We start from the raw sequence: 144,179 nt of genomic DNA on the forward strand, positions 1-144,179 counted from the left end.
AACGAGGAGTAATGGTCTCAAGTTGCAATGGGGGAGGTTTAGATTGGATATTAGGAAAAACTTTTTCACTAAGAGGGTGGTGAAACACTGGAATGCGTTACCTAGGGAGGTGGTAGAATCTCCTTCCTTAGAGGTTTTTAAGGTCAGGCTTGACAAAGCCCTAGCTGGGATGATTTAACTGGGACTTGGTCCTGCTTTGAGCAGGGGGTTGGACTAGATGACCTTCTGGGGTCCCTTCCAACCCTGATATTCTATGATTCTATGATTCTATGATTTATGAAGAGCTCTCTTCATGTGCCAATATATATTTATGCCTGTTTCTGTAATTTTCACTCCATGCATCTGAAGAAGTGGGTTTTTTACCCACAAAAGCTTATGCCCAAATAAATCTGTTAGTCTTTAAGGTGCCACTGGACTCCTTAGTTTTTTTTGTGGACCTCTGCTGAGAACTAATAGATGTCAACCTGCAATTGACTTCAATGATAAGCAAAAAACAGCTCTGCCCCATTACGAACTTGGAGTGGATTCTCCTTTGAAAACAGGAGGGGAGGATTCATTAGTGGATTTAGTATTTATGTAAATTAAACTCCTTCAAGGGCTCTGTGTAAGGCCACAGTCCTCCAATTCCCTTCTTCCTCATTCCCTGTTACCTACCTGTTCTGCTTTTATAACATTAGTTAACGTAAGATTAGGAAAAGTTTATAGAAAAATATCATTGTATTGCTTGCCCTGCTGCTAGTTCTATCTAGTTGAGTGAAAGAATCACCATTGATTCTATGCATAAAACTGCAGGTGTTAAGAAGTCAATATCTTCATTGCTATTTTATAAGTCTTTGAAGTCCCATAATCCCTAACTCCTGTTCCTAGGGCTGGTCTCGAAAAGCATGAAGCAGAAGAGGAATGACTTCTAAATTACTGTCGGGCCACATGTAGAATCCAGGCGGTGTCATTTTCAGAACTTTGAAACAACCAGAGAAGAAGGCCTGTTCGAGAGAATCCATCCTAAGTCTTCCATGAGAATTCATCAAGTTGAATTTTTGCTCTCTACTTCCCAAGACTGAATTTGAGCCATCAACCTAGATGTGAAAGATTCTAGAGCCCCCTTACCTAGCTGCTGAGCCAGCTAGCCCCTCCTTAACAATTTGTTCCTCCTTTGTTTTCAGCACAAACAAATCAATATAGCCGCCCCCCACCGTATTGAGGTGTTAAATGCTACACCAAACCTGCACTTAACTGTTTCTAGGAATGTACACATGGCACATTTTCTGCATTGCCTGTAACCAGAAAACTACCCAGCCGATGGTAAAATAAAGGGAAACAGGGCAAGAGTCATTCCTGTAGATGCAGGAAATTAACCAGCTTTTTATTACCCTATTTGCAGGTGCTCAGTTGAAACCTCCCCCTCTGATGATTCAGGCTTTGGGGTAAACAAGGATTTTGGTGAGCAAGAAAGTAAAAAACAAACAAAAAAAAACAATTGGGAATAGATTCTATTAAATGGCAACATAAAATAAGAAGTGCATCTTAGGTAATAAGACGCAAGGCGCTGTGATGAGAGCTAGCTAGGCAAATATATTGGGGACAATGGGTCGATCCACTGTTCCTCTGCACAGATCCATTTCAGCCTGGTTCTTTCTTGCACTTCACCTTGTGTGGTCACTTATGCCACTGCAAAGTTACGGGGAAAGATGCTACCATACTCATCAGGTGGCACTTCACACCCATTTTGCACTGGTGTAAACAAGTGACTAGCTGCAGGGCGGGGAGATTGGTGCCCGCTGCTTCCCGTTTCCCTCTGCTTTGTGCCTGGGATAGTCATTCAACTTGTGCAAAGTGGGTGTGCAACTCTCCCAAATCGCAATGAGAGGGCACCAATTGTGAGCTGCACCTGAACTGATCTTGGTGTCACTTGAGTGTGCGGGAGCAAATCTGGTTATATTTACCATCTTTGAGAAACCTAGACTCTGGAGCAGACCAGAGACCAGTCCAAGCCTCAGTGTAAGAGGAGTCCCAAGGGTAGGGTTAGGTATCTTCCCCACAACACATCCTTCCAGCCAAGCTTTCGGTGACATCCCCTCCTCTCCCACCTTTTCAAATGCTTACTTTTTTTTTTCTTTTCTTAAAAGGTCAATACCAGCAGCCCAACATTCCTGAGCAACCCTACAATAACACACCTGGGAGCACAGCACAAAGGAGAACACCCTGCTTGGTAAGGGCAGATTTTTGGTTCCCATTTATTCTGAAACATACCTTTTCCCTCTGCTCCTGTCCATTGGAGGGGAAACTTCCTGGTCAAAGCCCAGGATGCCAGGTAGCGTAGAGGGAGTCCCTGGGTTTCCAGAGCCACCATGGGAGGCCGTTTTGCCCCCAGTGTCCATCGAGTTTGTGATCAGAACAGCAGCTCATTCCACAGGGCAGAGGCCCCACAGAACCATTTAAAGGACACTCTTGCACCATTCTCCTTCCCTCAGGCCCTTTCTGGTGGGTTCCCCCCTGGGGAGGAACCAACCCGGACCACAGCGATGAAACAGAATACAGCACTCAATGAGCCAGACCACTTAGGTAGGTCCACACTGCCACTTGGAGCAAGTCTGGCTATGTGGGCGGACAGACACAACTCAAGCTCTGCTTGCGTATTGTTCTAAAAATAGCAGTGTGGCTGTCGCTGCTCGGGCTGGAACATGGGCTCTCAAGTGTAGGGGGACAGGGGGGCTTGAGAGTCTGAGCTGCAACATCCGTGCTGCTATTTTTAGTGTGCCAGCTCAAGCAACACTCATTTCCAGCTGCAGTGCCAGTATAGACATACCCTGTCTTATGAAATGGCCCCTCTATACTGCTGTTGTAGTATAAAGGGGCTGCAAAAGAGAGCTCACATTCTCCATGCAGAATAGTCCCCCCAGTAGGGGCAGGTAGAGAGCCATGCAACTTTCCCTATCCCTATCGGCTCCTGGCTGTAGGGCATGACTGGGAATAGCAGGAAGGGGTGTGGTCAGGGTATGCTAGCTGAGAATTTTTCAATGTTTTCAATTAAAAAAAAAAAAAAAAGAAGAAAAAGCCAATTCGTCAAAATGGATACTTTTCTTGGGAGAGGGTTGACGCTGATGAATTTCCCATTTTGGAAAATTGCTAGAAGCCGTGGAAACATCGCATTTTGACGCTTTTGAAAGGAAACGTTCTGTTTTGGGTTCAAAATGGCCTTTGGTTTAGAAACAGAAGTTTCTTTAGAATAAAAAGAAATGTAAAAGGTCCGAATCAAAATGAAGCCTTTCAAAATGATGGGAATGAAATATTTTGACGGATCTGAAAAAAAACAACAGATTTTCACTTCACAGAATTTTGGTTTGAGGGGGTGGGGGAGAGTGGGAAACTTTTTGAAACCTTGAAAATGTTTCTGGGATGGGAAAACCATTTTCTGACTGGATCTAGGGCTGTGCTCCAGATCTGTGCCTCTCGGGCAGACATGCAAAACCCGTGTAGCTCAGAGCTGCTCTAGCGCCTGGGTACAGAAGTAGGGAGACACAAAGTTGGCTTAAAAGATACCAGTTTCCCAGTCTTTCCCATGCCCCACATTGGATAAAAAGAATGCACCATCTGGCCTAGTGTCCTTAAAATGCAAAAAATCTCCTTGTAAGTAGGGTTACTAGAAAGCAACTGTGAAAAAACGGGACAGGGGGTCGGGGGTAATAGGCGCCTATATAAGCAAAAGTCCCAAAAAACAGGACTGTCCCTTTAAAAATGGGATGGATGGTCACCCTACTTATAAGTCAAGCTGCTCCATTCCTGAATATTCATTTTAAATACACAGAATGTGTTGTTGTTGTCCTCAGAGCAGTGAAATAGACAAAAGCTATTGTAAAGGATCATAAGTCAGAGGTCATAATGTGCTGTTGTGTTTTTAAGGCTGTCAAGATTCTGTGGCTTATTTTATAGTCTCAAAAGGTCAATCTATTGTCGTAATGCTGGGAGAGGCTGCTATTGACAAAAAAGAATGGACGCGGAGCAGGTGGAAACTATCGACATAATGGAAGGAGAGAGTCCTTTCAGAAAGGCTGGATCGCAGGGCATTCCACGCTCCATTAAAACCATTAAATGAAAACAGCAGGGAGGGGGAAAAATCATTGGAAATAATCATCCTGATTTTATCGTGTTATAGACAAACAGAAAAGTATCATCATGCTGAGTGGTGGGTCTCACTTCAATCAGCCAATGATACTTCAGTTACTATGATTAATATCTGGTGTTGAAGATGGCCAATCATCCTAGGCAATGTCCATAAAAAGAGGGATTTGATTTTTGAATGGAAAGGATAGTGGCTACTGAGGAAAGTTCTTCTGCTAATCATTGTGGGGTCAGGATTGCTCCCCCTACCCATGCAAAGGATTAATGCACACATGGGAACAGAATTAATCCTGCATTGGCAGGGGGATAGAGATGATGACACCCTATGATAGCTGGGTGCTCTCTTTTTCCCACATCTGTGGATGCAGAATTTAAAAACACATCACCTTTAGTTTCTTGTTTTCCATGTTGCAAAAAGTCCTAACGGAAACCCTGTTAACTAAGATCAGTGCAGCTTTACCCAGAAGAGGAACTGGTAGAACAGTTTATACAAATCCAGTATAAAAGGATTCCTTTCTGATGTGTTTCTGTAGTGCCCATCACTGTGCTTTGGTAATTTTGACCCGCATCTCATAGGGGCACACATGGTGAAATTCACACCTGTGCCAGTACAAAGCCAATGCACCACTTAAGCCCATTTTTGAGGGCTTACGTGGAATTTCAGTGGGCCTTGTGCTGGCTCTTCGCACAGGAGTGAATTCAACCCAAAGAGATTCTACTGTAACACGATAGGCAGCAACTAAGCTAGAAATAGCAGCTCTCTCACTTGTGATGAAACCTGGAAAATCAGTGAAGAGTGAAGGACTGGGTTGGCTCAGTGTAAAAATGAGCTGGCTTTTGCAGATTCTTTGCTGAATATGGAAAAGAATTCACTCTGAGAGGGGACTGGTTGGCAGTGGAGAGCTGCAGGAGCTTGCTCATACTTTGGGTTTGCAGCACGCAGAAGCAGGCCCTAGGATTTAGTAGTTCTCTTCATTCCCCGGGAGGTATAGAGCACATTCATTACCTGTACAACCTGGCAGGCTGCACAATGGGAAGCTGACACTACAGCTGGCAGGGGGTGAAACTCGTATTCCTTCCAGTTGTAGTTTTCCTGACGCAGAGAGAGCTAACCGGAGGAGTTGTCTCGCATCTAAAATTTTAAAAGCCAGCCCTGATTCTCCTCTCAGTTAGACGTGGGTAACTTCATTGACTTCAATGGAGTTACTACTGATTTACACAGGTGTAAGTGAGAGGAGAATCTGGCCCTATGTTGATGCCTTTAATGCATCAGGATTAGGATGTCCGTTCAGCATCCAGTTCTGAAGATCAGCAGTACCTGAACCAGGAGATGAAAATTCTATTTTGGTGTGTTGCATCCCGGCAGTTAGGGAGTGGACGCGAACACTGGAGCTTGAGAACATGGGAAGGTAAACCAAAAAAACAATACCATCTCCCCACCCCCCGCTCCCCTCCAAAAAGAAAACTCTACCGAAACAAACCACTCCACTGCACAAGCAATTCTGAGTGAAATGAGAGAGAGAGAAAGAGAATGAACCTCACATGACAGATGTTAGTCATGTCGCTTAATCACTACTGGAAAGTGCTCTGATACTCTGGTAATGAGGGCAGTCCAATCACTGATGTAGAATAGCCTTAGCGGCCGGTAATAGTCCAGAACTCTGAACTTCTGGAACAAAGCAAATGGGCTTTCTTCTCCTGTAGATACTGGACCCGGGTGCTGTTTACCACACTCACTATCATCATCCCAATTCTAATTTGTGTTCGTGCTCCCAGACAACAGAACCTCAATGTGTAGCATGTTCTAAGTACAGGAGCTCAGATTGTACGTGGCCTCTGCATAGTTATAGGGCAGCAGTGGGATAAAGCAAGAACTTTCCATCCTTGCTTTAATGACAGCTTCCCTCGCAGTGGGAACAAGACAAGCATTTTTATAGGCAAACCAAATGGAAGGTGGGGTTTGTGGCTAAGGCACTGGACTGGGAGCAGGAGACCCAGGATTCAATTCCCAGCTCTGCGGCAGGCTTCCTTGGCCAAGTCTCCCTGTGCCTTGATTCCCACATCTGTACAATGGGGCTATTAATGCTCCCTTTCTCACTTAACATTTAATGCCTAAAGGTCACAGCCACCATTGTAGTAGATGCTATACAAACAGATAGTAAATGCCAGTCCCTGCCCCCAAGAATCTATACATCTTTGTCTGTCTTGCCTACACTGTAAACTCTTTGGGACAGGGACTCTCTCTTGCTGCGGGTATGTCTACACTGAAATCACTCGATAAAAGCTCGCTTGGGCACTGGTGGAGCAGTGAAGCTGTGGCAGTGTGGGAGGGGCTAGCAACCCATGCAATTACCCAGGGATGGAGGTAGGCTTGTACAGCTCGTGCTGAAGCCCAAGTTGCTGTGGCTTCACTCTAGGTCAAAGCTAGCTTGGGTGTGTCTGTCTGACATCCTGTGATTGCAGTGTAGACATACCCCGATATGTCTGTGCAATGCCTGGCGCAATGGGGTCCCAAGCTCATTTGGGGTCTATAATTGCTATCATAATACAGATATAACCTTGGGTGTGTATATTGATATGGGCATCTATATGAGACAATAGGGCTTTGTGCTGAATCAGGAACAGTTAATATTTTCCAGTACAGTCGTGATTTGTAACCACTGAGGATGGCTGCTGGTGTTCTGTTTTGCTGGGGCATCTAGGAGCTACTTAATATACATAAGAAACAGATGATTCTTCTCTAACTTTTTGTTGCTTAAAAATGGTGTGAATTCAGTGCTGCAGAATAGCGCTGGCTTGGGAGACCTGGGGACAATGTGTTTACACTGCAATAAAAGACCTGTGGCTGGTCTGGATCAGCTGACTGGGGCTTGAGCTGTGAGACTATAAAACTGCAGTGTAGATGTTTGAGCTCAGACTGGTGTTGGTCCTGCTTTGAGCAGGGGGTTGGACTAGATGACCTCCTGAAGTCTCCTCCAACCCCAATCTTCTATGATTCTGTGGTGTCTGGACTCTGAGACACCATGACGGGGAAGGGTCCCAGAGCCTGGGATCCAACCCAAAGTCACTGCAATTGTCTAGTCCTGCAGCTGGAGTCCTGCAAGCCAGAGTCAGCTGCCCCAGGCCAAATGCAGCGGTGTTGCAGGTCTTTTCTAACAGTGTAGATGTACCCCACATCTTCTGTTTATGCAGACAACAGGTAGCAGAAGTGCAAACTGTTGATGTGCCTGTAACTGTAAGTAGCTAGATTTCTAAGGTTGCCAACACAAGGACCAATTAGTGCCGCTCGCAGCAGTGTAGCTGTCTTGTCTGTGCTGGGAAGCAGCTTGAGAGAGATAGGGCCAGTTGCAGGGGTCCTGGGCAATGAATATTTTGGCATCTTCCTTGCAAAAGCATAAGGAAAAAGACAGCTCAGCCCTGCATGCATAATAAACTCTGTCCTGCCAGCCTGAGTGTTAGATCTCTCGGGAGCACCAGTAAACAGCGTACAAATGAGTAATCTTAGAGGTAGGTGAGTGCTCTCCTATTTTCTCTATTCCTTTCCCTCACCTTCTCCTCCCTGCCACTTCTCTCTGTTCTATTCTCTCTCCTTCTACTTCTTTTTTAACTCCCTCCTTATTTTGTTCTGTCTCTGTTCTTTTTTCCCCATCCACCTCTGTCTTCCTTTGAATCTGCTGTGTTCATGGCATACAAAACATAGGAGATAGATAAAAAATACTTTTGTTGGAAGCTTGTGGTGTAACACTACTTTATTTCTTATAATTCAGAGTGATGTTTGCAATGTTATTGTAGTTGTGTCAGTCCCAGGATATGAGAGAGACAAGAGCTCTGTGGAGCTTGAAAGCGTGTCTCTTTCTCCAACAGAAACTAGTCCACTAAAAGATATCACCTCACCCATCTTGTCTCAATTCAGAACAATTACACACAGCCACCCAAAACCGAGAGAAATGAAGCAGGCTGCTCCTTAAAACAGAGAGGCAAAACATACCCCACCCTACTCTAGGCTGCCTGCCTTCTCAATGCATTCTGATCACAGGCTTCCCTCCAGAGCCTCTGCCTGCAAGCAGGACCAGGAAAAAACCTTGAGAATTGTTTTCCTTCTCTTGAGTCTGAGTCTAGGCCCACGGTGGCCATGCAGTGGGTTTTTTATTGCAGTGTAGATGTATCCTAAATGGGAGCTGAGTTCGTGAAAATCTGGCCCAAAGGAGACAGCAGGAAAAGGAGGGTGTAAGAAGATGGGAGTTAAAGTAGGGCATTTCCTACTTCGACATCCATCTTCTTCTGGCCCCTTGTGGTAGCAGCTCCCCACCCTAAAGTGGCCTAATCCACCTCTCATTTTACACATTACCTCTGAATATATATTGACTTACTGTGAGTTCCTTGGGGGAGGGACCACCTTTTTGTTCTGTGTTTTTACAGCGCCTCGCACAGTGGGGTCCTGGTCCGTGACTGGGATTCCTAGCTACTACCACAATACATATAATATTTATATTCAGAATCCATACTGGATTTTTTCTCTGATTTTTTTTTTTTTTTATGATTCTTTCCTAAGTGAAAGTTCCTTGTGAATTGGTGAGGTAGCAAAGATCGTTCCTTGACATCCATCATTTTAAATGTCCCGTACACTCTGTGTTTCACTTCCTCCTTCCATGACCCCCCCAACTGTAAAATCGGGAAAATTACACTGATGCACCTCTATAAAGTGCTTTGAGATCTACCCATGAAATAGTCTACGTGGCTGGTGCTGGTGTTGTCGGTCAACAATTTATTCTCCAAACATATAACTGACACAGAACCCAGAGTAGCAATTGACCTAACAACAACAACACAAAAAGCCTCAAAGATGTGTAGACTTTTGCTTCAGGGGCCAATGCCATGTAGATTTCAAAAGCAAGTTTTTCTTAGTGGAAAGAAAAGGCTTTACAACAGAAGCATGGATGCTAGTGAATTTTCACAGTAAGGAAAATATCTCAATACACTTAACCCACCTCAAACCAGTAATTACTATGTAGCATTGCTAGGCAGGCACATTATTGACTGTAGATTATGCAGGCAAGTGCAATAGCAATATGCACTAGAACAGTAGCTTCTGGTATAAAACAGACATCAGCCTTTCCTCCCGGCACATGATGAATGTCTGTGCTGATGCGGCAAGCTGGTCATTCCCCGTTGTTTCAGAACAGCCTCACGGGCATTCAGAATTAGTCTGCTTTCATCCAGGTGGCAATGAGGAATAACTTCACTGAAGTCAATGGGGCAACATCTGTACAGCTGGTCAGGAATTTTCAGCCAAAACCTTCTTTTTGTTTGAAAATGCTGATTCGTCAAAACTGAAGCAGTGCACGGGAAAGGGTTGCTGCTGAGGAATCTCCCGTTTCAAAACAATTGTGAATTGTATTTCCAAAATGGTTGGAAAAGAGGTCAAAACAGGACTTGCCAACCATTTTGGAAACACTTTTTCTAGTTCAAAAAGGCTTTTTTTTGTGCATGTAAAATTTTAGTTAAATTTGGCATTAATTAAATCATCAAGTATTATTATTATTGTTAGAAAAAAAGATCGAGACAAAATATTTCAACAGTTCCTGAAATTAGATTTTTTGATTCATGAAAATTTTGGAGATTTTGACTTTTTAGGATGGGAAAAAAATTTCGAAAGTTTCAAAAACACTCCGGGGCTGGAGAAACTGTTTCCTTCCCAGCTCCTCACACAGATCTGACACCAGTGTATGAGCAGCAGCAGCAGGCTCCACGGGATGCAACATTGTTTTGTCAGCTCAGGCAGCTGTTAGCAGCGTGGACTCTTGAGCAAAGTCTGTAAAAGAGGCCCTGAGCACAGAGCATGCTGTCAAACCCCCATCCCCATGTCTGAGAGTCAGGCGAGAGCAGAAAGTTCCTAAAACTAGGTTTCCATGGTTCATGCATTTCCAGCTTCTAATTTACGGGGGTGTGTATCTGTATCAACACCTACTGAAGACGAGGAGCCAAGGGGGCTCAACGTCTTGTTGGTTCAGCCCCAATTAACCTGATTTGTTTGGGGTTGGATGGAACCATCAGCTCAAGAGGGAAAATGAATAATATAACAATAATTAAAAAAGGAACATTCTACTGCCTTCTCTCCCTATCCCTTTGGAAAACTGGCAGCCTTTTATCCTCTGAAACTCATCCATACCTGGTCCCATATTCCATAGGTTACATTTGAGATGGAGACTTGGGCAGCTGGAAATTAGAGTGAAACATAGAAACCAACGATGAAAGAGAACACTGGAAATAGTAAAGCACTCAATGTGGCTTGTTTTCATTAAAGTGGATACTGCTCCCTAAAGCAAAGTTATTTTGATCCATGAAGCACAGTGTGTACTTGAAGTCAGTAGCAATCATGCTGACTGTCCACTGGGCAGTATCTCCTTATGGGCGGTCACCATGGGGTAGGTAATGACCGCCACTGAAAGCACTGACTCCAGCTTTGCGGATGGCACCTGCTCACAGAGTCTCAGTTCCAGGTTCTCTGCACTCAGGTGGCTGTGCAAGCTTCTGTTCCCCTTCCTGATGCCACAGTTCGAGGGTCCCATTTTGGCCCTTTCTAGCTGCTGGCTCTCCTGCTTGTCAGCTGGCTCGGGGCTCCGCAAACTGCAGAAGAGAATAGCCACGAAGCTCTTCTTGAAGTTCTCGTTCATAAAAGTGTAGACCACGGGGTTATTGAAAGAGTTAAAGAACCCGACGGCCTGGACGATGGCAAAGATTATCTTTACGGTGACATCATCGTAGCTTTCCTCCAGGTTATCTGGGGAGCAAGGGAATGAATTAGAAAGAACCAGCCAGAGGGTCTTACCGATTAGACCCCCATCTTTCTGTTTGCTACACTATGTGCTCCTTTGCCTTATCATTCACCAGCCTCCTCTCCAGTCCTTCAACATGCTCCCACTGCAACTAGGTTGAAGCTCACCCCTGAGCATGAAGCCTTTGCAGCGCTTGCAGACAGGACTTAAGTGGTTGCAAAGGCCTCTTCACTGGGGTGAATTTCACCTGCAGTGAGGCAACCTTCTCTGCAGCACCTGCAATCTGGAATAGCCATTCGACCTCTCTCCAGTTCATCCCTTTTCAAATCTTACCCCCCTGTGACTACCTCTCTCCCCAATTCATAGAATCATAGAAGATTAGGGCTGGAAGAGACCTCAGGAGGTCATCTAGTCCAACCCCCTGCTCATGGCAGGACCAACACCAACTAAATCATCCCAGCCAGGGCTTTATCAAGAGGGCCTTAAAAATCTCTAAGGATGGAGATTCCACCACCTCCCTAGTAACCCATTCCAGTGCTTCACCACCCTTCTAGTGAAAGAGTTTTTCCTAATATCCAACCTAGACCTTTCTCACTGAAACTTGAAACCATTAGTCTTTGTTCTGTCATCTGCCACCACTGAGAACAGCCGAGCTCCATCCTCTTTGGAACCCCTGTTCAGGTAGTTGAAGGCTGCTATCAAATCCCCCCTCACTCTTCTCTTCTGCAGACTAAACAATCCCAGTTCCCTCAGCCTCCCCTCGTAAGTCATGTGACCTAGCTCCCTAATCATTTTCATTGCCCTCTGCTTGACTCTCTCCAATTTGTCCACATCCCGTCTGTAGTGAAGGGCCCAAAACTGGACGCAGTACTCCAGGTGTGGCCTTACCAGTGCTGAATGGAGGGGAATAATCACTTCCCTCAGTGTGCTAGCAATGCTCCTACTAATGCAGCCCAATATGCCATTAGCCTTCTAGGCAACAAGGGCACACTGCTGACTCATATCCAGCTTCTCATCCGCTGTAATCCCCGGGTCCTTCTCTGCAGAACTGCTGCTTAGCCATCGGTCCCCAGCCCGTAGCGATGCATGGGATTCTTCTGTTCTAAGTGCAGGACTCTGCACTTGTCCTTGTTGAACCTCATCTGATTTCTTTTGGCCCAATCCTCCAATTTGTCTAGGTCACTCTGGACCCTATCCTTACCCTCTAGCATATCTACCTCTCTCCTCAGCTTAGTGTCATCCATAAACTTGCTGAGGGTGCAATCCATCCCATTAGCCAGATCATTAATGAAGAAGTTGAACAAAAACAGCCCCAGGACCGATCCTTGGGGCACTCCGCTTGATACTGGCTGCCTACTAGACATCGAGCCGTTGATCACTACCCAACAATCTAGCCAGCTTTCTGTCCACCTTATAGTCCATTCATCTAATCCATACTTCTTTAATTTGCTGGCAAGAATACTGTCACGAATCCTCTTCCTCTCCCACATTGCTGCTCTTATTTGTGCGTGCAGCTGTGCTATAATTTCAGCATTTTGATTAGAGCTAGTTGGTAAATATCTTCCCTGCACCAGTGGATTTTTTTTTTTTAAATAATTCTTTGTCAACATTTTTCACAGAAAATTGATAGGTTTTTTTGCGACAAATTGAAAACTGAAATATTTCAGCCCCGAATTTGAAATGTCACTGTGGTGCCTCCTGGGAGTTGTAGTTCAGGTGGCTCATGATCCCCTTCTCCTCTAGAGGCTGGCCTACATCGCCCATGATGCACCATGGTCTCCTCTTGGTGAGGGAAGGTCGTGAACCGTGGGAAATGAAATCGAGCTGGACCACGTGGCCCACGGAGGAGAATGCAAGCAGGAGGCACTGGAGTTCGGTTTTGGGAGAGCATTCTGTTTTCTGACAAAAAGTTGCCATTTGCCACGGGAAGCAGACACTTTTCATGAAAAAACTTTGTTTAGTCAGAAACCCAATTGTCTGCTGAAAAATAGGTTTGTTGTCAAACTTTTGGCCAGTCCTAACTTTCATATAGTTTTTAGGTGAGGTGGTGTACAAAACAAGGACTAGAGCCCTTACAAGTATGTGTTGTCCCATTGACGCTATCTGAGCTTCTCATTTGAGTAAAGGTTTACAGGATCAGGCCCTACGTCTGTACTGTGCTCAGGTGAGGAATGCTGGTTTTTGGAGAGAACTGGGAAACTGACCATAGGCCCAGCCAAATACATTGAGGGCTAAATGGGGATAATGTTGCTGTTTCCCCCCCTTGATCACAACACTACTTGCATCACCACTGGAGTTTCCAGGGAGTGTTTATGGCAGAGCTGTTAAGAGCCGGCCTTTGCCCTACTGAAGTCCCACTGAATCCCTCAAAATAGGACTGCTGCCTGTCTGCATAGTGTTAATTTCACCCCAAATCATCTCCACAACACCCCACTTACAATGGGAAAATGTTATCACAATATTACAGCTGGAGAAAATGAGGCAGAGAAGTTGCAGAACTCGATGAGGGCTATGCAGTGAATCGGTGGCAGAGTTAGTATTAGACTGCAGGAGACTCCCTAGCTTCCATTTCTAAGTTCAAGCCACTTTTTCAAGTAACTTTAATAACACAGCATGCGTGGGTATTGTTACAAAACTACCCATCGCTGCCTTGCTGCCACACACTGACTAATGTCAAATTTTTTTATATATAGAGATAGGCTGCATTTATGAATTGGAATGCCTTTTGTGTAACAGAGGCTGTCAGTTGATGTTCTGATCATTCATGTGTGGAGTGAGACCTTGTTGAGTTGGCAGGATTCTGAGGAGCCATCTATGCTCACATTGCCCTAATCAGTGAATTAAATACTGTACTGAGGCAAGGATGCCTCTTTTACTGGCTATTTGAGAATCTTCTCTTTTATAATCAACATCCCCAAGGGGATGGAAGGAGAACTCAGCTGGGCATGCGGAAAGACAAATTTTGCAAATACTAGGCCAGTTCCTCCTCTCATGGCATAGCTGCATTGTCTTCAATGAAGATACACTGATTTATGCCATATGGCTTGTTGTCTTGTGATTTACCGCTTTCAATTGCTTGTAAACCTGGGCCACATTCAGATCTCATTCTTGTCAGCACAAAGCCAGAATAATGCCACTGATTGCATGGGTGTGGGGGGAGGAAATTACTTTGGATTTAGGATGGTGGATCTGAGAGCAGAAATGATCCCTCATATTCATTCATCTGCGGCATTCAATTCTTACGTTGAATTCTGCTGAGAAGCTAGAGTGTGTGGGTGTAATTGGTGATTTAGTCCTTAGCCATAGCAATGTTGTTGTTTTTTTAAGAGAGCAAAAAAGCCACTCTGGATGGAGATCTCCCCTATAAAATAATTGGAGTTGGACCCAAGCTGTAAAATTTGGATCTGGTTTGATCTTGGCTTCAGTGTATGAGTCCTGCCCATTATAGAAACTGGAATATTTGCAAATGGATTTAGATTTCAGCCTGCCCAAAGAGTGTAAGAATATTTGGAATTAGGTTTTTGGTTCAAGCTCATGTCTAAATACAAGGAGTAATGCAGGCAACTCCAAAACAGTGGGTTCTCTTGGCTGTCCTCAAGGTCATATGCCAGGCAAAAACAAATGTATCAGGCATTCTACCCAATTTAGATAATAGTGTTTCCCCTCTGGCCCAAGCTGTTAGCTAAAGTTCAGGACTTTGCAGGACTGTTTCCATTAGGATGAGAAATTGCTACTGCAAGTCAGGTCTACTCTTGGTGTCGTCTTGTTTATTTACAAAAAATGTACACAGTCTATCTCCCTGGACACATTAGAAACAAACAACAGTAGACAATTTTCTTGCTCAGAAATTCCAAAATCTGCCACCTTAATGAGCTCTCTGCCCAAGAAGCTCTGTCTCTCTGCTTCCTCTCAGAGCCACATTCATAACCCCATCCCCAGGCTTTCTGCTCCAACACACAGAGTCTGCTGCCCATATCCTAGCCATGTGTTTGCAGCCAGGGAAACCCCACAGTCTACACAGCTTAGCACTAACCTGGCATGCAGCCTAGAGCCTTGGGCAGTAGCCTCCCAGCTGTCATTACTCCATAAAGGGACTTTATTGCTCCTTCTCTTGAGTCTAAATGGATTTTATTCCAGAATAATTACTGCTTTTTGGAAATGCAGTAATTATACTGGAATAAAGTGAGTCCAGAATACAGTGTTCTTATAGGGAGTTATTCAGGAATAGTTTTTGCAGAATAGTTTCCTTGTGTACACTAGCCCTTAGCTATCATCTCCAATGCCTGCAATACTGCAGTCAGTTCTGGACAATGCAGTATCTGAAAGATATGGACAAACAGACAAGAGTTCAGAGAAGACCATTAATGAAAAATATCAAGGGGCTTAAGCAATGCAGTTTTGATGAATTAGTAGAAGAGCTAAGTATATATTGGTGCTAATGGACTATTCTGGAATGGCAGTGGAGCTACTCTCTCAAGGGAGGTTTCAGAGTAGCAGCCGTGTTAGTCTGTATTCATAAAAAGAAAAGGAGGACTTGTGGCACCTTAGAGGCTAACAAATTTATTTGAGCATAAGCTTTTGTGAGCTACAGCTCACTTCATTGGATGCATCTTTTTCCCACTGAATTCATCTGAATGCACTGAATGTAGCTCACGAAAGCTTACGCTTAAATAAATTTGTTAGTCTCTAAGGTGCCACATGTCCTCCTTTTCTTTTTTCTCTCAAGGGAATGTCTCTTGTTTTATTTTTATTGGTCATTTCAGGAATTTTAGGATCTCTCTCACACGCGCGTGCGCGCGTGCACACACACAGAGTCTTTTATCAGTTCAATTTAGATCTACTCACTGTATTCAAACAACATGTGGACAACATGAAAAGGTGCCCAGCACGCAGCGAAGAACAGCACCACAATAACCATCATCATCACGGCTCGTTTCTTCTTCCTGGAGGAAGCCATTTGAGACAGATAGCGAGAGCTGACAAGGAGACATTTATAGCAGGAGGCAAGCAGAAATTCAGCACCTATTCATTTGCACTGAGAGAAATAGGCTAGTTGCATTCAGATGGTAGGAGAGTGAAAAGCATTCACTTTAAAGCATTCACATTCCTCTATAAAAGGACACAAGGATGGTCAATGAAATTGAAAGGTGGCAAATACCCTTCCTCCCCATCTGATAAAAGGAAGCACTTTTTTCTACACAATGCAAAATTAACCAGTGGACCTCATTGCCAAAAGGCCTCTGAAGCAGCTAATACCGGCCCCTGTCAGAGTCATAATTCTGAAGTAGATTGACCATTGGTCTACTCCTAGTATGGGGATTCTTCTGACTGCATCACAGCCACTTTATGACCATTATACCAGCTGGCTTAACATTTTTTCATTTGCCAGGAAATTGATATATTTTCTAGACCGGTTGGATAATGCCCGAAAGGTTTGCAGCTTTGCTTCCAGTTGGATAAGCACCCAGAAAGCTCAGGGGCCCAATTCTGCTCTCACTGACTCTGATGTAAATCTGGAGGTATCCACGGAAGTGAATGGAGTTACACTGATGCAAAACGGGTGTCAGAGGAGAATCGGGACAATGTGTTTATTTGGGCCGTAACAGGATTGCAGAATCCAAAGAGGCTTCCCAGGTTCTGGGTATTTCCTTCTTGGGACACTCCAAATTTCCTCCCTCCCTCTGACAGCTCTTTGCTTCTCCCTGTGTTTCTTCAGGGTTAGCTGAATAGGCCTCTATGGTGCATCAATGCCCACTAGTAGTGCCCACGACTATATGCTCTCCATTTGATTGTGCTGCTTTCATGCCTCTCCCTTTGAGCATCACTCTGTAGGTCTCAGGGGAAAAGGGTGGGAGTGGGAATCTGACCTCCTGAAAGAATATCACAAGTGTGGTATAAACAGCAGCCAAAATTCTGGGGAACGTTCTTTGGGTTGAGCTTCCTAATAGCCATGGGAGTTAAGTGGCAGGCCTATGCAATGGAGAGAGAAACTGAACCCTAAAGCGCCCAGCACAACAGGGTCCTGGCCCAGGACTGGGGCTTCTACGTACTACAGGAATGAATGGTCTGATCCCGCACTTACTGGAGTCAATGGAAAAGTTCTCATTGACTTCATTGTGTGTTGGAACAGCTCTATAGGACTTGCCTATGGTTCTATAGTAAGTCAGTGGCAGAACAATTAATAGAACCCAGGAGTCCAGACAACCAGTCCTCTCTTCTAACCACTTGTCAACATTGCCTACTAGTTCTCGCACGCATGCTTAAGCTGTGATGCTTCTCCTTTGGTCTAGGGCTGCCAAGCCCCCAGGATTGTCCTGGAGTCTCCAGGTTTTAAAGATTCATCTTTAATTAAAGATAATGCCATATGATGAAACCTCCAGGAATTCATTCAACCAAAGTTGGCAACCCTATCTCTATGCCATTTAAAGCCAGTCAAACAGGCGGCTACCCACCTTGTTATTTTAGCCATTTCATGGTGACTCAGGGTGTTCAGCACCGAAGAATCTCCAATCCGTTTCTTGATCCACAGCTCGTATCCTATCCGGGAGTAGAGCATCAGCATGGCAGTGAGTGGGACCAGAAACAAGGCCACGAGGATAAAGATTGTGTAAGCACGGCGCAGCTCAACGCTATGCCAGGACTCCAGACAGCAGACATGATGAATATTATAGAGAAAGTCATATTTCACCTAAGGGTGGGGGGGGGCGGTGGAGTGGAGAAAGATACAAGGTCAGAGACTTACAAGAGATGATCAGTGCATCAGATAGGGAGTGGCAGAGAAAATAAAAATCAGTATGAACAAGAATGACACAACACTGACAATAAATAAAAAAGGGGAAACTAACTAAATCTAAAAGCAACAAAAAGCCAAGAAGGGAGCAGTGCCAGAGACTCTATGTAGTCCACTAAGGACTTTGCTATTGATGTTACGTAGAAGATGTTCAGCTACCATGGTGATGGGCAGCGGTATAAAACCCGTAGGTAGGTAGGTAGATAGATAGACCAACACCTTGAAATATGAATCCAAACCAGAAACACCAAGAGTTAAAAGATTTTTTTTGCTTATATATAAATTGTCACTTTACATAAGAATTGATATACAGGGTCATACCAATGGTCCACTTAGCCTAGTACCTTGTCTCTGGCAGTGAAACTTCAGGGGAAGTGTACAGAGCAGGGCAGTTTGGAGAGATCCATACCTGTCTTCTCCTCCTGGCTTGTGGCAATCAGAGGTTTATGGTCTCCCCAAGCATGAGGTTACATCCTTGACCATCTTGGCTCATAGCCATTGATGGACCTATCATTCGTCAACTTATCTAGGTTTGTTTTTTTTTTAACCAAGTTATGCTTTTGGCCATCATAACATCCCCACAGGCAGTGAGTTCCACAGCTGTTAATTATGTGTTGTGTGAAAAAGTACTTCCTATTGTTTGTATTAAAGGTGGTGTCTATTCATTTCATTGGGTGACCCTAGTTCTTGTGTTTATGTGAAGGGTTAATAAAATTTCGCTTTTCACTTTCTCCATACCAGTCATAATTTTATAGACCTTTATAATCTCCCTCTCTCTTTTCTGAACTGAACAGCCCCAATCTTTTTAGTCTCTCCTCGTATGAAAGCCATTCCATACCCTTGAGCATCTTTGTTGACCTTTTTTGAACCTTGTCCATTTGTTCCAATGGTTAATCCCAGGCACTTTTAAAAATGTGTGCCTTATTTCTAATTTGAATTGGTCTGCCTTTGCCTTTCAGACATTGATTCTTGTTCTATCTATGCCATTCTCCACTAGATTAAAGAGCCCTTTAGTGTCGGTATTTATACACTGTAATCAAGTCAGCTCTTAAGCTTGTTCATAAACTGAACAGACAGAGCTCCTTAAGTCTCTTGCTGGAAAGCATATTTTTTCCAGCCCTTGAATCATTTTCAGGCCCAAGTGATTTGCTCAAAGTCACAAGAAGAATCAGGAAATAGACCCAGGAACCTTGCCTTCCCTGTCTCCCCTGCTCTAGATGTCACGTCCCCTGCATGCCACCCCTTGATGAATACAGCAATAGCTTAGTTCTGCTGGCTCCCTACTTAATTTGACTATGTACTGCATCTTGGAAGTTTCTGTTATAGACTTGAATAGCTGTTTTACAGTTCTGTCTGCTGTAGAGTTATAGTGAGATAACACTCAGACAGACCTGGCACTTGGCATATATTGATGACAATGTAAAGTGGAAAATGAAAGACATGGTTTATCAGTGAGGATGCTGCTTTACAAATTGATGTGTTACTGCTGAAGAAGCCCCTCATTGCTAGGATACAATGCTTATAAAGAGGCAGAGGGAGCAATGCAAAGTGCAGCAGAGAAACTGGTTTTGCAGAGGGAATGGGAGTTAATCACTTATTTCATGCCCATCCTTGCTGTCTGTCAGCAAATAGAGTGTCTGGAAAATGTAAATACCATTTTTTTTAAAGACTTCTGGCAGGAAGGTATTTAAATAAGCACTCAGATCTGTAAAGTTAATTCTCCTAGCAGAGACAAGGTGGGCAAGGTATTATCTTTTATTGGACCAACTTCTGTTGGTGAAAGAGACGTGCTTTCGAGCATACACAAAGCTCTTTTCCTAGCAGTACATTTAAATTGCTAAGTAATTCGTTTACATTTATAGAGTGCTTTGAAGATGAAAAGTGTGATGTCAGTGCTAGGTAATATGAAAACACTCTGGGCCCGCTCATCAGCTGCTGTAAATTGGTATTGGTCCATTGGCATAAGTATGGAACGGAGCATGCCTTCAGTGAATCTGCGCAGCTGAGATATAGTTCTCTGTGTCTGCGAATGGGATCTTTTTTCCATTCTGTTTTATGCATGTAACTAATGTAACAGTGTCCATTTGACCCAAAGATCTGCTCACTGGTTCATCACCTCTATGAAAACTCGCTAGTTTGAAGTTTGCAATAATGATTTAACTGCATCTGGACAAAAAGAAAAGGAGTACTTGTGGCACCTTAGAGACTAACAAATTTATTAGAGCATAAGCTTTCGTGAGCTACAGCTCACTTCATCGGATGCATTTGGTGGAAAAAAAACCACCAAAGTTTTTTTTTCCACCAAATGCATCCGATGAAGTGAGCTGTAGCTCACGAAAGCTTATGCTCTAATAAATTTGTTAGTCTCTAAGGTGCCACAAGTACTCCTTTTCTTTTTGCGAATACAGACTAACACGGCTGCTACTCTGAAACCTGCATCTGGACAGTTTCTGATCTCAGTTAGGCTGGAGTCAACCCCCTGGAGCTTCTCCTAATTCACACTAGAAGAACAAAGCTAAGGGACCGGTGGGGAGTAGATTGGTGGAGCTCCATTTAAGACAACGAAGCTATACTGATATACGACCACAGGGGACCCGGCCCGTTGTCTAAGCTGTGTTAAATGTGGCGCAGAATGAGATTTTAAGTGCCGATATCATAAAGCATGCCACTTCTGCTTATCATATAGAACAGCAACGCGCAGTGCCACTGGGCATGGATAATACCCACTTCTACAATGACACACCGGGAAGGAGGGGAGTCCCCAGTTTTTTACTGAGACACCCCAATTAACTGATTAAAGTTGCTGTCAGGGACAAACTGTAGGCACTGGTGGCTTGACTGACATCCAGTAGAAGCATCATTCTTTGAAACCAGCTGCTGATTTCCCCCTGGAAAATTTTGCTATTCATTCTGGGCCTGATTTGTCTCTCTCACCAGTATAAATCGGGAGTAACTCCACTGAAGTCACTGGAATTACTCTGGTATAAAACTGGCAGGAGAGGAGAATCAGGCCTCTCTATCTGATAACAGTACTACATATACTGCCTGCCAATCCTATTGTCATAAGCTTCTTAGTGGCAAGATCTCAGGCAAAGAATTTTGTGAGTTAAGCCATTAGATTATTGCACAAGGATTCATAGGGCCTGTCTGCACTGCAATCAGAGGTGTGACTGCACAGACATATCTGAGCTGGCTTTGATCTAGCTAGCTCAAATAATATAGCAGTGGAACGACGGCAGGACGGACTGTATAAGCTCACTAGGATGTGGTTTCGAGCAGCTAGCCCAGGCTGCTAAGGCTTTGCTGCTATTGTTAAACCAGCTAGATCAAAGCTAGCTCAGTATGTCTACAAGTGCTGCAGTGTTGACATATCCAGCCCAATCCTGAATGTCTACATTACAATTTCATAGCCCTACAGCCTGAGCCCCGCCAGCCCAAATCAGGTGACATAGGCCAGCCCTGGATGTTTTATTGCAGGTGGACATACCCTAACAATAACATTGGATGGCAGTTTTCGGATGAGCATTCTCTTCCATGAATGGGTTACTGGCATTTACCTCCAGAGTCTGAACATACAGCATGGGCGACCCAACAATGACTGCAATCGTCCATACGAATCCTGTTTAAAGAGAGAAGAAAGGAAGAAATTAATTCTTTCAATTATGACAGTTACTTTTCGACATTTATCTCAAGGCGTTTGTCAGTGTTTACTTTTGCCAAGTGAATTGGCTAGAATGAAAGAGCTGAGGATCTAGATTTCTAATAACTGAGAGCTTGCCAATCAAGAAGCATCTTGTTTTTTTCACTTTAATTATACATAACTGCAGGACTCAACTTGGCCTTTCTATCTCTCTCTGCAGAGAATTCTTTGCTCGTTGTCAAGGTGAATCAGTTACAGATTAAGAATCTAATATCTATTCCTTTACAATTTTCCTGATTTAAAATGAACGGCATTTCAGTCTCCAGATCCAGCCAACTCCAGATGTTGTTCACTTGAAATCAAATTTTCAGAGTAAGAAAATTGTTCCAAACGAATAATCACACTATGCTTTCATTCTGCCTCCCTTGCTCATGCTTAGTAATATCATGCTTTGCAAATAGTTCCATTGATTTAAATGGAGCTATACTAAAGAAAACTACTACGCGGTGTGAGTAAAGGAGACTAATAAGTCAGCAGAATAAGACTATGGGTTATGCACCATTTTAAGTGCTCAAAGTATGGTTCAAATGGGATGTAGACCTTGGGTTAGCCCTCTGCACAGGGGCAAATTTCATGTGCAATGAATTTTGGTTATTGGGAAAGTCACTGTGTTTGTAACTATGAGTTTTTCCCTGATTTATACCATTGGAGCTACTATATATCATGGCACAATTTGGCCCAATATATTGGATACCTTTTAAAAAAGGTGTCTCACTGTGCTGCTTAACTTTGTATTGTTTCATCTGTACAATATTCCATATGCTTATATTGGGAAATAACTGTCTGGGTGTGAGGAAATGTTCAATTAAGTCAACAAAAGCCTTTTCACTGGCCTCATTGGGCATCGGATCAAACCTTAGATGTAACTACTGTGGGTGGTGAATGAGCATTGTCTTGTTAATTGCACCTGCTGTACAACTGTTCAAGAAATGTCATCCTACTTGTAGGGTTTGAGATAAGATGAATGGAGCCTGTGCAGTTCACCCAGGTCTCCCCGCAGCCTTTTGTGAGGGTGTGTTTTTCTGAGATCCAACAGATGATTTTAGTGCCAGGAAACTAGATTATGTTTTTATTTCAGAGGGATTTAAGAGCTCACAAAGTTCCCCATCTCTTGATCTCTCTATCTCATCCTGAGTCTAGTGCTAAATACTCTTCAATCTTTCAAAAAAATTGCCTGAAGCCTGCACAAAGCCAGATGTGGGCTGCAAAGAAAGGGAGATACTCTGCTCCCTTTTATGTCCTCTGAAATCAATGGGGTCACACTGGTGTGGTGTAACTTAGGCTGAAGGATTTTCTTTCCCTTTAACAAACACACAGGTAATGCAGATTCTTTTTCTCTTGGAAGATGAATTTTTCCCTGTGCGGAGAGCCAGCATGAGGACTATGTACCCTGAAGTCCCACTTAAGCCCAGTTTTGAGGATCGATGTAATGCTCAGAATTATGTACACTGGCCCTCTATGCAGGCAGGGGAAGGAAACGGAAAACCTTGTAAGCATGCAAGAAGTCCTGAACCGACAAGTTCTTCCTATGGTGAGCCCGACCCTGCCCTGCTGAAGAGAGCTTTGTCATTGATTTCAGAGGAGCAGGATCAAGCATTGTATAAGCCAAGCTGCTGAACACTGTAAAGCCAAAAATCACACTAGATAACTGCAGCGCTGCTGGGCTATCTTTTGCCTGCTGATGAATGGTTGTTTGGGGACTGGGGAGCGGGCTAGGGAAGCCCTGCTCAGACCTCCACAACACACACACACTCTTTTTCACCTGGGCAGGAGGAACCATTGCATTCCCCCAGGAGAGCACCTACCATCTTCCCCCAGCAGAGACTCATCACTAGTACGAAGCACCCCAGAGCAGGATAGAGTGGTGCTGAAGGAGTCCGCTATGAATGAATGGGGGAGTAGATGCTCCCAGTAGCCCCAGGGGTATTCTGCCGTGCTCTTTCCTGTGTACGGTCTGCTTCTGGAATATATCCCCTTTTAACGTGGCATTAGCTATGGATTCCTCTCGACTAGTCCTACGACGTAGAGATCTGTAGGAAATGGAATTTGCATCCCACAAAAAAAATTGAAGATTTGTTTTTGTTCTCAACTGGAACAAAACCAAACATCTTTTTTTTGGAAATGTTCTGCCTACCTGAATTTTTGAAAAATGTTCACTTGGGGTCAATCAAAACATCCTCTTCCCAGAAAATTGAAACGTTTCGGTCCGATTTTGATTTTAAAAATAAATGAACATTTCAAAATGAAAAGTCATTTAGAAATGAGAAATCAAAATGGAACAGTCTGAGAGTGTCAAAACGTTCCATTCTGACACCACCAAAATGCTGCGTTCCAATTCTTTTTCCTTGATGAAATTTCATCGACAGCGGATACCTTCCTGCAGAAAATGTCTGTTTCAGTGAAAGAGCATTTTCCAATGGGAAAATGTTCTGTTGGAAATGTTTTGACCAGTTCTAAAACCAAGTCATCTAGTCCATCCCAACCATGCAGGTTTATCCACAGATTGTGTCATCCCAGTGCTTTTTGTGCAACCTGTTTGAAATCACCCAAGGCACAAGGACCTGTTCTGCCCAGACATAAGAGTTATAACTAAATTTAGGACAAAGTGTCATTTATCATTGAACCTGGGATTCAAATGTGATTTAAATGTATCCAATTAAAACAAAAAACACACGTCCCTGACCCGAGACATTTTTTTTTTGAAACCAATGGTTTTTAAGAGCAAAAGTAAACCAGATCCTACAGCACTGATTTTAGTGAGGCCACTCATGGAACAAGTTGCTATTCAGGGTGAGTAAGAGGATCAGAATCAGTCCCACTGTCTTTATAGTTCTGTTGAAAACAACAATGTAAAACTTGATTCTTCCCACACTTTCATGGTGGAGCAGGCGGGGGATCAGGAATAGTTCCACTGAAATCATGCTGATGTAAAGATGGTGTAAATGAGAGCAGAATCATACTGTTAGAGTGGACTCAAGAAAATAGTGAGGTATTAAACTGTGCAATGCACTGGTGTGTTTGGGTGAGAGAACTCACCTCTGTTACAGGCCTGCCCAGTGTTGTGTTTAGCCAGACACAAAAAGAAACCATGTGCTTTCAGTCTGAATGACTTGTCTTTTTCATGAAAGAGAAAAACCAGCCAGCCTAGAATGGCTCAAAGCCAATGCTCATGGAAGTTAATGGGAAGGCTCCCTTATTAGCTTCCATTGGAGTTTCCCTATGTTTGTCCAACACGGGCTGGATTTGAACATGTCCTAGAGACAGCATTGCCAACTCTCACAATTTTGTCATGAGTCTCATGATGATTATTGTTTTCCTTAAAGCCCCAGCTCTTGGAGTCAAGTGGATATGGGATGATTTCAGCTTTCATTCTTAAAAAGAAAAAGTAAGTTTCTAGCCCTTATGGCTATGGAGAAAGCTTCAAAAATGTGACCTCAGTGCACTCTATAGGCTCAAAAAGCCGTAAATAAATAGAAGGCAAATAAAAAGAACCTTGAATCTATTATTTGTACATAATCTCATGATCTGAAAGCCAGTCTCATGTTTTTGGTGAGCCTGACTCATGATTTTTGAACATTTGGGGTTTGCAATACTGTAGAGGTGCAAAACTCCATGCCCCATTACCAGTTACCCTACAGATATACTCAGCCATACCTAGCATTTTGTAGGTTCTCTTGTTTGTGTACTGTCTCTTCATCTTCAGTGGGTGAACTATTCCTTGGTACCTCTCTACAGCAATGCATGTCATGGTAAGCGTGCTGGCCACAACTGCCGTGGTCTGAATGGAGGGGACCATCTTGCACACAAAGGGGCCTAAAAAAGAAAGACACATTTTAGTATGCTGGCTCTCATGGTAGAAATAAACCCTAACCCTAAGGCCTGGGAGCAAATTTCAGCTGGTGGAAGGGGGGGCTCAATTCTAACTCAGATTGTCCTCTATGAATGTACTTCTTTTTAATCTTGGGGTTGTCAAATAACCTGAGCCAGATTCCTTCCTGGGCAGAGCTCTACTTAGCCCAGGAGAGGAGGGGACTGTCAAAGAACCGGTGATAACTAGAGTTAGGTGAAATTTTTCAGCCAAAACTTATTTTTGGTGAAAAAAATGGAGATTCAGCATCACGGAAACATTTCACGAATTCCTGCAGGTTTTGCCAAATTGTTTTGACCGGGGGAAAAAAATTGGAACACATCAAGTGATTTGGATTTTTCAGTTTGAAATGACTTTCCATTTCAAAATTTTCTTTCTTTATTTTTTTTAAAGAAAAAAATGTTTAAAAACTGTCAAAATGATATTGTCAAAATAAAATATTTAGTTTGACCCAAAACTTTTTTTTGACTTTTGGATTTGCCAAAACATTTCAAAAAATGTCATTTTGCATTCAACCCCAAACAACACCGCCCCCGCCCTTCTCCTCAGCTGGTGGTGGTGATGGTTGGCTGTTGGTTTTTTGTTTCTAATTGCCAGCAAAAAGAAAAATCCATTGTTTGCACAACTCTAGCTGTAACTTCCTGATTACTTCTAGCTGCCTTGGCCTGGCCCTGCTCTAAGTCAGAGCAGCCTAAAGGCGTCTCTAAAATACACTAAGTAGTATGGTCCCCAAGAGACCAGGCATCAGCTAAGAACTGGCCAAGCTCAGGTGTGCTCTACCCCTCTGCCCACTAGACATGCTCCTACACTAGATTGTGGGGTCCGTTGAAGTATGTAGGCATTCCTATGCTGGGAAAATCTCAGCGAGCTAGTTAGAGACTGGGCACCACCTGAGCATTGCAAAGTGGCAGGAAAACAGGGAAGAGAATCTAGCCATGTGTCCAGCAGGCTTCCACTTAATTGCAATATGAATTCAATGCTTTTCTTTCCTGCAGGCAGGTGTAGGATAATGTGCAATTGACACATTACTTTCGACTACTGGATGTCTGCCCAGCCTTTCAGAACTAAAACATACAAGCAGCGAGAGGCTGAGCGTGATGACTTCTCAACAATCCTTCCAGCCCCCTGTGAAAGAAGGGACATTTTAGCCAGCATGTCCTAGTGCAGGCACTGCTTTTGCTGCAGTGCACCCCAGCACCTGGTAACACAAGAGCCTTTAGGATCGGGACTACAGAGTGATCCAATAGACTCCATGACACAATGCAGGAAGGTGGAGTTTCTTGAAGAGCCGAGCAGCACCATGCACCATTGGATCTTGGCTTACAACTGGGGCTCATAGGTACTATAGTAACTCCCCAAACCCAATAATAATTAACAGTATCACCTTTAAAACCCCTCCCACACATGCACCACCTTAGATTTAGATACTGCTATAGTAAGCCTCTTTGATGTCAGACCAGTATTCGGAAGCAGCCAAGACCTCACCAGTGTAATGGTAATAGGGAAGTATCACTCAGATATTAAATGGACTGCACCAAGCCAGAGCATATCTTGAGCTCAAATCCAGCCCTGGGCTCTGCAGGTATGGATACCGCCAGGCTGTGGAGTCAGTAGGGTTCCATGGGGCAAACAGCAGCAGGATGCTGCTTGAGTGGTACACGGAGCTCAGCCCTATGGAAAAGCCCCACCAGAGCTGCCCAAAGAGGTCTGGGCAGGCATGGGTCATAGAATCATAGAATATCAGGGTTGGAAGGGACCTCAGGAGGTCGTCTAGTCTAACCTCCTGCTCAAAGCAGGACCAATCCCCAACTAAATCATCCCAGCCAGGGCTTTGTCAAGCCGGGCCTTAAAAACCTCTAAGGATGGAGATTCCACCATCTCCCTAGGTAACCCATTCCAGTGTTCACCACCCTCCTAGTGAAAAAGTTTTTCCTAATATCCAACCTAGACCTCCCCCACTGTAAGTTGAGACAGTTGCTCTTGTTCTGTCATCTGCAACCACTGAGAACAGCCGACCTCCATCCTCTTTGGAACCCCCCTTCAGGGAGTTGAAAGCAGCTATCAAATCCCCCGTCGTTCTTCTCTTCTGCAGACTAAATAACCACAGTCCCCTCAGCCTCTCCTCATAAGTCATGTGCTCCAGCCTCCTAATAATTCTTGTTGCCCTCCGCTGGACTCTTTCCAATTTTTCCATATCCTTCTTGTAGTGTGGGGCACAAAACTGAACACAGTACTCCAGATGAGGCCTCACCAGTGCTGAATAGAGGGAATGATCACGTCCCCTGACCCTATCTCCAGCCATTGGGGTCCACAGACTGGGGAGAGCAAGGCCTGCCTTGTGCTCAGGACAGGGGCTGGATGGATCATTTTAGCCTTATGGTCTGATTCTCATTTACACTAAACTTTCAGCTCACTGTGGCCTAGTAGATAGATCACTGAACTGGGACTCAGGAAATCTGAGCTCTGCTGCTGGGGTAACCTTGGGCAGGTCATGCTCCCTCTTTGTGCCTCAGTTTCTGTGGAATAGGGGTAATGATACTGAGCACTTCTGTAAAGTGCTTTGAGATTTATGGGCAAAAAGTGCTATATAAGCAAGAGGTGGTGTGTTATTAAAGCATCCTTCTGCATCTCTGGCAGCATGCTGGGGTCAAAAACAGTTTCCTGAAAATACCCCCTTTTGCAAATGCCTTCACAGCCACCAGGTCTCTATGCCCAACCTGCTCCCAAAGCATGGTGTTGGGGCCAATCAGAACTGCTATGGGTATTTTCTGCCTTCCAGGGCAGACAGGGGACCATGTGAAGTAGAGCATAGGTAGAGTAGCCGCGAGGCTGCTTTTACTTGCAGCAGGATGCTAAGATATCAAAGGTGGCTTAAAAACGACCTTCCACCATGCCCCCTGACCCTTCCCAAAGGGAGGAACAGAGCAACTGGATATCAGGCACTTAGGGCGGATAATTTATGGAATATGCATCATTCATCAGGCTACCAAAGTCATCGTGCTGGGATGTTAAGCAAGCTACTCTGAAGAATTATAACACTGTTTTTAGGTTAGCGTTTCCCAGTTCCTGAATCTCTTTTTAGTGTGCCACTCCATTGATTGAGGGCGAAGTTTTAGGATGATGATTTGGGATCAAATTCTGCTCAGCTATGTTGGTATAAATCCAGAGTCACTCCACTTGACTTCAGATTTATATCAGTATAACAGAGCAGAATTCCCCACCACCAAAACCCTGCATTTCAGAACAGTGGAATGAGAAGCTCTAAAGGGCATTAGTTCTGTTGGAGAAGAGGGGAAAGCTGGATGCTGAAGTCTGATCATGCCAGTCAACGATGAATGGCCTTCTGAAGTTATCTGATCACATGGCCATCACAAGCAGACACAAGGATCAGCCATGCTGGCATCAGTAGATGGAGGTTTTATCTGGTTTTCTTTTGCATGAGAATCAGTTGAAATTGTGTTTTGTTCCAGATGCCAGATGCTGGGTACAATATTACCAATCTCCCACTAGGATGCTAGAATATTGAAAGACATCTGCATCAAGTGAATACTGACTCAACTTCCTGGAGGTCTTTGTGCCTTGAACATTGTTGACAAGAACGCTTGCCTGGATTGCATATGCCAAATAATATAGTGAACGCCCCCCACCTCTTTGGAAAGGATGAGTTTCTATCTCAGCCCGATTGCTTTCTTAGAGCCAGGACTGGCAGCAGCATCTGATGCTATTGCCGGGGATTTATCTGCATCTGAGACTTTCCCAGAGTACAATGAAATTGTTGGCGTTTGAACAATTTTCTTCTCAATTTACAGCCTCTTCCCCCGAGATGAAAGAACTTCAAGGGAGCTCATCTAATCTGTTGCTCATCTGCTGGGCTCCCTAGCAACTGACGGGGACACATGAGGCTGTCTTTTCTGAGCCTCGTGTCTGATTTATGTGGAAGTGTTAAGGAAATAGAGGTTTGAAGATTGTGGATACAGATTGAAAGAACTCAACGGGCGATGTGAGGCTGAATATATGTTTTCTCAAGTAGCAAACTCTCTGGAGCACAGTCCCAACACGTAGAGGTGGAGAGATTGTTTTTAGCATGGACGCGTCTGGGCTTTGAAACTGGAGTTCTTTCTTAGCCCTGGATCTGGAGATGAGTTATTCCTAAAGCCGCTGGCTAAAATAATCACAGTGAGGAGATTGTCAAAGGCACCAATGGGAATTCGATAGTCTTCTCTGGTTAATTGCCAAAGGGAATTGGGCACCTTTGAGAGTCTGCCCCCTAGTGGATGTGCTAGGAGCTGATAGAGTCTACTACCTGCTGTGGCTGGAGCTGGGAAAGCCAGGGGTTTTCTATTCTATGCTGAAGAACCTTTGCATGGTGGCTTGACCTGGTACATCTCCCAAGCTGCACTATAGGAGCTTAGGTTTCAGAGTAGCAGCCGTGTTAGTCTGTATTCGCAAAAAGAAAAGGAGTACTTGTGGCACCTTAGAGACTAACAAATTTATTAGCTCACAAAAGCTTATGCTCAAATAAATTTGTTAGTCTGTAAGGTGCCACAAGTACTCCTTTTCTTTTTGCGAATACAGACTAACACGGCTGCTACTCCGAAACCTATAGGAAGAGAGGCCATACGGTGTCCCTGAATGACCCTGGGGGAACAGAAAGGGGGCAGGCCACTGGGACATCTCAACACAAAAAATATAATTCAGGCTGGAAGGAGATGGATGAAGTTCCACTGGGCTAGGACTCAGGAGAGGTGATTTTTGATTCCCTGTTCTGCCATAGTACATGCTGTGTGAACATGGACAAGCCACTTAGAGGCTGTCTTCCCTGCAGCATTAACGTGGGCTTTTACTTGGGTGTCGCCCCTAATACTCTTACCCACCTCATCCACACACACACAAAATCCTCTGGCTCAAGTTTGGTGTTGCTTTAAAGCCAAGCTAGCTGGCTTGGCTGTGGATAAAGGCTAGAGACCACCCTGCAGTGATTACGCAAACTAGCTCACTCCAGTCCTGCTTAGCTTGCCAGATCCAACTCCCAGACAATATGGCTGAGGCCACGATGCATTTGGAGATGGGCTGCTTGCTTTTGACCTGTTCAGTATAGAGAGTATACATGAAGGAATAGTAACTGTTGGCCACATGGGTGTAAGGCGTTAAGTCAGCAGTTAAGTGAACAATACAGTTCTTCCCTTTCTAACACAAGAAAATTCTGCTGTCTAGAATCAAATTGATTTTTAATGAGCCTATGAAGGCTCCAGACCAAATAAATCCCTAGTGTCACTCCATCCACTTGTACAAGGTGTGCCAATGATTAATTTGCTCCAGCATTTCTAATGTAATTTAGCAATTAAAAGGCTAGGTCTTCAGCGGGTGTAAATGGACATCAATGGAGTGATATCAGCTGAAATCTGGCCCATCATTTCTGTCTGGAATTGGGTTCCTGCGGCCCTGTTTGGCTTTTGTGTAAGTTCTGTTGGGAAGCTGAACCCCTGAGGTTCAAGAGTTGATTTGTGGTTTAAGCAATCACAGTTCCATTTCTGGCAAGGGGGGTCCCCGTCTTTCTTTGATCTAGTGCTATTCCCAGTTTTTCATACCTTCCCCTTCCTGTACAAACCTGGTGTTTCCCCTTGTTCGGCAAGACTGAGAGCTCATCAGCATTGGAGATTTGCCCTGATTTCAGTCATCGTTGACCAGCTACCAGCCTAGCTTCACCAGCCTAAACTATAGCGCAGAAAGGCAAAGCCCCTGTTTTCACCAGTGGAGACAACCCCTGCTTGACACAGAAGCCAGCTGCACCATTGCAAATTGCAGCTTGTAAGGGTTTATATTGTCTGCACCAGGGGTTGTCCCCAGTGTAGAAAAGGTCTAAGACACGATCTAGTGGTCAGAGCACAAGACCAAGAGCCGGGAACTCCTGACTTACATTCCCAGATAATCACTGGGGTATTCAGCAAGTTGCTTAACCACTCGCTTTGTGCCTCAGTTTCCCCATCTGTAAAATAGGGATAGCTACTTCACTGGGGTTTTGCAAGGGTTAACAGATGTACATGAAGACTGTTGGAAGAGAAAAATGTATTATTAAAGTTAATTGTGAAGAACCCAGATGTTTATGGATAACGCAGTCCAATTCTTGTGCAGTGCTTCTTCTTTCTCTATTTTAATAGGATAATGCCTCACTTCCACTACTGTTGTGAAGATTTGGAGGTGTGGAGATTTGCTTTGAAGATGAAAAGGGCTATCCAAGCATTAGGCATGTGTATTGTCAGTGTAGTGATTCCCTTGGGAGTGGGGGGGGGGTGTGTTTGTTAGCAAAGCCTGGGGATACAGTCTGCCCATCAGGAAACAGGGATGGGAGAGGATAAGGCAACGGGAGAAGAGAATCAAGGGAGATGGGAAGAAAAGCAGATAAGCAGCTGAGCACGACAAAGCCCAAAGGCTAGATCCTAGGCTGGTGTAAATTGGTGCAGCTCCTTTGACTTTCTTTTTTGTGTTCGGACCTTACTGGTGTTGCCTGTCTCTTTCCGGTCAGACAATGAACCGTACCATCTGGGGTTTGAGTCCTCGACAAGATCTACTGATTAAAAACCACTGTATAAGAGCTAGATAGTAATAAAAATATTGTAACAAATCCATGCGCACCTAACACATCACATTTCTTAATAACCTACATTGCAGTACCACACAGCGATGGCAGCAAAAATAGACTTCAAAAGCACTGATGCCTAAAGGAAAATCTCCATTATCTGCTGGCTGTATAGGACCTATGATACCCAGTTCAGTGGTTCTGTTTTCATCCTGGAGAGGCCAGTCAGATGCACAGAAGCAAATTAATTGTAATGTATCATAAAAAAGGAATATACTGTATTCTGTGCCCTGCTGGTTTCATATACTCTCGTCTTGAGTTTCCTCTCTCACGAAAGCTTATGCTCTAATAAATTTGTTAGTCTCTAAGGTGCCACAAGTACTCCTTTTCTTTTTGAGAATACAGACTAACACGGCTGCTACTCTGAAATCTGTCACACAGTCTGTCTAGGGCTATAGCTTAAAGGTTGCCATTCTTCTCCCTTAATATTATTCTAACATAAGGAAGCTTTCCTAGGAGGAGACACTGTGATTCCCTGGCTGGAGTACTGGACTGGGAGTCATGAGACCTAGCTTCCATTCTCAGTTCTGCCACTGACCTGTTGGGTGACCTTGGGCAAGTTGCTTCCCTCTATAGTGCGTCCGTTTCCCCATGGGCAAAATGGTCCTGACTTTTCTTTGTAACATGCTCTGTGATCTAAGGAAGGAAAGTGCCTATATATCATTCAGGGATCTGTCTGTGCAAACAAGAGACAAGGTGGGGGAGGTAATATCTTTTATTGGACCAATTTCTGTTGGTGAAAGAGACAAGCTTCCAAGCTACACAGAGCTCTTCTTCTCTATGTGTATTCCCTGTGTCTTACCAGCCTGAAAAGCATGTCTTCCTCAGGCTGAGGACAATGGGGAGATACTTAGTATTAACCACGGTGCTTTGAATGAACAATAGAACAATAAACCATGGTGCTTTGAATGAACAATAGGTGTGCTCAAGCTGGGGAAAGATATTTCCTCCTCTGATCTGATCAGAGGGTCACAGCAGTGCAGTGAAGAAAAGGAGGACTTGTGGCACCTTAGAAACTAACAAATTTATTAGAGCATAAGCTTTCGTGAGCTACAGCTCACTTCATCGGATGTATACAGCGGAAAATATAGTGGGGAGATTTTATATACACAGAGAACCTGAAACAAGGGGTGTTACCATACAGACTGTAACAAGAGTGATCAGGAAAGGTGAACTATTATGAGCAGGAGAGCGGGGGGGGGACAAGGCGGGGGGGGACCTTTTGTAGTGATAATCAAGGTGGGCCATTTCCAGCAGTTGACAAGAACAGTAGGGGGAGAAATAAACAAGGGGAAATAGTTTTACTTTGTGTAATGACCCATCCACTCCCAGTCTTTATTCAAGCCTAAGTTAATTGTATCCAGTTTGCAAATTAATTCCAGTTCAGCAGTTTCTCCTTGGAGTCTGTTTCTGAAGTTTTTTTGTTGAGGAATTGCCACTTTTAGGTCTGTATTCAAGTGACCAAAGAGAGTGCAGTGGGTGATCAGAAGAGGGACTGGATCTATGACAGGAGCTAAGTATTATTAGTTTAAATAGAGTGGGGAACTGTTTGTGAAAGAGAAATGGACTTTTTACTCTCATGGCTAATTTCTTAACTCAAAGCAATGGGATATTTCTTGTCTCCTGCTCAACAAGAGATAGATACATCAAATGGATTTTTACGTATCCCATCTCAACCTTTTCCATTGCATTCTTTATTCAGATGCAGTGTCTTTCCACCCCCGTATAGGCTGGGTGGATCAAATGGAATGGAAAATGAGTTATTTTAATAATCTCATTTCCTACCAATGTGCTGAATTTAGCACTTGAAACTGACCTTGCATTTGTTAAAATGCAGGTGGAAATACAGTACAATGCCATGCCTAATTCACTTATGGTGAAAAGAAAAGGAGTACTTGTGGCACCTTAGAGACTAACAAATTTATTTGAGCATAAGCTTTCGTGAGCTACAGCTCACTTCATCGGATGCATTTGGTGGAAAATACAGAGGGGAGATTTATATACACACACAGAGAACATGAAACAATGGATTTATTATACACACTGTAAGGAGAGTGATCACTTAAGATGAGCCATCACCAGCAGCGGGGGGGGGGGGAGGGGGGAGAAGGAGACAAGCAAGGTAGGCTATTTCTAGCAGTTAACAAGAACATCTGAGGAACAGTGGGGGGTGGGGGGTAGAAATAACATGAGGAAATAGTTTTACTTTGTGTAATGACTCATCCATTCCCAGTCTCTATTCAAGCCTAACTTAATTGTATCCAGTTTGCAAATTAATTCCAATTCAGCAGTCTCTCATTGGAGTCTGTTTCTGAAGTTTTTTTGTTGAAGGATAGCCACCCTCAGGTCTGTAATCGAGTGACCGGAGAGATTGAAGTGTTCTCCGCCTGATTTTTGAATGTTATAATTCTTGACGTCTGATTTGTGTCCATTTATTCTTTTATGTAGAGACTGTCCAGTTTGACCAATGTACATGGCAGAGGGGCATTGCTGGCACATGGTGGCATATATCACATTGGTAGATGTGCAGGTGAACGAGCCTCTGATAGTGTGGCTGATGTGATTAGGCCCTATGATGGTGTCTCCTGAATAGATATGTGGACAGAGTTGGCAACGGGCTTTGTTGCAAGGATAGGTTCCTGGGTTAGTGGTTCTGTTGTGTGGTGTGTGGTTGCTGGTGAGTATTTGCTTCAGGTTGGGGGGCTGTCTGTAAGCAAGGACTGGCCTGTCTCCCAAGATCTGTGAGAGTGATGGGTCGTCCTTCAGGATAGGTTGTAGATCCTTGATGATGCGTTGGAGAAGTTTTAGTTGGGGGCTGAAGGTGATGGCTAGTGGCGTTCTGTTATTTTCTTTGTTGGGCCTGTCCTGTAGTAGGTGATTTCTGGGTACTCTTCTGGCTCTGTCAATCTGTTTCTTCACTTCAGCAGGTGGGTAGTGTAGTTGTAAGAATGCTTGATAGAGATCTTGTAAGTGTTTGTCTCTGTCTGAGGGGTTGGAGCAAATGTGGTTATATCGTAGAGCTTGGCTGTAGACAATGGATCGAGTGGTATGATCTGGATGAAAGCTAGAGGCATGTAGGTAGGAATAGCGGTCAGTAGGTTTCCGATGTGACCATCGCGTATTAGCACCGTAGTGTCCAGGAAGTGGATCTCTTGTGTGGACTGGTCCAGGCTGAGGTTGATGGTGGGATGGAAATTGTTGAAATCATGGTGGAATTCCTCAAGGGCTTCTTTTCCATGGGTCCAGATGATGAAGATGTCATCAATGTAGCGCAAGTAAAGTAGGGGCATTAGGAGACGAGAGCTGAGGAAGCGTTGTTCTAAGTCAGCCATAAAAATGTTGGCATACTGAGGGGCCATGCAGATACCCATCGCAGTGCCGCTGATTTGAAGGTATACATTGTCCCCAAATGTCCCCCCACTGTTCCTCAGATGTTCTTGTTAACTGCTAGAAATAGCCTACCTTGCTTGTCACCATGAAAGGTTTTCCTCCTTCCCCCCCTCCTGCTGGTAATAGCTCATCTTAAGTGATCACTCTCCTTACAGTGTGTATGATAAAACCCATTGTTTCATGTTCTCTGTGTGTGTATATAAATCTCCCCTCTGTATTTTCCACCAAATGCATCCAATGAAGTGAGCTGTAGCTCACGAAAGCTTATGCTCAAATAAATTTGTTAGTCTCTAAGGTGCCACAAGTACTCCTTTTCTTTTTGCAAATACAGACTAACATGGCTGCTACTCTGAAACCTGTCACTTAAGGTGGTGAGTTCTGATTGACCCTTCAGGCATTGAATATTTGACAAGCGTCTGTCAAATCTAAAATATTAGGAGGCAGGGGAAAAAAACCCTCTTAACATAAAAGAACTGTGAGCAATAAGCAGAATTAATTTCTAAGGTACTAATTTTGCCAGACACATGATGATTTTTTTGATGTATTTACAAAATTAATGGGTACAGGGGAAGCAGTGGACATAATATATTTGGGGTTTAATAAAACATTTGAACAATAACTGATGTATTTTTTCTTGCAAAACTATAATTAAAATTTACTTTGGTAAAATAACTGAGTTTAACAATTTGGCAGGTGCAAATTAGCATAAATTCAAAGGAGCTATGCTGAATTACATCAGACAAGGATTTGGTCCATTCCCTTTTGGACAGAAAACTGGCTGCAATCCATAATAATTAGCTCTTATATAGCAATTTCTTTTATAGATTGTGAAGCACTTTACAAGGAAGGGCAAGTATCATTATCCCCATTTGTACAGATGGGGAAACTGAGGCACAGAGCGGTTAAGTGACTTGCCCAGCCCATCAGTAGCAGAGCTGCAAATTGAACATAGATCTCCTGAATTCTAGAGCCATGCTGTCTCCACTGGATCACACTACCCTCTTAAACAAAAGCCAGTGTATGCATCTATCTAGTGGAGAACTGCAAAGGTTTGTGGTAGGTTTGATCTTATTTAACAACTGCATTGAAGTGCTGAATGGCAGATGAATCAACAGCCATTAATAGAGGTTACTTGGATCAGGATCAGACCCAATCTGCTTTCATACCCTGACCCTCCTCAGTTTCCTTTTCTTGGAGTTCTCAAAAACAGCACCATCTTACTCTGGAGTCTGGTTGTAAGTGATAACATCACAATTCAACAACTAACTCAAACCCCAACAAATCTTTGTCCCACTCTGAAGTTCCAACAGTTTTTCCCCAGACCCAGATCCTGCTATCCAATGTTTCCTCAATCCTTTCCCTCTTTAAGGCTTCTGCCCCTTCCATTCACTGCAGGTAGCTCCAGCCAGGCCTTTCTAGCCGCTTGGTGTGAAAAAATCCTGACACTGAACCTCCTGCCTGTCTGCTCCCTGAAGGTCTCACTATCCTTTCTTCAAAAAGAAAAGGAATACTTGTGGCACCTTAGAGACTAACAAATTTATTTGAGCATAAGCTTTCATGAGCTACAGCTCACTTCATCGGGCTCACGAAAGCTTATGCTCAAATAAATTTGTTAGTCTCTAAGGTGCCACAAGTACTCCTTTTCTTTTTGTGAATACAAACTAACACGGCTGCTACTCTGAAACCTATCCTTTCTTCCGCTCAGTGGAACTGTCTCCCTTTTTCCTGCATCAAAACCCACTGTGGGGAGGCAGCTAATTAGTCAGAGGTGAGGCTAAATTCATCTCCTTTAAAGGGCCATTCCCCCTTGTAACTAACAATACAAAAGTAGGAGAAGCTGCAAACTCCAGTGAGGGTGTATCATATAAAAAGGCCTAGAGAGGCTGGATGCATAGGGGTAGGAAAGTAAGAGAAGTCCAAAGCTTGCAAATTGATAGGGATTAGATTGCTGAGATATTCCATTTATGCAGCATTCACCCCCCCCCCCACCCCCCAAATATACAAACAAATTACAAAGGAGTGTATGTGGTGGAGACCAGGGTTCCTCTAGGGTGGAATATTGCAACTGTTCAATAACATATTGCAAGAGTGTATCACTTCTTTATGATTAAAGAAGTGCAGTATCCAGTTGAAACTGATGTGGTAATTCATAGGAGGAAGGTTGATTTGTATTGCATGTGTCCTGTGCATGGAAGCTCGTGATGCTAGGCAAATATAGATGTTACATGATAAATGATTGGTGCATTGTACTTTAGATGGGCGTCCTTTTACCATTTATGAAACCAGTGGTCAAATATGCACTGATATATACCACATTACCCAATGTCTTTATGGTTGTCTTGGAGTACTGCCCAGAGAACACGTTCTTCAGTAATGCAGGCTATCTCAATAAGTTTTAGTGACAGGAATGGAGTCCTAAATACTCCTCATTTTGTTTTCAAATGGACGATGATTTTTGTTCTAGACCTACCATGATGCAATGATGTACATCCATGAAATCTAGAGACATGCTTGTCCTCTGTAAAACAGATTTGGGATCAGATCATGAGCTGGTGCAAAATGGCATTTTTCCATGGACTTCAAAGGAGCAACAGCTTACAAGCTTACAATCTAAGTATAAGACAAGAGATAATAGATGTGTACTGACAGACAGATGGGGCAATATAAGGAAACAATGAGATAATATTGGTCGCCATGATAGGCAGTGGTCTCAGCGAAAGGACTTAGGCCAAGCTCCTCAAACGTAATTAAGTGCCTAACTCCCTTTGGTGTCAGGGATCTTCTGAACTTCTCTTAATTTCCTACCCATGTGTCTATCCTCTCTAGGGCTTTTTATATGATACATCCTCACCGGAGTCTGCAGCAGGCCAAAGTCCCTTTCCTGGGAGTAGTAACAGACCTGCCTCCTCTATAGATCAGTGTGGGACATTTGTAGGTTTGGGCTCTTTGGATTCAGATGTAAATAGATGGCTGGGTTGTGCCAATGGGATCAGACTCAAATCACAGTCCCAGACAAGAAAGGGAGATGACATCTAAGCCAACTCCATCCATTTAATCCACGTCACCACCCAAACTTCAGTGACAAAAGGTCCTATCTGAAGAATAACACTAATGATGTTCTGAGTCTGAATTTGTTTTTAAGGTATATGTTTCAAGGAGTCTAAATGGCGCCAACATTACAAAGTAGCTCAGGCATATGATGAAAAAGCTTTGAGCTGTTACATTTTACAATATATAATCAGTGATTCATTATAATTAGCCCTGAGCTCATTTTATTTTGCTATTGGACTTCATAAAGACCCTTATCATTTTGTAGAATGTAAGATTTCTTTGTTTTCATTAGATGGACTCAATTACCAGCTGAATCTAAAGTGAACTTCTGCTGCTAATAACACTCTTTATAATGGAACCTACTAACATTGCTCCTTTCTGTAACTAATGTGGCTCTTTTGCATTAGGTAGCACTGGATTAATACAGGAAACACTGAATGATTTAATTACAGTCCACAGTTTACAGATGCACCAAAACTCCAGAAGGGCAGGGTGACCTTGCTCAAAATTTTACTGAGATGGGAAGAAGAAGAAAACATTAAAGTAAGTTAGGGAAGAGACCACAGAACCAAGATGTATCCACTCTAGTGTAAATACAGAATAAATCCATTGATTTGAGTAGAATTACTCCAGATTTACATCAGCGTGAGAGCAGAATTTTGGCCAATATATCCTAAAAGTCTTAACACTTAGCAGTTAGGGTCTGATTCTCTTTTCATTATCACTGATACAAGTGACCTAAGTGGTGTTTTGAGTTATTCTTGATTTACATCATTGAAATCAGTGGAGCTACCCTGGCATCAAACCAGTTTGAGGGAGAAGAGAATTGGGCCCTGCAATTTAAAACCCTATTGCTTATCTTTTAGCATAAACAATTGGGAAGTTTCCTTTGTCTGAAAGTTGGATTAAAGTTCTGTAGAAGTCTGAGCGTTATTGATTTGTGTTTAAATATATAACTGTATAACTCTGAGACAAACTAGGGGTCTGATTCACTTCACACATTGGTTTTATATTGGTGTAACTTCATGGACTTTGCGGGAGTTATTTTTGATTTATGCCAGTGTACCTGACACAAAAATCAGGACCTGGGTTTGCTGGATAAGTGCTTAGTGCAGGAGTGGCCAACCTGTGGCTCCGGAGATCCATGAGGCTTTTCCAAAGTTAATATGCGGCTCCTTGTACAGGCACAGACTCCGGGGCTGGAGCTACAGGCGCCAACTTTCCAATGTGCCGGGGGGTACTCCCTGCTCCAACCCTGGCTCTGCCACAGGCCCTGCCCCCACTCCACCCCTTCCTGCCCCCTCCCTTGAGCCTGCCATGCCCTCGCTGCCCCCCCCCAACCCTCCTGCACGCCACGAAACAGCTGATCGGGAAGTGCGGGGAGTGGGGGGGGGGGTGGAGGTGGGAGGCACTGATTGGCGGGGCTGCTGGTGGGTGGGAGGCGCTGGGAGTGGTGGGGGGGAGCTGATGGGGGAGCTGCTGATGTATTCCTGTGGCTCTTTGGCAATGTACATTGGTAAAATTCTGGCTCCTTCTCAGGCTCAGGTTGGCCACCCCTGGCTTAGTGGGAGGCAACCTTTGCTGATCCCTACAGTGACTGTTAAAAGTAAAGGCTCTGAGATCAGTGTCTCCACAGTCTTTGAACTTTAACATGTGCCTTTTCTTTTTGTTTGGGAATTGCAGCTCAAATCCTCAGTGGGGGTATGCTGGCATAGGTCCGTAGAATTCAGGGGAGCTCCATGACATCAGTGGAGCTGAGCATCTAGCCCCACTTGTGTCTTCCCAAGTGTTTATGCTCTTGACTCTGGACCAGCCCTTTGCAGTTTGCTTCACTTGAGATGCTTCACTGCAGTTTTGCTTTTTCATCTATAAGGAAGAATTTCATTATCTTCCTCATTCCCTGCCTTTGCTTCTTATCACGTGAGTTTTTCTTCTGGGACAATAAAGTTTATTGCTGTCCATGACAGCTTCTCAGGATGAAAATGAAACATTTGCATAATGAATATGGATACAAAATCTAATGACATTTCCATTCAATGTCTGTCCTTACTTAAATTTCTGCCATAGGTTGCAGTAAAATATTGGATTTAGGAGAAATGATAGAAGACTGTATTTCAAATGTCAGCTGTATTTATTGCCTGGTGGTTAGCACTCTATGGGTATGTCTACATTATCCACTGGATCGGCGGGCAGCAATCGATCTAGCAGGTATCCATTTATCGCGTCTAGTCTAGACGCGATAAATTGACCCACAAGTGCTCTCCCATCGACTCCTGTACTCCACCGCCGCGAGAGGCGCAGACACCATGGTAAGTCGATCTAAGTATGTCGACTTCAGCTACAAGAAAAGGAGTACTTGTGGCACCTTAGAGACTAACAAATTTATTAGAGCATAAGCTTTCGTGAGCTACAGCTCACTTCATTCAGCTACGTTATTCATGTAAAAAGAAAAGGAGGACTTGTGGCATCTTAGAGACTAACAAATTTATTTGAGCATAAGCTTTCGTGAGCTACAGCTCACTTCATCAGATGCATTCCTGAAGCTCACGAAAGCTTATGCTCAAATAAATTTGTTAGTCTCTAAGGTGCCACAAGTACTCCTTTTCTTTTTGCGAATACAGACTAACACGGTTGCTACTCTGAAACTTGTTATTCATGTGGTTGAAATTGTGTAACTTAGATCAATCTCTCCCCACCCCGCCCCCAGTGTAGACCAGGGCTATATGAATTAATCATTGTCTTGTGTTGTATCTGGAGGGGCATTTTACACTCACACTTTCTCTATGGATTGTATTACTTTCTGAAAATCTCATAAAATATTAACTTCTACAGAAGAGACAAGACCCATTAACTTTTCATCTTCTACCCGTACTGCGTCTGCTAAAATGCCTAGTTATTTAAAATCCCCCAAGCCATACATGTTGCTGTGGTGAACAGTGTATAGCTGAAAAATAGCCAAATCCTTCCCTCATGTCTGTCTGTCTACAACAGAACTCCTATTTCATAAACTCAATGGAAGTAGAAGTGTTCATAAAATTGAACATCTCAAAACTGCAGAGAAATAGCAGCTTGCCAAAGGAGTTTGTAGTGCAGCTGGGAGTCAAACCTAGCTCTCCTATAGGTCAGGCTAATGCCTTAACCATTAAACTATCCCCCCCCCCCTTGAATACTAGCCCCTCTTAAAAGCAAAATACTCCTCTCTTCCTTGCCTAGTTGCTTTTAGGATCTGTATTAACACACAGTCAAAACTCTGAGGTGAAATTCTGGGCTGATCCATATTCCATGTGATTCCAGTGAAATAAGTGGGTTTGCATTAGGTGTAGGTCAGTGCAGCATTTTAGACCAGCCCTGATTTCTGTGGGAGTTCTGACTGAAGGAGGAATACAAGGTCACCAAGGGACTCCACTGTGATTCATGATGTGCAGTGAAAGCCAAGGGAATAATCAAGGCTTCTTTTTAGGATGAGATGCACATGGCATCTGCTTCTGGCGTGGTTCAGGGATAATGCTCTTGAACGTGGGTGCCAACTTGACTTATTATGCAGCACTGCAGAGACTGGAAGCACCATAGATGAGAAATTTAGAGAGATGACCCCTATTGCAAGAGGCTTTGGAGTGCATTGTGTAGCAACCCGTTTGTGGGGGCTGGTTTATTCTGCATAGAAAACAGTCCTGAAAGAACCAGATGGTAGCAAAATATGGAGGAGGAGAAAAGAGATATGAAGCATCTAGCTAGCCTGAATGAGAAAAAAGGATTTGGGTCTAAAACCTCATCACCTTACTTGGGATTTTCCCCACTTATAGCTTAGGTTAAGACAAGATGCAAAAAGTGTGTGCAGCAAATAGATTGAAGGGCTTAGACGAGCAGTTTAGCAGAATGGAAGGGAAAAAGATCTGATCTTGGAAATGTGGCAAAGGAAAAAGTGACAAGGCTTGGATATAGTTAGGATGTGCAGGCTAAAAGAGAGGGCTGAATCAAAGAGGAGACCTGGGTTCAGGTTCTTTGATCCTCGTTCTCTTCTGCCCTGAAGCTTGCATCATCATTCACACTTGTGCAAAGAGAATGCCAAGAAATACCACTGTGTTGCCAATTCTCATGATTTTCACCTGATATTTGGTGCTTTTCCTGAAGATCCAGCTCCTGGAGCCCTGTTATTAGGTGAGACTATCAGCTTTTATTTTAAAATAAAGTAAGTTACTAGCCCACACTTCTGTGGGGAGAAGCTTGAAAATGTGATCGCTAAAGATGATGACACCCGAAGACAAATAAAAAGAACCCCAATGTTACGTTTTTAAAACATCTCATGATTTTTTGGGGCTCCAACTCATGAATTTTGAACAACTGGGGTTGGTGATACTGCTACCATTCTGATCTGGTAACGTTTTACATGTGGCATAAGTGAGAACGATTATACAAGGTGCAAGGCACTGGTGAACCAGGGCTGTAACTGGACGGCTTCATTCATTCTTGTTGATTCCAGCCCTGTTCACCACCTATCATTGACTATCATTCAATTTTTGAAAATGCCTCATCTGTTCAATTTCTTGCCATTTTATGTCAAGATGAGCTTTTTGGTCAAAAAAAAAAGTTTGTTTCTGACGGCTGTGATGTATAGCTGCGCTTTCTGTTGGGACTGAGTTTCCTGGGTGTGTTTAATTTAAACCCAAGGGAAAGGAGGGGATCAGAACACTCCTCATCTTAGGGTTTTTTGACTTTTTTTTTTTAACCTAGGCCTGGTCTACACTACAAAGTTGTGCGACATAACTGTGTCAGCTAGGAATGTGAAAAAATCACACCCTATAGCCAACATCTACTTCCTCAAAAAAGAATTATATAAGTTCATGGAGGATAGGTCCATCAGTGGCTATTAGTCAGGATGGGCAGGGATAGTGTCCCTAGCCTCTGTTTGCCAGAAGCTGGAAGTGGATGACAGGGGATGGATCACTTGATGTTTCCCTGTTCTGTTCTGTTCATTCCCTCTGGGGCACCTGGTGTTGGCCACTGTCGGAAGACAGGATACTGGGCTGGATGGACCTTTGGTCTGACCCTTTGGCCATTTTTAGGTTCCTATGTTCAACATAGCAATGCTGACAAAACCCACAGCAACTATGTCGGTGTGGATAAAACGGCCGTCACACGAGTGCTTTTGTCGGCATAGCTAATATTATTCATGGAGGTGTCACTATGTCAGCAGAAGAACTCTGTTAAGCTCTGTGGTGTGGATGTGGCCTCAGGGATGCTGAATTCCCCTAGATAGCTCTCTCTTACCTTCATCATTATATCTTTTTTCATCAGTCCATCCTAATGCCTGCTGGGATGGGATAATACAGCATGTTCTGTGCACAGGGAAAGATGTAGCAGAGTGGGGTCTATGCATCAAACTACCTGAGCGGGCATTAGCAGAGAGAAAGCAACAATTATTATGCAAAGAAGATATTAAAAGCTGATTCCTATCAGCCTGGTCCCTGCCTGAAATTCCAGCATGCGCTTAAGTGTTGCTGAGCAACAGAAGCGGAACAGAGCCTTCCTGTGTCTTATCACTCATGTTACCATCGGAGGAACACTTAGTTCTGAAGGGACAAGTTGACTTTTCTTCACACTTACTCTATATGCTTACAGAGAGCCAATTCCTGCCTCCTCCACCCTCTGGGAGCAAAGGAGCCCTGCCACCTTCTTGCTCATCAAAGAGCTGCTCTCTGGGGCTGGAGGAATTTCATCCAGGGTAATGTCGATGGAAGAGGGGGTTAGGCACATAGGCCCAGATCCTCAAAGATATCTAGGCTCCTAACTTCCATTGTTTGCCGGAGGATTGGGGCCCTAGATGTCTGTCACGGACCCACCAGAATGGTGCTGTGCCCCAGCTTATGAACAGCCTCTTGGAGGGACCCCACTTCAATGTGCCAGACACCAGTAGATCTCACTCTTCCTTCGGGGGAGGCCATGCAGCTGGGACTTCAGCATTCCTGCTTCTCTTTGTGCTCTTTGCTCACTGAGTCCAGCTGAGACTGGTAGCGATGGCTGGTAGAGACTTGTTCACTCTTCAGAGACTACTGCCTGTCAGCAAGTATTTGCAGTAACACCAGGTAGCCTTTTCAAACCAGCAGGGTTTATTAGTCAACTGGAACACAGCATTGGAAGTCCTTAGGTTAGCGCAGAGAGAGACATATTCCCCACTGGGCATGTCTGTCCTTCGTTCTCCAGGCAGGCCCATGCTGAGTTCACAGCCCCCCTGTCTGGAGCTTCCCTCTGTTGCGTGTCAGTTCCTGAGTCATTGGAACTTGCATTGCTTCTCTGGACCCCTTGTTAGTCTGAGTCAGTTTCAATCAGTTCCTTAACAACTCAATTCACCCCACCCAGACAGGGAGGTGACACCCACACAGCTATATCTCTTAGTCTGCCCTGAGAGCAAACTTAAATCTTTTCCCCTAACTGGGTAAGCAATGCAAATTATAGTGGGGAAACTGAGGCACATGTAGGACTTATTAAAATATTACAGAAAATTCCCACTTTGTCACAGCATTCCTACTTGATATTCAGTGGCTTGGATTTGCTGGTCATCTCCCCAGCACCAGCCATATTGGATACAGCAGTCTATGCTCTAGGAACCCAAATGTGGCTCTGATTTCAGTGGAGCTGCCCTGATCTACAGCAGATTAATATCTGGCCCAATCTCATGGAAGATCCAAGTGAAAGTGGAAAAGATCCTCAGCTGGTGTAAACTGGCAATGGAGCTTAAGAGCAGAATGCCGAGCTGGGACCAGAAAAGGATAACATTTTTCATCCATTTCTTTTTTTGGGGTGGGACAAAAAATGGACTGTTTTCTAAATCACAGCACAAAAAACTATTTTTTCCAACATTTCCAGTTTTTTACTGAAGTCAAAACATTTCCAAATGTCAGAAGTATGACTTCTTTTGTGTGTGAAACTTTAGAAGACAGGCCATTTTTGTCTCCCCCCAAAAATGATGACAAATTGTATCCCATTCTGGTTTCAGTCCAATCATTCTGCTCTGAAGCTAAAGAAAGCAGCATAGACTATTCATGTAGACTTCATTATTGTTTTGCAATAGGGGAACAGAACGGCAGCCAAAACATGCATTATTTTGCTGACCTATGGGAAGAAATATTTCTGGCATAATCATTTATAGCAGTACTACTCACTTGCTAGACTCCATGGCTTTCACAGGTCCTTCAGGCCTTCTCTATACTCCCACACATCTTGTTCTGATAACTTTGTTCTTCCTTAGAGGCTAGTGCTTCATTACTTCACAATTAGCAAAAACAGCCATAATCTTCCAGGGTTCTGAGAGCAAATCATCTAACTCTTTCTTTCTATGTAGGAATAACATTTTCCAAAAAAAATTCAACCTGAGGCAGACATCTGCAATGTAAAATTTCAACCCAAATACTGTCAGTTTGGTAAAGTTATGAGTGACTAAAATTAGGGTCTTTTAATGGCATCAGGCAAGCTTAATAATAGGGACCGTACACCTTGTCATTTCTCATGTATGTGACAATAAAACACTTGCAGCTAGATTCAATTTGTCTAGCTTAACTATACAAAGGTTAAGGGATGACTTGGTAACAGCTTATAATTGCCTACGTGGGGAACAAAATGTGATAATGGGCTCTTCAATTTAGCAGACAAAGATATAACAAGATCCAATGACAGGAAGTTGAAACTAGAAAAATTCATACTGGAAATAAGGCAGACATTTTTTAAAGGGAGGGTAACTAATCATTCGAACAACTGGGTCACTTTGGGGTTCACCCAGGAAGTAAGGGACTCAGTCACCATCTGCTTTTGCAACTCTGAGTGCCTAGAATGGCATGACACTGTGGCTCGCAGCCCTGAATTCAACAGCCGTGGCTCTCATCTGGGCTTCCCCTAGGGTGGCCAGTTGCCCAATTTTTGACCAGAAAGTCTGGTAGAAAAGGGGACCTGACTGTGTCCGGTCAGATCTACTGACTGGACACCCAAAGTCCGGTTACTGCAAGCAGGGAAGGTGGGGAGGCGCCAGGTCATCACCCGCTCCAGGCCTACTCAGCTGGGGCCACCTCCTACCTTTGTCGGGTGGCTGCAGCTCCCAGCCCTGGTTCTGTAGGCAAGTCCCTCCTGACCTGGATAGCAGGGGGTGGGAGGTGAAAAGCAGCGAGTGACGGGGGTAGGGGAGGGGAGAGGAGTGGGGGAAGAGGTGGGGCAGGGGCAGGACTTTGGGGGAATAGGCAGGACAGGAGTGGGGCCTCAGAGGGGAGGGGTGGGGAAGGGGAGGTTCCGGTCCTCCTGCTGGAGTGTCAGTTTTTAAATATTACCAAGTTGGCAACCCTAGCTTCCCCGCTCAGTTACTTTTTGCAACAGCCTCTTCCAGCGCTGAGTTCTCCCCCAGAAAACATCTTTCTGTAGGACACAGCCACTTTCACCTGTTGCATTCAACAAAGCGTATCAAGTCTGCTGTTTATTTAGGGGCAGTATGTAGCAGACTTTTAGATTAACTGGGGTTATCACACTGCCATCCCTTCCATCACTGCATGGAGCTGGTTTATAGTGGAACAAGTTTATTCACAAAATGGCACATGTTTAAGTGATACCAGGTAGAAGTAATAGGGATAGAAATGGTTACAAGCAAACAATGAAGTGAAAATATGCTACTAAAACTAAAATCCAATTTAACGAACTAGAGATTTTTTTTCTAAGTTTTCTCCCCCTAGCCATTTTTCCTGCATTGCTAACTAGGCCTTAGCCAAGATCCAATCCCAGAGCCCAAAATGCTTGGTTTTCTCTGTCTCCTCAAGTGAAGGGTTCTGTCCTCCTCTCTTTATAGTCCAGGAAACCTTTGAAATGTATTCTTCTGACATGTCTCCCCAGATAAAGTTCCTTTCCCCTGCTGGCTGTAGACCCTATGTTATCGTGTAGACGCCGTGCTGACTTATCCTCCACTTGTGATTTTTACAATGCAAATGATCTTCCTGCAATCTCCAGTATAACCGAATAGCCCACCATCCCTGGCCATGCCTGACTTGAGGTGTTGACACCTTTCCTTGGACTGGAAAAAACCTGTGTACCAACTCCCACTGATGTGCCTGCTTGAAACACATTTTAATCACATATTTCCAGCACATCTGTGTGATTATTTGTAGGTTAACTGTATGTACATCATGCAAGAGGATTAATGGTCAATGAGTTATTATTTTCCAATTATATGCTATATGCCACCTTTTGGACAAATATCATGGCAACAGTGTGTGAGGTGCTCAGGCCAGCTGAGGCTCACTGCTACATGCCATCCAGCCTTGGGGGGCTCTCAGGAACACAACCACTCTTCAAAAGCATCTGTTTACTGTAGTGCTGAATTTGCCCCAAAGCATATAAAATCAGAGAGCAAAAAGTGGCCTTGTGATTAAGGCACAGGAGCTGGGATTCAGGAGTCTGGTTTCAATTCCTTCCTCTGCCTCAGATTTCCTGTGTGACCTTGAGAAAGTCACTTAGCCTTTCTGTTCCTCAGGTCCCCTGCTGTAAAATGCATTCTTCTGTGGATAAATAGATTAATGGATGTGAGGTGCTTAGATGCGATGGTTAGGGGAGCAGCTAACTGTTCAACGTAACATATACTGTAAATGGAATAACCATCTTGGTATTGGATATGTCGCTCCAGAAGCAATCTAACAGATAAAGCACTGAGTGGGACTCGGAAGACCTGAGTTCTAGTCCCACCTTGACCACTGCCCTGCTAGGGGTGACCCTGCACAAATCATTTCACCTCTATGTTCCTCAGTTTCACCATCTGTGAAATGTGGATAATGGTACTGCCCACCTCTGTAAAGCACTTTAAGCTCGACTGCTGAAAAACCTGTATACAAGCTAGGGAATATTAATAGACAAGAACTGTTTGGGCCTGTTTCTCTTCTCACATGCACTGATGTAAAACAGGAGTAAATCTACTGAAGTCAATGGAACTACCTTGTTGGAGAAACAGGAGATTTGAGTCAAGCCCAGGGACCTTGTGAGAAGAATTAAACCAAATGTAGACCCTATTGAGAGCCTGATCCTGCATCAATAAAGCCTGTGAGAGTGCTGCCATCAACTTCAATGAGAGCAGGGCCCGAGAGAATAAAAGAAGTTTTATTTATGAATAGGAACACTTGCTTGGTTGTCATTCTAAGGGTAAATAGCAGCTCTCTGAGATCCATGTTTTAAGAATGGTCTACATAGGGAACTTACATCAACATAGCTACATCTCTGAGACCTGGTCTACACTACAGAGTTAGGTTTGACACAAGGCAGCTTATGTCGACCTAACGATGGGAGGATCTACACTTAAATTTGAATCCCACTGACGTAACTTCCCCCCTACGCTGACTTAATAACTCTGCCTCCACGAGCAGCGTAGAGTCAAGGTCAACACACTTAGGTCGACACAGCATCAATATAGACACTGTGTTACTTACGTTGACTGTTAGTGGCTTTCAGGAGCCATCCCACGAAGTCCCATGCTGACAGTACAAGTGCTGTTGAGGATGCATATCACTGACACAAGGGGCAAAGTGTAGACATACACAAATGATGTGACTACTCTGGCGGCTGGATGCTGATGTAATTTATGTTGACTCAGTTTGGTAGTGGAGACATGGCCTGAGAAGCATGAAAAATACACACCCCAGAGAGATGTAGCTATGTCAAAATAACCCCTGTTGTAGTAGACACCACTAAGTCATCGGAAGAATTCTGTGGACATAGTACTACCTCTTGGGGAGGTGGATTAACTATGGGGCTGGGAGAACCCCACCCATATTTTTGTAGGTTGTGTCTACACTGAAGCACTTAAGCGGTGCAGCTGTGCCATTGTAACGTTTTCAAGGGTTGACAAGCCCTCAGACACGATATATACCTAAAATGCTGCAACAGGGCGAGCCACAGGGCATGAACTGAGCTACATAACATTCTGTCAGCTCTGATGAATGTCTGCAAAGTTTTAACCTTGGACAGAAGATGCTGTGTTAGATGTTAGTAACCCTTTGCCCAGACATTATGCATTAGCTCCTCAAGGAATTGCTGTGACCCAGGAGCAAGCCACGGAGTATATTCAATATTTTTGCCAGCAGTTCATTTAATTTTCCACTCGCAAACAATGTTCCTCTTTGTTCTTAGTGCTATATATCAGAGCATAATAGCGTCACATGTTTGACTGGAGATGTTAAATATGTGATAGGGCTACCCTAAGCTGTATTTCGTAAGCTCCCATTGAAAAAGACTTTTCAAGTCTTTAGAAACAACGCAGAGACCGTCCATAAATGGAATGGCTCTTGCTTTGGATTGAAAGTCATCATGACTAGGAGTCTGTGAAATGAGGTGGAATGTTGTTGTCATTACAAGAAGGGTGATCAGATGTCCCAACTTTATAGGGACAGTCCTGATTTTTGGGTCTTTTTCTTATATAGGCTCCTATTACCCCCCACCCCCTGTCCCGATTTTTCACACTTGCTGTCAGTGAAATTACAAGTGATTGAGCTCAGTTATGCAGGAGGCAAGAATGACACTCTCCACAGCTAGAATCACGGGGTGAAACTCTCTGGTCTGTGTCATGCAGGAGGCTAGACTAGAAGATCACAGTGGTCCCTTCTGACTTTAAAATCAAGAGTGCTGGGTAATTTCATGAGTTGGGGCACCATCCTGATTTACTTACTCAGGGAAATCTCCTGCTGAAGTCTCAAGGGGAGTTCTGCCCAAAGTACAGAGAGCAGCTGCAGTTGTCAAAAGCACTCAAGCTGGAGCTGTGATAAAGTGGGAAGTTTTGTAATATTTTTTACAAAGCCTTTGTGTACCTCAGGTTTCACAGTAGCAGCCATGTTAGTCTGTATCCGCAAAAAGAAAAGGAGTACTTGTGGCTTTGTACTTTGTAGAGACTAACAAATTTATTTGAGCATAAGCTTTTTGTGCTTATACAGCTCCTATTCTTTCTGTGTACCTCAGTTTCCCCTATTTGCATGGCTACCCAGTTGGGGTGGGGGGAAAGGACTAAATTTGCTCTCAGGGCAGATTAAGAGACAAAGGTGGGTGGTCACCTCCCTACCTGGGTGGAATGAAGAGTCGTCAAGGAGATTAATTTAAACTGACCCAGATCAATAAGGGGGCCAGAGAGACAATGCAAGCGCCGATGACTCATGGATTTCACTGCTTCTCAGCATGGAAGCAGAGCAGAGCCCCCAGCTTGAGAACAAGGGACCAGAATATGGAGGAAGCTTGGAAGCTCTTATCTAGGAACTGACTAAGGAGGTCAGAATGAGAGATAGACAGAGCCTGACCATGAAGTTCACTAAGCTTGGCTGGGGCTCTGGGCTGACCAGAATGGACTGTGCTTTAATTTGTATTTCTCTGTGCTAACCTTAAGGACTGCCTATTCTTTGCTCCAGCTAACTAATAAACCCTGTTGTTTTGGAAAAGCTCCCTGGTGAGGTGCGTTCATCCCTGAAGAGTGGACAAGTCTCTGCCAGGAGTGTCTCAGCTGGACTCACTGGGCAGAGCTCACAGTGTGAAGTAGGAGAGTAGAAGTCACAGAGGTTGTCTTAGAAGGCGCTGTGGCCACATGACCTACCCTGAAGATAAGTGAGACCCTTTGGGGTCTGGCACATTGAAGGGGTTCCTCCCAGAGACTGTTCCAAAGCTGGAGGCATAGCACCGATCCTGTGGATCTGTGACACCCTCTTGTTATAAAACAGAGGGGGCTGCTGGCAGGGTGTTTTCTATGAGTGATTCAGAAATCTGGAGCTAGTTCCACTCACATTTGGCCTTGATGACCTTCCAAACATGACAGAAAAGAGCCATTTCTTTGGCAGGAGTTTGAAGGCACACTGAGGGTGTGTTCCTGGAATGATGGAGGGAGGAATTATTTTGTAACTATTCGGCTGGCTGAGTTATTTATTCCTATTTGAATGCTTGTTTTTTAAAGCTGCTTGCGTGTATTACATTCTAGATTTAAATTAGTGGCAGGGTGCTTAGAACTCTAGTATGAGCATCTTTCTTTCTTTGAAATCTAAAGAAATAAAAATATTTTTTCTCTCTGGTTATAATGCCCCTAAATCACTTCTCACCGAAGATTCTATCCCCAGCAACTTAGAACAAAATCTGTATCACAGAACAGCACATGATTAATTTCAGAGGGGGTGGGGATGACCTAATATGTAACCCCTCCTGTTGCATCCCAAAGTGGTACTGTATCTTCTGGTACATCACAGATTTGTGTCCAGTTGGAGGGTTGTGTGCCAAGCCTGTTATCTCCCCTGCACTAGGCAGCTGCTTATTTTCCCCTAAATACTGATTTGCAGATCACAGTGCTTCTTATCTTTATCCTCCATTGGTTCTGTGCTTCACAAAGCAGCACACAATGCGCTATACTCACTTGTAGGGTTTTTTTCCCGTTATTCTGCCAAGGGGCCTTCTGAGTTCTAAGGCGCCAGTTGAAGAAGCAGCACCAAAAAATAAATATTTCCCTTTGCCATTTCCAAGCAAAGGCTGTGCAGAGAGAGAGGGGAGAGAAGACATGTAGTCATCTACATGAGACCTTCCTGCAGGCCAAATCTTTCTGCCATTGAAACCAGCAACAAAACTCCCCATTGCTTTCAGTGGAGCAGGATTAAGCCCCATAGGTAGAACTGAGTGAAATTTTTCAATCACAACTTTAAAAAAAACCCAAAAACCTAAAAATGCAGATTTGGGTCGACCAAAACATTTTGTGAATTCATGTCAGTTTGGGCAAATTGTTTTGGTCCAAACCAGAAAGGGAAAAAAAAAATCTGAAATGTTGCAACAAATCATTCACCAGTAGTTTAGGCACTATTCACCCAGTACATCACCAGTTGAGTCACTCAGCTATGCTGGAGGAAACCCAGGTTTGAATCCCTGCTCTGGAACAGGCATTTGAAAACAGGTTTTTGTCTTTCTCCCCAACCACTGTGCTATAAAGTCATTCTTACTGCCTAGCTGGCCAGGGGCAATTGATGCATTTTATACAAAGCCAGGACTTTCTTAAAATCAGGCCCCTTTCCGGTGTCTCAAATTGGGTAGCTAGATCTGAGCATCCAAAATAATTAATGACTTTTGAAACTCTTGGCCTTAATGTCTCTGTTCCCCTTCTGTAAAATGAGGATAATAGCTCTCTCCTACCTCCCACTGGGGTTTTGAAGATAAATGCACTGAACACTCTGCGAGGCTCAGTGTGGGCATGGGAGCTGTAGAAGTATCTGAGATACATAATCACGGATGAATCCTCTAATTAGGTGCTCAGCACTTCAGGCCCTAGATATTTGCCTCCGTAATGTCAGCACACCCTGTGACATAACCTATATACAACCACCCACCAGCACTGTGGCAACCTGCCTGGAACTTGGAGGTACATGAAACAAGCATGTGGGTGACATGTGTCAACACATCTATGGGCAAGACTAGGTCCTCAAAGCTTACCACCATATGAATCACTCTGAATTTCCCCTGAATGCATCCAATGAAGTGAGCTGTAGCTCACGAAAGCTTATGCTCAAATAAATTTGTTAGTCTCTAAGGTGCCGCATGTCCTCCTTTTCTTTTTGTGGATACAGACTAACACGGCTGCTACTCTGAAATCTGAATACAGTGTAAATCAGGGTAGCTCCATTGACTTCAAGAGAGCTCTGCTGATTTGTAGCAGCTGAGCATCAGCCCCTGTGTATTTATGTAACAGCAGTTTGTGTTCTTTCCTGTTTGCATCAGAAATAAAGCAGAAAATGAAAAGATCAGGGTCTGAGTGAATTCTAATGTGCTTAGCTAATACTCATTAGCATGTAGATCTTCAGTAGGACAGACTGAAGAAAAGGCATGAATCTGTGCCAATCCCTCTATTAATTAACAGCAACACATTTATTTTTCTGTTGCTGTTGCTGACCAAAGGAACTGGTGTTTCAGAGCCTGTCTCAGCCTATGCTGTCTGAGGCAGGGACAGCTAGCTGGCTTTGAAGCCAAGAAGAGAAGGAAACTACAATAGCTTCAAAAGAATGCAGTGTTTCGTCAGTCCTGTAAGCCAATTCTTATGTGAGTACATGTGAGTGTTCTCAGCGGTATTTTGAGTAAAGCCTTCTTGAATCAGTGAGAGCTTGCAGGATCAGATCCCATAACTTTACAGGCTGGATTTTCAGCAGGCTGCTTTAATTACACTTGCAAAATGGGCAAGTTGATTTAGTTGGGGATTGGTCCTGTTCTGAGCAGGGGGTTGGACGAGATGATCTCTTGAGGTCCCTTCCAACCCTAATCTTCTATGAAGTGCAACATTGTTGCATGCAAAAAAAAAAAAGGTGTGTGTGGGGGGGAGAAGGGCAGGGAATACACTTCCAAATATTGAAGGCATAGCTAAGGAGGCATGCTGAAAATTTGCCCCTAATATAAAGTGACCTATGATAGTGCCTTATTCCAAGAAAATAACTTTCAGTTAAAGTGAAGCCTTTAAGGCGTTGGTGGTGACTTCTGAGGACTGCCTAGCATCCATGTTTGTGGCTGAGCATGGGACTTCATTACTCCTGTGATAGGAAATCTCTCCCAGTTGTCCAGGGTGTTTGGAATATGCCAGATTAGGTCAGGGATGCTTTTGGCTCACTCTGTTCAATCAACAGTACATGAAAGATGAACAGAGAGGTTTTAGTCCTGGCATTTCATGACCTATTGGAAGGTGCTCAGATATTACAGCGATGAAGGTGGTATAATAACCTTTATTTGTATTCTAGTAACGCCTAGGATCCCCATTCACGGACCAGGAGCCCATTGTGCTAGCCTCTGTACAAACACAAAGAGCCTTACAACTGAAGTATAAGAGAAGAGACAACAGGTGGACGCAGGCAGACGGGAGTATAAGGAAACAATGAGGCAATCTTGGTTAGCATGTTATGCAGTCACTTCAACACAGCAGCGTTAACAGACTAGAATACAACAGGTTTTGATGATAATTGTATTTTCAATTTGTGGGTGCAAAAGGGGAGATTAGCTTTTAAAATATCTTGGGTGGGATTTTCAAAGCTGCCTCTGGGGAAGTTGGGCATTCATTACACATTGAAAACTGGACAGCCACATCCCTTGGGAAGCTTTGATCCGTCTCAGCCTGGGCCCCCTATGTGTATTGCCAGTCAACGTCTGTATTCACATTTATGTGTAGGATGCAGTTAGGAGCAATTGGGTTTGTTGGTGCAGCGCAATGCAAAATTAGGCTCAAGTTTCAGTTTTCTTTATATACCAGTGCTGCACAGAGGGACTGGGTGGCTCAGGGGATTGTTGGTAACACACAGTGCTGTTCGCCTCTAGGTTGCTGGGCTGAATCAACCTGAGATAATTAGTGACAGAGAGTTACCAATGGATACTCAGTGTCCTGTGTGAAAGGAATTGGCAGTTTCTGTCTAGATCATAATTGGTTCCCATCTTCCCATCATCCATGTTGGCAGCCTCAACGGAGGTGCTGAGAACTGAATGAGGAATCATAGAAACGTAGGGCTGGAAGAGCCCTCAAGAGGTCATCAAGTCCAGCCTCCTGTGCTGAAGCAGAAGCAGGTAAATCTAGACGATTCCTGACAGGTGTTTGTCCAGCCTGTTCTTAAAACCTCTGATGATGGGAATTCCACCACCTCCCTTGGAAGCCTATTCCAGTGTCTAACTCTCCTTACAGTTAGATATTAGGAAAAAATTTCTAACGTCAGTCATCCTTGCTGCAGATGAAGCCCATTGCTTCTTGACTGACTTTCAGCGGACATGGAAAGCAATTGATCACTGTCCTCTTTATAACAACCCTTAACATATTTGAAGACTTTTATCAGGTTCCCGCTCTGTCAGCTCCCCTCTTGGGCATCTTTTCTCAAGCTTTTTTAACCTTTCCTCACAGATCAGGTTTTCTAAAACTTTCTTCGGTTTTGTTGCTCTTCTCTGGACTCTCTCCAATTTGTCCACATCTTTCCTAAAGTGCGGTGCCGAGAAATTGGACCCAGTACTATAGTTGAAACCTCATCAGTGCCAAGCAGAATGGGACAGTTTCTTCCCATGTCTTACATAAAACACTCCTGTTAATACACCCCAGAATTAGGTTTTTCACAACTGCATCACACTGTTGACTCATTCAATTTGTGATCCACTATAACCACCAGATTCTTTTCAGCAGTACTGCCACCTCACCAGTTATTCCCCATTTTATACTTGTGCATTTGATTTTTCCTTCTGAAGTGAAGTATTCTGCACTTGTCTGTCTTGGATTTCATTTTGCTGAATTCAGACTAGTTCTCCAATTTGTCAAGGTCATTTTGAATTCTAATTCTAATGAAACTGAAATGCCCTTTGCTCCTTCGTAAATGGTCCAGAATGAGAGGCTTATGCTGCATCCACTCTGGGCATAAACAGAAGTCTTTGGTCAGCAGACCTATCAGCCTGGAACCTTTTGCAGGCATTGAATGAAATTCATCCCTGTACACCAGAGCCAGCATGAGATCTATGCACCCTAGAAGCCCTAGGGCATTACACTGGAGTGAAGTTCAGCAAGTTTTTGTTTGTTTATTTTTTGTAACTAGCACTGGAGCATGTCACATTATTCAATTTAAAAAATGAGAGAAATATTACAGTGAAACTGCAAAGCTATTAGCTAATGGTTGGTTTCCCCCCCACAGATTGCTTCAGCACTCAGATGATAGTAATGTTCCCCATACTATATTAATACATAGAGATGAGCTGGGACCACAATCATTAGCAGTGCTTCTTATTCAAACCAAGTGAAGTGATGCTAACAGCAACTCTGATTCCTAATAGGCTCAAAACAATAATGCTGCTCAGAGAGAGCATGGCGGGGTTTCTTTGGAAGCCGTTCCCTTTTTAATTTAATAATCACTCAGAAACAAAACTGAGGCTGCACCAGTGGCATGAGCTGTGAACTTCATGCCAAGAAAAGAACGAAGCAAAGGAAGAGCCGGTCAGGCAGATTCAACTTCTGTTCCAATGCCTTTTTCAAGCAGCTTATGGACTTCATTATATTTTATTAGGTGGGAAATATTTTAAACAATTAGGGCCTAATTCAAGTAGGCTTAAGTAGCACATAGACCTAGCATTGCCCTTTGCACATGGATGAATTGCACCCAAGCATAGGTGCTGACTCCATGGGTTCTCCGGGGCTGAAGCACCCACGGGGAAAAATTGGTGGGTGCTCTGCACCTACCGGCAGCTCCCTGCCCTACCCCCCCACCCCAGCTCACCTCCACCTTCTCCCCTGAGCGCGCCATCGCGTCCTGCTTCTCCCCCCTCCCTCCCAATGCTTGCGCCGCAACACAGCTGTTTTGCGCAACAAGCGTTGGGATGGGGGAGGAGGAGGAGGAGCAACCCGGTGTGCTCGGGGAAGAGCTGGGGCCAGGGTGCAGATTTAGGAAGGGGTCCAATGGGGCAGGGAGGGGATGGAGTCAGGGTGGGACCATGGGCAGGGGGGCGTGAGCACCCACTGGCACCAATGAAAGTTGGCGCCTGTGCACCCAAGCATTACTAAAGTTGAACAGTTTAATTCCTGATGGTTAATATTATCATTTGAAAGAAGGTAAAATTGAGACAGGCAAGATAGGTGAGGTAACATATTTTACTGGATCAACTTCTCTTGGTGGAAGGTCCACGGTTTCGGGCTACACAGAGCTCTTCTTCAGGTCTGGGGAAGGAAGCAGAACGTAGGACTAAATACTACTTGGGGCAGATTGTTGAGCAGAACAGGTAACGCACGGGGCAGGTGATCACTCTGAAATGAAGTGGACAAATGGGGGCTCAGATTGTTAGGTATCAAGGGACTGAAATAGACAACTAAGGTAACAGGCAGAGGGTGTGTTACAAATAGGGGGATCAGACGTCCCGATTGTTATAGGGACAGTCCCGATTTTGGGGGCTTTTTTGTATATAGGCACCTGTTACCCCGACCCCTGTCCTGATTTTTCACACTTGCTCTCTGGTCACCCTAGTTACAAATGATTGTCATGAGCCATAAAACCACTGTCCTGTTTCCATTCCATGACCATTTTGGAAATTTCAACTTTTTGTCCTGATCTGGGATGAAAACAAATATTGCAATGTTGGGATGAAAAATTTTGAATTTTTTTGTGCAGCTCCAGCAAACATATCTTGATGATACTGACTTTTAATTACTTTGGCTGCAGTGTTTCTACTGAAGATTTTCATTACTCTGTCTTTAATTAAAATCCATTTATTCTGCATTAGTGCTCCAAAAACCAACTCCTCTTCCCCTCCCCCTGCAAAAAACTCCCCTTATACTTTTGTTGTTACTTTTCCCCAATGCATCAATTGAAAAATAACCACTGAAAGAAATGATTCCTCCTCGCCCCCCCCCCCCGTGCTCTCACAAATCTTGTAATTTATGTTTATAGTCCTATATGCAGGGGTAATCAATAGGCAGCCCGCAGTCCAAATCCTCACTGCCAGAGGCTTTTCAGCAGACTGCGGGATGCTCCAGGATGCGGCACCTGTGGGAGGTGCACTAGGACCGAAGACAACCCCACCTCTCCCAAATCCCCCCGAGGAGGAAGCCCCACATCCTGGTGCAAGTCTCTGTGTGGCTGAAGCCCCGTGTCCTGATACGGCTGAAGCCCCACGGGAGGCACACCCTCTGGGCTTCATCCCTACCGGGACTTACAGCTTCAGCCGCATCTGAGGTGCACCGGGACTCACAGTTGTGTATGTATGTGTGTGTGTGTGTGTGTGTGTGTGTGTGCGGTGCGGTGCATTCTTGTCTTCAGTCCCGGCTTGCTTCCCGCGGGGCTGAAGCCCCAAGGCCGGGCCCATCCTGCGGTCCGCTGAAGACCTCTGGTGGTCCAGATTTGGACTTCGGGCCACCTATTGACTACCCCTTCCCTAACCTAATGCTTTGTCCTGTAGGCCATCCCCTCCAATATGATGCCACAGAAGAGTGGTACAAATAATGAGTGTATGCCTGTGCTCTAAAAACAGTGGGCCAAAGGTCTTGTCTACACTCAAAAGTTGTGCTGCTTTAACTATACCAGTATAGCTAAAACAGTATTAACCTACATACAGGAAGAGGAATAAGCACCTTTAAACCAGTGTAACTCTGTATACACTAGGGGTTGTACTGTTGGAACCGTTTTGGTTAAAAAAAAATCACCCCCCTAATCACAATAGTTATGCCAGTATAAAATTTGCTTATAGACCAGGCCAAGGACCTTGGGCTAAATGGTGTAATTCAATCAAGATGCATGTGCTTATGTAACACCAACAGCCCCCCCAGGATCAAACCTGGGATCTCTGGGGCTAAGTGCATGAGCCTCTACCGTGTGAGCTACAAGCCAACTGCCTGTTAGCTAAGGCTGGAGAGGAGACTCATTTAACTCTCTCTAAGTGGTCTGGGTGCCACTAGATGGGACAGAACACCACAAACAGGGGGGTTACACTTACACCAGGTTTGAATCTGCACCACTGAAGTTTAACATTGTTTTAATCCTTTGAAAAATGTTCGATCACTCCCATGTTGTTGTTACAAGCAGTGTCTTTTTTTAAAACAGCCTTCCTATTCTACAGGCCTTGCTAGGCATATTTGACAGAGGAAATCAGTAATGTTGGGGAAACATTGGCAGCCTTCATATTAACCAGAGCTCATACATAAAGGGACAGCTGTTGTTCAGTGTCAAATGATAAGGTTTCTAGAGAGAACAAGAGAGCCCTTGTTCAAGCGCCACATAACCTTCAAATTACCATGCAGACCGGAGTGTACTTTGGAAGGATGAGAGTGCAGATGATGTACACATGGATAATTATATCTGGAAAGTACTGCAGTAATTTCTTGCTCTTCCTCAGAGCTTGTAAAAGATACCTGTGACAAATGTGGCAATTTCCTGCAATATTTTTGGGAGATCTGAGTGCATTAAACTTATGTATCATTGTGGGCCAGGGACTTGTATTCAAGAGCTAAAACCAGTGCATGGTGATTAGACAAATTCACTCAGGTTGTAACCCCTTCAAAGAGATACCACCACCCACAGAGGCTCCCATATACTGATTCAAACTGGATTCTCCAGAGACCAGCAGACAAAGAAAGGACTTTTGGATACATAGTTTGAATTTAAACTGATTGCTGGCTTTCTTTCTGATCCAGCAAATGGACAGGACCTTCTGTCCAAAGGCATGGCCCCAATCCTAAGCGAAAGGTTGGAGGAACTGATGCCAACCACTGCCCTTGTGCAGATGGGAGTGGGGGTAGTGATTTCTAGTCAGCTTATTAGGATGTGGGTAGGTTCTTTTTTCTCTTTAATTCCTTCACCTCTGCAGTTCATGTAGACATACCTGAGCCAGCTTTAATCTAGGGTTGCAATGCAGGCTAGTCACTCAAATAATTACCCAAGGTTCCAGGCAGGCTTGCACATCAGCATGGGCTCCAGCACAGCTGTGACTTCACTGATTCAAGACCCGTCCTTGCTTTGATCTAGCTAGCTCAGAGATGTTTACACAAGCGGCAATCACATCCGTGACTGCAGTATAGACGTTCCCTCAGCATGATTGGGAGTCAGTCCCTTCTACTGCAGAGCAGCTTATCTCCCTGTTACCTGTTTCGGGGAAATGCAGAGCCCTGATCTCTGGTCTTTGCAGGTTAAAAAAGCCTTTTGATTGATCTTTACATGAAGTCTAAAGCAGACTACAGAAAAGACTCTCAAAATGCTGTTTGCCGTGTTGTTGTAGCCGTATTGGTCCCAGCAGCTGTTCCAATAAAAGATATTAGCTCACCCACTTTGTCTCTTTCAGAATGATAATATTCTGAATGCTGGCTTTGACACCCTGCAATTTAGAATCAGATACTTTGGTGCTTTGATGAAATGTCTTTTCTCCTCTCATGTCTTTGCGGAGTTAAAACCAAATTATTTGAAAAATGGCATGGGGATGGGGCGGACTGACATGGGAGAAAACAACCACAGCCATTTACCAGGCAGGAAAACACGCTGCTCTCTGGCAAGCATCAAGGCTTTGTGAGAGAGGAAAACAAACCAGGGAGTTCTAACTTTCTGTCGTCTCCTCCAGCTCAAATTATGAATCCTCCAAATTCTGCGAAACATTAGCAACAACCACCTATTGGCAGTTGTGGAATTCTAATCATTATGCTATTTGGCAATAATCCCAGAGAAGGAGAGAGATGCCAGAGGGCACATGCATGCTCTTTGGATGTTGCAATTTGTCAAATCTCTGAAATCATTCAGTAATGTACAGAGTAAAAATAAATACATTAACACAGGGCAGATTACACTGATTACAATCCTCCCAACAGAAGGGACTATTTTACCCACCGAGGTACAATGATTTTGCAGTAGAACAAATTTAAAATCCATTTGTTTATAGTACCCGCCCACACTGGCACACAATGCATTTCTAAAGACGGGGAACAGATGATTCCTACAGCAAAACCAAAACATACAATTTCGACACTAAGGCTTTACTTTGCTTTCACTCCCTTGGATACCTTATTAAAGTGATTCTAGAAAAACATCAGATATTTGTTTTTTCCCTGTAAATATTTCCAAGCCTGTTTTATTACTTATGAAAGTTGCCAGGCTTGAGCATGCAGGAGATTGAAGTCTGTACTGGGCCTAAACATAAATGCAGGTATTATGGCAATACCCATGTTTTTGCATATCAGCTGGAGTCCAGCAACTGCAAATTCATTCTTAGCAAAGACGACGGTTTAACAGCAACTAACGTTTAGTTTCCAGCAACTAAAGACATAACTGTGAAATTTACATCTGTCTTTGACTGGAATCATTGCACCTGAACATTTTGGCCCCGGATCGCTGGCAAATTTAGAAGCACTTTTGCTATAGAACATGTGTCCTGTTATTACAGTATAAATGACTCCCAGCTAATTAACTTTGCTTTAAAGTCTACATGACACAGACAGCTCAGACTGTTCCTACTGCAAAGAAATAAAGAACTCACTCTTTCTCTGATTTTACATAGCACAGCAATGTAGAAATGACCAAAAGGTACATACTTGATTAATTCCATGCAGAATGCTTATGCCCTCAAGTGTGAAGTTACTAGTCATCTTTTAAGAGAATTAGCTGATAGCGCCTGGTCAGACCTTAGCCCGTATAATTCAGAGCACAAATGCTCAGTTGCAAACTTGGAGCCCTTAGCAGAGACTGAGGGCATGTCTATGCTACAGGGGCACAGCTCTGGTGCTGCAGCTGTGCCACTATTGCACCATAGTGTAGACACTTCCTATGTTAACGGAAGGGTTTTTTCCATTGATATAGTTAATCCACCTCTCTGAGCTACGTCGACAGAAGAATTCTTCCATCAAAGTAGTGGTGTCTGTTCCGGGGATTAGACTGCGAACTGCAGCACACAGGGAGTGAAATTTTTCACAGCTCTGAGTGACATAGCTAGATCAATCTAATTTTTAAGCGTAGACCAGTCCCGAGTGCTTTTGTACAGCAGGGGACGTTTGCAAATACAGTTCCCACAGTTACCTGGACAGTGTTTGCTTGGTGGGGTAGCCCTTTCTCAGGCCAGGTATATGCTACAAAAGATTTGTCGGTGTAGCATGTCAAACAGGGGTGTGAAAAGCCCCCTCAGTCCCTAGCTGACAGCTATGCCAGCAAAACCTCCAGTGTAGACATAGTTATGCTGACAGTAGAATGCTTCTTTTGGCACAGCTAATGTAGGAGGTCTTATTCTGAGGACAGAAAAACCATCTATCAGCATTAGCTGCATCTACATTAGATAACTGTATTTGTAGTGTAGACAAGGCATCACTTATTCGTCATCTGTGTAGGGGCAGAGATGGAGGGGGTGAGGCGAAGATGGTTTTAAGCCACCTTTGTGCTCTTGGTACTCTGCGACCATGCCCTGCCTGGATCCTGGTGCAAATTAGAGCAGCCTTATGGCTACTCTAAGTTATGCTTTGCGTCCTATCACCCCTGAGAAAGAGACTGACTGTACTGTAGTGCACTCTAGTCTCACCCCTTATGCTGGGGGCTGGGAGCAGAGCCAGTGGTAGAATCTTTACACCAGTTCTGCACAGGGTCTATTCTCAGGGAGCTATTTCTGACCACTTTCAGGTCCCCAATGCTGCTAAAGTCGCTGGAGTCTAATGTTAAACTGTAGCATCCAAATAAAGAGTTAACTGCCCAGCTTTGCACAAAACTCACTACAGTTTGTACAGTTCAGTCACCATCACTACTATTCCCCATCTAATTGCAGTGATTTGACTGACTCAGCATTACCAATGTCTTCAGCCCATGGCACATTAATATAGAATTCATCCAAATAGAATCACCCGGGAGATCATAAATAATTCCACTGCCCTGCTGCCGTATTCCCTTGGTACATTTTAGCAGTGCCATTGCTGTAATGATTGTCAGGGCAGCATGCTTTTGACACTAACATTGCTCGGATGGATTATCTCAGTGTATTATTGTGGCAGCCGCACTGGGATGTGGCCGTGCCATACATTTATCACAGCAGCATTGCTCTGAGCATGTAATTGACCTTTTCTAAATGAACTGTATTATCCTGATTGACTCCAGTTTCAATGGCTATTCCTGTGGTATCATCTATTCAATTTCCTTATTCTCTTGGATGATCCGAGGAATGGAAAACTTGTCTTATGAAAGGAGACTTAAGGAGCTTGGCTTGTTTAGCCTAACTAAAAGAAGGTTGAGGGGAGACATGATTGCTCTCTATAAATATATCAGAGGGATAAATACAGGAGAGGGAGAGGAATTATTTCAGCTCAGCACCAATATTGACACAAGAACAAATGGGTATAAACTGGCCACCAGGAAGTTTAGACTTGAAATCAGACGAAGGTTTTTAACCATCAGAGGAGTGAAGTTTTGGAATAGCCTTCCAAGGGAAGCAGTGGGGGCAAAAGATGTATCTGGTTTTAAGATTCTACTCTATAAGTTTATGGAGGAGATGGTATGATGGGATAATGGGATTTTGGTAAGTAATTGATCTTTAAATATTCAGGGTAAATAGGCCAAATCCCCTGAGATGGGATATTAGATGGATGGGATCTGAGTTACTATAGAAAATTCTTTCCTGGGTATCTGGCTGGTGAATCTTGCCCATATGCTCAGGGTTTAGCTGATTGCCATATTTGGGGTCGGGAAGGAATTTTCCTCCAGGGCAGATTGGAGAGGCCCTGGGGTTTTTCGCCTTCCTCTGTAGCATGGGGCATGGTTGACTTGAGGGAGGCGTCTCTGCTCCTTGAAGTCTTTGAACCATGATTTAAGGACTTCAATAGCTCAGACATGGGTGAGGTTTTTCATAGGAGTGGGTGGGTGAGATTCTGTGGCCTGCGCTGTGCAGGAGGTCAGACTAGATGATCAGAATGGTCTCTTCTGACCTTAGTATCTATGAATCTATGAATCTTGCCCAAGAAGTACAGTTCCTGGGCTCAATCTTTTATGTAAAGTTGGACCAAAACTTTTGTAACTGAAAATGCACACTTGAGTCGATCAAAATACTTAGTGAATTTGTATCAAATTCGTCTAATAGTTTCAGTCGGGGGGGAAAAAACCTTCAAAAAAAATCTAAATATGAACATTTTCAATTCAAGATGACTTTTTGTTTCGAAAATGTACTTCAACTTTATCTTTTTTTAAAAAAACCCTAAAATGATAAAGCTTGAAAACGAAACAAAATAATTTGTTTTAGGTCAAACAAAATGTTTCATTCCACCTGAAATGTTTGGTGGTTTTGGGGTCTTTTTTTTGGTAGTGAAAACAAACTAAAAAATCAGCTATTTGCACAGCTGTACTTGTGTGATCACTTATGTTTGTTCAGAGTTGTGTGAAATGCACTATGGGACAGTCAGTTACTGCAGAGAATTCTTTCCCAGGTGTCTCCCCCACATGCGCAGGGTCTAACTCAGTGATACTCAGACTGAGGCTCACAAGCTGCAAGTGGCTCTAGAATGTGTCTCTTGGAGCTCTGTGCACCACATGATATTAAAACAGTGTGTGATTTAATTATTAACCAATCAGGATGCTTTTACTATGTTATTAGCCAATTGTAGATGATAAAATAAAAAATCCATTCTTAGCAAAGATGATAGTTTAACAGCAACTAAAGTTTAGTTTCCAGCAACTAAAGACATAATTGTGACATAATTGGTCAGTCATTTTGCTGTAAGTATTGTGTGTGAGTATGTATGTAATGGGTGGGTATTTTGATCACTAATTTGGTTCCTGAACCACTGAGGTCTGAGAATGACTGGTGTAACTGCTTCCCATATTTGGGGTCAGGAAGGAATGTCCCCCCAGGTCAGATTGGCAGAGACCCTGGAGGGTTTTCACCTTCCTCTGCAGCATGGGACACGGGTAGCTCACTGATTCCAACTAGAGTAAATGGTGGATAGTCTATATCTTGGGGTCTTTAAATCAAGGCTTGAGAATTCCAGTGACTCAGCCAGAAGTGATGGGCCTATTACAGGCATGGGTGGGCAAGGTGCTGTGATGTGCAGGAGTTCAGACATCATGATGGTCCCTTCTGGCCTCAATGTCCATGACTGGCAGAACACTGTTCCCACATTGTGCTCTCTTTAACTAGGGTATAAATGACTTCCCACCGCACAAAGCAGTGGCTGAATCAAGCCTTATGTATGTGGTGCTCATTATCAAATGGCAACTTCTCCCTGTCATGGGTACTGTGGCATCCATCCACCCACTCACCCTCTCTAGCACGTAGCTTTGTTTTTACTTGATTGAATGCTGTCTTTCTTTGAATCTGGCTCCGTGCATTTACTTAAAGCACTTTGCATATGCATTTTCTTCCTTCTAAACAGTGACATGAAGTGTGAGAGAAAATAATATATTCCGTTCAATGTCAGGGCTGCACAGAAGAAGGAATGGGGCAAAACGTAAACTTTCAGTCTACCTTTTACCCGCTTCCTGCCATTTGTTGGACCCCAGATCTAAAACACTGCATTCCCACCCCAGCCAATGCCAATGCAAAGTTATGAGGCCACATCCTAAATTAATGTGGCTCAATAGGAGCGCTGCTGATTTATACCAGCTGAGGATCTGGCCCCATAACTGGGTTAGGTTACACTAGGCAGCCTAGTGGATAGAGCACAGGAGCTAGGAGGCTTGGGTTCTAGTTCAGTCTCTGGCACTGGGTAACTGTCAGGAAGTCACTTTCCTGCTCTGTGCTTCAGTTTCCCTATCTGTAAAATGGGAATAATGATACTGACCTCCTTTGCAAAACACTCTGAGATCTTCAGATGAAAAGTGCTATATAAGAGCTAGATATTTTTCTTTGTATATACAGACATATACACAATATTACCTATAAGAATGGCCATACTGGGTCAGACCAAAGGTCCATCTAGCCCAGTATCCTGTCTTCCAACAGTGGCCAATGCCGGGTGCCCCAGAGGGAATGCACAGAACAGGTAATCATTAAGTGATCCATCCCCTGTTACCCATTCCTAGCTTCTGACAAACAGAGGCTAGAGACACCTTCCCTGCCCATCCTGGCTAATAGCCATTGATGGATCTATCCGCCATGAACGTATCTAGTTCTTTTTTGAACCCTGTTATGGTCTTGGCCTTCACAACATCCTCTGGCAAGGAGTTCTACAGGTTGACTGTGCGTTGTGTGAAAAAATACTTCCTTTTGTTTGTTTTAAGCCTGCTGTCTATTAATTTCATTTGGTGGCCTCTAGTTCTTGTGTTATGAGAAGGAGTAAATAACACTCCCTTATTTACTTTCTCCGCACCCATCATGAATTTATAGACCTTTATCACATCCCCCCTTAGTTGTCTTTTTTCCAGGCTGAAAAGTCTCAGCCTTATTAATCTCTCCTCATGTGGCAGCCGTTCCGTCCCCCTAATCATTTTTGTTGCCCTTTTCTGAATCTTTTCCAAGTCTTTTTTGAGATGGGGTGAACACATCTGCACGTAGTATTCAAGATGTGGGCGTACCAAGGATTTATATAGAGGCAATATGATATTTTCTGTCTTAGTATCTATTTCTTTCTTAACGATTCCAAACATTCTCTTTGCTTTTTTTGACGGCCGCTGCGCATTAAGTGGATGTTTTACGAGAACTAGCCACAATGACTCCAAGATCTCTTTCTTGAGTGGTAACAGCTAATTTAGACACCGTCATTTTATATGTATAGTTGGGATTATGTTTTCCAGTGTGCATTACTTTGCATTTATCAACATTGAATTTCATCTGCCATTTTGTTGCCCAGTCACCCAGTTTTAAGAGATCCTTTTGTAGCTCTTCACAGTCTGCTTGGGACTTAACTATCTTGAGTAGTTTTGTATTATCTGCAAATTTTGCCACCTCACTGTTTACTACCTTTTCCAGATCAGTTATGAATATGTTGAATAGGACTGGTCCCAGTACAGACCCCTGGGGGACACCACTATTTACCTCTCTCCATTCTGAAAACTGACCTTTTATCCCTACCCTTTGTTTCCTATCTTTTAACCAATTATCAATCCATGAGAGAAACTTTCCTCTCATCCCATGACAGCTCACTTTGCTTAAGAGCCTTTGGTGAAGGACTTTGTCAAAGGCTTTCTGAAAATCTAAATATACCATATACACTATATCCATTGGATTTTTACTTCATTTGATTCTTCACTTTCTTTCACATATAGTGCCACTCCCCCATTAGCATGACCTGTTTTGTCCTTCCAATATATTTTGTACCCTGATATTATTGTGTTCCATTGATTATCCTCGTTCCAAGTTTCTGTGATACCTATTATATTAATATCCTCATTTAATACGAGGCTCTTTAGTTTGCCCATCTTATTATTTATACTTCTAGCATTTGTATATAAGCACTTTAAAAACGTGTCACTTTTTAGGTCTCTGCCATTATGTGATGTAATTGAATGGGCCTTTTTTCTTTTGACTGTTTCTCATTAGATCTTATCTGTATTTTATCTTCTATCCTCTCCTCCTTACCAGGACATAGAGAATCTCCATTAATAGATCCTCCCCTAACGGATGTCTCTGCCTGAACCACATGCTCCTCCTCACCTGTTAGCTTTCCCCCAGCCCTTAGTTTAAAAACTGCTCTACAACCTCTTTAATGTTAAGTGCCAGGAATCTGGTTTCATTTTGGTTTAGGTGGAGCCCATCCTTCCTGTATAGGCTCCCCTTTTCCCAAAAGTTTCCCCAGTTCCTAATGCATCTAAACCCCTCCTCCCTCCACTATCATCTCATCCACACATTGAGATCCTGCAGTTCTGCCTGTCTAACTGGCTCTGCGCATGGAACTGGAAGCATTTCAGAGAATGCTACCATGGAGGTCCTGGACTACATTCTCATACCTAAAAGCCTAAATTTAGCCTCCAGGACCTGTCTCCTATCCTTCCCTATGTCATCGGCCACCAGCTCCTCCCCAGCACTACACAGAAGTGTATCTCGATGTCTCGAGAGATCCGCAACCTTCGCACCAGGCAGGCAAGTCACCATGCGGTTTGCCCGGTCATCACAAACCCGGCGATCTATGTTTCTAATGATCGAATCCCCCATTACTAATACATGTCTCTTCCTAATAATTGGATATTTTCTTACATCACATATATATATATATATATATTTACAAAGGAGAAGAATTCACAGTACACATCAGAAAGGTGCAACTCACAGCATTCACAGGGCTGCGACCTGGTAGCAGCCAGTATGAGTGGGGCATGCAGCTGCAATCACGCCAACCCTACGGGCAGGAAGAGGTGATCAGAGATGACCTGACCCAAACCTGAGAGGTCTGGTTTGCTTTCAGACCAGACTCAAACCCGACACTTGTAGTTGGGTCATGTTGGGTTCAGGTCAGGTTGCAAGGCTGTAGTGTAGATCAGCCCTTTGACCGTACCTGTACTAGAAATCTGAGCCTATGCACTAAAATCCATTTAAAACTGATCTAGTTAAATCACCTGAAATGTTTAAACAAAACTGATTTTTAAAACAATTTATTGATGCCAGTGCAGTTTTCTACTATAGACAAGGCCCTAAAAAATGCAAATGTATATATCTGTAAAATGCTAGGCACTTTTATGGCTCCTTCCATGAAAGTTCTCCAAGCACTTTACAAGCATTTTTGAATTAAGCCACCAATATCCCCTTCTGTCTCGCCAGCCTCATTTAACACATGCCCCATGTTCTTGATTTGTACTTTAAAACTTTTCTTTACGCTGGTAGCTATGTCGACTGTATGCTGATGACTGATTTGTGCTGAAGGCCCCATAGAATGATTCTGCACAATTTGTTTTCATATGTGCAGAAATTCAGATTCTTAAACCGGCAAGGCTACTGAATCTCCTTTGTGACTTTTTCCTGTCTCTAATAAAAATCTGTCATCTCTGATTTCTGTTTAGTATTTCAAACATCCTCCTTTATGGATCTTTGGTTTACTTCTGCTAAAGAAAACACATCAGTGCTGATGAAAATAACTCAGTTCTCTTGACTGGGTTATGAGCTATCTGGTGTGGCTGAAAGATATGAAAAAGAATGGTACTTTATTGTGTTTTAAATACCAGGGAGAAAATTCATGCATCGTTGAACTCCATTGACTGCAGTGGAGTTACTCTGGGTTTAGACCAGAGGAAATGTTGCCCCGTATTGTCATTTGGAGTGCGTGCATTCTCTCCGTGTGCTGGCCCAGCTCTGTGCAGGTAGCTGGCTCAGCACACCTTGGAAAGACCACAGACAAGGTTCAATGGTGAAGGCGCCCGGCTGGGTTTATTGTCAATGAAGCATGGTCCTAGTGCCCTATACGTGCTGCACACTAACACATGTATGCCTGTGACAATGGACTCAGCTCAGTCAGCGGGACTTTCCACTGCCTCCTCGGCTGGACAAAGGGTTAAGGCAAGGTATAAAATGGGACAAACAACTTATGTACCATCTTACATGTTTCATGACATCTGCTTGTTACCTCTCCTTGTATCTTGCTCTCAATGTCTCAGGCAAAACTTCCCAATTCATCACTTCTGTAAACTCCTCTTATCTGGTGGTAGGTCAGGATATACCTGGGCTAATCTTTTGCTGTCTATTCACACACATACTCAGTGTCTGTTGCTTCTTAGGAGTGCCTGTGTTTTAGCAACACTAGCAGGACCTTCGCCAACGTCATGTATTGGACTGTGAACTTGAAAGGATCTGCTTTGTGGCCTGATTTTGGTTCACAGCTTCTGGTTCAGGCTTCAGGCCTTGCACCAGGCCCCATGCTCCAGGCTCCCTCTCTACTACACCCTGGGTGTCACATGAATAGCCCTGTGTTATGTGTCAGAGGAACTTCATCCTCTGTCTCTCTCTCTCTCTCTCTAAACTCTCCATAAGCCGAGAATGGTTCTTACAGCCCTCCACTCCCAATTATGCTTTCCAATCATACACTTGCATGTAGAGAGAAGGCAATGCACACATTAAATAGAGCAGGCACAATGTTCCATGCAAGTGGTTACTGTTACAAATAGCCATATCTACTGTTTGAAAGTAGTTTAGATACTTTGGTATTACAACATGTCATCAGTCTCACATTTACACCAGTGCAAATTTGCAGATGACACCTAGCTGGAAGGGGTTGCAAGGACTTGGCGGATAGGGTTAGAATTCAAAATGACCATGATGAATTGGAGAGTTGATATGAAATCAACAAGATGAAATTCCAATAAGGGCAAGTGCAAAGTACTAAGCTTAGGAAGGAAAAATCAGACTCACAGCTACAAAATGCAGAATAACTGGCTAGGTGGCAGTACAGCTGAAAAGGATCTGGGGTAGATAGAATATGAGTCAGTAATGTAATGCAGTTGTGCAAAAGGCTAATCTCCTGGGATGTATTAACAGGAGTGCTGTATATAAGACACAGGAGGTAGCTGTCCCACTCTACATAGTACTGGTGAGACCTCAGCTGGACTCTCTCCAATTTGTCCACCTTTCCTTAAGAGTGGAGACCAGAATTGGATGCAGTACTACAGCTGAGGTGTCATCTGCAAATTTGCACTGGTGTAAATGGGAGAATAATTACACGCTGTAATACCAAGGGAGGTTGTGGAATTCCCATCAGTGGAGGTTTTTAAGAACAGGTTGGACAAACACCCATCAGGGATGGTCTCTGTTTACCTGATCCTGCCTCAGCACAAGAGACTTGTTGAGGTCCCTTCCAGCCCTACATTACTATGATTCTGGGAAATCAGGAGAACTGCCAATGAAGCCAGTAGTTGCACTCAGTACCTGTCTGCCTCAGTTTAGCAGTATTAAGTTCATTCCCCTTAAGCAAATGGAAAACAAGGCAATATTTATTTCAGCAATGGATGGGACAGATTCATTTCATTCAACCATGAGCCAGTAAGTGGAGCAGTGCAGTGCCAAGCCAGCTCTGAAAGGCTGCACATTATAGAGGTAGAGAACTGTCACGGGAAACCAAACTTTCATTAAAAATTGAGGTTTAAAACTCAGGTCAGTGCCTGTCAGGCTGGAAGAGAGAATTGGAACTGCATGTAGGACAGCTTATTATCAAAGGAGATGGGTGGCAAGGGTTTTAGTCAGATTACAGTTAGGAAATGTGATAAAAATAATGGTATGTATTTTTTAAAATTTTTTAATTTTTGCCTCTAGGAGACTTGATCTTTAACTCGTCCAATGGAATGGGGACAGAAAGCATTTGCCAAGTGAGTTCTTCAGCACTTTTTCTTATTAAGAAACCATTGGCAAGACAGGACAAGAGAAGCTTGTTAAAAATTTACAATCTGTGGTCCTTGCTATACTCCCACTTACCCAGGTCTAATTCCAGTGGAGTCACTACACCAGAGCAGCTAGATTAGAATCAGGCCCCGTATTTGCAATTTAATATTTGCATATCAGATTTTTAAAGGTCAACATGAAACACAAAATTATATGTGATTACAGTGCTAGGTGCCCACTGAGAACGGGTCATATTGCACTAGGTCCTGAACAAACAGAGAAAGAGATGCCCCAAAGAATTTATAGACCATCAGTGCCATGTGGCTACAGGGACCTTAATGGATGACTCCAGCCAGGGCAGATGTTCCCATTGCAGACCTGGGGAACAATGCGGGGAGGCATTGTCTGTGGCTCATTTAGAATGATCTTATCCGCCTCTGTGACAACTTGAGGCCCGGAGTTGCTGATGTCACATTGCTTTGATGGCACCATGTCAGGATTTGAAGGCACGCTCTGGGAATGTTTGCCTTAATGTTAGATAGCTCAAGCTGACACCCGTTCTTGAAAGGACAGCTTATTTCTCTTTTTGAAGATGAATTGAGTAGTGTGGTAAGGTATTTTCCCCCATTCTGTAATGGTAGGGCACGGTAACCAGTAGTAGGAAGTAGTTGTGGTTTTCGTCACCTGATGATGCGTTTCCTGGTGCCCTTTAGTAGCTCAGTGACATACTTTGCACACCTATAATGGCTTTCGTCCGAAGTCCTTGAATGAGTGACAAAAGTGGGGAAGCTCCATGGCCTGTCTTATCCAGGACTGGATGATCACAGTGCACCCTTCTGGCCCTGGAAACTAGGAATCATCCCCATTTGACAAAGAGAGAGACAGGTGCACATTGTCAGAAGTGGCTTTCGATTCTGACGCCTGGTTTTTTTGCGTGTCCATCTTAAAGTTGCACAGGAAATGGAAGCACTTATTAGAAGCTGGTTTTCTTTTCTTTTTTTAAAGTGTGTCTATAAGCAACTTGCCCGAGGTCCCATAATGAGTTAATGGCAGAGCTGGGACTGGAACCCAAGTTTTCTGTCTTCACATCTATTCCTCTTACCACTAGACAAAGCTGCTATCCCAATAGCAGAAGTGGGGATTTGGGCAAATAACTCAGTTAACCTCTCTTCACTGAATTACAGAATTGGGTCCAGCAAACACCTATGATCATGGATCACTATATGTCCTATGCTATCCTTATGAGCTCCCCTACCCTGTATTGGGTTACATTATTTTGAGCGCTAAAGGTACTGGAATATGTACAAGAAAAGTGCCTACTGGCTTGGGGTGTCTTCAGTTTTCACGTCCCCACCTTGAGATGCCTCAAAGGAGCCTAATTTTCAGAGGGGCAGGTATTCAGCACTTTCTGAAAAACAAGCCCTTCTACGGTGTCTCGTATGGGACACCCACAATACTAAGTCTCTCTTCTGAAAACTTTTTGTAATGCTTTATTATTCTTGGGACTGTACCCAGACAAAAGGATGGAACAACTGGCTATCCTCATGCTATTTATCTTGAGCCATCAATGGGATCAGCTGATTGAAATGCCTGTAAAAATTCTCTTGTACCATTTTATTTTTCATTTCAATTGATATAATATACATAACATTCCTGGCTTGTGAAAATAAACACTGTGATTAAATAAATCACAGGGAAGACTGGGTAGCTCCATAGATTGGCAATGGAAGGTAGAAATTTTCATTCCTAAATTCTGATCTGAATCTAGTACAGGGCCCTAGTCTACCATTATCTGGTAGCTGTTTAGTGACCTATGGTCTCAGTCCAATTTGCAATGGAGAGAGGTCCATGCGGTTAAAATGACCACAACCAAACCTGGCAATAATTCTTGGCAGAGAAGCCAAAGAAACAGATTTAGCTTCTCACCACCAGAACTGAACGTAATAGTTCAGAGGCATGGGAGTATCAAACTGTTAATTATTTATTATTTTCATTATACTAGCATCATTGTGCTAGATGCTGTACATACACACAGTAAGAGACAGTCCCTGACCCTAAAGAGCCTACAATCTATGTAGACAAAAAGTGGGAGAATGGAAGTGTGATCATCTGCATTTTACAGAAGGGGAAACTGAGGCACACGGTAGCTTAAGTGCATTATCCAAGGTCATACAGTAAGTCTGTGGCAGAGCCAGGAACATAAAAATGGTTATAGTGGATCAGACCAATGGTCCATCTAGCCCAGTATCCCGTCCTTCAGCAGTGGCCAGTGCCAGATGCTTCAGAGGGAATAAACAGAACAGTGCAATTATCAAGTGATTCATCCCCCATTGTCCAGTCCCAGCTTCTGAGAGTCACATGTTTAGGGATGTTTGGAGCATGGGATTGCATCTCTGACCATCTCGGCTTATCGCCATTGATAGACCTAACCTTCATAAACTGATCAAATTCTTTTTAAAACCCATTTATACTTTTGACCTTCACAACATCCCCTGGCAACAAGTTCCATAGGTTGACTGTGTATTGTGTGACCCCTGTTTTGTGTGTTTTATGGAGGGGTAAATGACACATCCCTATTCACTTTCTCCACACCATTCATGATGTTATAGATCTCTATCATATCCATTCTTAGTCTTCTCTTTTCCAAGATGAATAATACCAGTCTTTTAATCTCTCCACATATGGAAGCTGTTCCATCTCCCTAATCATTTTTGTTAACAATCACTATGTTTTTTCCAATTCTAATATATCTTTTTTGAGATGGGGCGACCAGAACTGCATGTGGTATTCAAGGTGTGGGCATACCGGGGTTTGTATAGTGACATTATGATATTTTTCGTTGTATTATCTCTCTTTCCTAATGGTTTCTAACATTCTGTTTGCTTTTTTGACCGCTGCTGCACATTGAGCAGATGTTTTCAGAGGACTATCCAAGGACTATTGAATGGTAATGGCTAATTTAAACCACATCATTTTGTCTGTATTGTTAGGATTATGTTTTCTACTGTGCATGACTTTGCACCAATCAGCATGGAAATAAATAAGCAATTAAACCCATATTTCCTTAGTCCTAGTATAGTGCCTTAACTACAAGACCATCCTTCCAGTCAGCTCCCATTCCCACATCTTATGTATTTGACATAAGGCTGATGGCTTTGATACAGTTTTCCTGAAATACAAGCAGTGGGAATCATTGCAAATACTGCTGTATGGGATAGCCTATGTTTCTACCACAGCAAAAGTATAATGCTTCTTTTTTTAATGGCAACCAATGCACGAATGAGAAAAGGAAATGGCTGTAAACCATTTTTAAAGCCTGTGATGAAGTGCCAACTATATAGTACTAGAACAAGCACATTTAGAAACTGTACAGGCATTTTTTATTTTTCTCTTGTAGAGCTGCGTTCTGTACGTTTAAATTTAAATGAGAGTTGCCGAGAGTGGATCTGAACTCTGCTGGCTATGAAACCAAGCTTAATCTTCAGCCATGGGGAACTAGGTTGCCAAAGAAACAGAGAGTGACTTCTTTCTCTTTTTCTGGAGGTTATAGATTAAATACATCCCAAACTTGTGTGACAATTCTTGCCCTGTGGTAACCTCAAGACTCACACTAAAGTCAATAGAACTATGCTGATCGACACCAGCTAAGGATCTAAACCATGTGCAGCAGTACAGGTTCCCTGTGTAATCATACCAGTGACCGTCACATTAGGATGTGCCAGAGAAATCTGACAGTATCAGATGAGAGTAGGTGGAGGTGGGAAAATTCTGTTAGATTTACTGAGTGCAATCCACGATCAAGAAAAGCTGTAGGGCCAGATTGACCAAGGTATTTAGGCACTTAAAGATACAGAGAGATACTTAGGGGGATTTCACAAATGCCAAAGCAGGTTAGGTGCCTAGCCCTCATTGACTTGGGGGATATTTCTACTGGCCGCTTTTATGACAATTAGAGGTTGCCCCAAACCCTGGATCCAAATACCCCCAGACTTTGGAGAAAGGTCCACATTAAAATAAAACAGAGCCTTTGGAGATACAGCACCTGAGTCTCTTTGCTACCATCGTACTACTGAAGAGGATAGACTTACACTGTTGTGAGACTAATGTGAGAGAACCATCGGAACCGGGCTTGTCTAAAATTAATGACTTTGTACATTAAACTGCTAATCACTGGGATAACAAACAGGGAGTGGGCATAGTCAGTCCTGTAGTGCCAAGCATCATCCAGCATTCCCAGGACACGCTGTCATGAATTAAGCAAGCTCTGTGCATTCTGGATCTGTAATTAGAAGTATTTTGATACAGTCCTTTAATGGGGAGGCTTTGTTTGTTTGGCTGCTTAACTGGTTAAATGCGATTATCGCATTAAGTCAACATCGTTTCAGGCCACATTCACTTTCTATTGTAAGTCAAAACCTGTGTGTGTGAGTCATAGGAACATAGCATAAAATGTGTCTAAATGGATTAATTATTTTACTTGTTACCAGAGGGCAGCAATAATTTGTTCTAACTGCCTTTTATATACCTGGACCTTCCTGAGAGCTGTGGAGCTATTCAGCCAATTCACTGTGATGTCTAAACTCTTTGGAGACAGGGCTGCCTCTTATATGTTTATACAGTGCAAAGCACAATGGGACTCAGCCTGAGTGGGGCCTGTAATGTAACCACTAGGGCTCTGCTGATTTACCCTGGCAGTCAGAACAGGTAGGTCCTATTAGATCCAACTTGAGTGCATAAAACAGTTTCTCTTTCCAAAGCAGAAGGAGGAAGGGACCAGGATAGAGGAGGTCCTGCATGGGAAACTTTTGAGGAACAGTCAAGCACTGATGAAAGCTTAGGTGTATCTTGATAGGTTAATGGAGTGTGTATGTGCTGTGCTAGAAGAATGGGAACACATACTTGCTTTAGCTGTCCATGTGCTCTTTAAGCTGAGGCTTTTAAAGCTGGTGGAACAATGTTCCAACACAAACTTTGCTAACTCCTTGACAAAATCTGGACCTGCGAAGAAATTCCACCTGACCTGAAGAAGGCCAACATTGTTATGATATTCAAGAAAGGGGACATATTTTTGTGCGGGAACTATAGAGGTATTGCGTTCCTCTCCATCGCAGGGAAGATTCTTGCCCAGATCCTACTCAACTGCCTCCTCCTCATTGCTGAGGAACTCCTCCCCAAATCACAGTGTGGCTTCAGGCCATCCTGTGGCACAACTGACATGATGTTCGTGCAACAACAGATTCAGGAAAAGTCAGAGAGCAACACCAGGAACGGTTCATGGCATTCATTGATCTAACCAAGGCCTTTCACTCTCTATCAATCGTGATGCCTTATGGAAGGTGCTGTGTAGTCTCTGTCCACAGATATTCATTTCCATCATCAGACTACTCCATGATGGGATGACTGCCACCATTGGCTCAGAGACCAAATCACAGAATCCTAGAATATCAGGGTTGGATGGGACCTCAGGAGGTCATCTAGTCCAATCCCCTGCTCAAAGCAGGACCAATCCCCAACTAAATCATCCCACCCAGGGCTTTGTCAAGCCTGACCTTGAAAATCTCTAAGGAAGGAGATTCCACCACCTCCCTAGGTAACTCACACCAGACACTAAGCCACAGCTCACTTTGAGGAGAACAGACATGCTCATGAGACAGAGACGCGACAAAGAAAGAAAGAAAGGCAAACACTCCAGCCAACAACTATGTCTCCTCCAAGATTACACCTGTCACTTCTGTGGGAAAATCTGCAGGGCAAGAATTGGGCTCTTCAGCCACTTAAAAACTCACCATGAACCCCCTTGGCAGACATCGTTGGCTTTCCCTCGATGCGAGGATGAAGCACCTTAAGGACCAACTTGTAACATTCATGAACAGCCCCGCCCTGTGGGTGGCATGAAGCTGTACTGCCCCAGGGTGATCTTCAGGAGGGATGATGCCACCAGCAAGCCAAACACCTCCTAGAGACACTTAGAGCTCTAGGAAAGCATGTCTGCTGTACCAGCTACACCTACACTATGAGCTAAGACTGGGATTCCCAGCTCGCATAGGCAAACTCATACTAGCTCTTGTGTATAATCATGTAGCTGGGGGCACCATGGGCCTTAGAAGATGTAGTATGCCCTGCTGTCTTGGCAAGCGTGTAGTGGAGGTGGGCATTGTGGTCCCACCCCTTTTTTCAGAGCAGTCCTTGAACTGAGGGGAGTTCAGAGATTGCAATAGGGCAGGTGCATAAAGGCTTCACCCCACTTTTTATGGAGGCTGGGTGCAATCTGTCCCTGAGTTAAGGGTTCTTTTGGAAATGCCCCTCAATCATCTGCTAGTAGGTAGAGTTGGTTAAAAATTTCCCATGGGAAAAAGCTGATTCGATGAATATGGGAATGTGTCAATTCTACTGAAATTTTGTTTAGGGGAAAAAACCGTAACGTTTTCATTTTTTCCATTTTGAAATGACTTTTTAGCATCGACTTTAATATTTATATGATCATATATATCGTTTTTATAATGCACTATAAAAAGTCTCCTTCAAAGCAAAATGTTTTGCTGATGTCGAAGCAAAATGATTCAACTGACCCCAAAAGCAATCACTTGGACGATTTCATCTTGCGGGAGACACTGAATGCTGACATCTAATTCTGATTTAGAATGAAAGCAAATGTTTAAAGTGTTGAGTTTCCTGGCTTAGCACAGCTCTGCGGCTAGGACTGTTTGTTGGAATTTTGCTGCAGCTGCTTGGGAGCTCCCTAGGGCCATGTGTCCTGTACAGCTAATGTTAATTGCTGGGACAAGTACATTGAACCAGGAGAAACGGATGTATTACGCTGTGCATTGTTCTGGCCAGGCACCCCAATGACACAGCCACGTACTCTTGCCCCCAAAATAACAATCAGTGTTACCAGCAGAGAATCTTGTTGACCAAGTTGCAGCAGGTAGCAAATATCTATTGCCCCAAGCACTGTAAAAATAGCATACTTTCAACCCAGTGTGTGATTCAGGGCTGGGAAGCAGCACAAGAGATAAGGTTATTAACCTCTGTGTTCTCTATAAAACTCAGAGCCCTCACTATATACTTATGTACCTTACAGGTTCTTTTCTAAATGCAGGGGATCATGTTCAATTAGCCGAGGCTCTGAAGAAACAAGGCAAATGCTGCAGAAGCAGGGACTGGGTCCTCAGCACAGTTACACCTTTGTAAATCCAGAATCATCCCACCACCTCTGCAGTTACACCCGCCCTAGCCTCAAACACTTAATGAAACACCTGTTCTTCACTTTTAGTAGTAACAAGATAACCTGTGGGAGGAAGAAGAGGGGTGAATCACATATTGAATTTTCACTGAACTTCTGCAAAACACTTTTGAGCCAGATTCTCTGCTCATGTAAATCAATATAGCTCCAGTGAGCTCAGCTGACCTAAGCTGATTTGTACCTGCTGAGGGTCTTGCTTTTCTTGATCTCACATAAACATCTTTATGGGAGCCACCTTCAAATGTCGTTACACCCCACAGGTATTACCATTCCTATAAACTGTACCCTGTCTTCCCTGCCAAGTTCATGAAAAATTAACCCCAAGATCCTGTTTTTATCCTTTCCCCTCCTTTACCTTTTGTTATCCTTAGTCTCCTCTGTCCATTACATCCAGCTAAATTTGCTAAAGTGCATTCTTTGAGCAGGTTTATGAAAGGGTTTAGCATGGAAATATACATTGCAAGAAAACCCCACATGGCTGAGAAGCTGGATGACTTTCAACTCCTTAGTGTCAATTTAAAACAGAGAGAGAGAGAGAGAGGTGCTGTGTTGGGAGCTGCTAGCACAAAGATTGTTCCAGCCAGAGAGCTGTTTTTTTTTAAAAAGTTATCTGGTTTCAGACAGTTAGATCATAAGCTCTTTGTGGCAGGAACTGTCTATGACTGCCTTCTCAATGCCTAGCATCATAGGATCCAGTTTTTAGTTGGTCTCTGGGCATTATAATAATATATTAATAATGGCTTAAAGTTGAGCACATGCAGAACTTTTGCTGGATCTGGGCCTGTATGAGTGTGTCTGCACTGCAGCTGGGCATGAACCTCCCAGCCCAGGTAAAGAGACTTGGGCTGACAGGACTCAAGCATAGGATGGAGCATTTCCACATCCTTGCTGCTTTCGGGGGAGTGGCCGCCAGCAGAGTGGCTAGGGAGCAAGTCAGCCCTGTTGACGGCCTGATGTTGGGCAGGGGGTATCTGGCGGGGAGTTGTTGGGGAACAGGCCAGCCCCCATGGTTGCCTGTTGCTGTTCCTGCCCCTCTGCCTTGCACTCCATTCCGAATGCTGGGTCAGTGGCAGCAGGAGGCAGCTGGGGGCAGCGTGTGCAGTCTGGTGGGGATTGTGGCTTGGCTGCGAGGCGGGGGAGACCGGCTGGAACTGCAGGACGAGGTGGGAAGTTGGGGAAATAAGGGCATTGGATAGTGCCAGGCTGGGGATACAGCAGAGCATGCATAGGCATGGGTCTCCAAGGGGCAATGTTGAAAAAAGTTAGGGAATCTCTGCTTTAGAGCTGTCCTCGGTCTAGATCATTTGTTCTAACTGTGCACTGGAAATTTGAATTGTATTCTTGTCTTCCATCTCCTGTTCTCAGGCAGTTTTCCCTTTGTGCTGTTTATGGTTTTGCTTCTTTTGTTCCTTTTTGTATTTGAGGGGGAAAAAATTAAAAGAGGAAATAAAAACGCATTGTCCGCGTACAAGGAAAAAAACCCTCTGACAGAGTAGAGAATTATGAGTGCTGATAATATTGTAACTATAAATTCATAATAACCTGTACATCTTTGGCACCTTTCGTTACCTATCTCTGAGAGTTTTGAAAACAATTAATGGTGTTATCATAGCATCTGGGGGCCTTAGTCATGGATCAGGACTCTGTTGTGCTAGGTACTGTACAAACAAAACAGAAGACCTTCCCTGATCTAAAGAGCTTACAACCTCAATACAAGTCAAGAGACAATGGATGGGTGCAGACAAATGGGGGATTACAAGGAATCAAGACAATAGTGGCCAGCATGATAGACAGTTAACTAAGTTTCACAACACCTCTGTGATGTAGAACTTTCCAGAGAGAGAAACTGAGGCACAGAGCAATTAAATAACATATCTTTGGTCATATGGGGCCAGATTTCCAAAGATATTTAGATACCTGAAGATGCAGAGAGGCACCTAGAGGGGTTTACCTGAGCGTCAGAGCAAGTTAGGCACCTAACTCCCCATGGATGGTCTTAAGTGCTTTTGAAAATTCCACTAGGTGCCCTTCTACACCTTTAGGCGCCTAAATACTTTTGAAAATCTGGCTCATGGACCCTTCCACTCTCCCCCACAATCCAGCAAAGCTTTGTAGTACATACTTAACTTTAAGTACATGAGCAGGTCCCATTGACTTTACTGACACTATTCCTGTGTTTAAAGTTATAATAATCCCTAGCTCTTAAATAGCACTTTTCATCAGTAGGACTCCAAATGATTTATAAAGGACATTAGTGTCATTATCCCCATTTGGCAGATGGGGAAACTGAGGTACAGAGAGGGGAAGTGACTTGCCAAGGCCACTCAGCAGGCCAGTGGGCCAAGCTGGGAATAGAATCCAGGGCTCTTGATGCTCACTGCTGGGTTTCAGAGACTGGACTTCCCCCTGGGCTGAAACATCTACACTGCTAATTTTAGCCCCGCAGCCCAAACCAGTTGACCCAGGCTCAGAGGCAGTGTGGGATTTTATGTCCAGTGTAGGCATACCCTTAGTGTAGGCAGGGATCCATTGTGTTTAAAAATATGCTGGCTGATTTTGGGTCTCTGGAGTTAACCACGCTGAAACGCAACTATCCTTGTTCTCACAAAAGGCAAAATTGTATTTAACTTCATTATTTCAAATGGTTTAGATAATGCATTTTCCCACTCCAGGTAAGGCCATGTTTTAAATGGGAGCCTTGGAAACAAAAGTGGATTGATCCTTTGCCCCAAAGGTTGAGTTAAATATGCCACAGAATAGAGGGTTAGAGACCACTCTTGCTGTCTGTCCTTACTCTGATATGACAGATTACAGTCTAAGTCTCTAATACTTTCAAAGTCTTTCAAAGTCTCTAATACTCCCCCTAAATTGGATTTCATGGCCGGAAATACCTTGGCCAGCAAAGCAATTTGCTGACAATTTTTTTTTCTTCAAATCGCTGAGCGAGTCTGGTTCAAAGAGGATCAAAACACTGGATAAAAAAACGCTGCTCCCAGTCCAAAAGTACTAATCAGCTTCAACAGTTCAGATCTACTACCTCCCTGCATTTTACTCATGACCCTCCTCCTGTGGCCAATCCAAACATTTTAACTGATGCTCTCATCAAGCTGGGAAAGATTCAGATAGAGTGAAGTTACTGTTGCCAGTATAGATTTTTACAGCCACTGTTGCCTCCAGGGAAACAAAAATATTATATTGGCAAAGATCAGTTGGCTTATTTATTTGTATCAATTTCCACTTTTAAAATGTTTCAGAGTAGCAGCCGTGTTAGTCTGTATTCGCAAAAAGAAAAGGAGTACTGGTGGCACCTTAGAGACTAACAAATTTATTAGAGCATAAGCTTTCGTGAGCTGCATCCGATGAAGTGAGCTGTAGCTCACGAAAGCTTATGCTCTAATAAATTTGTTAGTCTCTAAGGTGCCACCGGTACTCCTTTTCTTTTCACTTTTAAAATGTCATTGAGATGCTCAGACATTTAAACCAATGTATAAAGGGCCTGATCCTACAATGTGTATCTCCCACTGACCTGAATTACAAGCAGGGGCAAGCTACCTAAAATAGACACAGGCTGTGTCTACACGACAGTGGCACAGCTGCAGCTACACAGCCTAGACGTTTGCCTCAGCGATGCAAGGTTTTCTTCCATCGCTGTAGTAAATCCATCCCCTCCAGAGGTGGTAGCTAGGCTGATGGAAGAATTCTTCCAGCAACCTAGCACTGCCTACACTAGAGCTTAGGTCCCCTTAATTATGTCTCTCGGGGCTGAGAATTTTTCACACCCCTGAGTGACGTAGCTAGGTCGGTCTAAGGTTTAGGTGTATATGAGGTCACAGACTGCAAAACTACTCTCACTGTTGCATCCCTTACAACATCACCAGCCAGAGCAACACAAAGGCAAGGGGAACACACAAAGAGGATATAAACTAATCCAACATCAGCAGCAATACATGTGACCTGATGGTCACCTAACCTGGAGCTTAGTGACCTACCCCGAAAGAGTGCATTCTGAAGGTTCAGGGCTCTCTTATGGGCAATCTTTGCAGCTCCTCTAGGTAAATTCAATTCCAGGCATTTGTGTGAAATAGATTGATTGTAAGGTGTGGGAGGTGGCTGGACGGGTTCAGGGCTCACCATTTACATGGCAGTGCTGGGATCTGCGAATGCAATCAGGGAAGATGGCAGATGCCAGCTTGCGGAGTCTGAGTTAGCTGGATGTAAAGTTGGGATAAAAGTTGGTGTTAACTTCTCCTAGCTTTGATGTGAAGAACAAAACACCCAGACAATCTTAAGTAAAGTTGCTTGGAAAAGAGGAGGCAGGGGATTGTGATAATTTTCTCAATTTCCCCCTTTTTATGACATTTTCCAAAATGTTGCCAGCTCATATATAAAAAAAAGGGTGGGGAAATTACAAAAATGTCATATTTTTTCCGATCGCAACCCCCTGCACCACTAGTTTTGACATTTCAAAAAATTTCAAGCAGTTCTGATCTTAAGTGAGAGGATGAGGTATAAGTAGTGTTAGCTCATGGAAGTACCAGGACAGGAGGGATCCTGTGAACCATGAAGCTGTGCTTTGTTGGGAGTTTGTGAAGTTTTTAAGAACAGGTTAGAACAGGGATGATCAGTGATACAGGGATGATCAGTGATACTCAGACCTCAGTGGTTCAGGAGCCAAATTAGCAATCAGCATTACCCAAAAGAACTACAATTGTGTGAATTCATTGTTTCGTTTACCTATATATATTCATTCTCGCAGCAAAATGACTAATCCAATATTTTATCAAGGACAATTGGTTAATAACATAGCAGAAGCCTCCTGATTGGTTAATAACTTTGGTTAATAATTCAATCACACGGTGTTTTAATACGTGCTGCAAAGAACTGCAGGAGAGACATTAAAGAGCCACTTATGGCTCATAAGCCTCAGTCTGAATATCACTGATCTAGGTATACTTAATTCAGTCTCAGCATGGGGAGGGATGGACTTGATGACTTCTTGAGGTCCTTCCAGCCCTCCATGTCTATGATTCCCTCAGCCTAAGAGCTAGTCTACACTAGAAAAATTATTCCAGTATAACTATGTCAGTTAGGGATATGATTTTTTTACTGATATAGCTAACCCAGTAAACACTCTAGTGTGGATATATTTATACTTGTATAAAATATATATTATGCCTTATACCAGCATAGTTTATTCAGCTTATTCTCCTTCTTACGGAGGAATAGTTATACAGCTCTAAGGGCTTGTCTACCTGGGGAGATAGCCCAAAATAGCTATTCTGCATTACCTCTCCTTATGAACATGCTATTCTGCACTGAGCGCCTTTGTTCGGTTTAGTTTAGTCCACTTTGGAATAGCTATTGTGTTTTAAATTCATACCCTAATTTATTCTGCACTACTTTCCCCATGTAGATAAGCTCTAAGACCGAGAAGAGAAATATGAAGACTGAGAAGAAAATATATCATAACTGAAAGCAGCATTGTTCCTGCATCATCCTTTTTCCAAAACATTTCTATAAAACATCTGCTGCTGCTTTAAAAAGATATTTCCCCTTGCTCAGCTGAACCTAGACAGAATATTTCAGAGGCACTAGACATTTTAAACTAATCTATTTGGCCAACCAACCAAAAATAGTGTGTACTTTTAATATAATACCTGGGATTTGTATAAAAGGATAATTAATTTCAGAGCTTCTGGATCTCTGGCTCAGCCCAATAATTAAATAAATCAAACTTGAATTAATATTTATTGAATTAGGGCTCTTGAGTGGCACTTAGTGCCAGAGCTGGGCTGGAGAGGATATATTGCCTGAGACACTAGCTGGAGCCAACCTGAAGAGGTCAGGAGAAATAATAATGCCTTCTAGGGATGCTGGAGGAGGTGCCTTTGCTACTCTTTTAGGACTAGATTGCTTCCCAAGGAAACCTTCTCAATTTCCTCCTTGCTGAAGGGGAAATAGTAGTTTTGCAAGCAGACTTTACTAGCAACAATTCTCTCTGTCTCTCTCACACACACAGAGAAAACAAACTAATTGCACGAGTGAACCAGTGCCAAAGAAAATGGGTCTCCCCTGGGGACGAAGTGGCTTTTTATGGGTTTTAGAAAAGATGTCACAAATTGTTCTCAGTGGGGACAAGATACGGTTTGGGAGAAGATCCACAGGTCGGGGAGGAATCAAAAGTAAGTTATTTCATGAAACAGTAGCTGCAATGCATGTGCTATAGCAAAACCTATGGTGTAGGGGGCTGAGGCTCAAGGCACTGCAGGTGTGCATCTTAACTGGGTGTGTGATTGGGCAGGAGGGGGAAGCAGATAGGAAGTGTGGAGAGTGTGTTCAGGCTGAAGAACTGATTGAGATGCTGAGCTTGGCATTCTGCAAAAGACAAGCTAAACTACATCTCGCTGAGCTGCGGCCTTTGTTATAGCCACATCTGTTCCCTCTTTCAATGGCACTTGTCAGCATAGTAGCTGAGTATCTTGCAAGGTTAAAGGTTCATTCTTTATTCTTAGAATATGGGACTCTCCTCTTTGGTTTCTCCCAGTGAGAAAGGTGGCGATTCGTTCTTTCTCAATTGGGGCAAGGCTATTTTCAGAATTCCTGACCACTTGCAGCTCCCGTCGAAGCTGACATGTTTAGCAACCCTGACAAACTAGGTCCTGGGTATTATTGCTTGGGGAAACTTTAGTTGCAACAGATGTCTCGCGCCAATATCTTCAAGGCAGTGAAAATTGGGTTTGGCCTCTTTTCCTGCCAATGTTTCATGCTCTGGCTGTCACGATTGGTGTCCTTTGAACTCTGAGGTCCCTTTTAAGACTCCCTTCTAATTACAACTATGCTAAGAGTTTTATAATAACTTGTATCATTGCAATAGGTATTGGAGAGAATCTAGATCAGTTAGAGAGTGCAGGAGGGATCTGAGAGCACTTGGCAAACATTAATTAATCTAATTGCTGTGAGAGAGGGAGGTTGTATCCCATTTTATAGAGGGGAGAATTGAAGCACAAAGAGATGATGTGACTTGACCTCACAAGCGGTGTGTTTCACCATTGCCTTGTGCCTTGTGCAGTTAAAATGCTGCCAGTCTGATTTGCTACTATGTTACTCGCTTTGCACTGGTGTGACTGACTCCCCAAAGTACCGGGTAATAATGGATCGGGCCCAGGAAATCTGTGGTTAGGCAAATAACAGAACTCCTAGTCCTGTGCCTTACCTACCCTTCTTCTTCTCAAGTGCTAGAAATGCCAACACTTGAGTCATTGAAAATCAGACTAGATAAATCATGGGATGGAACAGCCATGCATTCCACAATCTATAGCTGGGCTCCACTTGGCATCAGAATAAGAGTTTCTGATCGTGGGAAATATAATTGATCCTCAGTCATTCTTCTTAGATATAAGGATCAGAGAAGATTTCCAGGACTTGCTCATTTAGAGCGTTACTTGCGATGATTCAGATGAAACACCAGCTCCAGAAACACATTTACCACCCTAAAAATGCACCTGGTCTGCATGATTAAACAGGAGAGAGCTGTATTTCCACATATGAGCTACATCACCTCATTGGCTAGAAGCTACTTTCTGATGATGCACTCAGAGCAATAGGGTGAAAAAACTCCAAATTTGAATCAAATTATAGAAGAGAAAAAGTACAGCCTGTGGACTTTCCAGCCTCAAATTTGGGGAAGGAGAGGTGTCTGCAGCCCTAGAGCCCCCTCCATTGGAAGACAGGAGCAGAGACCTCGACGGCAGGAGAACCTCCAGCCCAGCACATGGCCATTAAAGGAGCTTTTCAAGGAGCAATCCCCCATATGCGTAGGGAGTGCCGAAACTCAGAGCATGAATTCCTAGCATCCTGCCCCAATGGTTCAGTTGTGTTTGGGGCCTTTCTGGACTGGAGGATGAGCAGGCATCATGTGGGATACAATGGATGTTTTAAGATGTTCTCCTGAGACATGGATTTCTTTAGGTTGTCTCCATTTTTTCCCATTCCTGAATTCATATGAAAAGTGTGCGTGTGTGTGTATATAATATATATAGATATAGAGATCAATAAAATGCCTAGCTACATATACACACCAGATGGTTCTCTGGGGTAAACTGGCATTATACTATTGATTTCATTGGAGTACACTGATTTACCCTACCTGGGGATCTCACCCATATACCTTTTGTAGAGAAGGCCACAAAGCCATGATTAAAACATAAGGATTCTGTGATATTTCTATGTGCTTTAAGGGATGAAGGAACTGATAATGAAAACAAGAGAAACTGTTTTGCCAGTTGCTAAAGAACAGATCATAACACCGAGCATTATTGCAGTTGGAACTACTGCACCATTGATCAAAGATATTAAAAGCGAGAGAAAACAGCGGAGTCTTTCTTCTGCAGCAGGAAACCTCAGCAAAAAGCTTGGCGCAGGTCACTCCAGTTTAAGATCAACACAAAGAAAACATTCGGCAGAGAACTGAGGGAAAGAGGAGAAACCATTTAAAGCTGATGGATGGGATTTTGGGAAACATCAGAGAACAAAAGCATTCTTGAGCTGATACTGAGAATGTGGAATTCACTCCTGTGCAGAAGGCCAGCGTAAGGACTTACGTGGTGCATAGATTTCTTTAGGGGGTTGAATTTCACCCATGGGACTTTGCTATAGCTTGGGTGAGAAAGTGAGGAGCTCAGTCAAGGTATTATACCTACGCTGCAGCCAGGGGTCTGAATGGCAGCTCATGTAGAAGTCCCTGTGCTAGCTGTACTTGCTAAAAATAGAAGTGAGGCTGCAGAAGTGCAGGCAGCAGTGTGGGCTGCACAAGTGAGTACATACCTGGAGACCCACGTGGGCTTAAACAGCCAGGGTGTGGCATCTTCACTTCTATTGTTAGTGAGTTAGCCAGAGTAGAGCTGGCCTGGGTACATCGACGTGGGCTGCCATTCACACCCCCAACTGCAGTGTAGAGGTACTCTTCAAGTAGAGATGAGTGAACTGAGTTGGGCAGGCAAGTACACAGGATGGCCTAAGTGGGAGTTCATAATTATTGCAATATAGGGCAAATATAACCAGTGGACCATGTCATGGAGATTAATCATTTTCCTTTTTAGAAAGGCAGCAATGGCAGAGAGCCATGTTAAACGTGGAGCAAGTGCCTGGGGTTAGATAAGCATTTTGTTAAAGTGCGAGTGGACAGCTTCTGTCTGTCTTATTCACCCTGTGAACTGTGGGCTGAAGGACTTTTGGGGATGACTTCAATAGATGCTGCCCTAAACATTATGGCACAATTCAGCAAAACGTTTTTGGGCTTAAGTCCACCCTTTTCGGCAAAGCACTAAAGCATGTATCTTAAGTCCCATTGAAGTCAATTAAGCTAAAGGTTCAAAATGTGCTTATGCTCTTTGTTGAATGATGTGCTGCTGAATTCAGGACTATGATAAGGATCCCATGTGAGGATTCCCTCTTCATGCTGATCAGCAGCCAAATTCTGTTGTCTCACCCCTGTAAATAGTCCCATTAACTTAAATTCACACACCATCTTGGACTTTTCTTAATTATCTATCTTTAATCTGGTATTAAAAGAAAATATAAAAATAGAATATAGGCATATAGAAAAGTCGTACCAGTCTGTTACCATACCTGCAATGCTGCAAAGCCCTGGAGGCTTATCCAAAGGAAATATTGAGGGGATATTATATTCAGCAAAATAAAACAGCAGTAACACCAAATAATTACATGGATCAGCAGGAAGCCCAGTGAGAAACCAAAAATCCTGACCATGTTGAAACAACTGCTAGAAATGGGGGAAGATTTGGCAAACAAGCAATGTAAATTAGTCATAGAGATCTATACAACTCTAGGACAGGAATCTGAGACTAATTCTGGCTTGCCTTGTCATGGGTGTAAAATGTCGCCAGATCAGAATTATCCATTCATCACTCTGGTGAATGAATCAAACCCCTGAATAGAATAAAAAGATGTAGTGAGTTACTCACATGGGCAGCAACTTAAAATGAAAGGTGAAAGTGAATGATGCATAATCATAAAATGTTTCGTCACTTCCCATACTGCCTAGACAAAAGAAACAAATACAGTTTTTCTCTCTGTGATACATCCCTGAAACAAAATGAGTGGAAAGATAACCAACACAGGCAGTGTTTTGTGCCCAGTTCTCCCTCATTTGCACTGGAGTAAATCAGGAATAGCTCAGTTATGATCAGTGGAGTTGCAGAAGTAATGCATCCAAATGCATCCGATGAAGTGAGCTGTAGCTCACGAAAGCTTATGCTCAAATAAATTTGTTAGTCTCTAAGGTGCCACAAGTACTCCTTTTCTTTTTGCGAATACAGACTAACATGGCTGCTACTCTGAAAAAAGTAAACTCGTGTACGTCAGGCCCTTTAAGGCAATTTACGTTGTCACTATTAAGCAGAGATGAACAGGGAACATTGTGTCAAGGCACTCCCCAGGGATGACTGGCATCTTGGCCCAAAAGTGGGGATGAACTGGGGACCATGGACATGAGTATCTACTGAAGTAGCTGGGATTTTTTTGACTGTGTTTCATTGGAAAATGCCAATTTGTCAAAACAAGAACATACCTCTTTCCATCAATATTCATGATGAAGGTTTCTCACATCCGGGATGGAATTTCTGTAGGAAAGAAGAGGGACCCCAGAATAGCTAATAGCCTGGTGGTGAAGGTATTGATGCAGGCTGGGGGGAGTTACAGATTCAAGTCCCTGCTCTGTCTGATTTGGAGTTGCTCTAATCATACGCATGATCTTTCTGATTTGGAGCAGAGTCTTGAACCTGGGTCTCCTACATCTTGGGTGAATGCCCTAAACATCAGTATCTGAGTCTGCCCCAATGAATAGTTCATTATTTATACAAAGTGGAACAGCTCCAATAGGAGAGACTGACTTTCTACCTCAGTGGTTAAAGTTCTCACTGGGGATGTCAAAATTCTCCTTCAAGTTCCTGCTTCAATCAGGCAGAGCTAGGACATAAACTTGTTTCTTCCACATCCCGGGTGAATGCCCTACCACCAGGCTATGGGCTATTCTGAGCTTGCTGGGGTCTCTTTCCCCCTTTCACATTTTTTCCCATAACTTTCAAAAGGTCTCAGTTTTGTTCTGAATCAGAATGAAAATAGATCTCAAAAGCTCAGCATTGTTCATTAAATGGAATTCTTGTTTGCCAGCCAGCCCTAGCCTCTATAGCTGTAGCCGAAGAGCCAGGCTCTGTAGCTCTGGGCTGTAACAGCCCATATCGTCTGTGGATCAGATACAGAGGAATACATGTATAACACACTCTGGCTAATGAGTTAAAATTGCACAAATGATAGATGACCATTTCTTAACTCAAAAAGTTGTGCAGCCAGCATGGGGGAACTCTTTATTAGATCTTTTATCTTAACAGATAAAGAGAAACTGATTATAGAACTAAAACTCAACAATAGTTTAGGTACAATTGATCATGACTGGATCACATTTATAACCTAAAGAATATGCTCTAGGAATTATTTTTAGGGAATTTCTATCCTTTGTGCTCTACAGGTCAGACTCGATGATCACAATGGAATATATGAGTATGTCTACACTACAAAATTAGGTCCATTTTATTTAAGTCAACATTGACCCTCCAATTTAAGCAAGTTGATTTTGCATGTCCCCACTATTCTCATTGTGTTGACAGAGCACATCCTCACTAGCAGGCTTGCATTGACTCCCGGAGCGCTGCACTGTGGGTAGCTATCCCACAGTGCACGTAGCCAAGTGGAACATTGGGTTGCGCTTGCAATGCCTCATGGGACCAAAACGTTTGTGCAGGTGGTAATGGGAACATGGCATTGGCCTCCCACGATGCACTTACTTCCCTCCCTCCCTGAACTCAACGGCAAACAAACCAAGCCTTTTTCATGCCTTTTCCCCTAAGCCTGAGTCACACGCACAGATGCCATAGCACAGCAAGCATGGACCCCGCTCAGCTGTACACTGTTGTTGTGAGCATTACAAACACCTCGCGCCTTATCCTGCAGTATTTACTCAGCTGGAGCAAGAGCCACTGCGCAGAACAATGTGATGCCACGCGAGCAGCCCTGCTGGAAGCCCGGGAGCGGAGCAATTTGCAGATGGTGGCGACCGTTGTGCATCACCTTGACACAGTGGAATGCCGCTTCTGGGCCTGGGAAACAAGCACTGACTGGTGGGACCACCTAGTTATCCAGCTCTGGGATGATGAGCAGTGGCTGCAGAACTTTCGAATGCGCAACGCCACTTTCATGGAACTGTGCGAAGAGCTTTCCCCAGCCCTGAAGTGCAGCAATACTAAAATGCGAGCTGCTGTGACAGTTGAGAAGCGAGTGGCGATAGCTCTGTGGAAGCTTGCAACGCCAGACTGCTACCAGTCAGTGGGGAACCAATTCAGAGTGGGTAAATCTACCGGGGGGTCTGCTGTGATCCAAGTTGCCAGGGCAATCAATAGACTTCTGCTAAGAAGGGTAGTGACTCTGGGCAACGTACAGGACATAGTGAATGATTTTGCCGCCATAGGGTTCCCTAACTGTGGGAACTGTGGGGCAATAGATGGAGCATATATCCCTATCTTGGCACCAGACCATCTTGCCAAAGAGTACATAAACTGAAAGGGGTACTTCTCAATGGTGTTGCAAGCACTGGTGGATCACAGGAGCCATTTCACCAACATCAACATGGGATGGTCAGGAAATGTGCATGACGCATGGATCTTTAGGAACTCCAGTCTGTTCAGAAAGTAGCAAGCAGGAACTTTCTTTCCAGACTACAAAATAATCATTGATGATGTTGAAATGCCAATTGTGATCCTGGGAGGCCCAGCCTACTCCTTGCTCCCATGGCTCATGAAGCCGTACACAGGCAGCCTGGACAGCAGCAAGGAGCAGTTCAACCATAGGCTGAGCAAGTGCAGAATGGTGGTGGAATGTGCCTTTGGATGTTTAAAAGCCCACTGGCATAGTTTGCTTACTAGGTTAGACCTTAGTGAAAGCAATATCCCCATTCAGTGCCTTGCTATCCCCATTGTTGTTGCTGCCTGCTGTGTGCTCCATAATATCTGTGAAACAAAGGGAGAAAAGTTTCCGACGGGGTGGGGCATTCAGGTAGATTGGCTGGCAGCCAGTTTTGAGCTGCGAGACACCAGGGCAATAAGAAGAGCACATCGAGGTGCACTACATCTCTGTGAGACTTTGAAAACTAGTTTAATCAATGCCCCACAGTAATGTGACACTTATGTGTGTTGTTCCTTACCTAGCTGTCCCCTTCATTACATTTAGTCCCCTGTAAACTACACCCCTACTAACCGTTGTGTGTTGAATTAATAAAGAACCATTTCTCCTCAATCCATTAAATTTTTTTATGCTCACAAACATAGAGAGACGTCAAAGAAAATTATGATAACCTAGGGCTAAGGGGCTGATAACACCAAGGTGGGAGGGGGGTAAGAAGGAGAAACAAGGACAACTTGCTTACAACTGCACTGCAGTAACAATCAAAAGTGTGGAAATGGACGCCTTCTGGTCCTTGTACCCACCCCTGGAGTTGAGTGCAAGGGATACTGGACTTTCCCCCCACTGCCCCTGCATCCTAGGACGTCTGGGAGGGAAGGATGTGGAACTTGGCGACAACGGCAGCAGGTTCAGCATAGGCTGCAGAGGGACTCAAGCATCCAGCTGCCTTTCTTGAACCTCACCAGATGCCTCAACATGTCTGTTTGCTCCCTTATAATCTGCACCATCTCATTCTGCGTGTCACACTCATGTTCCCTGCATGCTCTCCTGTCCTTGTGGTCATTGTGCAGGCTGTCGGACAGTGCAATCCTCCATGCCCTGAGCTCCATCTTGTCACTCTCAGAGGCACACATTAACTCATTGAACATGTCCTCCTGAGTCTTCTTTTTCTAATCAGGGAAAGTCTTTGTCCTGGTGTGGAGGATGCACTGACGGACAAGGTTTCAGCTGCAAAAAGTACAAAGCACAAGGGTAGCACGGACAGTGCATAAATTGTTTCTGGTGCAAGGCTAAATCTTTGTATAAAAGTAACACCCCTCAATGCAATTTCCTGCAAGCCACAATGTAACCACAACCCCGGGCTACTGCAACAGTCGGTTTGCTGCTCCAGCCATAGTGAGTAAGGCCATGAGGGAGAGATCTTGTGCTGCAGCTTTTAATAAGACATCCTTGGGATCAGTGATTCCAACCTCAGCACAGACCCCTTTCTCATAGCAACCAGGATGGTGCTTGAGGACAGGCACCAGTGTAAAGCCCCACAAATAGTTTCATTGTTACAAAAGCTGCCCTGGGTTGAGGTGGAAGGGAGATGAACAGGAAGTCTCACCCCCTGCCTTTTTTAAATGCTGGCTGCAATATGGGGTGATCCCTTCCAACCACAGCCAGGACAGATTCAGGAAAGCCTGGGTGTGTGACCCAGAATTCACCAAACAGGGGCAGATTACTTATCAAATTGTTTTCAGTTTAAGGGCTAGCATTTAAAACTTCCCCCGTTTCCCCTAGGTAACCATATGCAATATCACTCTCCTGAGGGTAACAGAGGCAGAAAGGGAGCAAATGCTGCAAGCGTCTGGGTACAGAGCTGGTCCTTATGCTGCAGGGCTGTGTGCCACAATGATGCCAGAAGAGTTAATACTGGAGTGCTGCGGGAAAGTGTCATACCGTGGTGGACGAAATGAAGCAGCCCTTCCCAGAAACCTTCTGCAAAGAATTGCAGAGTACCTCCACGAAAGCTTCCTAGAGATCTCCATGGAGGATTCCAGGGCCATTCCTGGGCACATAAATAGTCTTTTTCGGAGCGCTCCCTCGGCATAGCTGGAGTGGCCACCGATAACCACTATCCCAATTTTTAAAATCAGATTCAACATTAAAGATAATATGTAACCCCTACAGTTTGATTGGAAATGTGTACTCACCAGAGGTGCCTTTCACGGCATCACACTCCACCGCCAACTGGTCCTGTGAGGGGATGGCCTCCAGAGTTTAAAAAAAGTTCTTGGCTTTCGGGGAGAATGGATCCTCCACTTACCTGCTGTGCATTCTCCTCATCCTCCTCTTTCTCGTCAACAATGCCCTCCTTGTTGTTGCCCGAGGTCACCCGGGGCTCCTGGGAGGTATCCACAGAGTGTTTTGGGGGTAGTTGTGGGGTCGCTGCCTAGAATCACGTACAGGTTCCTCATAGAAGCATCATGTCTGTGGCTCAGAATCAGAGCAACTGTTCATCTCCCTTGTCTTCTGGTACGCTTGCTGAAGCTCCTTTATTTTCACGCGACACTGATGTGTGTCCCTGGTGTAGCCCTTCTCCCCCATGCCCTCCGCAATTTTGACATAGACGTCAGCATTTTTTCTGCTGGTTCAGAGCTCTGCCTGTACTGACTCTTCTCCCCACACAGCAATAAGATCCAGTGTCTCCTGTGTGCTCCATTCTGGAGTGCGTTTGCCGCCTTGAGCATCTGTGGTCAGCTGTGCTGACAAGCTCTCCATGTCGATCAAACAGGAAATGAAAATTCAAAAGTTCCCAGGGCTTTAATGGGTGGGGGCTGTTTCCTGTGTACCTGGCAGAAGTGCAGTGGAGTTGAAAGTGCTCTCCAGAGTGGTCATAGCAGAGCACTGTGGGACACCTCCTGGAGGCCAATTCCTTCGAATTACACAGCACAGTGTCTACACTATCCCCATGTCGATGTGTGACTGTCGACTGAAGCACTACGCCTCTCTCAGAGGTGGAGTACAGAAGTCAATTTTACAAGCCCTTTAGGTCAGCAGAAGGGACTCGGTAGTGTAGACACGTACATTATTAACTCGACCTAACACGGCATATGTCAACCTAACTTTGTAGTGTAGAGCAGGCCTACGAATCTAAGGGGATGCACTGGAGTCTGGTTTTAGTGATGACATCCTGTAGTGATTATTCAGTTACATATCTATCTAACTTTATGATTACTATTTTACCCCTCAGTCCAACCAGTGGGGCATTCAGATTTTAACAATCAGATTGGCCACATTTCCTCTGGTTTTCCCTCCTGCTTTCTGAGGGAAATACTTTTTGACAGTAAGTAGCAACTGAAAATATTATTGCTTGTGGGCATGCCACTTAGAGCCAATAGCAACGTGACTGAACTCACTCTGTTCTTGCCTAATAAAAGCTTCACTTCTAGGACCATTTGTGAAGATCCCAGTGTGATGTATCTTGATGTATTGATTCAGTTATCATATTCTTGTCAAGCTCTAAGCGCATAGCTTGATTTCAGTGGGTATTAACCACCCTTTGACTAGTGTCCTGGTGATTTTTACTGCTCCTCTCTGAATGTCAGAGCATGCCACATTTTCTTTTGTATAACTAGGTACCACATAACACAATGGGGTTCTAATCTATAAATAGGGTTCACAGGCACTCTGGTAATACAAATAAATAATAATATAACAACACTAGAGCCACATACATGCAAATTTAAATGATAAAATGTGGATATTAGCATTACCTTTCATACCCAGCATAAAGGGACACTTGTAACTCATTTGTGAGCCAATAACATGTTTTCCCAGTCTAAGTGACAGGTTCCAAATTGTAACTACAAAGAGAGACTCAGAAAACAATACAAGCTGACAAAGATAACAGAAAATGAAGAGGTGGAGATTGCAAATTGTTAGCAAAACACAAAATCATCTTGTGTGAGTTTATTGCATTTTTATTTTTTTACAAGGTTATGAAGGTTCATTTTCTGCATGTGACCCTAATTTATTTTAAAAACTGGAAATAGCCTCAATTTATTGAGCTGTTCGCAACATGATAGTGTTGTGATAGAGTTTGCAAAAGCAATTACCGGAGTACAACTCCCTCCCACACCCAGCGGCTGATGGAGTGATTTGTTAAGTGTGGAAGGAACTGAATTATTCCAACAGCTTTTAAAATGATTCCACTTACTCAACTCAGGAGGAGGAACATCTGGTTTTGAAACAACAAAGTATGGACATGGTCTATAACTTAGCCAGCTAGCTTGCGATAAGGCACGGGAGGGACGACTGGTTAATGGGCAGTAGCCAACCTGTAGTACATCTCAAGCCTTGGGGAAAGAATCATAGGACTGGAAGGGACCTCCAGAGGTCATCTAGTCCAGTCCTCTGCACTCAAGGCAGGTCTAAGTATTATCTAGACCATCCGTGACAAATGTTTATCTAACTTGCTCTTAAAAATCCCCAATGATGGAGAGTCCACACCCTCTCTGGGCAATTTATTCCAGTGCTTAACACTCTGACAGTTTGGAAGTTTTTCCTAATATCCAACCTAAACCTCTCTTGCTGCAACTTAAACCCACTGCTTCTTGTCCTATCCTCAGAGGTTAAGAACAATTTTTCTCCCTCCTCCTTGTAACAACCTTTTATGTACTTGAAAGAAGAAAGGGGAAGGGTGGGAGTGAGCCCACTTGGGCAGACTTACCACCTAGCCACTCTGAGGAGACGTTCTGCAGGAGAGTGAAAGGGATGCAGAAGAAAGTGACCAGCAGGTCACTGCACGCCAGGGAGCAGATGAAGATATTGGTGGCCGTTCTCATTGCTTTCCGCCGGATGATGATGTAGACCACCAGGCTGTTGCCCAGAAGAGCCAGCGCGAAGATGATGATGTAGAGCACCAGGAAGGTAACCTTGGCCCTGGGAGGCAGCTCTGGGATGTAGACGAGGGGTTTGAGGCCGTAGGCGGCAATGAACTCTTCCCTGGTCATGTTGTGCTCCTCCAGGAGCCTGTTGAGCGCCTCCGGGGTCACGTTCAGTCTCCTCTCCATGGTGCTGGTCCCTGGAGGGAGCCCGGGGCATGGGGCTCTCACGCCGGAGCCTTGTCCTTGGTGCTGAATCCAGGCCCCCAGGCACCCAGTGCGCTCTCCAGGGTGCTGGAGCCTCGAGTGGCTCCGCTCCGTCTGCGCCCCGCGGCGTGTGACTCCGCGCTCGGCTCACAGCGGCGCCCGGTCTGCGGCGCGGACCCCTGGGGCGGGCTCAGCCGCCTAACGCAGGGCCGGCGCGCTCTCCATGGTGCTGGCCTCTGGCGTGGCTCCGTGCCCCAGCCCTGGCCCTGGTGCTGCTGCCCGCAGCGGTCCTCTCTCCTGGGCAGCTCCGCTGGGGCTTCGCTCCAGGCCGCCAAACGGTGCGCTCCGCGCAGCCAGTGAACCAAACTGCAAGCGCCCTGCCTTCTGCTCCAGGGACGCAGCGTGCGCGCTGGGATTGAAACAGCGCCTCCTGCCACGGCCCCCTGGGCAAAAATAACGACCGTGTCAGGCGAAGACGAGTTCCTGAGCAGCCGCAGCTTGCTAGGGAGTTGTGTTGCTGGACTCGGCACTGTCTGGGTGCTCTGCAGCCCGCTTTTCTCCTTCTCTGTGTGTGTCTCTCTCCTTTCCTAGCCTCGCTGCTGGGATCTGAAGAGGTGAGTGATGGCTTATCACTCCGGTCCTGGCAGAGCTGTTTCTCTCTTCCTCCCAGGAAGGGGGAGACACAGGGGAAGCCGCATTCCCATCCCTAAACAGAAATTGCTGCATGACACATTCCCATGGTATTTCCATGCGCCCTGGGCTGATTGGTAAGTTGGTGGCACCAGGGGTTTCCTCTGGGGCAGAGGAGATCACAGGCAAATGACAGAATAGGCTGCTGTCAATCCTGGGTCATTAAACGTGCAGACCTCTAGACTCCAATCAGAAAAAGAAAAGCAGGGCTCGAATAATCTCTCCTTTCAGTTAACCTCAAATGCAGCCACCGTGGCCGCATGCAACCATCAGGGGCTTTTCTTGTGGCCTCAGCTTCCTGGGCAGTTATTTGGGGGGGAGGGGGAAGGGGAAGCATCAGCCCCTCCCCAGGGATCACCAGCAGTGGTTGCAAAAAGAAAAGGAGGACTTGTGGCACCTTAGAGACTAACAGATTTATTTGCGCATAAGCTTTCGTGAGCTACAGCTCACTTCATCGGATGCAGCAGTGGTTGGGCCCCTCTGGAGACACACAAGCCAGAGGAGCAGGCAGTCAGTGACTTCCGCACCTTCCCAGGGGCAGTGGGGTAGGGCTTCAGCCCTGGGGTGGCCGGAGGCAGGCTCCAGCCACGGGGCTTTGGGCTCTGTCCCCTGGCTGTCTGGTGGCAGGCTCTAGCCTGAGCTCACCCCCGCCCCATCTCCTCTGGCCCCCGCCGCCTTCCCCAGTGCCCCATCGCCCTTGGCCCGGCCTTGCCGGGGCTGAGTAAGTCTGCTGCAAAAAGTGATATTAACAAAAATACAAATATCACTTTTCACAGCAGACTTACTTATAGCTAGAAAATATATATATAAAAGAAACAAAAAGTAAAAAGACAAGAGCATTCAAAGCACCTTATTTGTGCTTCTATTCTGTTTAGGTCCAGTAAAGAATAGAGATAACTGTACATAATTTTTATTACTGAGTATGCAAAAAACAACCCTACATAGATCAATTAGAATGTTTTGGACATGTATATGGACATATTTATTTGTTTTTCCTAAAGTTAATTAAGTATTTTAGGGAAAAATTGTCAGAGCGGCCACCAGCAAGAGTTGGTGGCCGCACTCTGAGGCCATCAAAAATTTTGTTGTGAGAACCCCTGGAGGAGACCTCACAGTTCACTGAAACTTCTGGCCCAAGCCCAGAATTAACAAAAGCCTGCACAGCTTAGTTTTAGGGCATCAAATTAAAAGTCTTAAAAGTTTCTTTAAAGTCTCCAGCCTTGAACTTCCTTTAAGAAAAAGGCAATCGGGACAATATTTTCCAAGCTGCATCATGAATAATCCCTGTATCGTCATTGGTTTTGTTTGTTTTGTTTTTATCTTAAAGATTTATTAATGATTTCCCCAACAAATAATTCAGGTAATTAGCTTGCTTATTGCTCTGCAATAAAGCCAAATGTTCAAATCCATCTTTCAGTCCTCTTTATCGGCTAGTGTCAGGTGTAGCCTAGGGACACTGAATGCAAAACAGTTTGCCCAGATGCCCGGAGCATCTGGGGGAGGGGTGTCATAAAAGGCTCTGCAGAAGAGAAACAGAGGCAGGGCACTGCAGGACCACCATTTCATTCCAAACTTACATTGATGTATCTCCACTGACTTTAGTAGAGTTATACCAGTGTAAAACTGGAGTAACACTGTAGTGAATCAAGCCCCAAGTGTTGATTATTATTTTAAAGGTTTTACAAAATAAATATTGAAAATTATGTTAAAATAATATTTCAATTATTTTTCTGATTTCAGAATAAAAGGTTCTGTTCTATATAGGTTCTTATGCACCCTGGTCATTGTAGTATTTGAGCTTCTTTCAGTCATGCATAAAGCAATGTGATAAATATCTGTAACTTGTGGTTCATTCTCTCCCCAGGGGGAGAGTAGTATATGCAGTGGAGTGGTTTGTTTGGTAGGGTTTGTTGTTGTTTTGACTGGCAGCCATAGCAGAACAGGAGGTAGGCCCTAAATTAACTTCATTTACAGCAGCTGAGATTTAGCTCACAATTTCTGGCCATTATGGATCAAATTCAGATCTGGTGTAAGTCAATGACATTCTATTGAATGGAATTGACTCCTCCTATCACAGGTGTGAATTTGATCATGTCAGCTTGTTAAAATTAACGACACTTAAAGGAAACACAGGCACCTCGAGCATTTAAGAATCATATGACACTAATGCAGTTTGCGTTTAAATCTCCCTTAAGCACTCTGACCTATTGTTCGGGTATAGTTCACATGTAAAAGAATCCAAGTGGGAGGAGTTCTCCCAAGATGGGCAGTGTATATGCTTCCTTCTTCCTCCGAACAGGGGAGATGTTGGCAGGAGAAGGAAGCTGGAATCAGAAGGCTGACCTCTGGTGAAAAGGGCTGGGAGTGCTGGATCTGTGAAGAGCAGGCTGGGACAGGAGAATATCTCTGTGTCTAGGAGGCGCCCTGGACTTGAGTATGAATCTTTGTGTTACGATGATGGGTATAATTTGTGGGACTTTGAGAATTATTTTTGAATTGCTGCACTTACTAAACCGGCCCCAGTCAGGGGTGGATGGGGCACCTACAAGAGATTTTATGGGTGTGTGTGTATGGGGGGGGGGTCATAAAAGACTCTGAGGAAGAGAAACAGAGGCAGGGCACTGCAGGATCACCTCTGGCCACACTGAGATGTTCTGGAGGGGAGTGCCCTGTTAGAATATGAATTGTTGATAAAAGGTTGACTTTTCCTTCAGGAAATAAGTATTTGGACCAGTTTCACTAGTGCTAGCACAGGAAGGCTTGTAAACTAAATTTCCCCATGCCAATCGGGTTCCTTCATCCTAGCAGGCTGGGATTCACTCCAAAGAAGATAAACTGATACATATCTCCAGCTTCCTTCCCAGTTTCCTATCAAGGTTCATAGGATGGCTAGAGTTCCATAGAAAGCCCAATAGTGAAGACTGTTCAAAAGAGTCACTGCAGTAACTCCAGTGGTTTCAAAGGCGTTATGCTGTTCTTAAACTGGAGTCACACAATGGTGGGTCAGTCCCAAGAGTCACTGAATCAGCATGCTCTCTGTTGGCCTTAACCACCCCCCTTCTTTGGCTAGTGCCGCTTGTGGGTAGCACTGCAAGGCTGCGAAGTGCTGCTGTTCTTGGAGCTCCCATGGCAGCTGCACTAGCAGACAGTGAAGCTGGCTGATTCAGCAGACCTCGATGTTGTTCATAAAGCCCACAGGCTTGGTTTGGTGGCGAAGGCGCTTGGCCAGGTTTATTGCCGAAGCACAGTACTAGCGCCCCGGTTCAGTGGTAACAGTACACTAATGTGTGTATGCTCGTGACAATGGTACAAGCTCAATAAGCACACCAGGGTGCTGTTCCCTCGGCAAGAATGGAGATGTTCCTCCTGTGACTTCTCCTTTTATATGTTGATACAAACAAGTTACGTATTACACTCCAGATGTTGTTAATTACCATCCCTATGCTAGTTGGAACAAAATATTCTCATCCATTATCCTGTCATTCCCTCCTTATCTTCAGAGGGGTTGATTTGTTCTTGTACCATCTCTTAGGAATATGGTCACATGGCTCTTTCAAGTAACTGTATTTTTTCTACCATCCTCTCTGGTCAGGAATGTTCTTACTTGGTTAGCTGACACCTGGTGCTGTTTTGCCAAAGCCAGGCCTACTCTGGCTCACAGCCTTTGATTCATACTGTTACTTATGCTTACGGCTCCAAAAAGGCCTACATTGCTCATATTCTGAGATGTGTTCTCTCTGGTTTCAACTTATTCAGGTTCTTATTGTGATTGGTAAAAACTAAGAATTTCCATTTAGTGGGAAATTCTGACATTTCCTTTTCTCTCAGTTCTGAACAAAAAGTTGAAATTTTGAAAGGTCCCTCAGAACAAACATTCCCCAACTTCATTTCAGGAATACTGAAACAACCTTATTGAAATGTTTTATTTCAATACAATTGAAGCACTTCCTTTTGACATTACCATTTTGTCATCTACTGTCATTATAATCAAAAGGAGAGTGGGAAAGAATTGCTTTGCCTTATTTTGAAATGACAGGCTTCCACTTCATCAAAATAAAATTTCAATAATTTTTCATCCAAAATATTGACAATCTATATGTTCCATTTTGATTTTGTCAAATTGGCAGTTTCTGATGGAAAAACTGTTTCATCAGAAAATTTTCACCCAGTTGTCTGAGCCCAGTCCATCACCATGGTGTCTGAGTGTCAGGTTCCCCAGTGAGAGGGAATTTGCCTCTGCATTTTACCTGTGCAGCCTTCAGTGTACCTCTGCAGTGGACCCTGCCATAAATATTGGGTGAACTTAGCCTTTCAACGGCATTGTTGGAAAAAATATTTTTCCTTTTTTCATACTAGTCTAAATGACATAATCAAAAATTACAGGAAATTTTAGGGCTAAAATCAGACAAAGCCAATTATTTTCAAAGATGTCTGGAAGCATTTATATGGCCAAAGAGAAGTTAGAATCTGCTACAGCTTTGTTAAACCAGTATTGGTCTATCACTGTAATTTTTCTCCTTATTACGCCTTTATCAAATAAGTTTTAAAGAGAAGACGTCTTGGAGAAAAAGGCATCCGAGCATGGCATGACTATGGTGCATTTTTGGATAATCTGATCTGATCTTCCATGCTTAATTATGTTGATAAGTACTTTACTATGCCAATAATGTCATTGAATTTATGGAGACATTTATGGTGCAGTGATTATGGTGCTAGCCTGGCCTGGTTCAATTCTTTTTTCTGTGAGGAAATCACCTAGGTCAGTGGCTCTCAACCTTTCCAGACAATGGTACCCCTTTCAGGAGTCTGATTTGGCTTGCGTATCCCCAAGTTTCACCTTGCTTAAAAACTACTTGATTACAAAATCAGACATAAAAATAAAAAAAAGTGTCACAGCACACTATTACTGAAAAATTGATGACTTTCTCATTTTTACCATATAATAACATAAATCAATTGAAATATAAATTTGTACTTACATTTCAGTGTATAGTATATAAAGCAGTATAAACAAGTCATTGTCTGTATGAAATTTTAGTTTGTACTGATTTCACTAGTGCTTTTTATGTAGCCTGTTGTAAAACTAGGCAAATATCTACATGAGTTGATGTACCCCTGAAAGACCTCTGCATACCCCCAGGGGTACGTCTACCCCTGATTGAGAACCACTGACCTAGGCCTAGATTCACAAAGGTACTGACTTCTAGGTGTTTAGAAAACCACAGGAACGCATTTCAATTCCCAAAGCCCGAATTAGGTACCTAGGCTCCCTATACAATGAATGGGGAGAGAGAAAAGGAGGACTTGTGGCACCTTAGAGACTAACACATTTATTTGAGCATAAGCTTTCGTGAGCTATAGCTTACTTCATCGGATGCATTCAGTGGAAAATATAATGGGGAGATTTATATACACAGAGAACATGAAACAATGGGTGTTACCATACACACTGTAACAAGAGTGATCAAGTAAGGTGAGCTATTACCAGCAGGAGAGCGGGGGGGGGGGCCGGGGAGACAGGACCTTTTGTAGTGATAATCAAGGTGGGCCATTTCCAGCAGTTGACAAGAACGACTGAGGAACAGCGGGGGGACGGGAGACGGGGGGAGAGAGGGGGAAATAAACATGAGGAAATAGTTTTACTTTGTGCAATGACCCATCCACTCCCAGTCTTTATTCAAGCCTAAATTAATTGTATCCAGTTTGCAAATTAATTCCAATTCAGCAGTCTCTCATTGGAGTCTGTTTTTGAAGTTTTTTTGCTGAAGAATTGCCACTTTTAGCTCTGTAATCGAGTGACCAAAGAGATTGAAGTTTTCTCCGACTGGTTTTTGAATGTTATAATTTTTGACATCTGATTTTTGGGTCCAGATGATGAAGACGTCATCAATGATCAATGTAGTGCAAGTAGAGTAGGGGCATTAGGGGACGAGAGTTGAGGAGGCGTTATAGGGCCTAATCACATCAGAGGCTCGTTCACCTGCACATCTACCAATGTGATATATGCCATCATGTGCCAGCAATGCCCCTCTGCCATGTACATTGGTCAAACTGGACAGTCTCTACATAAAAGAATAAATGGACACAAATCAGACGTCAAGAATTATAACATTCAAAAACCAGGCGGAGAACACTTCAATCTCTTTGGTCACTCGATTACAGACCTAAAAGTGGCAATTCTTCAACAAAAAATCTTCCAAAACAGACTCCAAAGAGAGACTCCTGAATTGGAATTAATTTGCAAACTGGATACAATTAACTTAGGCTTGAATAAGGACTGGGAGTGGATGGGTCATTGCACAAAGTAAAACTATTTCCTCATGTTTATTTCCCCCTCTCTCCCCCCGTCTCCCGTCCCCCCGCTGTTCCTCAGTCGTTCTTGTCAACTGCTGGAAATGGCCCACCTTGAGTATCACTATAAAAGGTTCCCCCCAATCCCCCCGTCCCCCACTCTCCTGCTGGTAATAGCTCACCTTACCTGATCACTCTCGTTACAGTGTGTATGGTAACACCCATTGTTTCATGTTCTCTGTGTATATAAATCTCCCCACTGTATTTTCCACCAAATGCATCCGATGAAGTGAGCTGTAGCTCATGAAAGCTTATGTTCAAATAAATTTGTTAGTCTCTAAGGTACCACAAGTACTCCTTTTCTTTTTGCGGATACAGACTAACACGGCTGCTACTTTGAAACCTGTCATTATAGGGAGAGAGAGGCACCTTTGATTGTGATTAACAAAAGCAAGCATGCTAGGCCGGAAGCTTCCTAAACTAGCCAGTGGGAAAACACAATGAGAAGGATGTGTGCTAAGCCCTGCCCCTTTCATGGCAATAGGGGCCTATTTCTGCTAGTGATTTACAGCTGAGCATCCTTTTTGGAGTTAGGCACCAAAGGTGTTTTTTTTTGCAATAAAGAACTCCCCCATAACCTTTAGCCAGAGGTCAGGGTACTCCCGTAGGATGTTGGAGGAACCCAGTTCTAATCCCCCTGCTACCTAATAAGGAGAAGGGACTTGAACAGTTATCTGCCACCGTAACCATTGGGCTGTTCTGATGTGGAGTTCCCTCACAGTCTCCTGATGTAGCGGTTCCAGTATGGATAAATAGCTAAAGAGTTATTGTTGCAGAGGGGCTGGGTCCTGATAGAGTTTAAGGCCAGACGGGACCACCAGAGATCATCTAGTCTGATCTCTTCTGTCACTGGCCACCAACCCCATCCTGCACCCATACATAAACCCAGCGGTAGCCAAACTGCAGCTTATAAGCTGAATGCAGCTCTTTTACAGTGGAAGTGTGGGCCACAGAGCCCCTCACATCCCTTCCCTGCATTCTCCACTTACCAGACTGTTGTGGGAGCTCGGGGCTTCTGCCCTACAGTTGGGTGGTGGGGTTAGGAGCTTCTGCCCAGCAAGGAGGGGGGTCACACGGCTTCAGCCCCACAGGAGGTGCCTACCAGGGCTCGGGGATTCAGTGGGAGTGGGGCTGAAGCCCTGAACCCTGAAAGACACTCACCAGCTCTCAAACTTCTGAAGATTGTCATATGCGGCTCGGCGGGTCAGTAAGTTTGGCCATCCCTGCATAAACCCAACATCCTGGGTGAGTCCTCTAACCACAGTCTATAGAAAAGGAGTACTTGTGGCACCTTAGAGACTAACAAATTTATTAGAGCATAAGCTTTTGTGAGCTACAGCTCACTCTGTAGCTCACGAAAGCTTATGCTCTAATAAATTTGTTTGTCTCTAAGGTGTCACAAGTACTCCTTTTCTTTTTGCGAATACAGACTAACACGGCTGCTACTCTGAAACCTGTCACAGTCTATAGAGTCATTCTCTCTGGCCCACTCACTCACTTGCCCACTCGGTAGGAATGTAAAGGTGTCATTTTGGCTCCTGGAGAGTGTCCGTATAGTTCCATGAAGGGAAGGGAATTACATTGGACATACAAAATAAAAAAAAAAAATTTAAATAAGGATGATAGTGTTTCTAAGAAAAGAGGTCCGGTTCATGCCTAGATCTCTCAGCATGCAAAATGTACTGAGAGCAAGACTACACTAATATAGTGTGTGTGTGTCTCTCTCTCTCTCTCTCTCTCTCTCTCTCTCTCTCTCTCTGGCTGTAGACAATGGATCGTGTGGTATGATCTGGATGAAAGCTGGAGGCATGTAGGTAGGAATAGCGGTCAGTAGGTTTCCGATATAGGCTGGTGTTTATGTGACCATCGCGTATTAGCACCGTAGTGTCCAGGAAGTGGATCTCTTGAGTGGACTGGTCCAGGCTGAGGTTGATGGTGGGATGGAAATTACCACACGATCCATTGTCTACAGCCAAGCTCTATGATATAACCACATTTGCTCCAACCCCTCAGACAGAGACAAACACCTACAAGATCTCTATCATGCATTCTTACAACTACAATACCCACCTGCTGAAGTGAAGAAACAGATTGACAGAGCCAGAAGAGTACCCAGAAGTCACCTACTACAGGACAAACCCAACAAAGAAAATAACAGAATGCCACTAGCCATCACCTTCAGCCCCCAACTAAAACCTCTCCAACGCATCATCAAGGATCTACAAGCTATCCTGAAGGACGAGCCATCGCTCTCACAGATCTTGGGAGACAGGCCAGTCCTTGCTTACAGACAGCCCCCCAATCTGAAGCAAATACTCACCAGCAACCACACACCACACAACAGAACCACTAACCCAGGAACCTATCCTTGCAACAAAGCCCGTTGCCAACTCTGCCCACATATCTATTCAGGGGACACCATCATAGGGCCTAATCACATCAGCCACACTATCAGAGGCTCGTTTACCTGCGCATCTACCAATGTGATATATGCCATCATGTGCCAGCAATGCCCCTCTGCCATGTACATTGGCCAAACTGGACAGTCTCTACGTAAAAGAATGAATGGACACAAATCAGACGTCAAGAATTATAACATTCAAAAACCAGGCGGAGAACACTTCAATCTCTCCGGTCACTCGATTACAAGACCTGAGGGTGGCTATCCTTCAACAAAGAAACTTCAAAAACAGACTCCAACGAGAGACTGCTGAATTGGAATTAATTTGCAAACTGGATACAATTAACTTAGGCTTGAATAGAGACTGGGAATGAATGAGTCATTACACAAAGTAAAACTATTTCCCCATGTTATTTCTACCCCCCACCCCACCCCCCACTGTTCCTCAGATGTTCTTTTTATAATGACAGGTTTCAGAGTAGCAGTCGTGTTAGTCTGTATTCGCAAAAAGAAAAGGACTGCTTGTGGCACTTTAGAGACTAGCAAATTTATTTGAGCATAAGCTTTCGTGAGCTACAGCTCACTTCATCGGATGCACCGATGAAGTGAGCTGTAGCTCATGAAAGCTTATGTTCAAATAAATTTGTTAGTCTCTAAGGTGCCACAAGTACTCCTTTTCTTTTTTCAGATGTTCTTGTTAACTGCTGGAAATAGCCTACCTTGCTTGTCTCCATGAAAGGTTTTCCTCCTTTCCCCCCCACCCCCCCGCTGCTGGTGATGGCTCATCTTAAGTGATCACTCTCCTTACAGTGTGTATGATAAACCCATTGTTTCATGTTCTCTGTGTGTGTATATAAATCTCCCCACTGTATTTTCCACCAAATGCATCCGATGAAGTGAGCTGTAGCTCACGAAAGCTTATGCTCAAATAAATTTGTTAGTCTCTAAGGTGCCACAAGTACTCCTTTTCTCTTTTGTTTGTCACATCTCAGAAAGGGTACCGTATAAATAGAAAAGGTCCAGAGAATGACATTGAAAATAATGAAAGGCATGAAAAGTCTCAGTTATGAGGAGAGATTGCAGAGACTAGGACTGTTTTCATGAGAGAAGAGATGAATAAGAAAAAACATGATAAAGTATGTAATACGATGTGGAGAATGACATTCACATGCTTCCATTTACCGTTTTTATGATAAAAGAATAGGGGGAATGCACAATCAGATTAAAACCCAACACATTTAAAATGTTTATTTGTAAACAATGAACCTGTGGAACTCAATGCCACAAGATATTACTGAAGCAGGCAGTTTAGCCAATTCCAATAGAAGATTAGACATTTCTATAAATACAAATATTCTCCGTGGTAATGCTAGCTAAGATTAATACTTATGACTGTTGACTCTCATGGTTCAGGGCATAATCCAATCACTATCTCTGTGTGGTTGAAAAAAAAGTTCCCCCATAGGCATGTTATTACACAAGTGTATGTTATTGGAGTTTTACACTTTCTTCAGAAGCATCCCATACTGATGATTTTTTTGGAGCCAGGGTACCAGATAAAATGAAACATTGATCTGATCCATTTGGCAACACTAATGTTTCTTAAGATTCCTAGCATGGTTTTAGTATTATTTTTAATGATTTATATGACAGTAGTACCTCAGTGATGGATGAGGACTCTGTTGTGCTAGGCACTGCACAAACAAAAGATGATCCTTTTTCTATTTACAGTATTCTATTCTACTTAGATTCTTATATCATGCTCATCACTATAAGATCCTTGCCACTAAGAATTTGCAATCTAAGTATAAGAGAAGAGACAACAGGTGGAGATAGACAGATGGATGGAACAGAGGGTCAATATTGGTCAGCATGATAGGCTATGGTCTCAGCACGCCAGCTGTCTAACCATTGTCAAGATTTTTTTTTTTGAAGTTTTCACAGCAAAGACGAGTTTTAAGAAGGGATTTGAAGGAGGACAGCGAGGTAACCTTGCAGGTGTTTAAGGGGAGTGCCTCCAACTGTCAGGGTTAGAATGGGAGAGTTTGGACTTTGCTTTGTTGTTTTTTCTTGGGGTGATTTGATTTCTGGTGGAAGGGACCAGATGGCAAGCCTCTCCGCTCTTTATTCATGTCAGACAGAGCATGTAGGTAGCAACAAGGTGAGCTTCCCTTGCACTGCCCTGCTAGTATAGCCCAAACTTGATCTGGGATTAGAGGGAGAGTTTAGTCACCTTGGCCTTTTCAGTCCTATTGACTAAGAATTGGTGCCAGTTCTGCTGTTTGTTTTTTGTGCTGTGGCCACGTGTTCACTAGGAACTGGGCAGAGACCCACCAGACTCATTTCACATAGGCCACAGAACAGTCATCAAATGGTAATAACTTTCAGCCTTTCCCTACCTAGCCTGGATTTGAATTGGCGACCTAGATCTCATTATTACCAGTCCCCTTGGCCACCTAGTTGAAATCAATGAAGTAGTGTAATGGGAATAGCATTCTTCTTACTGCTTTTCTGAAGGGATCAAGTGGCTTTTTTCCTCCCTCGTTTCTCAGAACAATAGACTTTCTCAGCTGAGTGACCTTCTCCGCATCACTACATTTCTTTAATACCATATGGAGAGGGGAGATTAAGAACATAAATATATTTATCAGTCAGGAGCTGAACCTGAGAACCTCTTATGTTTGTCAGACATAAAGCACCAGCAGAACAGCAAGTGCCTGTGTGTGATATTTGACAAAAAGGCAATAGAGTTAGTCTGGCATTAAACAAACCTGAGATTGTCTGTGTCCTTACTGCGGCAAACTCAAGAGCCTTCCCCTTGTCTTTAGGATACTGCACATCCTCACTTCCACCTATCTCTGATTAGTTGTAATAGCGTCTAAAGGTGCCAATGGAGATAGGAGGGCTGATTGTGCTAGGCACTGTCCATACACATAATTAGAGACTGTCCCTGCCCCGAAGAACTTTCAGTCTGACTGAAGGTGGATGGGGAAATAGAGGAAGTGACTTGCCCAAGGCCACCCAGCAGGTCAATGTCAGAGGTAGGAATAGAACCCAGGTTTCTTGAGTCGCACTCCATTGGCCTGTATACTAGGCCATACTGCCTCTGCTTTTCAGGAGATGGGGGAGGTCTTTTAGAGCCTGTCTGATGCTCATCTGTGCTCCATGACACTCCAGAATGCTTCTGGAGAGCCCAGTCTGCCTCTGTTTCCACCTTCCTTCTAAACACACACACGCACACACACTCTATCTCTCTTTCTCTCTTCATCAGCTCGGTGCAGTGGCGTCAGCATCAGACTTGGAGTCAGGACTCCTTGGATCTTTTGCCAGCTCTGCCGTTGTCTCACTGTGGAACTTGGGGAGGCAGGTCACTTTATCTCTCCATGCCTCAGTTTCCTCAGCTGTAAAACAGGGATAACAATACTTCCTGTGTAAAGTGCTTTGAGATCCTCAGATGAAAATTATACTGGTAATTGCTAAGAATCATTAATAATACTAATTAACTGCTTGTTTTGGGAGCTGATTTTGATATTGACCATTAGCTTACTTAGCTATCTAATCTGTTTTTATTGCCCATCAACATAGTATTTGAGCACCTTCCATGTAAAATCAATGTCACATGTCACTAGTACACTTCATGGAGTCCCTGGCACTGTTCCCCTGACAGGGTCAGAACTCTATCTGGGGTAAGTTTTTCTGTTTGGTTTTATTGGGGTTTGGGGGTGGGAATTAAAGGGATGTTCAGATTGTGAGTGTCACTTATGGCAGAAAGGCTTTGCAACATAGAATCATAGAACTGGAAAGGACCTCGAGAGGTCATCTAGTCCAGTCCCCTGCACTCAAGGCAGGACTAAGTATTCTAGACCATCTCTGACAGGTGTGTGTCCAACCTGCCCTTAAAAATCCTCAATGATGGAGATTCCACAACTTCCCTAGGCAATTGATTCCAGTGCTTACCCACTCTGACAGTTAGGAAGTTTTTCCTAATGTCCAACCTAAACCTCCCTTGCTGCAATTTATGCCTGTTGCTTCTTGGCCTGTCCTCAGAGAAGAACAATTTCTCTCCCTCCTCCTTGTAACAGCCTTTTATGTACTTGAAAACCGTGATCATGTCCCCTCTCAGTCTTCTCTTTTCCAGACTAAACAAACCCAATTTTTAAAATCTTTCCTCATAGGTCATGCTTTCTAGACCTTGAATAATTTTTCTTGCTCTTCTCTGGACTCTCTCCAATTTGTCCACATCCTTCCTGAAATGTGGCACCCAGAACTGGACACAATACTCTAGTTGAGGCCTAATCAGCGTGGAATAGAGCGGAAGAATGACTTCTTGTGTCTTGCTTACAACACTCCTGCTAATACATCCCAGAATGATGTTTGTTTTTTTTGCAACAGCGTTATACTGTTGACTCATATTTAGCTTGTGATCCACTATGACCCCCAAATCCCTTTCCGCAGTACTCCTTCCTAGGCAGTCATTTCCCATTTCGTATGTGTGCAACTGATTGTTCCTTCCTAAGTGGAGTACTTTGCATTTGTCCTTATTGAATTTCATCCTATTGACTTCAGACCATTTCTCCAGTTTGTGCAGATCATTTTGAATTTTAATCCTATCCTCCAAAGCACTTGCAACCCCTCCCAGCTTGGTATCGTCTGCAAACTTTATAAGTGTACTCTCTCTGCCATTATTTAAATCATTGATGATTTAGATAACATAGTCTAAAGATAGTCAGATACTAGATTTGCCTGGTCTCCTCTGGAAGACTGTTCTGATCCCGGCCCCAAAGAATGCTTTGTCCCCGGCTTTCACACGCTTCCTCCTGCACTCAGTGTTCTGCATTGCTGCCGTGGAACACAGCTGTCTCAGCCGATCATAGATCAAATTTCCATCTTTGATGTAGCTGGGGGGGGGTCATCCATTAATTGATTTGAAAATTAGGACCATGGCCTTAAACTGGCATGCGAAGTTGCCTGGGAGCCAGTGGAAGAACTTGGGCCCAGGCCTGAAGTGCTCATGGTGGCCTAAGCAATGGAAAAGGTGAGCAGCCTCATTCTGTACCAGCTGGATTCTGTCCATCCTCTTTGCAATTAGCTCCAGTTATAATGAGTTACATGAATCCAGCCTGAAAGCAACAAATGCAGGGATCCCTGTAGCCAGGCCTCTCTCCAGGAGGAAGGGAAGAAGTTTCCTAGTGATCTGGAGGTGACAGATAGCAGTTTTGGAAACAGATCATACCTGGTCATCCAAGTTTAATGAGTTTTAGCAGCTCTTGGACAAATGGGGTCTGTGAGCACTTGATAGAAGGGGGGAATGTAATGACTTGGCCAACACTTCAAAGTGTTTCCTTTTTCCAACTGGCATCCCATTGGTCTTGCCTGGGTTCAGCTTGAGCCACCTGCTTTTCATCCAAGAGCTGATTTCCTCCAGATATTCTGATGGGTTAGTAGCGGCGGTGGTTGCATCAGTTGGGATTGTCATTGGCATCTGGTGTCTCGTGTTAACATTGAAAAGAAGAGAGGATGGTATGGATTCCTGCAGGGACCACAGCTTAGAGCCTTCAGAGACGAGGAGCAGTTACCCATCACTACTCTCTGAGTTCTGTTTGAGAGGAATGATTGGAGCCAGTTTAGCGCTGGGCCATCTACTCCTGCTATGGCATGTTGAGATTTTAGTAATCCCCTGGTACTCCAGAGCGGTCCGGCGGTATAAAAACATAAACAGCCATACTGGGTCAGACCAAAGGTCCATCTAGCCCATTGTCCTGTCTTCGGACAGTGGCCAATGCCAGGTGCCCCAGAGGGAACGAAGAGAACAGGTAATTACCAAGTGATCCATCCCCAAATGTTGTCACCCATTCTCAGCTTCTGGCAAACAGCCACTGATGGATCTATCCTCCATGAACGTACCTAGTTCTTTTTTGAACCCTGTTATGGCCTTGGCCTTCACAACATCCTCTGGCAAGGAGTTCTACAGGTTGGCTGTGCGTTGTGTGAAAAAATACTTCCTCTTGTTTGTTTTAAACCTGCTGTCTATTAATTTCATTTGGTGGCCTCTAGTTCTTGTGATATGGGAAGGAGTAAATAACACTTCCTTATTTACTTTCTCCACACCAGTAATGAATTTATAGACCTCTAACATATCCCCCCTAGAATAAATAACACTTTCAGGTAAGTAGATTTTATCTGTGTCCATGGTCGTGCGGAGATTGTCTTTTAGTGCCACTAGAGCCATCTCTGTGCTGTGCCCTAGTCTGAATCCTGATACTGAGGCATCTGGGAGGTTGGCTGACGTCACATGTTGTTGGAGCTTGGTGCTTACATGTTACAGTAGCATCTTGAGATCCCAATTGAGATCAGGGCCACATTTTGCTGGGCAAGTCTTACACAAGGTCACCCAGCAGGTTGGTGCCAGAGATGGGATTAGAACGCCAATCTCCCGAGTCCAAAATCCAATGCACTCTCCAGTGGACAACAGAAAGGATGATACACCACTCAGATTGACTGACTTTCAGGCAAACTGTGATCCAAAACACTTTACAAATGTAAAGCAAAACAGCAGGGCGGCATGCAGCATAATTAGAAGAAAATAATTCTTTTAAGAGACTGTGTGATGAATAAATAAGGCATTTAGCCATAATGAAGCCAATAACAGAGAGCAAGAGAAATTAAGACCAGGGGAGTGATGTCTTAGGTGAGGATTGAGAGGAGAGGCACATGTTGAATGAGCAGTAGGGTCAGGTTCTGCACAGTGCTGAGTGCCCTCAATTCACATTGATGCCAGTGGGACCTAAGCACCTTTCAGGACTAGACTCACAAGAAAATCCCTTTAGCATGGGACCAGCACTTCCCCCAGTTTTTTACTCAGATGTTTCTAGGAGTTATCTTGTGTGGGGAGTGAGGCCCAGAGCTAATGTCACTCCCCATCTATTTTAGTCTCTCCATATGGCAGGAACCAATTTGTTTCAAGCCAAATTCTCAGCCCAGTTTGTGGAAAAATACAGGTACCAGATGGAGTACAGTATCATGTGGTCTGGTCCATGGCTTTGCTTGCCTTGCTGAGTCCTAGCAGCCATTATCCATAGGCTGTCTGAAAGTGTTCCTAGGAAGGCTCCCCAGGAGGGGGATAAGTTTCTCCAAAGCCTATTGTTTCCTTTAACGGCTCATTACCTTGAATCGGCCCTTCACAATCAGCTGTTTCACTGGAAGCATTTTGCCTAGTGGGTGTCACACAGATGCAACCACCTTTGACATACAGATACATAGTCAATATTTATAACTCCAGATACAAAAATGATACATGCACACAAAGAGGATAATCATATTTAGCAGATCATCACTTTTCCAATGACACCTTCCAGGGCACATTCTGCACAAGTTTCAGAGTAGCAGCCATGTTAGTCTGTATCCGCAAAAAGAAAAGGAGTACTTGTGGCACCTTAGAGACTAACAAATTTATTTGAACATAAGCTTTCGTGAGCTACAGCTCACTTCATCGGATGCATGCAGTGGAAAATACAGTGGGGAGATTTATATACACAGAGAATATGAAACCATGGGTGTTACCATACACACTGTAACGACAGTGATCAGGAAAGGTGAGCTATTACCAGCAGGAGAGCAGGGGGTGGGGGTGGGGGGATATTTTGTAGTGATAATCAAGGTGGGCCATTTCCAGCAGTTGACAAGAAGGAGTGAGGAACAGTTGGGGGAGGGGGGAAATAAACATGGGGAAATAGTTTTACTTTGTGTAATGATCCATCCACTCCCAGTCGTTATTCAAGCCTAAGTTAATTGTATCCAGTTTGCAAATTAATTCCAATTCAGCAGTCTCTCATTGGAGTCTGTTTTTGAAGTTTTTTTATTGAAGAATTGCCACTTCTGTAACCGAGTGAATGTACAAGGTGCATCACAGGTATGTCACAATTACTTTATAATCATGCCACTGTGATGAATATGGGGAGCAGAGTATGTCACAACAGCTTTGAAACTTGACTGTGCAGAAGAAAAACGTTGCTTTTCACCATGTTCATTTAAATGAGACAAGCACAGAAACAGTTCCCTTACGCCGTCAACTCTTTTCTTTAAAGTTTCCCTTTTCGGTTTTTAGCAGTTTATGTTTAAAACTGTCCTGTACTGTATTTGTTTTGTCTCTGCTGCTGCCTGATTGTTTACATCTGGTTCCCAATGAGGTGTGTGGTTGACTGGTCAGTTCATAACTCTGGTGTTCGTAACTCTGAGGTTCTACTGTAGTGTTTAACTCCACGCATCAGACACATGCAGGGGGGAGGGATAGCTCAGTGGTTTGAGCATTGGCTTGCTAAACTCAGGGTTGTGCATTCAATCCTTGAGGGGGCCACTTAGGGATCTGGGGCAAAAATTGGGGATTGGTCCTGCTTTGGACTAGATGACCTCCCGAGGTCCCTTCCAACCCTGGTATTCTATGCTTCTCAGTAGGTTTTTTACCCATGAAAGCTTATGCCCAAATAAATCAGTTTGTCTTTAAGGTGCCACCGGACTCCTTGTTGTTTCTGTGGATACAGACTAACATGGCTACTCCTCTGCTACTTAACTACATGATAGTTATGTTCTAGAAAAATATTTGATAGTTACACTTGCTAGGTATTGATTTAATCATTACCATGGCCCATATTTCCCCTTCTAGTGTCGAAACACACAGAAGGGAATACATTCATTCAGAATCCATGCAGGTTTTGAAGTGCAGCCATTGGGAGACATGTTTCACTCTGGAATGGGCAGGGATGCAGACCAGCCTGAATTCATGGCTCTGAGTAGCAGCTGGAGCTGGGAATCCCTGCAGCTAAGGCTGGGGTTTGGTGCAGATACCCAGTCAGACATTGCCGTGAATCTTTCCCTTTACACCCTTCCAAGGGTCCCCTTGTAACGGCAACAAAACTGAAGACCTGCGGTGGCATTCTGATGACCCATCCCTCCTCTGCTCACCTGCTCAGATGTCAATTAGAAAAGACTCCATTGAAACCCATAGAGTTATCCTGGTATGAGTGAGAGGAGAACCAGGTCTAAGGACCCCCTTGATGGCAGTGACTGGAACAGAGAGGCATTGTTTAATGCTACGTTATTTAGGGGTACATTGTTTGGAAGAAGAAACTTGCCCTGACTTTCCTTTCTGGCCTTAGTCATGAGTCTTGCTGGCTGGGCAAATTTTTCGGCAGGCAGGAGGAGTAGGTAGAAAGCACCCAACATAGCAGCCTTCCCAACACCCCACACAGCCCCGTGATAGCTTTTCCTCACTGTGCAGTAGATGGGAATATTGACACCCCCATACAAGATCATGCTTATTAGTTACACAGCATTGCTTGCATGAGTGGCTCTGCAGACATTTGGCTGCTTTCAGACACGGACACTGGAACCTTGCCAAAGATCCTATCCTCCTCTTGATAGGCAGAGCTGTGACCATGTAACTATTAATGTGGCTTGGACAGCCGGTTTCTTCTGCAGGAAGCTACTCATATCAAGCCCATTAATTTTACAGCACCCTTCAACAAGAAGCTCATCCAGTTTTAATTTGATTTTGAGTCTCACATCTTCATGTCTATATTTGGAAGACCTAGGGCATTCTGATCTCATGCTTTGTGTGTCTGAGGTGTGTGTGTGTGGGGTGGGGGAGGCAAAGCTAGCTTTCCATCTCCTCTGATCTGGGAGCAGCTGGGGCTGAACTGACTCCTGGAACAAATTAGAGCAGCCACAGGGCTGTTGTAACCTATTCCGGCTAGAAGGGGGCCTCTAGACCAGTGCTACTCAAAGTGGTGGTCCGCAGACTGGTGCTGGTCCGCGAGCCATCAGCTGCCGGTCTGTGCGCACATTGGGGGAAAAAATTGCTGGTTCCCCACTTCAGATAGCTTGAGAAGCACTGCGCTAGACAATGATCATTCCTTTGGCTGAGGAGAGCATGGTGCTTTAGCTCCAGCCTCTCTTACTCCCAGCATTGCCTTCCCTTCCCCAGTAGTCCCCAATGCCCTCCTGCGTCAGAGGGGCTACCATACAGATGACTATAACAAAATTTCCCCATGCCAGAATTCACTTGTACCTGGGAAATCCTCAGGTGTCTCTTTTAGGACAGCTTTAAGGTCACTTTGTACTGCTCCCCAGCTGAGGAACAACAATCTGTACCTGTGCTGAGCCTGATTTTCCTCTCATTTACACCAGTTTCACACCAGTGTGTAACTGCATTAACCTCAGGGAGGTTTCTCTTGAATTACATCTGTATAAGATAAGAATGAGGCCCATTGTACTACACAGATATTACCATGGCTTCTCCTCTCATTTACACTAGTGAGAATCCCTTTATTGGAGTTTCACAAGGATAAAACTAGTGTAAATGAGAGGAGATTCAGGCACATGTTTTTATACCTGTGTTCCTTTCGTTACAGGCGGATCCATATGCCCTGACATGCTGCATTGCTGTAATGTTGTTTCTGACATACTTAGCAACACTAAAGAACTGAAAAAAGAAGGGATGGTGCCTCATTTAAGAAACAATGGGAAACGAAGTTTGAATTAGCCTATGAAAAAACATTAACATATGTCTTTCTTTCAAAACACTTCCATGAAAGTTAAAAAAAACAACCCCACAATGTTCTTAAAGGCAAACAACCACACTCTGGTTTTCAGCCAAACCTCCTATATTTTTGTCAGAGCCATCTGCTTTCTCTCAATACTTCCAAAACGCTTTTCCCAACTAGTTGGAAAGGGCGTGGCTTTGTCATGATGGCAGCTTTGGTATCTATAGAACAGCTAAATCAGCATGCCCCTTGTCAATCAGACAATGGACCTGCTTGCAAGCCGGCTAGGCATGGCATAGGATCGTTGGTGTTTGCCATACTGGGGCCTTTCTTTACGCTCCACGTTCCGAAAAGGTTAATTCCTCTAACTCTTTATACTGCTGGCCCACATCAAAAACCAAAAGAGGTTATTAAATTAGATACCCTCCTATAATTAATTACTATTAATTAGGACTGATCCTGTAAACACTTATTATCAGGCACCTCGGAGGGTAGCATGGGCTAGTGGGTAGAGCTCAGGACCAGTACTCTAGAAACCTGGTTTCTATTCCCAGCTCTGCCACTATGTATTCACTTGTGTGGCCATGGGTATGTCACTTCACCTCTCTGTGCCTCTGTTTTTCCCCCTTTGTTTGTCCTACCTATCTAACTTGTAAGTTCCTTGGGGCATAGATGGTTTTTCTCTGTCTGTATAGTGCATAGTCTTACTGAGATCTAGGCACTTCAAGTATTATATTATTATTTGTCTTATGGAACAGTCATGGTAGTAAGTTCTGCGGCTGGTAGAAGTGTTTGCAGGACTGGGCCCTTATGGCCGAATCCAAAACCCATTGAAGCCAATGAAACAATACCCATTGAGCTCAATGGGCTTTCGAATCCAGCCTTTGGACTGTGATCTCTTTGAGCTGAGGACCCTGTGTCCTGTATACCTGTAAAGCAGACAGTATCATGCTGGGAGTAAGCAGATCACCAATAATAATTATCCTAGTCTAAACTGAAATGAACTGTGACGCTGATCCTGCAAAGAGATTTGTGCTGAGGGACCACTGCACCCATGAGGAGTCCAATTCATTTCAACTGGCTATGGGTGGGAGTAAAGCATAGACACCAACTCCGTGGGGGGCTCCAGAGCTGGAGCCCCCATGGAAAAACAATTAGTGAGTGCTTAGCACCCACTGGCAGCCAAGCTCCCCTCCCGCCTCCCCACTCCTACCTGCTGGCTGATTCAACTCCTCCCAGCACCTCCCGTCCGCCATAGCTCAGCTGTTCTGTGGCATGCAGGAGGTGCTGGGAGGGAGTGGAAGGAGCGAGGATGGGGTGTGCTCGGGGGATGGGACAGAAAGAGGCGGAGAAGAGGTAGGGTGGGGGTGGAGCGGGGCAGGAAAAGGCGGGGTGGGTCCTTGGGGAAGGGATGGAGTGGGGGTGGGGCCTGAGGCTGAGCAGGGGTTGAGGACCCCGGGGAAAATTAAATGCTGGCATCTGTGAAATAAGGGAACTCCCTGCTAGCTCAGCTTGCGGGACTAGCACCTGCAACTTCAAGAGAACTCTAATTCTGAGATCCAAAATCTACAAAAGTTTAAAACCTACACGATAAAGTTCCTAGGGTAGCCATTCCCCCATGTGCATATGCATTAAGATATACATCATTCAACAACTGATCACCAATTGCTAGCTGACATGAAATACCATTTAACAAATATTTATTGTACACCCATGTGAGTTGATGCAGAGAGAGAAACAGGTTTCACCCATTTCCTCTAGGAACAAAGATTGAGTCAGTCAGTCCCGATCCAAAGCCCATGGAAGAAAATAGGTGACCTAAATGACTTGACCAAGAGTCTGGGACAGATCTCTAATTAGTCCCAATCTAGTACTTTGACCACAAGATGATTTTTTTTCCTTTTCCTTCTCATCACCATCAGTCCTACTAGAGACAGCATGTCTGGCATCACCCACTTGTTTCCGTTTCCAATTACAGACTTCCAGGCTCTTCTTTGAAGAATTGCTTGGAGATCTGTAGAAGCAGGTGAGCTGGCACCAGCTCTCCACAGAGCACCAGCAACTGCTCCAAAGACCGTCACTGGTTCATGGATCACTGTCTGAGGAGCCACTGCTCTGAGATATTTGCATTTAGCCCTGAGACATTGTTACTAGCCACAGTTTTTTTGCAAACACTGAACCAGATCCTCAGCTGGCATAGATTCACAAAGCTATGCTGATTGACACCAGCTGAGGAACTGGTCCTTCAAATTGCTATTATACATCATCCCTGGTATTCCCAGTAGGACCCATCTCTGTAAAAGTCACCCCCATTATGGCCGATATTAAAGAACAGATGGAATTATGTAGTTGTAACAGATATGATGAACACAGCCCTGTTTTGTCATTATTGTATTTTACACTGAAAGCATATTGAGATGAGCCAGAGGGTATGAGCCCATGAAATATTAATAGCCCTTTGGGCCAATGCATGTTAATGTATTTGTGTGTCACTGGCTCAGTGAGAGATTACCTGCAGAATCTGGAATTGTTAGGTGATGGTTAATGCAAAATCTCAAGCATAGTTATAAAGCTTGACCTCCTGGGGAAAAAGGGACAATGACTGATTTTGCCAGCTTTCAGGAAGCCAAGAGATAAAGCAAGATGGTTGGTATAAAAAGATGAGTTTTGAATGCGCTCCGGGTCTTCTTTCTGATTCAGCCAACAGATGGCCCCTTTTGTCTAAGGAGGTCCCAAACGGAGTGAATGGGTTGGAAGGATTTTGGCCTGCCAGACTCTCCCATGTGGATGTTGGGTGATTTCTGGTACATTTAGCATGCCTTTAGTTCCTGGTTTTGTTCTCATAGATTCTAAGGCCAGGTAGCATCTTCACTGAAGCACTACAGCTGCACTGCTGCAGCGTTTTAAGTGTAGACAAGCCCTAAGTAACATCGATGACTTCAGTGGAGTTACTCCTGAGTTATACTGGAGTCAGCGAGAAAGGAGAATCAAGCAGTGTTTCTATGATGGCAAAGCCCTAGAGCCCATTTCTCGTCTCTCATGTGCAGTGGTGTAAATTGGAGGAACATGCACTATAGGTGATGATGTGAACACAGAGTGAGAGGAAAATCAGGTCTTTAAAGTGAGAAGAGCAAGGGGCTGCAACTCTCCTTAGCGCCATTGAAGTCAATGAGCCCTGAAACTACGCTGACTTACATGGAGGATTTGACCAAGTGGAGTTACAATGGTGTAAAGCAAGTGTGACAGAAGAATCAATCCCAAGCCTGGCCCTCTCTGTTGTTAACAATTTTCTACCCTCCATGAAGATGCTAATTTCACTTCAAGTTAAAAAAGGAGGTTTGGGAAAGAAACCTCACAATGTCAACACCTGCTCAAAGAAATAATTACTGGAATAATATTGCTATGGGGCCTACCTAAATATAACATTCCTGTTCAAATAATTGGCTGGTATTAAGATTGAATGGATTCTTGGAAGTGTCTAAGTGTTGTAACACAATAAACACAAAATAACACAAAAAACAAACATCATTCTGGGATGTATTAGCAGGAGTGTTGTAAGTGAGACAAGAGAAGTAATTCTTCCACTCTACTCTGCGCTGATTAGGCCTCAACTGGAGTATTGTGTCCAGTTCTGGGTGCCACATTGCAGGAAAGATGTGGACAAATTGGAGAAAGTCCAGAGAAGAGCAACAAAAATGATCAAAGGTCTAGAAAACATGACCTATGAGGGAAGATTTAAAAAATTGGGTTTGTTTAGTCTGGAAAAGAGAAGACTGAAAGGGGGCATGATAACAGTTTTCAAGTGTGTAAAAGGTTGTTACAAGAAGAAGGAAGAAAAATGTTTTTCTTAACTTCTGAGGATAGGACATGAGGCAATGGGCTTAAATTGCAGCAAGGGAGGTTTAGGTTGGACATTAGGAAAAACTTCCTAACTGTCAGGGTGGTTAAGCTCTGGAATAAATTGCCTAGGGCGGTTGTGGAATCTCCATCATTGGGGATTTTTAAGAGCAGGTTAGACAGACACCTGTCAGGGATGGTCTAGATAATACTTTGTCCTGCCATGAGTGCAAGGGACTGGACTAGATGACCTCTCGAGGTCCCTTCCATGATTCTATGATTTACACCGAATTCATAAGCTGTTAGAAGGTGGGAACCTTTTACGAAGCTGGCAAAATTTGTAGAAAATATAGTCTTACAGAGAAGTGTGCATTTCCTATATAGAACAGAATTATAGAAATTAGAGAAGTATGGGTCGAACCCTAAGCTAGGGTAAATCAAACCACTGACTTCAGTAGAGCTACGCTGGTTTACATCAGCTGAGCACTTCATTCATTGACTTCAAAGGAGTTACACTAACTTGCATCATCTGAAGATCTGGCCCATTGATGTCAATGGAGCAATGCCGCGTAACACAAGGTACCAATTTGGCTCCAATCAGTTTAAACCCACTGTATTAACACCCACTTCCCAAACATATATGTTCTTTCTAAAAAATCTCTCTGACTGCAAAGTAACTTCCATTCATGCCCAGTTTTCTTGCCTGCCACTGAGCAAGGCAAAGATGTCTTGCTTGTGTGTTCAGTGTGAACTGGATAGAGCAATGCTCTAATTAGTCTGTTATGGCTAGTGATAGAGAGAGATTACTCAATCCTCTTGCTGCAAGGAAATCTTCTAAAATAACAACACTTTCCATTAATTAATAGAGCAGGTGGACAGTGGTTACAAAGAAGCCTGGTTGCTAGGCATCAATTCATGTGATGCTACCACTACATGTTCAATCAGCAATAATTAAAATATAGATAGAGGCTTTCAAACAGCAATGAGCTCTGAAAATATTTCAGACGTTGTCTAGTGTGAGAGAAAGCAGAGTCTGATTCTCTTCTTGCGAATACAGACTAACACGGCTGCTACTCTGAAACTTGCTTACACTGGTTTTGCACAAGGGTACCTCATTCTGTTCAACAAACCTTTGAAATGTAGTCTTTTTGAAGGATAGCTCCAGATAAAGTTCTTCTCTCCTGCTGATTGCCATTTCCTGTTGACTTCTTATCCCCCTGGTGATGCGTATATAAAGGTAACTTCCATTGTCTCTGGCATCACCTTGTTCAATTTACACTGGAGACATAAGCAAAACAATATTATTTGTCTAGACGAACTTGTTTATCAAGTCTGGCCACAAAATATATCTTAGGAACCTATTTTCAGTACACACACAACTCTTTACACACCATCCATATGCACATCACACAATGATTTCATGATTAGCATGTCACCATTTTTTATGCTAACTTACTCAATTCACTTGTATAGTACAAGAATACTGTACACAATCAGTTAATTCAATTGAAAAAAAGAAAAGGAGTACTTGTGGCACCTTAGAGACTAACAAATTTATTTGCGCATAAGCTTTCGTGAGCTACAGCTCAATGCATCCGAAGAAGTGAGCTGTAGCTCACGAAAGCTTATGCTCAAATAAATTTGTTAGTCTCTAAGGTGCCACAAGTACTCCTTTTCTTTTTTGCGAATACAGACTAACACGGCTGCTACTCTGAAACCTATTGATTCAATTGCTTATTCTCTGGGGTTCAGACCTCCATTCTCCTGGAGTTTTCCTAGACGGGAAAACTGCCATAATAAATCGGACCAGGAGTGCATCTGTCCTGTCTCGGACAGTGGCCGGCACCAGATGTCTTAGCAGGTGTAAGAACACAGCAGAGGCAGATATGGGATACACAGTCTCACATGACATCTTATCCTGGTTTTTATTAGTTGGAGACAGGCTAAAGTCCTGAAGGATGAGGTTTAAGATCTACAATATTTTACAATTTTTGTTGTTGTTAATTATAACAATTCTGGATAAACTTGATATCCATAATAATGAGATAGGGTAATGAGGTGTTAAGATACTGAACCAAATCCTCAGAGTAAATTGGTATAATTCCATGAACTGCAATAGAGCAATGCTCATGTACATCTGCTGAGGATCTGGTTCATGGTTAATGAGCATTCTGAGAAACAGGCAGCAGAAGATCTGTGCAGATTTTTGTCTCAGGCCAGAAAGGAGCAACACCACTTATCTAGTCAAGAGAGGTGCCGAGGGACCCAATTACAGAACTTGCTGACTTCAAGGGTCAAAGAAAGTGACAGGTGAGTAGGTCCAGGAAAGCTCCCCATCCACTGTCAGGAGTTGTAGAGGCTGCCAAAAGTTAGATAGAGTGAGAGGTTTTGCTTTTGCTCTCAAGACACAGAAGGGTCTCTACTCAATTCCACACCTCGCATATGAGCTCATCACAAAACTATAGCAGACTTCCCCAGGGCAAGGAGCAGTGGAACCAAGTCATAAAGCCCAGTTGATGGAACTATGTGGTGAATACATCCACAGGCTGATGGACAAAACCCAGAGAGGCTGAAATCTGGGAAGAGATGAGTAAATAAAGAGAAAGGATAAGCTGACTCCACTGCAGGAGTAAGATAAAGGAGAACAAACAAACGTGCTAACAAGACATTGAGTCAAGTATAACCATTCAAGCTGCACAAATACCCACACAAGGCAGTGTGAATAGCAGTGACTCAAGGTCAGGTCAAAGTAATGGCCAGATCCTGAGGTCCTCACTTAGTTCATTCAGGCAAATCTCCCATAGGAAGTAGCTACTTTAACCTCGCACCTTCTTACAACCTCCTGCTATTTATTCTTCTTGCTACACTTTTCTCCCATTCCAGCCATTGGACTTACACCAGCTCAGACTCTCTTAGACTCAGGGGCCAGATAAACAGCTGATATGTAAGGGGATGGTAAATATACATTAATAGGGGACTGTGGGCTGTTTTTCTCTCACTTACATCCTTTTTGTACTATTGGAGTTACTCCTGATTTAGATCCATCCAGTGCAAGTGAGAGCAGAATCTGAATCTAGACTTTCAAGACCAGATCCTCATCTAGGCATAAATCAGCATGGCACCAATTTCTCATGGCAGGTCTCCTATTGCCTATTTCTTGGGATTCTTATTAGCAGTGGGGTAGGTCCTCATCTTGCACCACCATTGTCTAAAGCTGCTTCTGTGCTGATAAAGTTCTCCACTCTCCAGTTTCAACGTGGCAGTTCTCGTAAGTGCAAATGGTTTGATCCAGTTCCCACTGAAATCAATAGAAAGACTCCCATGAACTTCTGCAAGGGTTGGATCAGGCTCTGAACTCACTAGGAAAGTAGGCAGGGAAACCAGGACTCAGGTGATGATGTTACACTCAAACTGAGATTGTTGAAATTGACTTTTCCCCTAGACAAGGTAGGGCCAGAGTTAGAAAGGTATTTAGCTGCAGACAGGTGCGCACTGAGATTTTCCAAAAGTCCAAAGCAATTTAGGGCCTAATTTCTCATTGAAAGCCTATGGGAGTTAGAGACCTAACTCATGTCGGGGCCTAGTGAGATATACAGAAGCAATTATGGGCATTTTTGGGTGCCTAAGTACCTTCACACATCTGGCCCTCAGAGCCTAGGACAGCAAAAATAACCTGAAGTGGCACAGTTTGTACCCTGAAGTCCATCAGCTGAATTAAAGGTAATATAGTAGAGTTAGGAAACTGCAGCTCCAAATACTATCCAAACATTGCTTCATCTAATGCTCTTCACAGCTATATATTTCATACTCTGTGCCGCTGCAGAGAATAAGAGAGAGGCTCTCACTGGGCGAATTCGTTTTGCTGCAGAGACCAAGTTTCCAATTATAGTTTTTGCAGGACTACCTGGCTGCGGACAGGCTGCTACAGCAAGAGGAAAATAGGAGAATTCCTTGACAGTGTAGCCTGCTGCCTGATGTGAACAAAAAAGTTGCAAAAGAAATAATAAATGATCCTAGTGTGCAGAAAAAAAAAAGTGGTGAAACTCCACCTACAGGTCCCAACATCCAGAGGCAAGAGGAAGGAGGGGTGTGTGGCTCTGACAGGGGATTGGGACTTAAGAGTTGTGGGTTCAATTCCTCTCTCTATCACAGACTGCCTGTGGGATTTTTGGGCAAGTCACCTAGGATGGGATTTTTCAAAGCACTTGGAGCTGAAATCAATGGGAATAGAATCAGACCAACTTTCGTAGACACAAGATACATAGGTGTAAAGCCGCCACAGTTGGTATATCACCAGGAGTGCATGTGTTGATGCAGAATGCAGTGCACCATGGGGTTGGCTTCCGGTCTCCATGACCCCCATGCAGTGGAGTTCACGTTGTGACCACAGCAGTCATTGTCAGGCATTGTGGGACAGCTACTGGAGGACTGCTAGGGTCGACACAGGTCACACAGTGTCTACACTTGCATTGTTCAGGCAGGTGGCATTATTGCATCACGGTAACAAGGGGCTTATATCAACTGGGGACAAATTTGAGGGTAGAAACATGGACAAATAGTCGACTCAAGGCAGCGTAAGTCGGCCTAACTTCGTTGTGTAGACCAGGCCTTAGGCAATTACTGAACTCTTTTGAAAAATCCTACCCTCAGTCTCTGGGCCTCAGATCCCATCTATAAATTCGGGGTAATGATCTTTCCTTTCCTTTCCTTTCTTCCAACCTTAGGCTTGATCAACACTACCATCTTATTTCAGCATAACTACATCACTGAGCGACATAGTTATACAGAGCTCTCCCACTGTGTAAACAGCGCAATGTAAAAGGTAGGGCTTTTCCGGTCTACATAGGTACCACTCCTCGGGGAGGCCGAATACCTACGCCGACAGGAGGAGCTCTCCACGGCAGCTCTGTAAGTGTAGACAAGCCCTGAGTGTGTTTAGTCTGTAAACTCTTTGGGATTATCTCCTGCATGTACAGCTCTTAGCTCCACAGGGTCCCAATCTCAGCTGGGGCCTCTTAGATTGTAATCCAAATAATAAGTGGCAGCACACCATCCAGTGGAACTTTTGCCTTTGATGTTAGTGGGTGCTAGGTCAGACCCTACGTGGGGAAGACCATTGCATGGCCTGAGAAACTCCTCTATTTGGGCAAGTACTGATAAAGCTATCCTGATATAACAGGGTGCGCTAAGCCTCTGTCCCTTCCACAGCCATTTTGTCAGTGTACCCGTCTTAGTGAGAGCTCCCGGGCCTCCACTGTGCTTGAGGGGCAGCATGTGACTCTGTTACTTCGAGACTGGGCCCGTAACTTCAGCACCTCTGTTTCTCACTGTACCGTGTCATGCTGTGTGCATGTACAGGGTACAGCGGAGATTAAAGCTACCCTGTGTTCTCTGGTGACTGTGCCCGCTGCTGATAAATAGAACCTGCTGTGGGTAACCAGCTTGGAATGTACACTCTCCATTGATGTTGTGTCATGAAATACACTAGAAAGGAACCATTATCTCTCAGCATCAGATTCTTGGGTCTGGTGCCTTTGTCCCCGGAAAGATTAGCAAGTTAAACTATACTGAGAGTCACCGTCATGGGCAAAGGCGTCTGTTGTTGGTATCAATAAAGGACTGGACTTGATGTGGAACCCGGCATATCAGCCTGAGATCTCCTAGCAATGGAAATTAATTAGGATCCTCTAGCAATTAGAAATGGAAAAGATCTTTGCTTGTTATACCCATCTAACTGCCAGGGCAGGATACAAGGCTCCCGACAAAAGGTACAGCAGGTATTACACTGATACTGCATTTTGTCTGTACAAAACTCAGCCTCACGCTGATCAAAGAACATTCACGGGCAGCCTACAACTGAATAAATGCATAGCTGATCTGCCGGGGGGCGGGGGAGTTTTACATGTGTAAATACTGTTGAGGACTATGGATGAAGTTAAGTCCTGTGTAGATGACCAACAGAAGGGCTAGGTGCCACTTAAATCCTACTTTGAAGGTTTGCCTGGGGTTTAAGTGGGGGTTTGTGGCTTGTGTTGGCCCCTCTGCACAAGAGTGAATTTCACCTTCTGCGATTGCTTAATATAAGACACCAGTCTTTTAGGGGATTTCTTGTCCTGTGTGGCCCATTCCACAGAATGACACTGAGTTTCCGTAATAAAGACACTGCCTTTTTACAAGGCAGGTGAGATTTTGTGGCTCTAGCACATAGGAGAATAGGATCAATTGTTGACAGAAAATAAATTTCTTTTTTTTTCTGCAGAAAATTGACTTTTTGGCAAAAATTCTCCAACCCCCCTGAGGCACTGTGGAGCAAATTCGAATTGAAATGCTCCGGGTTTTGATCAAAGTATTTTGGTTTTCAGTTTCTCGACATAAGATTGAAATATTCCACAGGAAGCAGATGCTTTTTACACAAAATTTCATTTTTGCCCCCCCCCCAAAAACCCACCCCAATTTTCCCATCAAAAACCAGTTTCAGTGGAAATTTTGCAACCAGCCTTATAGTTATTCCAGTTGGGCCCTATAATCTGTCACATTTTGAGAGGATAGTTTTCCCCAGGAGTGGAAACACTATCCCATTGCATTAGTTGTCAGAATCATTTTATGTGTTTGATTAATCACTTTCAGGTGAACCTTCTTGTTCGGAGAATAAACAGCTGTTTCCATCCTGACTCATCCCTGGAAAGGATTCCACCAGAACTTATTAGAAAGAATAGCAATTTGTAGTGCTGTAATAGGCTAATGAGCTCTGTCAACTTCCTAATGAGGATTTTGTTTTCAGAGTTGCACAAGTTTTTCAGATTTGCCTAACAGCAAGAGAATGTTTACCTGACTAGTGTTCTTTGGCTGGCTGCATCATAGCTGGGCGTAGAGTCCAAAGAATCTCAGAAGATTAGATACTCTATTTAATAAATTCTGGGTTACAGCCTCTAGGCTGCATGGTAAAATTTAATGCATTAGAAAATGCTGCTGTTTGCTTTTCTCCTGTTGTCTTGGGATATATTTAATCAATATTTTTATATTTTATATATAATATAATGGGAAGGTTAGGAGCTTGCTTGTATGACTGGAGATCCTCTAATGAAAGGTACTAGGTACATAGAAAGCTGCTATTGCTTATTTACTTATTTTTTCTTCTGATAGAACCTAGATGCTCCATCTGAGATTGGTGCTAGGTGCTGTGCAAACACATAGTAAGGCACAGTCCCTGCTCCAAGCACCAAACAGCCTAAATAATTGAGACAAACAAGAGTAGGAGGGGGAAAGTGAGAGAGAAAGTGACTTGACAAAGGTCAAGCAGCAGCTTAGTGGCAGAGCTCAGAATAGAATTGATCTCTCCTGAATCCCAGACGATTGGCCTACTCATTGGACGGTGTGAGTTGTATGGTAGACCACGGTGCCTCCTAGCATGTATACATGCATAATTCTAACCATCAAGGTGATGATTCACAGTACCTTACCCCATTGTGTGTGTAGTAAGTATGAACAGCTGAGCACAAGGAGATCCTGATCTCGGATGGGACAACTAGGTCCTATTAGAACAAAGGTACTTTCAGTATAAGGGTGGCACAGCTGGGGCCCTTATTTATTGCAATAATAAACATGATGATTCTAGTCTTTTTAGACCTACCTGATCTAAAAGGGCTCTCTTACTTTATTTAAGCACTCATGGCACTGGCTCCCTACCAATTTCCTCTCACTATCCATAAGAAACTTAAACAACCAAATACAGCACAGCAGAAAAGGCTAAGCCATTAATTAACCGAGACACATTCTATCTCGCTGTCTAGTAGTCAGCAATACGTCTCCTTAGGTGGCAGCTCAATTGCTGTGGTGGCACTTCTTGTGTTTTAGCTTTGGCAAAATGTGGCTGTTTGAATTACAGGCAGGTTGTCCTTTCCCAAGCAGATTCAGAAGTGAGGTTTTGGTTTTATGTTGGGAACAATACTACGGGGCTGAAAAATTGAACAATCTTTGTGAGTTATTTTAATGAAAGGAGATCAAGTTCACAGGCCCTCCTACTGGCTTACAAATTATTCTTATTCATTATGCCTTCTGAGGGAAGCACTAAAGAGGTCTCAGCCTGGGATTAGGGGTCTTCGCTAGTGGTTTTATATGGGCAGCAGTATAAAAACCCTAGGAGAAAGTGGGATAAGAGAACTGGGTATTCAGTGAGCTGCCTTCAGCTGGTAATAAAAGTGGTCCAGATTTAATCTAAACCTGAGGAAATAGATAAATATAATAATCTGGCTACCATCTTTGTCTTTCTTTTCTGTTTACCGAGGTACCTTTCTATCCATCCATCAATGTAGGGACCTTCTAGCTATCCATATAGACTTCTAGACATTTATCCATCCATCTGCGTAACAAGCTAGACATGTCTCCATCCATCTGTCCAGTAAAGTAGACTTCCATCTCTCATCTATCCATCCATATATCTAGGCAGCAAGCTAGACTTCTATCTGCCTAGCTAGCCAGAGAGATAGCCTTCTGTCTACCTACCTAGTTAGCCAGTCAGCCTTTTGTCCACCTACCTAGTCTTGTCCATCTATCTAGAGCATCCATTACAGACCTAAGCTTTTTAAAGGATAAACAACTACAGCACTTAATTATGAGCCCATTTAACTATTAACAGCTACATCGAGAATTTTAGAATGAAGCCTTTTAGCAGAGATTTCATTTCCCTTCGCTTTTATCTGTTTTGTGACAATCACTGACATTAACGAAAATTGCAAGAACCATATCTCCACAGGGACTAAAAGCCAGTTGTGCTGTGCTTACTAGTAGTGGAGCAAGCAAGGAATGCAACACGCTTGTTTGTATGTCGCAGCAGGAACCTCATTCAGCATCTTCATTATTTTGCATTGGCATCTTACAGAACATACCTGATGTGCAACACTCGTCCCTCTACAAAGACTTGGTGCATGCCCCATGCCAAAGCTGTACAGAGTGGGCTCTGTACAGAGTGGGGCAGGGCTCTTCATTGGCTCTAAATATGCCAGCATGGTTGGAGGGTAAGCCAAGAGAAAGATCACAGGAGCCATGCTTATACTTGGTCCAAAGTCAACATATAAAGGGTGCAGAAGGGCAAAGGACATAACTCTAACCCATAGCTTAGAACCAGGTCTGCACTGAATTCCTACAGCCTGCTTGGGGGTGGTTAGGGAAAGATTCATTCATTGGGACTGCATGAGTATGAGAGCTGACTCTGCCTGTTTTCGATAGTACTCAAGGACTCCACACTCAATCCCATTTTCCAGTGGTGACAATATAGTTTCAGATGACCCTGAGCTTCAGCCAAAGCTGAGGTGTGCACAGTGCAACTCAGGGGAAAGGGTTTGTATCTATCTGTAAAGGTGGCTTTGTATGTTGAAAGTTAATAGGAAAACAAAAGGTTTTTGTCCCTCCATGTTGTATAAAGGGTAGAAAGATTTTGCTTTATTTAAAGTTTGTTTGCCTTTTTTGTTTACCTGAGAAATATCAGGACAAGTCTTCTCCTCCCTCTTTTAGCTGGAGGTCTCTTTGAATGACCCAGTGAAGGGGACTGGATGGCCTAGGGGTGGAATTGATGAATCGTGGACACACACAGCTTTTCTTCCAGCTGCTTGTGAGGCATTCGAGTTAAAAACAAACAAGAAACAGTTTTAAACATTTTTTTATTGAAAATCCTTTCTCCTCTCCATTAACTAGATTCTACCCCCTTGCTTACTGTTCCAGCAGAGCACATAAGCATGTGTTCAACTTTAAGTTTAAGTTCAACTTCTTTTTTTTCCACCAAATGCATCCGATGAAGTGAGCTGTAGCTCATGAAAGCTTATGCTCAAATAAATTTGTTAGTCTCTAAGGTGCCACAAGTACTCCTTTTCTTTTTGCGAATACAGACTAACACGGCTGCTACTCTGAAACTGTAAGTATGTAGTTAGTCCATTGGAGTCTTGTGATTAAACACACTTCAAGTACTTTGCTGGATTAGGGCCCATGTTATCGAGGTTATAAACCTCCTAATTTTCCAGTCATCCACAGAGTCTTCCAGGAAAAACTGGACAGATGAGACAAGAATTTATAATGTAAACAAACAAACAATTAATAAAACTTTAAAACAAACCAACAAACTTTCAGGTCATCTTAATCACAAAACAGGAAAACAAAAAAAAGGCAAAAAGCTTTTTTTTATTCGTTCCTAGGTTTTGTGAACATTTATGAAATGTTAATGAAATTGGATGATGTTTTCACCTTTTTAAAATAAGAATTAACAGGTCACTGTTTCTAACCCCAAAGGAAAACATGCCTATTTTACTATTCATTTGCATGGATGGTAAGTGGAAAATTTAATCTAAATTTTAAGCAGCTACAGGGAATTGGTATCCTTATGTGACATTGTTAAAAGTGACATGGAAATGACAAATTAAATCAAAGCTACTGGTGCTGAGAGGGGAGAAAAGCTTGCAAATAAGAATTCCGAGGTACCTACAAAAATAGATAAGCATCCATCTGAAAAGGGCATTTAAGGCATGCCAATGATTTCATTTCCTGTTGATTTCATTTGGAATCACCACTGGTTACTCCAGAGCTCACTTTGGACGATGGCCTAAAATGGAATAGAGCTGGGTAAGAAAGAGATTCTGCATTTCATGGGAAATGGCATGGGGTTTTTTTTTTAAACCATTCCAAAACAGGACAAAACCAAAAAAACTTGAAAATTTCCTGTGAAATGAAATTCTGAATTAAAAAAAAAAAGTTGTTTCAGGCTTCGACAAAACTGAAATGTTTCCTTCTCATCTGGACCTTCTAAAACTTTTTAAAATGCTGTTTTATATAAAAACAATTTGATTTTTCATTTCAAAATCACTTTTTGAAATGAAATAAAGTGTTTCATTTAGTTTGCTTCTAAATGAAATTCCATCAGAACTGACGCATTTTTCAAAGTGTGTCAATTTTGACAATTTTGACAGGCATTTTCTATTTAAAAAAATGTTTTGATGGAAAAAGTTCCCATCAGCTCTTAAATGGAATCTTCCATATTTCTTCTAAGGCTCTATCTACACTGGTACCGCTGTAAGGTACACAGTATAGCCGCTCTTTGCCAGCAGGAGAGAGCTTTCCTGCCCACAAAATAAAACCACCCGCAATGATAGGAGGTAACTTCGTTGGCAGGAGAGCATCTCCCACTGACAAAGCACTGTCCACACTGCTGCTTTTTGTTAAAAGTTTTGTCAGTCGGGTGTGGTTTTTTTTCACACCGCTGACTGACAAATGTTTTAATGACAAAAGTGCAATGTAGACAAAGCCTAAGAAAATCTTCCAGCCAGACAAGGCTTGAAATTTGCATCCACTTAGTCACATGATACTTATCTTTGGCTTTTAATGATGAAAGGTATTTGAGCTAGATTCTCATTGGAGCCGAAGATCTGTCTCTTTTGTGTTTAATAGCAGCTTCCTTTCTAACAATCTTCTGTTCCAATTCTATCCTGCTTTGATGCCAGACTACTGGATTAGTGACACAACAGTCAGTTCTGTCATAAAAAAAGGATTTTTGTCTTACCTGCATGATCCATGAGCAGGTGAGGCTTAGTTGTGGAGAATGTTACTGTTCTGGCATATCTTCAGCAACAGAAAGAAAATATATATTGATCAGAGCTGTTTATATGTAGATGTACCTTGGTTCTAACTGTATCCACAAAATGACAGTCATGCTTTGAAGCAAAGCATATTGTCCCTGCTTCTGATATCATCTGCGCTGGTGTAAATCAGAAGTAACTCAGTTCAAACCAGTGGAGGGTTACGCCGGTGTAAAACTGATGTGAGTGAAAGGAGAATTAGGCTCCTGTATTTGGAATGAATTTGTTACAGTTCCAAGGACTGGTGTAAATCAGTACAGCTTTAGTCATTTGGATTATTCACAGGCACGCTTATTTAGTTATTTGTTCTGTGTCTTTCTGCATCCCTGCCTTATCTTTGAGACTGCAAGCTGTTTGTGACACAGACTTTGTTAAAAGAAAAGGAGGACTTGTGGCACCTTAGAGACTAACAAATTTATTTGAACATAAGCTTTCGTGAGCTACAGCTCACTTCAGAGCCCCAACCTGGTTGGGTCCACTAAACATTAGTGGAACGCAAACAATAATAAATCATATCAATGATCCACAGATTGTTGAACTCAAGTGTCTTTCTGCTGACTCCAATGGGCTTTGGATTATACCCTACAGGACTACTGGCTGCTCTGCCTTACTTACATTATATTTGTAAGTGTATAGTGTATCTTTTATCTGCCTTTGCATACTGCAGTCACACACTGCCATTTGGCTATGCACATCAGCTAATTATATGAGCAATTAGCAATGTATGGGTTCAGCTGTTGCATATGGAAATGTCAGTCAACACTTTAATATTAGGGTAATAAGTACTTAGATTCAAATGAGGATTTTTGGGAACCAGGATATTTTGCTGGCACGACCTTTTTGGAAACTTTAGATTCCATCTTAAGAGTGCTTTGGGATGTATATAGTTGGTATATAATGTAATAGAATATTATTAATACTATCTCCTCTTAAATCCTCCACATCACATACTTTCCTGCTATAGCACCCCGACTAGAGATCTGTAAAGTAATCACACTGAGAAAGCTGCATTAGTGGGATTACTTCCATATTGTTCAAGTAATGGGCCTGACTCTCTTCTCACTTACAGCCGTGTGAATCAGGAGTAACTCCATGGATGCCCACCAAGCTATGCTTATGCTCAAATAAATTTGTTAGTCTCTAAGGTGCCACAAGTACTCCTTTTCTTTTCACCAAGCTATAATGGTCTAAAACTTGTGTGAATGAGAGGCGAAGCAGGCCAAACAGAATAGATTTTGATCTGAGTCACTGCCATGTAAGGCCTGGTTTACACCCAAACTTTGGGTCAATCTAGCTACATTGCTCAGGGCTGTGAAAAAATGTGTGCCCTATGAGATATAGTTAGGTTGACCTAAACCCCACTGTAGGAGCAGCGAGGCTGACAGGAGATTTCTTCCTTTGACCTAGCTCCTGCCTTTCAGAGAGTCGGATTCCCGCCATCCATGGAAAACCCCTTCTGTCGATGTACTGCATTACGGCACTGGAGTTGTGCCACTGTGCTGTAGATGTGCTCTGTCACCCCAGTGAAGCCCCTGAATCACTCTGGATTTACACCCGTGTAATTAAGAAGCACAGTCAGGACCCATATCTGTGACCAGGCTGTGCAGACAATGCAAGAGGTTTGGCCAGCTAGTGGACTTCAGCTGAAATCAATGGCCAGCGCCAACTTATACTTGTTCACAGTGGAAGGGTGAGAAAGGGTGTTACAGTGGTTAACCTATTAGCCCAGGAAGAGGGAGGCAGTAGTTCAGTTCCCTTCTTTGCCACCAGTGCCCTGTGGGACCTTCAGCAAGTCTCCTAGCCTCTGTGCCTCAGTTTCCCATTTGCAGAACGGGGATAATCGCACTGCCATACCTCACAGGAATGTTGTGAGGATAAAACTGTTAAAGGTTGTGAGAGGCTCAGATGCGATGGTGATGCGGGACTAAAAAAGTACCTTAGATAGGATCTGTATTCTGACCAGCCCCACAAACAAGCAGCTATTCAAAGAAAATGATGATGAAGAGAGCATCACAAAGACTATATCCAGACCCAAAGTTCAGGGATGCAGGGTTTTGCTTATCTCTAATTATGCTGTGTCTGAGGGATAATGGGGTTGCTTGTCCTGATTTCTCTGAGGCTAGTGGCGTTTATATGGGTCCTTGTTGCACATGAAGATGTGTAGCATACATCACACGGATTCCATGTGCACTCTAAGGAACACTTTTCGCTGGCTCAAGCCAATCAATAGCTGACTTGCTGAGCAAATAAAAGTTGAACGTCTTCAGCAGTATTGAGGTCTTTCTGCTGGCAGCTTGTGAGAAAGAAACAAAATGAACGTTGGGCTGTGGCCATTTCACATAAGCCGTGAAAACATAAATGTGATACTGCTAGAGAACAAGATGGCTGAAGGCACCTGGGAATGAGATGGATCCTTTCACTTGTAGGTTACAGGTTCAATAGTGTCTGAAAGTCACCGCGGTCTGACAGCTGTTCAACAGCCCAGGGGAAAAAATTATTTGCTGGATGGCAATCCAGGGCCTCTTGTACAGGTGGTCAGGTTATGGAAATCTTCTGCACAGCTGGCACATGCAGCAAATACACCAAGGATAGGAACTGACCCTGAGACTTCTTGGCAAGACAGTGCCAGGATAGCTTGCACAGACTGCTCCTCTGTTGTAGCTGAGTTAGGGGTTTAAAGGAAACGGAGTTCCTCCTGAGGGGTATAGCTGGCCAGATCTCTTTTACTAAGGGCACATCTAAACTGAAAATGCTACAGGGGCACAGTGTAGGCGCAAACACCGGTGGGAGGGGTTCTCCCATTAGCATAGGTAATCCACGTCCCCCAGAGAGGTGGGAACTAGGTCTTGCATCGACCTTGCATTCTCTACACTGTGGGTTAGGTCAGCATAGCTTCGTCTCTTAGGGGTGTGGTTTTTCACACCCCTGAGAGACACATAGACATTCCCAGTGTAGACCAGCCCCAAGAGTGCATGTGGCTAGAATTTCCTTTCACTTACACTAGGATGTGACTCTGTTGACATGAGCGAGAGTTAAACCTGATGGAGGAGAACTGTGACAGGACATCTGAGTTGAGAGAACAGTGTGAGGGGATTGCATGTATTTCATTAACGAGGCTCTCAGCCATGGAGAATATTTCAGACCCCTAATTAAATAGTAATTCTTTTCCTCCTTAATTTTACAGTTTATTTTTATCCCCACCGATGACAGATCACCTTTCTGAAGCACACAGAACCGTCTTGCTGGGCAGTATCTTTGCAAGCACTTGGACTAGGGAGTGATTTGTGGCACTGCACAATCTTGATGCATGTAATACTGTTGCACTGTTTTGATTAAAGCTAGCGTGTAGTGGGGCAGTGTAACAGGGTGGCCTGCCCCTTTAGCGTATATCTACACTGCAATTAAAAACCCACAGCTGGCACGTGCCAGTTGACTTAGGCTTGAGGGGCTTGGGCCAGGCGGCTGTTTAATTGCAGTGTAGATGTCCAGGCTTGAGATGGAGCTGGGGCTCTAGAACCCTGTGAAGTGGAACAGTCCAAGAGCTTGGGCTCTAGAACCCTGTGGGGGTGGAACAGTCCTGGAGCTGGGGCTCTAGAACCCTGTGGGGGTGGGACAGTCTCAGAGCCGGGACTCTAGAACATTGTGAGGTGGGAGAGTCCCGGAGCCAGGATCCTAGAACCCTGCAAGGTGGGAGGGTCCTGGAGCTCGGCCTGCAGCCTGAGCCAGAACATCTACACTGCAATTAAACAGTCCTACAGCCTTAGCCCCGCAAGCCTGAGTCAGCTGGCACAGGTCAGTTGCGAGTGTCTCATTGCAGTGTAGACATACCTAAGTGTCCAGGAAAAGTGTCCATACAAGGAACTAGTGTGGAGTAGCAAGTGCTGTTAATTCACACCCAAGTTTGCTGCACACTAATTTCCCCATGTAGACAAGCCATTATTCCATGCACAGAACTCCCTCTGGTGTCAGTTAAGAATCAGGTGCCAGATCCTCCATTGGTGTAACTCACTGACTTTAATCTATCTATGCTGGTTTACACCAGCTGAGGAGATGGCCCTGGCTGTGTGTGATGATCTGGCTTCATTCTCCTTTTAGCTCCACTTGTTAAATCATCCACCCTACCTTTCCTTATTTGATATTGACCCTCTGGGAATAACACCTGGCAATCAAACTCCATTAGACTTATCTGGCAAATAGAATATGGGGCTGGGTACGATTCTCCTCCCCCTTACATCGCAGTCACTCCACTGACTTCACAGGAGTCACTCCTCATTCACACCAGTGTCAGTAAGTGTCAGAATCAGGCCCTGGGAGTCTAAAGTGGGTGCTCTTAGAAGAAGTGGCATGCAGGTACATTGGTGCCGAGCACAAGAGTTGCCACATGGAAGAATCTTCCCTTCTTTGGGGAGAAGATGATCTAGGCTCTTATAGATGGGATTTCATGACCTCTGACTCTGCTGTATCCCACTCTTGCATGTCCTGGTGCGTAATGCACCCTGGGATCCCTCTGTTTAGAGGAAATCCAGAACGGGGAGCCAACAAAAGAACTCCAGGAGCCCATTCTGGCTTCTGAAGACCTGACCCAATGTCCACAGCTGTCGATCTGAGGTTTCAGAGTAGCAGCTGTGTTAGTCTGTATTCGCAAAAAAGAAAAGGAGTACTTGTAGCATCTTAGAGACTAACAAATTTATTTGAGCATAAGCTTTCGTGAGCTACAGCTCACTTCATCGGATGCATTCCAAGGTTTATCTTTCATTTTAATGGAAATTGGATCGGGAAATTGGAATATAGAAAAGAAATGCTTGTTACCATCCCTGATTGTTTAAAGATGAGCTTTTCCTCCCCCTTGGAGGGCTACTGACTGAAATCATCCATCCCCAGAGACTATAAATTGTAATCAGTACATTCCCTTGTTAAACACATGCTTCTCTTTAGGCACATGAGCAATCCCACTGAAGTCAAGTGGGGAACTCACAACTTCAGCTCACTTTTCTCACTGCCACAATGAATGGGAGGAAGTCAGTGGGATGGCTCACATGCTTAAAGTTAAGTACGTACTTAAGGGAGTTGCTGGAACAAGGCCTTACAGATCTTCCCGAGTGTTTATTTCCTGTCTCCTCTTTCCAGGGAATCAGTTACATAAGATGGGCATTTATCACCCTAATAAAAAAAAACATGGGGAAAAATTATCAGTCCCAAAATTTATACCAATAAAATAAAACCAATCAAGCTGATTTATAGCTGTCCAGGGAGAACAGCAGGCAGCCAGGATGAAATAAGCCTGGAAATGAGTCTGAAGCAGAACTGCAGTAACACTGATGACAGTTGAAACTTTATGCAAACAGCAAGGAATAAAAAAACCAACCCACCCTTGCTAAGTCTCACAGAAGACTTTGGTTCTGTAGAGCCTGGAACAAAGGACTGGATGTAAATGCCAGATCACTATTTACAAAAGGTCAGGTTTGGCAACTTAATACACTGGTGAATTTTATTTAACTGTTCGTTATTTGTCAAACACTTGGCATTTCATTTCCCATGTCTCAGTCTTAGACGAGGACCCAGAAAAATTCCCTAGCGATCCAAATAATGTGCTAACAAAGGCAGGGAGAGAGACCCCACTGGGACCAGCGGTGATCGGATTCCTCTTCTTTTCATTTACAATGCATTTCAGCAGCATGGCCCAGGCTATAGGGCCTGGTCTACACTAAGAAGTTGTGCCAGCATAGCTATGTAGGCTAGGATTGCGGAAATTTATACCCCCTGGCTACATAGCTCTGCCAGCAGAACCCCCAGCCTAGATGCAAGTAAAGCGACAGAGTGCTTCTGTCGGCTGAGCTAATATTACTCAGGGAGGTGGTGTTGCTATTACTGTGTAGGCAGAAGAACTCCTTCCACTGGCTGCCAGAGCGTCTATATTAAGGGGCTATGATGACAGAGAGCCTATAGTCTAGACATGGTTCTAGGACTTCCTTGCAGTGGATGTAGCCACAGATCTCACCATGTTCAGAACCCAAAGTGAAGACCACCTCACGCCTTCAGCTTCGCTTTCCTAGTGTCACAACAAAGAGGCGGACGAGTGCTTAGAGAGGAAGGATGGTCCAGTTGTTAAGACACCAGCTTAGGACTTGTGAGACCAGTGTTCAATTCCCTTTGGCAAATCATTTAGCCTCTCTGTGGCTCAGCTTCCCATCTGTGAAATGGGGATAATAGCACTGCTCTACCTCCAAGGGGTGTTCAGATAAACATATTAAACTTCGTGAGGTGCTCAGGTACTCTGGTGATGGATGCCATGTAAATGGCTTAGATAGAAAGAATCCCCCAGCTGCTTCCTGGGGAGGAGAGAAGATCTGAGCCCAGGTGTTACCTCTATATTGGGATGAGGATTATTTTGTCACTACAGTGCTGAGTTCTGCATGGGCAGATAGATCAATGGGTTTATCAACTGATCAGTAGGTTTCTGGACAGATTCTATTTAACAGAAACCCGCCTTTCTCTTTCAGTCCATTTGGTTTTTTTCTCCAGCAGAGTTGTCTCAGAACGCAGTCACAAAAAATGAACCATTTCATTTAGGCTTTTCGTCTCAGTGCGTCTCTACCCACTTTGCAAAGCATGAAAACGAATCCTACCAGCCTTCTGATCCTGTGGCTCCCACTGAAGACAATAAGGATTGTGCCTATGGAAGATTTTCAGGATCAGGTCCTCTAAGTAATGGAGTCATTCCACCTGCCACTGAAGTGCAGCCACCTCTGCGCCTTAGCTACAGCACTACTCGTATCTGGTCTCACATCTCACAAAAGCTATCATTCCCACACGTACTAGCTCCTATGGAGCTTGTGTTACTCCATACTCTTATGGTATAGCCTGTGGTTTCACTTCTTTTCAACAGCCATGAGTATATATTGTGCAAATCGGGATGTGTTATACATAAACCAAATGCTAATTCACTCCATTCTTTCTGTGGAGTCTGATTTCCCTTGGGCATGCTGTAAACAGACCTCAAATTGCCTGGTCAGTGGCCAGAAATTCTGCTGCACAATTAAGTCCTAATTTATGAGCAATTCAGGACCCCAGTGCTGCCAGGTGGTGAATGCTCCCTGAAAGGCACAAAGCAGTCCAAGGTAATCAACACCACCTGGGAATCATTCAGGCCTTTGGTGTGTGAAGCAGAAGTTTCCTGCCGGTCTCTGAAATAACCTCCCAAGACCACCAATTAACATACAACTGCCACTGAATAAATATTGAGAAGACTTGAAAGGATTCGTGATCGGAAAGTTCATTGTGAGGTTTCTCAGCCCCTCATTCATTTATGGAAGAGGGTTCTGATGGATTTATTGCCGAATCTGCAAACAGGGTAGTCTGGTATTTGTAGTCTCACGGTTGAAATCCACCTGTAATAAGAAAGTCTATTGGCATAATCCTTACAAAGGAGTTAATTAGGACATGGCTCCAGATGGTCTCTGGTGGAATCCTCTTCTGGAGTCTTGGGGCCAGATTCTCCAGTAACTTGGCTAGTCCATTTAGACTGGGACTTGAGAGACCCAGCTTCGGTTCCTAGCTGTCCACTGACTGCCTCGGTGACCGCGGGCAAGTCATTTACCCTCTCTGTGCCTCAGTAGCCTGTCTGTCAAAAGGGGATCCCTTAAAGCCTGAGGCATTTATAGCTCAGCGGTGGGGGACATATGAGTAACTTAGATTTTTATCTGGGCAACGGGCTTCGGAAGTGCTCTCAGATCAGAATGGGTGGTTGTAGATGACTGTGCAAGGCAATGGACATTCAAGCCGTGAAATCTATCTCGATCCTTGTTTCTTTATTTTTCAGACTCCACCTCAAAAGCTAGATGGACAAGATCCTCAACTGGTGTAAATCATCATAGTTCTATTGAATGCAACAGCGTTCCATCAATTTACTCCAGATGAGGATTTGAACCTTGGGTATCTGAGTGAATCTTGATGCTCCTGAAGTCACAATGGCAAAACTCCCACTGACTTCAGTGTGGCCAGGATTTCACCCTCCATATTCAAGGGAGTTTGGTCAAGGTTCAGGAAAGCATGCAGACTTTTGGATTCTTATCTCATCTGAAGCCAAACTTTGAGCCCTTGTAAAAAGCCATAAGCCCAGGGTCCTCAGTGGGTGTATATCAGCATTGAAGTCAGCGGGAGCTGTACCCATGTACACCAGCTGAAGATCTACTCCAGAAAATGTAGCTAGGAAGTCAGTTTGAAAAGTGGCTAAGTGAAACCAGTGATGATGTGATACATGTCCCCATCCACGATTCAATGCCCAGACATTCAGAGGACTAGATCCTCAGATAGCAATTCCACTGACTTCATTGGAGTTATTCCAGATTTACACCAGCCTAGCCGAGAGCAGAATGTGGCAGGTTTTTTCCAGTGCAGAAACTTGATTCACATCAGCTAAAGTAGGAGGAGAATAAGGCATGGGGTAAGTAGGAATTTAAGACATTTTTTCTGAAACACAAACACCTTGAGTGGCTTGATGCCCTAACAGAATTCAGTCAACACCATACAATGAAATGTCTGATCTGGAACAAGTACCGAGACTCTTGCAAAGCAGGAGTATTGCTGCTATTGGTTTTGTATCATTAGCATTCAGCATTGCTATTGCCGTGTGTGAGAGAAGCAAATATTTTAATGCAGTGGTTTTCAGACTTTTTAGACTGTGTACCCTTCCAAATAATGTAATCCACTGTAAACACCCATCTAAAATAGGGTCATAATATAGATTTCCAAGTCTTACTAAATAAAGAGAGTTGTCTGCCATTACAGGATTTTTCTCATGTACCCCCTGATGAGAGCTCACGTACCCCAGTTTGAAAACCACTGGGAACTGGAAGACTAGAAGTTCTGAGATTTTTTCCTGGCTCTAATGAATACATAAGGGTCAGGCCTTAAAATGAACATAGATGAAATGAGCTTTACTCGGAGAATGAACTTTAGTGAACTTTTCATAGCATTGTCATGAAATGAAACAGGGAAGCTGATTCTGCAGCAGTAGGAGCACTAGAGATAAAAAGGAGTTAGACAGGTATTAACTTAATGGAGATCAGGCTGGACATAGCCAGAATATATTATAATGGAATATTATAATGGAATGGCTGGTCAGAAGCTTCTGAATAGGTTAGTTTCTGCTCTAATATTATTATTAAACCTACAGACATTGTTCTACTTCTTTATATTCCAGTAGCACCTAGAGACCACAACTGAGATCGGGGCCCTGCTCATTGTAAGACACATTGTAAGTGAGAGTTCCTGCCCTGAATAGCTTACAGTCTAAGCAGCCAATGGGTAGGAGGGGAAGGTCTTGTCCAAGGTCACACAATAAACCAGTAGCATAGATGGGAATAGAAACCAAGTCTGCCCAACTCTCAGTCCAGTGCCCTAACTACTGGACCACACTGCTTGCCAGCACAGAGATCATCCCTGCCCTAGTTCTCTGTGGACAAAAAGTCCAATTCACAAAAAAATCGAGCTAAAAGAGGCAGAAAAGGGCTTGTTTCAGGTTCTGCTTGAACTGCGAGGGGACAAAGCTCATTCGTGTTGGTTCTTCTTTCATCTGACTTGGTTCACTGCCTTCATCAGACTGACTTCAGGGCCTTATTGTTCACCATATGGCCGTCACTGCTGCCATGGTACTGTTTCAATACTGGAATCCCCGATATAAGGCTTTGACCCCATTATTGTTCATTTAATGAGTCTCTAAACTCCATTAGCCCAGTGCTACGGCCGCTCATGGGCGCCTTTCAGTTTCCTGCATTGCAGTCCTGCTCTTGCTTGGATGCCTTTTAATTCACCTCTTTCCCCAGTGCTGAAAAGAAATGCTCACTTGCAGATATAGGGCCGGATTCTGGGGCATGCTGAAGTGCCCCCACTGACTTCAGTAGAAGCTGAAGAGATACAGCACCCCTCAAGGGACACCTTGCAGGATTGGGCTGCAAAAGAGGAGACCTCATCTGGCATGGGGGATGGGGGGAGGATGTGCGGCCAGTCATGTTATTAGATTTTGTCTGCTACAACTCCCCATGATGTACTAGTGGTGTGTCTCTTTCCACTGGTCTCCCTGTCTAGAAGGATTCACTGTTATGAGCTTGCTTCTTCCCAGCCGACCTCCCATACAGGAGTAAGGAACAGTCCTGGCTTTCTGAAATTTGTGTTAATTTTTACTCAAAACCAGGATAATTTTTTTAAAAAGGCCAACATCTAAAGACATTTCAAAACGTAGAATTGATCCCAACTGATTTTTTTTTCTTTTTTGGATCATCTGTTTGTGAAACGTTTTGAGACTTTGTCCCGGTGTGGGATGGGAAAAAGTATTAAAATCTTGAAATTCTCATGAGATAGGAAAACTGTTTCATAGCCACCTCTATTAGGCTGCTGGCCCAGGATAGACTCTGTGCTTCCCTTTGGCTCTATAGCTCCCAATCTGTGCGGCAAACATCATCAAACAATGTCTCCCGAAGTCCTTTTCTGAACTGAGCCATCATGGAAAGGCTAGTTAACGATGCTACCCAATTGTTAGTGACTCGTGACCATGATGTGCCAAGCTATTGCAAAGATGTCTCATGAGGAATGCAACGTAACACCCCTTCTTGTCTCTTGCATAAGCGTCAATGAATAGACCCTGAAAATTGCGGAAGTGAAACCTAACTATTTAGCATACCCAGTCCATGAATTTCCACATCTGCATTGCCTCATAATAAGGGTGCCTTTTTAAGGGCCAGATCCTCTGCTGGTGCAAATCATTGTGGCTCCATGGAAGTCACACTAGTTGTAGGGCTGGCCCTAAACGATCATGTTGAAGAAAGGAAATGATCTAGCCTCACTGAATTGTTCAGCCTGAGTGAAAACAAGAGGAGAGGGTCCAGCGATGTAGGTGTTGTGGTACTCCTTAAAATTAGTCATCTGAGGGCCTCCCATTGGGAAGGTTCTCTTTTGTGATTCAGGCACACACAGGATCTGCTCGGGCAGTGTCTGTTGGAGCCGTCTTGTCGTGTGGTGGTTTAAGCTTTATGTCCCTGGTCTTGCTCTGGGTTCCTGAAGTACAGAGCCTTCAGCATCCTTACAAGGAAGATACTCTCAGCTGCCTGGCTATGTTAGAAAGCATGACAACTGTAGCTACGTTTTGCCTCACTGATCCAGCAAGGGCTTCGTCTCTCAGGCTGCCAGCTCCCCAGAAGTTGCCTTTTTTGGGTGAAGATCTACACCTCACTCCCTTCACACTGGGGTGTCTCCAGGCTGCACCGTTCCCTGCCTTGACTGTTTTATTCCCAGCAGAGGCAGGCTGGCCAAGCACACCTGCTTGCTTTCTCTTCAGAGTCTGATAAGAGAATGATTTTCAACACTGACAAGTTACCACACAGCTCTTCCTATGCAAGCCTGTTTGATTCTTAAGGTAAAATCATTACAGAGAAAACGTATTAAAAACAATACAAGAACCTAGATGCCTGCTAATAAGCTTACCAGGGTTCACCCCAACCCTACCATGGATTCTGGCAGTCCTTCAAATCGCCACCCAAGGGGATTCCTGGTGGTTTCAGGTTCAATTTAAGCTCAAAACAAGCACCCAGTTTTATGGGGGCCTCAGCAGGCCCAACCACACCCTAACAACAGGGGCCCTCTGTGGACCAGTGGCCCTGTCCATTTGCTGGGTCGGGAAGAAGGCCATGAGCCTGTTTAAAACCAGGCCATTTATCCAAAAACCCTTTATTTGGCTGTTGGTCCCAGTGCACCTCTCCCTGGTTGGGGTGTGAGGGGGAGGGAGGGGACTTAAAGAGTTGCTAATAGAGGAAGTATATTAGCATCCCCATCCTATTAGAGAGATGCATATAATTCCTCAGTAACACATACACAATTGCATTTTTAATACAATCGACCCCCAAAGGTATTAGCCCTAATTCAATAAGTTTTACCTTAATGCAATCGAGTTCATTCAGGATATTGCAGGAAATTGTCAGTCAGTCCCAAGAGGCATGAGCCATGCCCAGAGATGAGAACCGGCTCTCGAAAACTAGCCAGAGCTCTAGATACATAATTAATCAAGCTGGCAATTAGTTCTACCATTCTCCAAACGTGAACAGTGGACGTCTGGGTAATTAACATAAATTCAATTAAATCTGGCACTTTAAATGATTCTATTAAACAAAATGTCCACTGAACCATGAAGTATAGGAAAAGCCAGCAGAGAAAGATAAACCCTGCCATTCCAACCTGAATCCAATTAGCTAAAGCAGGCTATTAGCATCTTAAGTATAAATGACACCATTAGTGGAGTTCTCTAATTTGGCATTTACAAGGGCAGTAATTTCTTTGGAAAATTTTTCTTATTATTTTATTATTTTAAACACCTGTGGCAGGTGCCAGCTCTGGAAACTGATGACCTCTCTTTATCCACAACACAGAGAGAGAGAGAGAGAGTTCAGGATTGTTACAAACTGCCCTGTTATCTCAACCAAGATGTCCTGCCAGGACACCCCCACACATTGTCTTCACTAGGGAAGATGGTGTGTGTTTAATTCACATTACCTAACCTGTGATAAAACCCTGCCTACCTATAGCTGACTTGTATTAATGTGACTCATGTTAATAACCATAGTTCAAATGTTTCTGAAATGCTGTGTCCATACCAGCAGATTCTCT

General features: G+C 43.8%; 1 protein-coding gene across 1 annotated transcript; it reads right to left on the bottom strand.

The window, feature by feature from the left end:
• Positions 1 to 8,057: 8,057 nt before the first annotated feature.
• On the bottom strand, positions 8,058 to 96,374 carry LOC119848728 (pyroglutamylated RF-amide peptide receptor-like). Its single transcript, XM_043503069.1, has 6 exons — positions 95,730 to 96,374; positions 25,040 to 25,198; positions 21,243 to 21,304; positions 17,348 to 17,583; positions 15,741 to 15,838; positions 8,058 to 10,900 (listed from the first exon to the last, which is right to left on the bottom strand). Exons 1-6 carry the CDS (start codon positions 96,070 to 96,072, stop codon positions 10,494 to 10,496), a joined length of 1,305 nt encoding a protein of 434 aa, XP_043359004.1. The 5' UTR covers positions 96,073 to 96,374; the 3' UTR covers positions 8,058 to 10,493.
• Positions 96,375 to 144,179: the final 47,805 nt, after the last annotated feature.

The sequence above is a fragment of the Dermochelys coriacea genome, chromosome 26, assembly GCF_009764565.3.
Source record: "Dermochelys coriacea isolate rDerCor1 chromosome 26, rDerCor1.pri.v4, whole genome shotgun sequence".
In the NCBI taxonomy this organism is placed as follows: Eukaryota; Metazoa; Chordata; order Testudines; family Dermochelyidae; genus Dermochelys; species Dermochelys coriacea.

Excerpts from the sequence above, each read along its gene's own strand:
- LOC119848728 (XM_043503069.1), bottom strand. The coding sequence starts at position 96,072 with ATGGAGAGGAGACTGAACGTGACCCCGGAGGCGCTCAACAGGCTCCTG. Across the intron at positions 17,584-21,242 it reads TGTATGTTCAGACTCTGGAG|GTGAAATATGACTTTCTCTA; the intron begins GTAAATGCCAGT and ends CCCCACCCTTAG. Across the intron at positions 10,901-15,740 it reads CCACATGTTGTTTGAATACA|ATAACCTGGAGGAAAGCTAC; the intron begins GTGAGTAGATCT and ends CTTGCTCCCCAG.